The sequence below is a fragment of the Zingiber officinale genome, chromosome 2A (assembly GCF_018446385.1).
Source record: "Zingiber officinale cultivar Zhangliang chromosome 2A, Zo_v1.1, whole genome shotgun sequence".
Taxonomy (NCBI): Eukaryota; Viridiplantae; Streptophyta; class Magnoliopsida; order Zingiberales; family Zingiberaceae; genus Zingiber; species Zingiber officinale.
This window is the reverse complement of record NC_055988.1, coordinates 80,172,616-80,316,794: the sequence shown is the minus strand read 5'-3', so window position 1 is coordinate 80,316,794 and position 144,179 is coordinate 80,172,616. Positions and strand designations below refer to the sequence as shown.

General features: G+C 38.8%; 5 protein-coding genes and 1 long non-coding RNA gene across 6 annotated transcripts; 3 read left to right on the top strand and 3 right to left on the bottom strand.

The window, feature by feature from the left end:
• Positions 1-24,092: 24,092 nt before the first annotated feature.
• LOC122043727 (probable DNA-directed RNA polymerase subunit delta) lies at positions 24,093-24,434 on the bottom strand. The gene has a single exon (XM_042604321.1). It carries the CDS (start codon positions 24,432-24,434, stop codon positions 24,093-24,095), a length of 342 nt encoding a protein of 113 aa, XP_042460255.1.
• A 13,127-nt stretch (positions 24,435-37,561) lies between these two features.
• LOC122043726 (myosin-1-like) lies at positions 37,562-38,347 on the bottom strand. Its single transcript, XM_042604320.1, has 2 exons — positions 38,138-38,347; positions 37,562-38,046 (listed from the first exon to the last, which is right to left on the bottom strand). Exons 1-2 carry the CDS (start codon positions 38,345-38,347, stop codon positions 37,618-37,620), a joined length of 639 nt encoding a protein of 212 aa, XP_042460254.1. The 3' UTR covers positions 37,562-37,617.
• Positions 38,348-53,508: 15,161 nt separating this feature from the next.
• Positions 53,509-63,340, top strand: LOC122041324. Its single transcript, XM_042600964.1, has 4 exons — positions 53,509-53,673; positions 53,964-55,716; positions 61,205-62,280; positions 62,381-63,340. The coding sequence occupies exons 1-4, from the start codon at positions 53,633-53,635 to the stop codon at positions 63,306-63,308; spliced, it is 3,798 nt and encodes a 1,265-aa protein (XP_042456898.1). The 5' UTR covers positions 53,509-53,632; the 3' UTR covers positions 63,309-63,340.
• Positions 63,341-72,660: 9,320 nt separating this feature from the next.
• Positions 72,661-78,789, top strand: LOC122041323. The gene is made up of 3 exons (XR_006128958.1): positions 72,661-77,829; positions 77,954-78,115; positions 78,462-78,789. It is a non-coding gene; the product is annotated as an uncharacterized LOC122041323 (long non-coding RNA).
• Positions 78,790-79,843: 1,054 nt separating this feature from the next.
• LOC122043725 lies at positions 79,844-80,698 on the top strand. The gene has a single exon (XM_042604319.1). The coding sequence runs from the start codon at positions 79,844-79,846 to the stop codon at positions 80,696-80,698; it is 855 nt and encodes a 284-aa protein (XP_042460253.1).
• A 33,640-nt stretch (positions 80,699-114,338) lies between these two features.
• On the bottom strand, positions 114,339-120,608 carry LOC122041322 (kinesin-like protein KIN-12C). The gene is made up of 16 exons (XM_042600962.1): positions 120,209-120,608; positions 119,880-120,011; positions 119,683-119,766; positions 119,472-119,597; positions 119,193-119,252; positions 119,065-119,118; positions 118,881-118,973; positions 118,253-118,348; positions 117,938-118,086; positions 116,873-117,025; positions 116,665-116,794; positions 115,888-116,586; positions 115,708-115,806; positions 115,591-115,638; positions 114,839-115,510; positions 114,339-114,765 (listed from the first exon to the last, which is right to left on the bottom strand). Exons 1-16 carry the CDS (start codon positions 120,503-120,505, stop codon positions 114,514-114,516), a joined length of 3,144 nt encoding a protein of 1,047 aa, XP_042456896.1. The 5' UTR covers positions 120,506-120,608; the 3' UTR covers positions 114,339-114,513.
• Positions 120,609-144,179: the final 23,571 nt, after the last annotated feature.

Sequence of the window (144,179 nt, the reverse complement as noted above, 5' to 3'; positions counted from 1 at the left end):
CGCTTAGAGTTCGCATGCCCGAGATGTATAGTATAAGCCTAGCTTTTGTATGAACATATGTTTTTTGAAATATTTTGAAATGAGAATCACTTTGGTCAAATGTCTGTATTTTATATTTATATATGTGTCGATGTAGTTGTCCATTTAATTTATATTATAGATAACATGATGTGTGGTGTCACACAGAAGATCATGTTATCAGTTCCTTATAAATTATAAATAGTAGCTCACAACCAAGATGGATAGGGATAAACTATTGGAACAGTTGTAGTGTAATTTGGTATTAGTTTGTTTTGACTATATAATTACACTAGTACACCATGTGTGTATTGAGCAGGACCATTTGAGGTTGTTCGATTTATATTGACTATATAAAAGAACAGAACCTTTATTATTATGGATATGTGTACTCTTAATCCCGATATAATAACAAATACATATACTTAGTATTTATTTCTTTAACTTATCAATGGGTGAGATTTATTTTTTAAATCAATAGGCCCGATAAGTTGGGAGATAATACCATTTATATGGTATGTTGTTGATTATAAAGGGAAACTGTGTCCTATTTATTTAGGTTGATGATGCCCCCTTGAGGAGCTCATAAGGATTATCATGTAAACTCTGCAGGTGGACTTGGTCCGACATGATAATAAAGTTGAGTGGTACTACTCTCGGAGTCAGATGTTAATTAAATGAGTTGTCAGTAACTTATTTAATTAACGGACATACAATATCTTAAACACAGGGAGATTAATGCACTCATGATAGGTAGGAGCCCATATTGTAATATGAGATTGGTGCGGTAGTTCAATAATTACCCTTTAGTGGTATGGGTTATTATTGATGAACTTGAGTTGAGTATTCGGGTTGAACATCGGAAGCTCAAGTCCATTAGGAGGCCAAAATCAATTCCTCCTCTCGGTCCCTGTTGTAGCTTCTATATAAAGCCTCGCATCCACCCATCCATAACCGGGTTTGGTTTAACTTGGTTTGGTTTAACTTAACTTGGTTTGGTTTAACTTAACTTGGTTTGGTTTAACTTAACTTGGTTTAGTTTAACTTAACTTGGTTTGGTTTAACATAGTTTATTTAGATTTTTTTTAAACAAAATTTTGTTAATTTTTCTTTCCTTGTAACTGACGGCTAATCTATAAAAAGGAATAGGATGTGGCCCCTAAAACCTAACTTTCTATTATTCCATAACTCCCTTCTCTCCTTGTGGTTGTCGCCCCCTCTCCTCCTCCTAGGGCCGACGGCACAACCCCCTCTCCTCCTCCTAGGGCCGGCGACACAACCCCCTCTCCTCCTCCTTGTGGTCAGCGCCCTTTCCCTCTCCTGGCTTAGGGTTGGCGCCCCTTTCACCCTCCTCCTCCTTGCTTAGGGCCGACGCCCTTATCCCCTCCTCCTCCTTGGTGGCCGGCGCCACTTCTTCATCTTCGTGGCCGGCGGCTAGAGAACATGGGTTTCTCCTGACTATTGCATAATCTGTACACTGAGAACGAGAAATTGAAATCGGAGAACAAGGGGTTGCGACAGCAGGTTATCGAATTGTCTTCTGCCGAGTTTTCTGCTGCCGCCAAGAAGCAATTTGAAATTCAAATTGAGAACCTTGAAGCCCGATTCAAATTGGTTACGGACCTCAATCAAGAGCTAACCTCAAAACTTAGCGAACTAAAAGAGAATTATGAAGCAGAATTGGCTGAGAAACTTAAAGCCTTACAGCTGAAAGAGGAGGAGGTAGCTTCTTTGACCACCTCCCTTGATTCAGCTAAAGCCGAGGCTTCTGCCAGAACAGATGAATTAAAAACCTCTCAGATGGCGCTGGTAGTCTACAAAGGGGGCGAGGACGTTCGTTATAAGGAACGAGCCACCGCCATGATCGAGTATACTGAGTTCAACCGGCCGATTGTGAGATCCATCTTGTCTGCTTTTACGGCAGGGGCCAAAGGAGCGATTCGACAATTGGAAGAGGAGGGCTACTTAGCGCGCGTTCCTCCTCTCAATTTCCTGAACCGTCGCAGACTCATTGAAGAAAGACCTCCTGATTTGTACCCAAAGCTAACTCTAACTTAACTTTCGGTTATTGTAGAGAAGGGGGATCAAGACTTTGCCATGATCCTCCAGCAAACTTATGTGTTTCTGAATGGTATCTCTGGATTGCTAATCTTACTTTATCTTTGGATAATTGGTCGGTTTCATGTAAATGTACCAAAGGTTACTTGTCTTTTCAATGCTCAATCTTTCCCTACGACTCACTCTTCAATAACCCGGTCGATATATAAGTACCGTTCGATATTTCGATGGGACTTCCGATATCGATCGATTTATCTTAATCGATCGATTTTCCCCCTTCTTCGTTGACTCGGTCGATATATGTACAAGCATTGGTAGGTATCGTCCGATATTTCGAAGATACTCCCAATTATCCTCATTCTTTACTGACCCGGTCGACTTAGGTATAAGCAATGGTAGGTATCGTTCGATATTTCGAAGATACCCCCAATTATCCTCATTCTTTACTGACCCGGTCGACTTAGGTATAATCATTGGTAGGTATCGTTCGATATTTCTAAGATACCCCCAATTATCCTTATTCTTTACTGACCCGGTCGACTTAGGTATAAGCAGTAGGTATCGTTCGATATTTCGAAGATACCCCCAATTATCGGTCGATTTATTAAGATGGTTCAATTTAACCAGGTTGTTTTCATTAATCAATATTCGAGGCTTGACCCGTGCTTTAAACCTATTAATTTTTGTTTTGTCTCATCAAGTTTCTTCAAAAATTATTTCTAGGGAAATTTTACGTTTTTTCCGAGGTAGTTTATTTGACTTCATCTCTTTCCCTTTATTCTATGATATTATTACCTTTTATGACGCTTGACATTCTGAGCACCTTTTATTTCCCTTTCGTATCTTACGTTTAGAGGTTTTAGCATAGGACTAGAAAAGGAACAAGGGTTTACGGAATCTTATTCTGCTTCCCTCCGTCCATCTTTTCGCTTCTCAATTCCTCTTCTTTCGACCTTCTCTCTTCATGGCGGTTTCTTCTCCGGCATGGTTCCTCTGTTGCTCTTCCGACCTCACAGATACATAAGAAGTGGACTTACAGGCAACCTATGGTTTTCCCTCTTACATTGTCCGCCCTGCTCCCCATGAGGGTCCTCACTTTCCTCCCTTAGACTGTATCTCCATCTTCAGGGACCAAGTCCTGCAAGGTTTCAGATTTCCTCTTCACTCCTTTTTTTGTGAGGTTAGCCGTTATTTTGTTATCCCGTTAAACCAGTTCGTCCCTCAATCCTTTTCCATTCTAGTGGGCTTCATTGGAGTATCCAAACTGTTAGATTTCCCACTGTCTCCTCGTCTTTTCCATCATTTCTTTATCCCTCATCGGGTAGATGTTGGTATTTTTAAGTTTCAGTCTCGTCCCAAAGCCATTCTATTTAATCGTATTCCCCCTCAAGGTGAATGGTATAAAAAATTTTTCTATATGCGTCTACCTTCTCCCCCTCCTTTTCCTATTCAATGGATACATGATCTGCCCTCGCTTCCTGACACTCAAGGTCTTCTCAATGATCCTTCTGTGGCCTCTGCCTTGCCTAAACTGCGGGGAGCGAAATTCAGTTTACCGCATCTAATTAAAGAGGGCTTAATGTTTCCCTTTGGGATAGGCAACATTAACACTCCTTTGGATAGTTCCTTTGGTGAGTATAATTATTTTACTTCGCCTTTGCTGATTAGTATATCTCTATAACCATGATGTTTATACTCTATTTTTCAGCCGATGCTATTCTTCCGGCTCTTATGTACAGGAATTCTGCTATGACCAAGTCCTTTATCAATAATCTTGGAGAACAATGGTTACTGGCTCGCCAATCTGATCCCAATCCCTCTACCTTGGGCTTGCTTTCTGAAGAAGAACAACAAGCAGAGGGTGTCGCACTCATGGAAGAGGAAGAAGAAGAGCCTTTTGTCACTTTAGTTAAAAAGCCAAATCTTACCAAGGATTCTCCCTTTGGTGATTTCTTTGGTACCTTTGTACAAACTCCTCTTGTTCCGGCGCCTATTTCTTTTGAAAGAGATAAAGCACCGATGACTCCCACCAATATCATCTCCATCCTGCTCTTCGAATGATGAGGCCTGGTCTGCTTATCTCTTCTTCTTCTACTGTTTCAGCTTCTCCTGCTTCTGCTTCTGAGATGACCGCTATCTCTCCTGTGCCTTCTACATCCTTGGCATTGGCCTTGCCTCCCTTGGCTTATAGGCCTCGAGCGAAACGAACACCTTGCCGGAGATCTTCTCCCATTGTCAGCCCTTCAACCGCTAGTGTTTCCACAATTGTAACAACCCCTCCTGCACTACTACCTTCCGTTCCCTCTAGCTCCCACTCTGCTCCTCCTACTTTTACTATCCCTTTTCCTCAGATTGCCTCCTCTTCTTCTCCATCTCCGGCTTCCTCTCATCCCCCTCCTTTATTTAGAGTGGCTGCGGGCTTGCCTTCTCAATTGGGACAACCTTCTAGTCCTCCTGGCTATGGTACTTTGCAATTGCAAGGTTTATTGGCTGAATCTTGGTCACAAGGTTATGAACAATTGCGAGGCCTTAGTCTCCCACATCGAGCGGATCGCCATAGTCATCAGGCAGTGGCTGTAAGTATTCCTAGTTATATGTTTATTAGCTTTGTAACTGTATCTTTAACCCACGTTATCCTTTTATTTAGTTTCTAGCCACAAGTCTGCATATCGATCAGCTGCTCACAGCTAAAGATCATGAGAACACTAAGTTGAAAGCTCAACTAGAGACATTGAAGGCTGCCTCACCTTCTTCTAGTAGTGATAGGGCTCAGTTGCAAGAGTAGGTGGTCTTGCAAAATCAACAATTGGGAACCCTGAAGCAAGCATTGGAGGAATGTCAACAACTGCTGAAAGACAAAGAGCTTGCTAGGAAGACGTTAGAATTACAGGTGGAGAGACTGCATTCCGGTCTTCGATTGGAGATCGCTTTAAAAGAGAAAGCTCTCTTAGATGCTTCTCAGAAAAGTCTTATCTTAGAGAAAGTAGAGAAGCTTCATAATGCTTGTCTTTATGACCAAGCTCAGGACCTGGCTTCTCATGATTTCACTATTCTACAGGAATAAGAGCTGAGGAAAGCTCAAGATAACGAATTATCACTGCTCCAGAAGGAATTGGAACAGCTAAGATCGGAGAAGGATGTTTTAAAAGAACAAAACTCAAAACTGCAAGCTGATTTCCAGCGTTATAAGGAGCAGGAAAAGAGTCGATGGGAAGAGTGGCGGCAAGCTTACTTAAAGTCGCCAACATTTGCCCGGGAATTTGTTCGTAGGATAGTGGGTGCGCTAAATCATTCCGTATCGGGGGTTCTTCAATAGCTAAAAGAGGGTGGATATCTACCCAAAGAACCTCCCCTATCTTTCATAAATCGCCGCAGGCTTAATGAAGAACTACCCTCATATTTGAAAGGCCCTTTTCCTAATGTCTAAGGAAATTATTCATAAAAACTTGTAAAGTAAGAACTGACAGTGGAAAAAGTGCATTTGATACTGAGTAATTAAGTACTTGCAAGGTGTAAGAAAAACTTTAACACTTACTTGCTTCTCCTTTATGCTAGTTCAAGAATACCCCTTCCTGACATGCTTTTGATTGCTAAGTATAAACTTTATTAGAAAAATCCCTTGTTCATCTTTCAGAGTTAAACCTTGTCTTGATGGATTCTTCCTTAAGTAACATCAGGTATGCTTTGTATCTCCCCGAGGATGAATGATCTTAGTTGAGACTGGATACGGAATTGTATAAAATTATTGATCTTCAGGTTAAGTATAATATCCCAACCGGATTTTGAATAAAGACTTTCATATATCTGAGCTCCCATATAGAATCCCTTCTCAACTCCTGCTTGATTAGGCTTCGAAGCTCGGAGGTTCCCTGATTAATTATACCTTGCGTTAGTTCGAAATCTCTGATTTCATCTGTGAAATCTTGCCTGATGTATTTCATAGAATTTCCCCATCGATTTTGGTTTATAGTCTCCGAGTCTTCCTATGAAAGCCCGACCGGATTACTTCATAGGATTTTCTCGATCGACTTTGGTTTATAGTCTCCGAGTCTTCCTATGAATGCCTGACCGGGTTACTTCATAGGATTTTCTCGATCGACTTTGCTCTGTCTCAGTTTATAGTCTCCGATTTTTCCTATGAAGGCCTGCCGGGTTACTTCATAGAATCTTCCCGATCAACTTTGGTTTATAGTCTCCGAGTCTTCCTATGAATGCCCGACCGGGTTACTTCATAGGATTTTCTCGATCGACTTTGCTCTGTCTCAGTTTATAGTCTCCGGTTTTTCCTATGAAGGCCTGCCGGGTTACTTCATAGAATCTTCCCGATCGACTTTGGTTTATAGTCTCCGAGTCTTCCTATGAAGGCCCGACCAGGTTACTTCATAGGATTTTCTCGATCGACTTTGATCTGTCTCAGTTTATAGTCTCCGGTTTTTCCTATGAAGGTCTGCCGGGTTACTTCATAGAATCTTCCCGATCGACTTTGGTTTATAGTCTCCGAGTCTTCCTATGAAGGCCCGACCAGGTTACTTCATAGGATTTTCTCGATCGACTTTGATCTGTCTCAGTTTATAGTCTCCGGTTTTTCCTATGAAGGCCTGCCGGGTTACTTCATAGAATCTTCCCAATCGACTTTGGTTTATAGTCTCCGAGTCTTCCTATGAATGCCCGACCGGGTTACTTCATAGGATTTTCTCGATCGACTTTGCTCTGCACGAAAGTATAATACTTGGGCTAACCTCGTGTTGGCCTGTAATTCCTTGAGGGGAGCTGAATAGGCCTTTATGATTTCCCCTTATTTTACTGCTTGAAAAATAGAAAGGAGGCTTCTCCTGATATTTATCAATTTGTATGAACCATATTTATTTCCTGTGTCAATATTTATCTTGCTTGACTTTCATCACAGAAACTAAGTACATAAACTGCAAGTATTTCAATTCGCCTGGGAATTCCAATAACTGTGAACATATTTAAAGTAATATGATCAAATCAGGCTCGATAGGGTTGCAAATGATTAGCGCTCCAAGGGCGTTCCAACATTCTTCCTTCGGCATCTTGGAGATAGTATGAGCCTGACGCGAGCTTTTCTATCACTTTATAAGGTCCTCCCCATTGTGGTGCCAACTTGCTGACATCTCCCACAGGCTTAACTCGTTTCCATACCAAATCCCCTACTTGGAAGAATCTAGGGATGACTCTTTTGTTATAATTCTGTCTCATCCTTTGTCGATATGATATAAAACGAGTAGCAGCTTTATCCCTTATTTCCTCGATTAAGTCCAGCTCCATAAGTCGTCGGTCTCTATTATCCTCATCATACAATTGTCTTCTGTCAGACTCTACTCCTACCTCAATGGGGATTACTGCTTCTCCTCCATAGACTAATTGGAAAGGAGTGATTCCTGTAGCTTCACGAGGCGTAGTACGATATGCCCAGAGAACACTGGGTAACTCGTCTACCCAGCTACCTCCGACATGATCTAGCTTAGTTTTTAGTCCTCTAATAATCTCCCTATTAGTTACTTCTGCTTGACCATTGCTCTGCGGGTAAGCTACAGAGGTGAAGGCCTGGGTAATCCCATAACTCTGACACCAGTCTAGGATTCTATCACCTTGAAACTGCCTTCCATTATCAGAGACTAACTTATGAGGAATGCCAAAACTACAGATTATATTTTTCCATAAGAATTTAATGACCGCGTCTTCTGTAATTCTAGCAAGTGGTTCTGCTTCCACCCATTTAGAGAAATAATCCACAGCCACCAACAAGAACCTCCTATGTGCAGCAGCCATAGGAAATGGACCCACTATGTCCATACCCCATTGATCAAAGGGACACGAGACTATAGAGGTTCTTAATAACTGGGTAGGGTGATGTAATATATTCTGATGCTTTTGACAAGAAATACAAGTTCTTACCAATTTAGCGGCATCTTCATGTAGAGTAGGCCAGAAATATCCCGCTAGGAGGATTTTACGAGCCAAAAATCTTCCTCCTATATGACTACCACAAGAGCCCTGATGCACCTCCTGTAAAATAAATTGTGTGTCTTCTGTGCCTACACACTTGAGCAAAGGTCTGGAAAAAGCCCTTTTATATAATTGCTCCCCCAAGAGTAGTGAGAAACATCCGACACTTCACTCCATCGGAGAATTGTTGCAACAAGGCTACATTCTCAAATTTTAACAAGTGATCTTCCGGATCTGTGGTTCCGGCATATTCTCCAATTTGCAAATTCTGATATCGCTTAGGAAGTGGGTCATCTAATACACTTTGTGAGAATGGAGAGATGACCTTTTCTGGTGAACTATCACTAGTTATCATTTTAATCTTATGCTTCTCTCTGTCTAGCGCCTCACCAGAGGACTCTTGAAACACAGGCCTCTTACCCTTGGATCCAAGGGAGTGCGAAGGAAGGCTCGTGGACGCCTGGTTGGAGAAACAATAACTGGAGGAAAATACAAAGGTTCTTCTTCTTCCATTTCCTTGCCTTTCCGATGCTCAGTAGTTGATATCGCCGGATGATGAGCCGTCGGCAGAGTGGCTCCAGTATGAGCTTGCAATGGTTGTTGTTGTTGTTGCAGGGCTTTCTGAACATGAGAATTAATGAGGAGCTCCAAATCCTCACGACTGATAGTAAGTAGGTTCAACTTCCCAGCTTCTTCCATCACGTAGTCTCAGATTCAGGTGAAGTTTCCCACAGACGGCGCCAAATTTGATCCTGTCTGAGAAGCTGACCGTGAAGGAGATCCGGAAGAAGGAAACCCACCGTACCGATGAAGAATAATGCCGGTGAAACCTCGACCCGAGAAACCCAAAGCGGATTGGAAGAAAACCCGAGTCACCGAAGGAAATCTAATAAGTAGGAAGAAATCCCCGTCCAAATAGGAGAAAGCCGAACCTTCAAGCTCCCGAGGCTCCCTGCGCACAAGAGACCAACCAACACTATCGTCAGTGACCTAAGACCGGGGTGGGAATCCCTGGCTAGGCCCTCCGACGCTCAAGTTAGTGATCTCTCTTGATGCCGAGGAAGGAAGAAGAAAGAAGATGAACAGTAGCCCCAGAATTAGAGATGTGAACTTACCTAGCCAACGGAGAGGATTCCCCCTTTTATACCACTTCATATAACCTCCGTAGTCATGAAGTGGACCCCGGTTTGTTAGAGTTTGTTATGACATCAGCTGCGTACTTGGGGAAGATGATTTTTAAGGAATCTTTTTTGTACCCCAGATGTACCTTCTTTGTCGTTTAGCGCCTGCAAGACAAGCTGAAAGCATATTTCCCGCCAAAATATATATTCTCTATCATGAATTATTCTATTCGGTATATTCATGTATGATTCTCCTTCATGTGCCTTCTGTTTGTATCTTTGTTATGTTTAAAAAATAACATTTTATTCAATATGTTTCTAAGGTATTCATTGAAGGAACTATGCGGGTTCTTTGCTCGAAAGAACCCTCTTGACCGATATTGGTCTACCTTTGCTTCAGAGTATATAGCGGTCGTTATTGACTTACCTTCATACGGCAAGCATGTATCGACCGATATTGGCCTACCTTCGTTCGACAGGCATGTATCGACCGATATCGACCTACCTTCGTTTGGCAGGCATGTATCGACCGATATTGGTCTATCTTTGCTTTGGAGTGTGCATCAGTCGTTATTAACTTACCTTCATACAGCAAGCATGTATCGACCGATATTGGCCTACATTCGTTCGACAGGCATGTATCGACCGATATCGGCCTACCTTCGTTCGGCAGGCATGTATCGACCGATATTGGTCTGTCTTTGCTTTGGAGTGTGCATCGGTCGTTATTAACTTACCTTCATACAGCAAGCATGTATCAACCGATATTGGCTTACCTTCATACGGCAAGCATATGTCGACCGATATTGGCCTATCTTCGTTCGGCAGGCATGTATCGACTGATATTGGCCTACCTTCGTTCGGCCAGCAGGTATCGACCGATATTGGCCTACCTCCGTTCGGCAGGCATGTATCGACCGATATTGGCCTACCTTCGTTCGGCAAGCATGTATCGACCGATATTGGTCTACCTTTGTTCTGAAAGCGTCTTTCGGTTGTTATTGGCCTCCCTCCTTTGACTCTTTTCTTCCTTTTCTTTCCTCGTCTGAAGACCCACAAAACCTAACCCATATCAATATATTTAGACTCTAAGTTGATGGCTCAGTAAAAAGAGGTTTTGAAATCAAAAGAGATCGATTGCGGAGATATGTAAACAAATTTAAAAAGTTAAAAGGTGATTTCCAAGAGGTCACTTTTCAAAAAAAATCCCGAGCAGATAATCAGAAGGCAAATGAGTTGGTCAAACCAATAAGTGCGCTAGCAACTTGGATAACGGGCAACTGCGTATCTTAAACTCTATTCGTTTCCTAGATCAAACAAGGTTTAAGTTAGGATGAGCTAGATGATTGGAGAACACCTATCATTGATCATCTCAAGCAAGGAATTTTGCTTGCCAACCCGGAACAAGCTTGATTGCTCAAAAGAAAGGCTCTCCGTTTTACTTTAATTGAAGACGTATTGTATTGGCGATCCTTCTCATGCCCCTCCTCAAGTGTCTCAATCTAGATGATATGCTTATGTAATGAGAGAGATTCATGAAGATATTTGCGATAATCATATGGGAGGGAGGACGCTAGCTCAGAAGACATTACTAGCTGGGTATTTCTAGTCGATAATGCTAGTCGATATTGCCCGATTTGTCGCAGCTTGCATTCATTGCCAAAGGCAATAAAACCTTTCCCATCATCCGAAAAAGTTCTTGATGGCCTCCACTATATCAATCACATTTGATCAGTGGGGCATGGATATTATGGGGTCATTCTTGGTTAAGCTTCAACAAAAAAAATTTCTCCTAATTGTCGTTGACTACTTTTCTAAATGAGTCAAGGCTGAAGCATTTGCCTGAATAACTAAAGATGCAGATTAAAAATTCCTGTGGCGGAATATCGTTTGTCAATATGGCATCATTCCTCATAAGCTCATCTATAATAATGGCAGATAATTTCAAGGTCGACGACTAAAAAGAATGATGTGAAGGATTCAAAATCCAGCAAATCTTCACTACAGTAGACTACCCACAAAGTAATAGTCAAACTGAGGTGGTCAATCGAAAAATAGTTCGTGAACTCATAATCAAATTAGAGCATGTCAAAGGCAGTTCAATGGACAAGTTGTCAAGCATCCTATGCGTTTACTGAACCACACCTCGAGAGAACATATGAATGACTCATTTTCATCTTGTTTATGGAGGAGAGGCAATCATCCCAGTAGAAATTGGAGAAGAGTCAAATTCGAAGGAGCACTTATGGACAGGAAAATTCTAAACAACGACTCTTGGATCTCGATATGATCACTGAGATTCAAGAATGAGTGGTTTCTCGACACAAAGCGTATCAACGGTGGATGCGTATCAAGTACAATAAATTGGTTATTCTTCACACTTCCCAAGTCAGATATTTGGTCTGTAAGAAGGTTAAGTCGGTGGGGGTATAAATAAATTGGAGCCACAAATAGGAGGACCCTTTAGGGTGATTAGTAAGCAAAGCTCAGGATCCTATTATGTAGAAGATATGAATGGCAAAAACTTCAATCGACCATGGAGCGTCAACCACATGAAAACTTACTTTTCTTTAAGAATAGTTTTATAATATTTAAGATTATTCCTCCTGAGCTTATCTATGTTTTGTATTTCTCTTATCGAATAAATGACTATTTTTCTTTTAGACTCATATCTTATCACAAACTCCCCCAACTAGGACATAGTCGAGATTGAGATTCTCCCAGCTGTCGTAGCAGACTTCCCTTCATACAAGGTTCGAGTGAATATGGTATCGCCTTATCCTTTTAAGGGTCCAAACTCTTCCAGACTTAGAAATAATCGGGGTCGAGATCCTCCAGATTACAGTAGTAAACTCCCTTTCGTAGAAGGGTCGAGTGAGTACTGTATCGCATTTGTCCTTTTCAGAGTCTAAACTCTCCTAACTTAGACGTAGTCGAGGTCGAAACCCTCCAAGTTATGATAGCATACTCCCCTTCATACAAGGGTCGAGAAAGTACTATATCGCATTGTCCTTTTCAGGTCCCAAACTCTCCTAGACTTAAACGTAGTCGGGGTTGAGATCCTCTAGGTTACGCTAACGGACTCCCTTTTGTACAAGGATCGAGTGAGTATCATAATATATTATCCTTTTTATAACCCAAACTCCCACGACCTTGGACATAGTCGAGGTTACGATCCTCTAGGTTGCGGTAGTGGACTCCCCTTCATACAAGAGTCAAGCAAGTACCGTATCGCTTATCCTTTTTAGGGTCCAAACTCTTAGGACTTAGACATAGTCAAGGTTGAGATCCTCTAAGATATGGTAGCGGACTCTCCTTTGTACACGGGTCAAGTGAGTACCGTATCATCTTATCCTTTTCAGAACCCAAACTCCCCCAGACTTGGATATAGTCGGGGTTAAAATCCTCCCAGCTACAGCAACAGGCTCCCCTTTGTATACCGTATCGCCTTGTCCTGTTCAAGGCTCAAACTCCTTCGAACTCGGACATAGTCGAGGTTAAAATCCTCTTTGGTCTCTACAATTGTAGCGAAAAGCAACACAAATCTCCCAAACTTCTATCATATTGATAAGAAATTGTTATAAAAGATGAACGCTAAAAAAAATGTCTTAAAAGTCAGTGATATCTTCATCAAGGATGCTTGTATTGATATTGAAAAGGTCAATGATTGGGAGGGGGGAGTCAGCAAGAAGCTTCTCATTCTCTATTAGTTGCTTCAACGTTTCATCATTTCCATGCTGCACCATTTGGACGAAGCGGGTGATGACCATATCATAAAATTCCTTCGATCAAAAAAATTCTTTTTTCCTAATGGCCCAACACTCATCTTCTCCCACCTGGTGCCCCTTAAGCTCTGACACCTTGCTCTCTAGCTCATCTTTTTGAGCTTCCAGTGTCGACATAGAGGCTCGCATTTCCACTAAGGAAGCCTCCTGAGCCTCGGCTCGGGCATCCTCGACTGCGACAAAGGCGATTTCCAAATCGCACCGTTGGGCTTCTGCTAGGGCCTTGGACCACTAGACCTCTCCTCAAGTGGCTCCTAGTTCCACCTTCAAAAGCCTCGACTCCTGTTGTTGGCCTACAAATCAACACAAATGGTTGCCTCCTTGACTATGGCAATTTCCAATTTCGTTTCATAATCAGTTGCCAAAGTGTCTATCTCCACCTGCAGTTAACTCACACTGTTAGCCAGGCTAATCCTTTCCGTCATCGTCTCCATTATTCCCCTCCTTAATCGGGTGATCATTGCCTAGTCAAAAGTAGGTTTTACAAGTTGTCACTTTAGACAATCAACTTCAATTGTGCAATAATTATTTCATACTGAGCGACGGCCAAAACTTCTTGTAAAGGGCTACGACTGACTGGGTCTCTAGTTCAGCTATGCGAGCCTACAAATCTCACTGAACCCGCTAGATCTTGGGGTATCGTTGGTCAAATATCATCAGTTGGGGCATGTGCTTAACCCCATCCTACATAAGTTCCTCTACTAAAGTTTGTATGAGCATGTCCTTAGTCGTTGCTTTCCCCTTCTTCCATGTGAGGGTTGTCAGACCATAAAGGGTGAGGTTCAACCCATGCTCTTCTTGAACTGGATCTTGGGTTAGCACTACTGCAATGGGGGCACCTTCTTCACCCAGCGAATCCTCCCGACGACCCTAAGGATTCAGATCCCCGGGAGCATACGAGAGATTTGCTTCCCTCAAGATGGTGAGAGAGACATCAGGGGAAAATTGATAGTAACCAGGCAACTCTCCAACTCGACTAGTTCTAGGGATCTAGTGGGAACTTATGTAGAGGAAGATGGGCCCAAGTAGTCAGTTGAGGGTCCAGACGGATGACGCTTGTTCCTCGAAATTCTGAGAGGGGCTTCTAACTCTATAGACGAAGTCAGTCTCGAAGCACCGGATTGATGGGAAGGAGACCTTCTTGATTCCCCTTTCGGGCTTGGAGCTCTCATGACCGATTGAGAAGCCCCCTATGTTAGGGTTGTAGCCGGAGCCAGTGGTGCTCCTTCCTCGAAGGCCGACTCGGTGGATCGACGATTGCTACTTTGTGCGCCTTCACACTACAACAAAAACCCTCATAGACATCGATGGAACAACAATAGTTTTAAGCAAAAATCAATGTCTTTGAGTATTTTACACCGGTTTTTTCCAAAAACTGATGTCTATGAGCGTAGATTTTCGCTCATAAACATCGGATTTTTAGGCGATGTCTATGAACGCCTTTTTTTCGTTAATAGACATCGATTTTTAAAATCCGATGTCTATGAACCAAAATTCTGGCGGACTTTCTTAGCGCACTTTTTTTTGGGCTTTTCCTCACCCACCATAAATGGAAACCCTAATCCTCATGCGCTGATCCCGCTCCTCAGGCTCTTTCTTTTGCCTCCCGCTCCTCAGGCGCCGATCCCAGCTCCCCCTGTCAACAGCACTCCTCCCCAGCGCCCGGTGGCGTCCGGCAAATCGAGTCCCTCCCGCTCTTCCGCGATGTGCCCGTACTCGAGCGCTAGGTGCTCTTTCTCCGCAACCGGATCTACTCTGTACTCTTCGACTTCTCTGACACGCTCAAGTCGGCCCGCGAGAAGGAGGTGAAGTGACAGACGCTCTCGGAGCTCATCGACTTCGTGCAATCTGGCTCCGGCTGGCTCAACGAGCAGGTACAGGAAGAGCTCATCCAACTGTGTCTTCATAAGATCGACTCGGTGTGATGTGTATGGCCTGGTAATGTATCATCATAAGATTTGAATCTACTACTTTTTCTTTTCTGTAGCCAAGGGATTTTATGTTTTCCCCTTTCTTTGTGACTAGGAAACAGGAGAAGAACTACAGTGAAAGGGTGATGCTGATATACGATGGCCTACATTATGATGCATTAGCTGTATGTCAATTTTGTGGTCGTCTCAGAAAAAGACTGTCACTTTCCACATTTCAGCATAATAGCTAACCTAACTTGCTTTGTTGTAATTCAATATATGTTTTTTGCAGATGTCTCCATATGATGGGGCGCCTAAAGGGTTTGATCAAACTGTTTTTTCTGTTAGAAGTGACCGTTCCATTGGACTTGTGGAGAACTTTGCACTTAATCTGGTTAAAGATGCCCAAAAGTAAGTGTTTTCTGTAAAGAGATCATCCTCTTCAACTGCAACAAAATTGGCCTTAGATGAGCATATCAAAATCACTGTGCTTCTGTTGTAATATTATAGCTACTTGAGGTTGATACTCAATTTGCATCATTTAGGCAAGCATAAATAAATTCATTTGAAGCTACAAAAACCTAAACAATATGTACTGAAAGCCACAAGATGCACAATTTTGTTAGCATTCTCAAAGCTTGCTATAGCGATCAAAATATTAATGTTTTATTTTAGTTTCTTTTGTTTAAGAGAGGAATAGATTTAAACTCAAGGCTTTGACGACTTCTATGGCTCAGATGGACTAGGCTAGTTGACACCTTTAAACTTTTCACTGTATATTTGATAGATTTTCTTATCTAGTTCAGAAGTTATCCATTGTAATCTCTTTCCTTCTGATTTGGGTATTCGACTGTGTCTTCGATCTGTTGTATGTGCGAAGCTCGTGAGTAATGTAGCACATTAGGAATATTACATCACATCTGCTTGTTCTAGCCCATGTATAGCTTTGTCTTCTTTCTTCTTTCTCCTTGCGAGTTAGTATTTCTAGACCCTCTTTCTTCCCTAGACCTCTTCAATAGACCTCTTTCTTCCCACGAGGTTCAGATTGCTGCAGGTCCTTGGGAGTGTTTGGCGAGCTAACTTACAGTCACTGCATGAAGGAGTGCTGCAACGATGAGAGATGATGATCCAAAGAAAAGCAAGGTTTTTTTTTGCAAGATAAAAAAATAATATATTTCTCTTCTTTAGTTCTATTTTCTTCATCTCTAAGATGGTTGATTTGGGCATGCTTTGTTCCCTCAGTTTCTTGGGAGCAGCTGTCTTGGTCCGAGGCCTTTGTTAAAAAATGGTTCAACATCAAGAGCAAAGGTCAGGATAACCATGTCGATGAGATTGCTAGCAAAGGTGTGCCTGATCTCTTCTTCTTATTCAATTCCAGTTTATTTTAATTTTAATACAGTTAGAATATTTTTTCTAGATTGATTGTTTTTGTTGGTCATCATATTCTATTGTTGTTATGTGTTTGGTGCTTTATGATTTGTTTGTTTATGATTGTGAACTTGTTTTAATTGATTAAGGGTACAATTGTTATATATACGTATTGAGAATTAGATATTCATTAAACTATTCCATCTTATAAATACTCTCTCGGAGCCTCGTCCTCTACCGCATCCGTGTCTGAAGATCGCGACGATCTCTCTCTTTCCGATCCCGATCACTACACCCTCATCGCTTCCAATTCCTTCGTCAAGGTAAAAGCATCGCACTCTCAGTTCCGGTTCCTGCTTTAATCTCTTTTAGTCTTGATTTTGATCATTTACTTGCATTGAAATCATTAAACTATTCGTGAATTAACTATTCGTGAATTATCGATCTACTGTAGTAATGCAGGTGAACTTGATGAAGGGCTTGTTTTTATGAGGTCATGTTAAGTGATGAAACCTTCTACATTGCTTTGGAAGCATAAATGCAAGCAGTTGGTTGATTATCCAATTGAACTTGTAGTAATGCTGGTGAACTTGATGAAGGACTTGTTTTTATGAGGTCTTGTTAAGTGATGAAACCTTCTACATTGCTTTGGAAGCATAAATGCAAGCGGTTGGTTGATTATCCAATTAGTGCCCTGTAATTTGTATACGGTTCATTAGTACCACAATGATTATGCGAGCATAAAAATGAAACAATAACATATTTTCCAACTTGTCCAGTAATTTTTCATTCTTTAATTTGTTGGATACAAGTTCAATTGTTAATTAACTTCCATAATAGGGGAACAAATGGCCATCTTTTGGATTTGCAACTCTGTTTGACGTCAGCTATCATATTACTAAACTTTCATTCTGAGAATGCCAAGGCGCAAAACTTCCAGATTGCTAGTTTTTTGTTTTCTCTCTATATATTTTTTTCATGGATCATGAGTTACCTTGGACTTTTGTTATCAATAAACTCTTGCAATCTCCTTAAATACTCCTTATTATGTTGTTATGTATGTAGAAATATGAGCAGACAACAGGAGAACGTTGCAGCTCCAAAGTTGAATGAAAGGATATTGTCGTCATTGTCCAAGAGATCAGTGGCTGCCCATCCTTGGCATGATCTTGAAATAGGTAACCGAAAACAAAAGAAATAGTACCACTAATATTTACACATCTATTAATTTGATTTGTCTCAGTATCTGTTTCTGAACATGAATTTGTCTCTAGGTAAAGAGGCCCCTGTTCTGTTCAATCTGGTAAGTGTACTTTTTTCCTTTTAACTGATAAAATATACAAAATAAAGTATCAGAAGTGATATTGTTTTTTACAAATGCAAACTAATTTCGAGTCAATCATCTTTTTGCTCGTTTATCAAATTAGATTGCCTCCCAAAAGGATGCAAGGGTTAGATTTGAACCTGCTATTCATAGATCTATCACTATATGATGTGGTTGAGATAATTGATGAATGTTTATCTTTTTAAGCATTCCAATTAGTCATCTTGTTACCTGGTGCTCTTATTGCATTTTCAACTATGATCTTTGGTCTTGGTTTATTAATATATTATTTTTGTGTTTTTACAGTTTACAAATCTCAAGTACTCCAGAGTTGAAATTGATGAAGTGTTGTTCGAGTGGGCTGAATGCATGCTAGATTACATTTGAGTAGGAAAGGTATTTGATTTTTGAAAACTTTGGATGATGCATGCATTTGCATGGAATGTAAACTGCGTATATTGTCCCATGTCAATTTCTTTCTGATGGTGATATTCTAGGACTTCTGCAGCATGTATAATTCTTCTATTTTTATTCTTTGTTGTAGTTAAGTAGACCAAATGATACTCTTGTTTGACAGATTAGAACAGTGGATGTTTTAACTCAGAAAACTAGGCATTTGAAGGTGAAAAGCGGTGAGATTAGGGAAATGAAAGGCGCAAGAAGAATGGAGCAGTATAGCAAGTTGAACAGATTCTGATTCTCATAATTTAATGTAGCCTCAGCTTGATTTTTGACTCACGATGTTCTACCTTGATGTGTTGTTAAAAGAATGTTCTACCTTGATTATGATATCTATTAGCTTTTGATCTAAAAAGAATGTTTGTGTATTTTATGGATACTGTTGTAAGAAGAATATTTATGTAATTTGTGAATATTTGTGTATTTTATGGATATTGTTGAATGAAGAATATTTGTGTAATTTGTGAATATTTGTGTTTTTTTTTGTTACTGTCGGTTTTTCACTGTTTCGAAAATCAAATTTGTGCTGTTAAAAAATACTGATATTACATCGGTTTTCCACCGCTGCAAAACCGGTGTCATTAACTAATATTACATCGGTCATATACTGCTGCCAAAACTGGTGTTATTAACATATAATATTACATCGGTTTTACACCGTTGATGAAACGGTGTCATTAAGTGATACTACACCGGTTAATAACCGATTCGAACACTGGTGTCGTTAAGTGATACTACACCGGTTTTAACCCGATGTCTAAAATGGCAGACCTTTTACATCGCCTTTATAGACATTGGTCGAAAATGTAATAGACACCGGTGGAAAATCGATGTCTATGAGGGTTTTTGTTGTAGTGTCAGCTCTGCCACAGTAAGCTTCATCACCTTGTTCAACGATGTCCTCATCATCGTGTCAGTTGCAAAAAAATAGCATGTCTTCAGTTAGATATCAAAACTTGTGATGATGAGGATTCTTACCAAATGAACTGTTGAGAGGAGCTAGTCTTGGGCTCAACTCGAACATATGAAAAAGTCCTTCCTCGAGTAGAACATTGTTGCTAAACTACAGGCCCGGTTGCTTTTGGGACTCGCTGTAGTAGCTTCGCTCCAAGTGATAGTCATTCAACGCCAGAGCAGGGACAATTTTCATTGCCAACGAGTCAACTAATAAATTGATCCTGGGGTTTGATGAAGAAAAATTAGAGTTTCTATCCCTTATGGGATGAAGGAATAGGGATGATAATTTTTCTCACAGGTTCAAAGTCCTGTTAGGCAAACTTGAAATAGGGGCAAGTTCAAGGAGTCTTTTCAGGTATGAATTTGGATTCAGAGATTTTTCAAATCCCCGCAATCGAACGAAAGTGGGTGTAGGGATGTTATCCCCATCCCTGAATGCACTCAAATAATAATAATAATAATAATAATAATAATAATAGAGTTTGATATTTTCTGTTTATTAAACCATGAATTCTTAATGTTATTATACATGTATTGTTAACAACTGATCTAGAGGTGTTTTGGATATGACGTTGTTATCTGTTGACTGAGGTGCCAGATTTGAGCCCTCTTATCAACCCTTTATCCGTCAGATATAGTTGACTGAGGTGCCTTGTGCACGCTCTTATCAACCGGAGTGGTACTGAGGCTCCCCAAAACAATCCCTCCGGGGGTTTCTGGAGTATGGGCCAGGGTCGTGAAGCAGTGGGCCCAGTCACTATAAAAAGTTTACCCTACCTTAGTGTTGTCCCCGGAGCCATGGTACTGTGGTAGGACATCCAGGTTGTCACCTAGACACTCACGGTTCGAACTCCAGCTATGACGTATTTGTAAAAAAATTTCCTCCAAATGGGGGGTGTAACCAAAGGATGCTGGGCTTCTGGACTGGCCGCCGCGTGCGCTTCTTGATTTATCCTGGTAACCGATGGAAAACTTCTCAAATCGGGAGGAAAAAAAGACCTCATCCTCCATTTTCTTTGGGTAAAAGAAAAACTTTAAAAAAAGCAAGAAAAATATGGAATACGATACAAACGGAAAAGGATTACTAACACAGTTAAGATACGAAAGGAATTAGGGATAAACTGTGATAATAGGGTGTAAAAATATTGTGATACTTCAATTAAGAAAGTTAGGATTGGGAAGCGTAATCCACTCAACATATGGCTTCGGAAGAAGGTTACAAAACTTGGAGGGGGGACAATTTGGTCGGTCATTACCATTCGGAAGCCTTAATAGATGATTTGCTGGAATTCCATAGGTCATCCTAAACCAATCCAAGGATGCATCAATGAAACTTGTAGCGGTGGATCTATTATAGAGAACAAAAGAGGATTCCCCAGCCATAAAATATGCTACCAAGGGGTTGGTGAAAGGAAAAAATCATAAAGATGGACTAAAACAACTTATTGGGTAGAGAGGAAAACTTGGAAACAAAGGAGACAAAGAAGACTAAGAAATGACGATTAGAGAATCAACAAGTATGTGCAGGAACATTCTTATCTAACCTAATATAGCCCAACTCATTCAATAGGAAGCATTGGATCTCTACTGTTATAAGGGCGGGATAGATTTTTCACCGTGGGATCAGACACATGAGACAAATAAAAACTCAAGTATCATTACATGATAAAAGATGCCTACTCTTCTATCCCGTGGGTTCCATCATATTAATGTGATGTGATCTCAGAGGCACACAGATACATTTTTGGCGTAGAAATTGAGGCGGATGACTTAGGCAGCATGCTTAAAAGGAGTGACTACATTTAATGACATAATAACTAAGGTGTGCTGACATTTAATGCATAATCTCTTCAGAAATACACAATGGATCTGCCACATGTCTTAAGCAATCGAGGCAGCGGGAATTATTCTAATTACACAATAATCTAGTCAGTCAAACTCTCACCTCCATCGATTAGACTTGAAGAGGAGACTTGTGATTCGAGAAATGATTAGTGTGCGCCACGTGGATAAGAGAAAATTGGTAAAACTTGCTGAGATGGTTCCAATAAAGGAAAGTCAAGTCGATGCCCGACTCCTTAGCCTCCCGACCTTTAGATCTCCTGGCTCCTTAGCCTCCCTACCTCTCGGGTCTCCTGGTTCCTTAGCCTCCCGACTCTTTACTTTCTCCTTAGCTTCTCGACCCCTTGGAGACGTAGGACGTATGACCATTTCAGGAAAAGGATAAATCATCGCGCAAATCTCGGATTATTTCAAGAAAAAGACAGTGATGTGAACAAGTCTTGCATTATTTAAAAATTAAATAATGGCAACATATGAAGAGGTACAGAAGGAAAAAGTCTTGGGTCTCCTTATAAAAGGTAGCCATTTCCGGTATCCTAAGTATATAGGTACACTGACGTACATCAAAACCCTAATATTCATCTTCTTCATCCTCTAACTTGAGTGCCAGAGTGGTTGTTCTGGGAACCCCTGATCATCATTCTAACCCTCTTCTTCTTGTCTGCCTTCGTCTAGGCTCCCAACTACATCATCATCCTAGTTGTCATTCAGTGATTGACGATTAAGTTGGCAACACACCAATGATTCAGTTATCAATGTTCACGAGCAGGATTATACGTGTTCTATGTTATCATACTATATCCCTTACACTACAAGAAAACATGGCTTCAGAGACGAAAAAATCCCTCTCTGAAAGTCATTTTTCCATCTCTAAAGAATATTTGAGATGGAATATTCCGTTTCAAATATTCGTTAGTGAAACTCCCGTGGCTAAATTTGAGATGGAAATATTCCGTCTTAACTTTCAAAAATAAATTAAAAATTTGTTTGTGGATCTGTTTTTATTAGACCAAATGAAATTAATTGAAAATATAAATTCTATTTCTAATTTTGTTTTAAATCCGTCATTAGTCTGTCTCAAATTACATAAAAAATATAATGTTAATTTGTTTATAAATTCATTTATAATTCGGTCTCAAAATTTTGTTTTAAATCGATCATTAATTTGTCTCAAATAACATATTAAATATGATTTTAATCTGTTTATTAATCCGTTTATAATTTTATTTATAAATCTGTATATAGCCTTATTTTTAAATTTATCACTAAATTTATATTATTTTTTACATTTATCATCTACATGATACTTTTAACAAGCACACATTTCAACCAAATTTAAAATATTTAAAACAATTAATTTCTAATGCAAAAGTATCATAAAATTAATATTGAAATAAATAAATATTCACATCATCTAAATACATTTAATCATCAATCAAAGATAAAGTAATTTAATCTTTATTTCGCTTATCACGACGCTCACAGGGACCAGATCCTCCTAAATATAAATGATTTGTATATCCCGCCTCTTGAATCATTTTACGAGCCATCTCTTTTAGATTTTCTTCTCTTTGCCTACCTTCCTCGATAAGTTGTTCGTCCCTCTGTCTATTTTCTTTGATAACGAGTTCCAATTTATTTTTGCTTTCAGTAATTTCTTCCTCCATCCTCTTGCTAATAGCACGCATGTCTTCAATGTCTTGAGATAATTTCTTGTTCTTCTCATGAGAGCACATTTCATTGGAACTTCCATTGTATTATCTTTTAAAATGTTGATTGCATCCAAATCCGTACACCCTCCCCTTACATGGGTCGCCCACCACATCACACCATGATTTGAGATTGAATGAAGGTCGAGTAGACTGATCATCAACATTTTATCTCTCTTTATATTGTTCTTGTCCATATTACAAGAGCTTATATTAGTTTAACAAATATAAAAACCAACAAGTAAGAATTAATATAGCTAATAGAAAATTAATGAATAATTAATTATGTTAACTTACACTAACTCGAGCTGATTTGTTATCCACAAACTCTCCAGTACCTTGCTTTTTTTTTATGCATTCGTTCAAAAACCTCAAATTCATCCACATCTCGTCCCAAATCTTTTTTCTACAATCATACATAATATATGTCAATATAAAATAAAACAAATGAGATACATTGAATTTATATCTATACCAATATAATAAGGAATATTGCCTAAGATGCTTCCTTAAAAGGGATTATTTAAGAGATTTGTTCCTGAAACAAGCACATTAATTAGCCAATGTTAGTTTTATTAGTATTGAGATCAAAATGTAACTGGTATACTATATAAGTATTCAATTTTCAAATTAGTATACTTGATGCCCTATATACTAATGCTCATATCTGTTAAGTGGGATGGTTTAAAATTGTATTGTTCTTGATTTTAAGGATCACCTGTTCTATAGTACATATACTCAACATTGTAAACTCAAAACCCATTACAATAACTTCTTTAACCTAGTAGCTCTAGCAATGTTAATTAAATTAAATCATAGACCAAGTATATTTTAATAAGTATTGTCTCCCTCATCCATTTGTCTTAATTTTCGAGTTATAGGCCTGCACTGTCGTTTTTTGTATTTTCTGGTGAGTGGTGACAAGTTATAACAAAATAAATTTCTCTATGAATGTGGAACCTGCCTAGCTAGTGTTATGTTATATCTTGTTAATTAGTAATATAAGTAATTATTTAATAAATACAATATCGAGATAAAATTAGCATACATGTATTTCATTTGGTATGTTATCAAGCCCATGCGTTGTATCATGTTGCCTATATGCATCATCATTAAAGTAAATATTATGTAACTAATCAATAGTGTGATCAAATTGTATTCCATTCATAAGAATTAAATATACATACTCATCTTGTATCGTCAGAAATTGCCATTTCCGTCGTCCTCTTCCCCTTGATCTCTTTTTGTTAGAACCAATATCCTTTCCTCTACTTGACATCCTACAGCATTGTTAAAATATAATCAATATATTTAATTAAAAAATTGTATGCTGTAGAGAATTTGCCATGTTACATAAAAAAAGAAATGTCATGATATGGAGAACCTTATACCTATTTAAGTTTCAAAACCATATCGGAGAACAACTTGTCAACTTGGTACAATCTTAACTAAATTAAAATAACTAGATATATACTCAAGAAATGCAATGTAGGAACAACATTTATTATCCAAAAGCTACAATATTACTTTGAGTACACTTTGCTCCAAAGGAAAAAAGATAGCACAATAAACTACAAAAATTCACTATCACTATTATTAGAGTCACAATCTATTTCATCTTGTGTTTCTTCATCTTCATCAAAATCTTCAAGTTCTTCCTCTAGCTCTTCACTATCTACAATAACTTGCTTGCCATTCATAACACGTCGAAGCTCCTCAATTTCAATTTCATTTAATTCCTCTTTATCAACATTAAAAATAATGTTAACATCATCAATATCTATATCTGTGAGAACATTATTTAGAGTGGATATCTCCTCCTCTTGATAAGCAACTTCAACAATTGGTGAAACATTTTCATCTTGTTTTTCAAGGAATGGTATGTCAAATTTTCCTCTAGCTTCACTTTGCATACCGTAACTCAATCATTCCTCTCTTGTTTGATGGTAGGAGATCTGGTATAGCACACTTGTTGGGCTTGAGCAGCTAATATGAAAGGGTCATTTATGTTTAACTTTGATTTATGATTAATTTCTACAAGACCAACCTATGCACTTTCATCCCTTTATCTGATGTATCATACCAATGACACTTAAACAATACAATAACATCCTTGAGACCATAATAGTTCAATTCCAAAATTTCTTCCAACACCCCATAGTAGTCCACTTCATACTCGTTGATGGTGCTCCCTAAGACACAAACACCATAATTTGATGTTGCTTTGAAATGCCCATGTTCCATGGTCTTGAATTTAAATCCATTGACAAAGTATCCTTTGTGACTTGAAACCCGTCGATTTGGACCATGTGCCAGCTTCTTTATGTCATCATCAACCTCAAAAGGATGTTCTTGAATCTAACATTAAAATAAAATTAAAATTAAATGGATTAAAAATATTGTGATGAGCTATTAGAAATTGATGTATAAATTAAGATTATAATTTACATACTTACATAAGTGAGTAACCATTGAGGAAATTCTTGATCACATAATATTTGAAGTTCCTTGTCATTGATCCCTGGATATTGTTGTTTCTGTACTTCAAAAAAATTCCTACATTTATAAAGTAATTATTTGTGATTTTTATTTGTCAATTGCCAAAATAATGAAAATATAAAGTATGATTAAAGAAATTACGTCACAAATGGAATGATCTGGTCACAATTCATCAAGATGTATCTATGGGCAGCTTTTAACTCATCATCTTTAAGATATCTAACTGAAATTTGAGAGCCAAGTGCTCGTCCTGCATGAGTGAAAATTGGCCACCCGGTAGAAGAATCTACTGCTCCATTTCGTGGAATTCGATTTAGTCGTGATTGTATGCGTGGTTCAAAGTACGATGAACAAAATGTTGAAACTTCCTCAATCATATAAGCTTCAACAATAGAAGCTTCAACTCGAGCTCTATTACCTGAATAAATTTTACATTTTTATTAAATATATATAACTAGCATCAACATGAATTAGTAAATTGATTTAAAATAATACCTCTCAAAAGGATACATCCATCTATAGTGTACAGGTCCACCAACTTTTGCTTTATATGCAAGATGAATTGTCATATGCTCCATGGAATCGAAGAAAGCCGGGGGAAAAACCCTTTCAAGCTTGCATATTATCTCAATAATATTTAGTCCAATTTGTTCCATGTGCTCTACTCGCAACACAGTTGCACATATATCTCAAAAAAAATTGCTTAATTCTGTTAATGCTTCCCATATTGATTTTGGAAGTAGATCACGAAATGCAATATGTAATAATTTTTGCATAAATACATGACAATCATAGCTCTTCATCCCAATAAACTTGCATTCGCTCTCATTTACACAACGAGATATGTTCGAGGAATATTCATCTGGGAATTTTAATGATTTAGTCCAAATACATATTTCTTTCATTTGTAATTTGCTCAAAGTGTATGGTGCTTTTGGTTTGTAAACTTTACCATTTGCATGTTCAATCAAATGTAACTCAGGACGGCTACAAAGTTGCTCTAAGTCTTTTCTAGCTTTAGCATTATCCTTCGTCTTATCTTTGACATCCATGATAGTGTTGAAAACATTATCAAAGACATTTTTCTCAATATGCATCACATCTAAATTGTGTCGAATAAGATTTGTTTGCCAATAAGGTAGTTCCCAAAATATACTTCTTTTAACCCAATTATGTGTTTTTCCAAATCCATCACCCGGTTGGGTGGCACTTGGTGGTTTCCCAAATGTTACATGTGGAAGTCTATTTACTCTTTGATAGATGTCTTTACCACTTAAACGAAGAGGTGGAGAATCTATTTCAACTTTACCCTTTCGAAATTTATAAGCTTGTCTTCTAAAAGGATGATCACGAGGTAAGAATTGACGATGACAGTCAAACCAAGAAGCCTTTCTCCCACACTTAAGTTGGAATGATTTTGTATGTTTCATACAGTAAGGACATGCCAACCAACCATGAGTACTCCAACCAGACAACATTGCATATGCAGGAAAATCACTAATTGTCCATAAAAGTGCAGCCTTCATTTGAAAGTTTTGTTTAGAACACACATCATAAGTCTTTATTCCAGTAGTCCATAATTCTTTTAACTCATCTATTAGAGGATGTAAGAAAACATCAATATTTTTTCCTAGACTCTTTGGTCTGGGAATAACCATGTTAAGGAATATAAAAGGCTTCTGCATGCACATCCACGGAGGGAGATTATAAACTGTAATAATAATAGGCCAACATGAATAAGGGATACTTTGATGACCAAATGGGCTAAATACATCTGTACATAATCCAAGTCACACATTCCGTGGATATGAGGCGAATAAAGAATAAGTGCGATCAAAATGTTTCCAAGCTTCACCATGAGATGGGTGTGCCATTTTTCCATCTATGCAATGATTTTTTGCATGCCAAGTCATGTGCTCACAAGTATATGTAGATGCATAAAGTCTCTTAAGTCTAGGTATTAACGACAAGTACCGCAAGACATGAAAAGGCACTTCTTTTTGCACTCTAGGCTTCCTCGGTTTGTATCTAAGATGAAAGCAAATGGGGCATTCTATGTAGTCCTTGTATTCTTTATAATATAGAATACAATTATTCACACATGCATCAATTTTCTTATAGCCAAGTCCAAGATTAGAAAGTTGCTTCTTTGTTTTATATAAATTTGGCGGTAAATTATCACTTTCAGGTAGCATGCTTTTCATTATTGACATTAGTCTATCATAGCATGCCTCTGGTAGATTATACTCGGACTTGAGATTTAACAACTGCGTCACTGCTAAGAGTTTAGTGTGATTTTTGCAACCATTTCATAATGGCTCATCTGCATCCTTTAACAAGTCAAAGAACTTCTGTGCTTCAGAATTCGGTGGTTGTTCATTACTTATTGTAATCCAATCAAAACTTTGATCCACGCCATCAATCACCATAGTTCTATAACGAGATCCTTCTTCATTATTATGAACTCTTTCACAATCATTAGTTTTCTTTAATGGTTCACCATGTGTATACCATTACTCGTAGCCACAAGTGAACCCATGTTTGACAAGGTGATAACGCACATCATTTTTATTAAAAAAATTTTCTATTACGAAACTTGTTGCATGGACATCTTATTTTTTTATCACTAACACATGTCGGATGTTTATAGGCAAACTTCAAGAATCCTTTGACTCTTTCAATAAACTCATGATGAAGATAACCTTTATCATCTTTTTGATGCCACATCCAATTACGATGTGTAGACATTTCCTACATTTTAAAAAAATATACAAACATTTTTCAAAAACAAAATAAGCTAGAGCTAATCATTCTCTAAAAGCAGATATTATATTAAGACTAATTGGGTAGTAATTAAGCTAAAAAAGAACATAAAAATCAAGTTTTTGTTGGGACCGATGTGCCCACTAGAGGAGGGTGAATAGTGTTTCATCGCGCTTGCGTCGGTTTGCTTCGTCTTGTTGTTGTGCAATGAAATATTTGAAGACAAACACTCACAATGCTAACACCTAGGATTTACTTGGTATCCACCTCAAGAAGAGGTGACTAATCCAAGGATCCACACACGACACGCTATCTCCACTAATGAAAACCTCCTTCTCGGTTGTAGCCGGAGGCGGAGAAGCCTCGTACAAACTCGCACACAACACAAACACAAATACAAGAAGAAACTCTAAGAATACAAGTGAATACACCTTTCTTCTTGCTACTTATTGTTGCCTCTTAAACTCTGAAGATGCTTCTCAAGTGCTTTCAAGAACTGGCGTGAGTGCTGGAGAAATCGTTGTGAAGATCATTGTAAGCTCGCAGGAGAAGATTGCAAAGATCTGCGAAGAAAAACGCTCCGCAATGGCTATATCCTGTGCTCCCAATCGATTGAAATCAACCTCAATTGATCACCACGTCAGCTCCGCACAATCCCAGTCGTCCATCACCTGCATCCTGCGCAACGGTCGAATCTCAATCGATCAGTCAATCGATTGGGACATTCTAAATCGATCCACTGATCGATTCAGATGCTTTCTATGTTCTCACGATCGTGCGAGAACTCCCAGCTCCAATCGATTGACCGATCGATTGGAGATTCCCAATCGATTGGGAAGACCTCTGTGCTCTCGACTCATGCTCCCAATCTATCGGCCAATCGATTGGACCATTTCTTCCTTTGCAGCACACTCCAATCAATCGGCTGATCGATTGGACCCTGGTTCAATCGATTGACCATCTTGGATTTGACTCAAACTCAAGTCCAAAGTTTCCAACCCACTCCCGGTCAACCGTGACCTGTTGGGTCTCCATGTCTAGCATTTGCCCACACTCGACCAACCTCGAACTAGCCTTCTAGCCTCCTCCATCAGCCTCGCGTCCCTCGGATATCTCCCCATCCTTCATGCCTTGCCTTCAGGAGCTTCCTTCGGCCTCATCCTAGTTGTCGGGTCTTTCTTGCTAAGTCATACCAGGGCTTACTTTGCCAAGACCACATGTTTGGACTTACACTCTTTGCCAAGATCACACTTGGACTTTCTAATTGCCAGGCTCCTCACCAGGACTTTCCAATTTGCTAAGATCACACTTGGACTTTCCAATTGCCTGGCTCCTCACTAGAATTTTTCTTTTGCCAAGATCACACTTGGACTTTCTCCTGCCTAGCTCCACACTAAGACTTTCCCGTTGCCTGGCTCCTCACCAGGACTTTCTCTTGCCTAGCTCCTCACTAGGACTTTCCAAATGCCTAACCTCCAGTTAGGACTTTTTCAGTTAAGTCTCCTGTCAACCTTGATCTAGTTGACTTATATTCTCATCAACCTGGTCAATCCTTTGACCATCTCCACAACCGAATGATTGCTCCAGCAATCTCCTTATATTGTGAAACATCAAAACTCAAATCCCGACTCAAACTTGACTCAACTCAAGCTTAGTCAAACTGTTCAAATTTGACCTAGGGAAATTGCCCCAACAATCTCTCCCTTTTTTGATGTTTGACAATACCTCTAAGTTAGGCTAAATCTCATAGCCTTAACCTCTTTTTTATCACAAGGCTAAATCCCATAGCCTTAACCTCTTCTTTATACCAAAGCTAAATCTCACAGTCTTAACCTCTTCTTTATCACCAAGCTAAATCTCATAGCCTTAACCCTTTCATGACAAGGCATGAATGAAGGTTTCCTTCATTCTCTTCCTTTTCTAGAGGGCAAACTTCCCCTACTTGGGATGAAGGCCTAACTTAACCTTCCATTATCCCCCATTGTCACACATCAAAAACTGAAAACAAACTCTTCTCCATAAGAGTGAACTCTACGTTATTTAACCTCATATGTTGTTAACAACCCCACAATGAAGATCTCATATTCTTCATTGCCGCCTAAGCTCCCCCTTGAGCTCTACTTCACTTCACAATGCTCATCCTAGAGCATGCATCAACTTCCCAATGAAACTCCCATTCATTGTATTCAATGCTCCCCCTTGAGCAGTAATCTTCTTCACAATGCTCATCCGAGAGCATTTATCATCCTAGTAATGAAGATAACCAATCTTCCATTGTTCCCCAATACTCGACCCTGAGTATTGTCCATCACGAAGGTTTAACCCCCTTCCAATGTCCTTGAAAGTGAATTTTCATGCATTCAAGGAGTAACTCCTCCTAAAAACATGGTCAAACTTCTGTCATTGCACCAACAATGACTTGGAGTTCCTAAACAGTTAGGAATACCAAAACTTGAAGTTTTGAGGTTCAAAATTCAATAATGAAACTAAACCCTAACCTAAACTTCACCTAAGTCTACCTTAACCAATCCATACTTGCTTTCATCATGAAAACTCTCCCTAAATATATACAAATGTATTCCAAGGGATTTGGAATGGTTATTGAAACTTGAAGTGGCTTAATGTGCTAAAATTAGGCTTTTCCAGCCATAATCAGACTTCCCAATCGATTGAAGTTGGGACTCAATCGATTGAAGCTACTTCAATCGATCCATTGATCGATTCCGCAAGCTTCTCATTGTAGAAATTTCCTCTGAATCGATTGACTGATCGATCCATCCTGGGTCAATCGATCAGCTGATCGATTCACTAACCTTCTATTCGTGGGAATGAACTTTCCAATCGATCGGTTGATCGATCGAAACTCATCTAATCAATCGACTGATCGATTGGGTTTCTGATTTCTCTGGAATTCAATTTCAGCAGACTTCAGAAACTCCCCAAAAATTTTACAAACCTCTAAAAATTATGAAAACTCATGTAGACATTATTTAGGGTATATTCTATCAAGGAAAAATAGTTTTCTATGAAAATACTTCCTATTTTCAAAGATTGACACAAACTTGAGACCTTGTAAAAATTTTAGTGTTTTCTTCCAAGTTTGTGTCTAACTATTCAATGATGATTACTATCAAAAGATAATCTTCACCAAGGTTTTCCAAAAGTCTTTTAAAATCATTTTCAAAACCAATATCCAACCATGTTCCTTGGGCTCAATGCACATGACTTGTACATTAGCTTTCCCAATGATTGGAAAACACATAACTATGCGTTTTGATGAACCTAAAATTCAACAAGATGCACTAAATCAACATCTTGAGTTTTGTTCATCATCCTAACATTTCACTTGTATCTAATGTGTACTAAAACACATACAAGTCACCTTATGATTTTTTGTGAGATGTATATTTGGTTTTGCCCTAAACTAAGGGATCATGCATAACTATCTAGGCATTATGAAACTTATGATCATCCACCTAGGATGCCACTTGGTGTCATCCCACTTGTTGAAATATTTATCATTCATGATAAATGTCTTTTGTCCTTAATTACAAGAAAATTAACATAATGCATGATGTTACATGACATACATCAAGATGAGCAATTTTTCACAAGAAAGACATGCTACTGCTACATGATGTATGTATGATATGACATGGTATTTTTGTATTTTTCATAATAAAGATGAATGCAACATATGATGTCATAACATGTGATAGGCAATCAATCATGACACTTTAGCATAGATAAAATATACCTAGATAGACTATCTAAGTATCCTTAATCCCTTAGCTAAGCCTTTAAATTCTAATCCTAGATTGCCTATTTCTTGAAGAAATGTCAAAACCCAACTTGGCATGTCTTTTATCCTTTCCTATTTGTGCCAATTGAGATTAAGAATTAAATCCTCAAAATTTTGTTTGGCACATGTTACTCTTTCCAATGAGTAATCGATCTGATTAAGGCTTAGATTTCCCTTAACCTATTAAGAGAACACCAAAATCTCAACTTAGTATCTTTTATGGTTTTCCTTTAAATGTGCCAATTTAACCTAATTTCAAATCCTCAAAACTTGGCACCTTTTTGCTCTTCAAGGCTTAATCACATTTGATCAAAGCATGAGTTTTCTCTTAATTCCTTAAGAAAGTATCAAAATTCTAACTCAATTTTTCTTATACTTTTCTTAAGTATGTCAATTTAGATTAAGTTCAACTCTTCAAATTTTGGCACATATATCACTCTTTCAAAGAGTAACCCAATAATTCTTTTCATTTTCAAAGGTTAACAATAACCTTGAAAATGTTCTCAAGTGTCAACTTTATCAAGGTTAGGTTAACTACCTTTCCAATTGGAGTTGACACTCTCTAAACCGATCTAGGGTGTAGAGAATATGTTCCTAGGAACCCAATACCTATTGGTTCTCCTTGGATGCTCTAGGTACTCACTCGAGATAACTTCCCTAGATACCTTTCTAAGGACCTTTCTAAACTTCTTAGAAACCTTGGTCACTTCTACTAGGTCACTCCTAGGGATAACCTCCCTTGTAACTTCTTTGTGACTTTGTTAGACTTCTTAGAAGTCTTAGTCACATTGGTCTTGCCAAAAGAACCTTTAGGGATTCCTTCCCTAGTATCCTTGACTTAACCTTTACACCTAGGGTTGGTCTCATAGCTATATGGAACCCTATGAAAAGAAGTCACATCCTTCTTGACTTTAGGTTTGTATCCCAAACCTCTATAGCCATTGGATGACTCTTGTCTAGCTTTTTTCTAAGTTATGCTCATTTTGACCCCTAAGCATATTTTCTATTCTTGCTAGAGTTCTTTCTAAATTATCAAGTCTTGACCTCAAGACTTGGTTATCCGTCATTAAATCTATAGATTTGGATTTTTCTTGACCCCTATGAGCATTTCTATATTTTGGCATATATCTATATTCCTTAGATTTATTGCCTAAGATTCTATCTACCTTCCTAAACTTAGGTGTGGTAGTTCTAACATGAGGAGGAATGTATTTTCCCTTAACGCTATCATGCTTCCTACTTTCATGATAATTTGCATTAAAATGATAAGGATTATTTCTAACATGCATTTTATCATGACTAAGAGGAATTGCACTATTTAAGTTTACCTTGAGTTTGCTATTAAAAGCTCCCCCTTGATTTGTGCTTCCTCCTTTGACTTTAGTTGTCTTCTTCCCTTTTGGATATTGGCTTCGATAATGCCCATTTTAGTTACACAAGAAACACACAATGTGCTCCTTGCTTTTGTGTTCCACGGGACCAACCACTTTAGGCTTCTCCGTAGCTTTGGTTATTACTTAACCCTTCTTCTTGGCCAATTTTGGGCACTTCCTCTTATAGTGTCCATGTTCCCTACACTCAAAGCACATGACATGATTTTTATTTTTAATTGAGCTAATTATACCTTCACGTGTAGGGATGGTGCTTGATCCTCCATTTGATTTATCTTGCATTGTGGAGGTTGCATCATCTTCTTCTTCTTCTCCATTTGAGGATGTAGGTGCTTCCACCTCTTCAACCCTTGATGATGTGGATGCTTCCACCTCTTCCTCTCTTGAAGATGTGGATGATCTCTTCTCATTTTCCTTCTCCTCCTTCTTCTTTTCCTCCTCGAATGTTGCCATCGTGTCAACATCGGATTGGTCCTTCTCTTCTTGGGCCAATGAGCCCTTCTCCTTAGGCTCATCTACTCCTTGGAATTGTGATGGGCCTTCATGATAGACAATGATCTTTTTCCAAAGATCACATGCACTTGTGCATTAACCTACACTCACAATGATATTAGAAGGTAATAAATTTAATAAGATTTTTGTTACCTCCTTATCTGCCTCCGCTTGCTCCCTTTGTTCCTCGGTCCAATGTCGAGGTCGGAGGTGCTTCCCCTTTTTATCCTTTGGAGGCTCAAATGGATCTTCCAAAGCAATTCATTGGTTCCAATCCATTTGGAACCAAGTTTCCAATCTCGTCCTCCAATAGTTGAAGTCTTTGTCATACGGAGGTGGAATTCGGATATCCCATCCGAGTGATCCTTCGGACTCCATCTTCTTCCTCTAGCTTTTTGCTCTCTTGGCGGATAGTCCATAGAAGAGCGACCTAGCTCTGATACCAATTATTGGGACCGATGTGCCCGCTAGAGGGGGGTGAATAGCGTTTCGTCGCGCTTGCGTCGGTTTGCTTCGTCTTGTTGTTGTGTAGCGAAATACTCGAAGACAAACACTCACAATGCTAACACCTAGGATTTACTTGGTATCCACCTCAAGAAGAGGTGACTAATCCAAGGATCCACACACGACACACTATCTCCACTAATGAAAACCTCCTTCTCGGTTGTAACCGGAGGCGGAGAAGCCTCGTATAAACTCACACACAACACAAACACAAATACAAGAAGAAACTCTAAGAATACAAGTGAATACACCTTTTTTCTTGCTACTTGTTGTTGCCTCTTGAACCTTGAAGATGCTCCTCAAGTGCTTTCAAGAACTAGCGTGAGTGCTGGAGAAATCGTTGTAAGCTCGCAGGAGAAGATCGCAAAGATCTGCGGAGAAAAACACTCCACAACGGCTATATCCTATGCTCCCAATCGATTGAAATCAACCCTAATTGATCGCCACGTCAGCTCCGCACAATCCTAGCCGTCCATCACCTGCATCTTGCACAACGGTCGAATCTCAATCGATCGGCCAATCGATTGAGACATTCTGAATCGATCCACTGATCGATTCGGATGCTTTCTGTGTTCTCGCGATCGTGCGAGAACTCCCAGCTCCAATCGATCGACCGATCGATTGGAGATTCCCAATCGATTGGGAAGGCCTCTGTGCTCTCGACTCATGCTCCCAATCGATCGACCAATCGATTGGGCCATTTCTTCCTTCGCAGCACACTCCAATCGATGGGCTGATCAATTGGACCCTGGTTTAATCGATTGACCATCTTGGACTTGACTCAAACTCAAGTCCAAAGTCTCCAACCCACTCCCGATCAACCGTGACCTGTTGGGTCTCCATGCCTAGCATTTGCCTACACCCGACCAACCTCGAACTAGCCTTCTAGCCTCCTCCATCAGCCTCGCGTCCCTCGGATATCTCCCCATCCTTCACGCCTTGCCTTCAGGAGCTTCCTTTGGCCTCATCCTAGTTGTCGGGTCTTCCTTGCCAAGTCATACCAGGACTTACCTTGCCAAGACCACATGCTTGGACTTACACTCTTTGCCAAGATCACACTTGGACTTTCCAATTGCCTGACTTCTCACCAGGACTTTCCAATTACCTGACTCCTCACCGGGACTTTCTCCTTTGCCAAGATCACACTTGGACTTTCCAATTGCCTAGCTCCTCACCAGAACTTTTCCTTTACCAAGATCACACTTGGACTTTCTCCTGCCTAGCTCCACACTAGGACTTTCTCGTTGTCTGGCTCCTCACCAGGACTTTCTCCTGCCTAGCTCCTCACTAGGACTTTCCAAATGCCTAACCTCCAGTTAGGACTTTCTCAGTCAAGTCTCCTGTCAACCTTGACCTACTTGACTTGTATTTTCATCAACCTGGTCAATCCTTTGACCATCTCCACAATCGGACGATTGCTCCAGCAATCTCCTTATATTGTCAAACATCAAAACTCAAATCTCGACTCAAACTTAACTCAACTCAAGCTTAGTCAAACTGGTCAAACTTGACCTAGGGAAATTGCCCAACAGTTTTGTTACTGCTTCAATTGGATAACAACTTGTATGCACAACAAGAAAACAACAATATTAAAACATTGCTATAATAATATCTTGTTGAAAAAACAATTTTATTAATAAAACAATAAATTAAAAAAAAACATCATGCAAGACCAAGGCCACGGCAGGGGAAAGGCAGCAGCCAAGACGACCAAGGCTGCAACCAATGTGATGGTTGCGGTAGTGGCAAGGTAGCAACCACCTCGCAATTAGGTCGTGCGAGCAACTGGCGTCGTGTGCAACAACCACCGCGCGATTAGGTCACACGAATGACCTCGATCGCATGAGTAGGACGCAACTGGTGTTGCGCATTCTAGAACAGAGAAGAAGCCTGGAAAAGAAGATTAGGATTACCTGAGCTTAAGCTTGTTCAGTGGATCGTGGAAAGAACGCCGAAGAAGAAGATCGCGTGCGCCTTAAGCCGGAGGGTTGCGCGCCTTAGAGTCGTGCATGATTTAGAGACAGAGAAGAAGATCGCTTGCCCCTTAAGTCAGACCCATGCCTGCCTTAGAGTCGTGCTTGATTTGGGACCGGAGAAGAAGATCACGTGCAAGTCAGAGAAGAAATCGCGTGTGCACAGCCGGAGAAGAAATCGAGTGTGCGCCAGCGAAGAAGAAATCGCGTGTGCAGGATTTGGGAGAGAAAACGTGAAGTTAATCTCAAATAGGGTTTAGGGCTTTTTTATTATTTAAAACAAAATATATTTATAATTACTTAATAATTTATTTCTCATATTATATAATTTATAAACAGATTTATTTTCTGTTTAAAATATCTTTAAACAGATTTACAAACAAAAAAGGTTTCGTATCAAATTTCGTTGCTAATTCGTATTTATTTTTATTTATTAAAATTAATTTATAAATTTTGTTTCTAATTTATTTTAAAATCCGTTTTAATTATTTTTCTATATTATTATTTTTTAAGTTAAACGAATTAATAATTCCATAGCAAATCTGTTTATAATTTATTAAAATTTTAAATGAATTTTTTCCCGTGTTAAAATTTTATTTCTGATACCCTATTTTCTTGTAGTGTTACTAATTATATCATCATGTATATTTAAATAAATTTTATTTTATTATTACTAATCAACTCTTTTTTGATTTTTCTCATTTGATATTCATGTTTGTCATAATTTCATATTACCTAATTAGAGTATTTATTGATCATCTAAGTACATGCTTATAGTATCTTAAATATGTCTCTCAAAATTTTTACTCAAAAAATATAATCCCAATTTTCTCTCAAATCTTCTCATTTTTTATCATGCTCATTGTTGCATGTCCACTCATCCATTGACGAAGCAAGGAATTATACTCCACCTTGGATAAACAAAATTTAACAAAAAATAACAAATTCCCTAGGCTGATAACAAAAATTTATTTTAAAATTTAAGATTGATACAATGAATACTATATCCTAATGAGCCCCGAGCTAAAGTGTACTCTTGTATCAAGCTCCGCTCTTGCAGATATTCATTTTAATATATTTATCTCTATAACTTTTATCTTCACTCATATATTTAAATTATGGTTCAACATTCAACTTTAAATAACACAACAAGTTTAACCGTCATTTTATAAAAATTTTCTTTAAATTTTAGAGATATTATATTATTATATAAAAATTTAATATTTTCTTTCATTTCAATAATGCTACTTATATTCTATATATAAGACATATTTTTCAATTCTTCTATAATTTTACAAAATAATATTTAAACTAAATATTTTTATTTTAATAATTATATTATTACATCTAATATTATTAAATTTAAATTTTATATATTTTATTTTTACTATATTAAATCAAAACCTTTCACTTTTAATATTTCTCGGTAAAATTCGAGCTTGGCATTATAATAAACAATCTAAAACAAATAAGATCTCTCAAAATTTGACTATAAATTAATTTGCAAAACAATTTTCAGTCATTCTATTTCACAAATCAATTCGTGTCAGTGTGTTTCAAATTCAAGCTACAAATTGTATTACAAATTAACTTATATACTAAAAATAAAATTTAAGAATTCTTGAATTTATCAAACATAAACTAATGCGCAAATCAAGTGTTGATCGATGCTTCAGACGATATATTGCTTTGAATTAAAGCATTTTTTGTTTAATTTTTCTGTCGAATTAAAAGGGAGACACAGGATCTGTTCTGTGGCAGCGAGAAAAGTGAAAATCGAGCCGGGCCGGTTGTGATTCCGTCCGGCCTGATTCAGTTTTCTGATATAATCGTAAACAAGTACTGGCCGGGTCGGCTCGGCCCATGGGCCGACGCGGAACCGGCCAAGAAGAAAGATCGCCGTGGGACGCGGCTGAGAGCGGTGCTCGAACGACGCCGGGAGCTGGATCTCGGATCTCGCCTTCGATCTCGGTGTACGAGGCTTGCGGACGATGGGGAATGAATCGTCGAGTTGTCGCAGCATCTCTTGCCCCGCCGCCTGGAAGGCATCCGTCAACTCCGCCTCCGATGGCGCAGATTTCGCAGACGATGTGCCCGATTTCTGGCCGAGAAATCCCAAAGAAATTAAGCAGGAACTAAGTGGAAGTGCATAAAATCGCAATACGAGAAGAGAATTCCTATGTCCATCTAACCTCCAGTGACCGCGACGAAGGCGGCGGCGGCGGCGGCGGCGGCGGCACCTGGAATGGGGGCTTGATAACATTCCGTTTCGAATTTATTAATGCTCTGTGTTTACCACGAGGGAAAAGACAACTTGAACGGAGTACCTTCTCTTTCCTTCCAGCGACTTCTCTTTTTGGGCTTCCTCCTGTTTCAACGAAGAGCACACATTTTTTTTCCATCCCCACAAAATTAAAATTAGCTGAGACGATAAGTGAATAATAAATTTATCCCATGTTTGAAAAGTCACATTTCAAAATTGACGAGATGTAAATCCCTATACTCGAGATAACTCATCTACTCATCCATACCTCTCAATCATATATTATGATTTACCTTCTTCATTGTTGGTCTAGGGATAGATTGACGAGGATGCTAGGGACGAGTGAATCATTTTTTACCACATGATTTACCTTTCTCATGATGATTCAAGGATGACGAGGACACTGAGCCGAACATAATCACTTTTTACTTAACAAAGAGCTCACCACAATCTCATGGTTTAACCAAACTAGTCACTACTTAATAGATTTGTAGAAATAGACAAGTGTCGATTCCCTAAAAAATTGACAGAAAATATTCTCCTATATAGTGACATGTTTAATTTACTGATTTATTTCTGAATAGATGACTGTGAAATCAATTGTGTGAGATTCTTGGATGAAAATATGATCTTTTGTATAAATAAATAGTTTACTGTGACCTCACTGTCATGGGTGATTGAGCTCACAATTAGGGATGGTAATTTCACCCGAACCCGATGGAGGATCCTACATCCGACCCGAATGGAGGAGGGTATGGAGGGACTATCAATACCCGATACCCGACCCGATTACCCGATTAAATAATATATATACATATATTAAAGAAAATTTTCTTTTTCTAAAATCAACTTACTATTTTTTTTTGATATTAGTAGGCCTATATAGATGTTTAATCTATTTTTTTTAATTATATATATATTTTTTAATAGGATGTTAATTTTAATATGTTTTGTTGAATGATAATAGCTCGATAGAAAGAAGAAAAATTACACGTATAGAATATATCCGGTCCTTTAATGGGTATGGGTATACCCATTGGATATCCTATACCCGATGGGTATGGATACGGAGGATATAGAATCCGACCCGAACCCGACCCATTGCCATCCCTACTCACAATTATGTCCCTCCTCTATCATAATACCACACTGAGCGAGGACATTAAAATTTTCTTTTCATAGTATAGTTGACTCTCTGATAAATAACACACTGAGTTCAAATTAGATTAGCCAAGTGGCCTTGTATGATGACTTGGTTAGCTGGAGATTGGGGCTGTTCAAGAAAGAATGGGTCGGATATCTATTGTATCATATACCATCAAAGGCAAACGGATATTTAAAAAAATATATAGTTTGTTATATAGTAATTTAAAATATAAAAGTCTGTGTAATTTAGAGGGTAGGATATCTATTGTCTAAAATAAAAGGTCTTTTTTCATATTTTAAAGTATTAGAAAAATAGGTTATCTGTCACGCCCCCAGAAGAGTCCCTATCCGAGAAAATTTCGGTAACATCTCCCCTGTACGGCGGACAATCAAAATTTTCTACAAGCACCAAATACTCAGCCACAGGCGGCTGGAATAATAACAGTAATAAAAATCAATCACCACGCAGTTTATATATATATATTCAGCCTCTGGCTGACACAACCACGCAGTAATAATACTCTGACTCGAAATCAACCCTACTCAACTACACTCGTAAAGCCCAAATCCGATTTTTTCTTACCTTTTCTGCCGTCCAGGCAGGCATGTAGTAGAGTAAATCCAAATAATACTAAAAGTCCATCCAACAGAAAGATTCCATACAATATCCATATGTAAGTCCAAAACAAAACTAAAATAAAGTCTGATAGCGAAAAGCTAAAATGAAACAACTCAAAAACCAGCAGCGGAGTAGCACTACGTGCAGTGGGGACTAGCCTCTCCGGACAGCATCAACCCGAAAATAACAACAATGGAGGCGGGGTGAGTCCAACACTCAGCATTGATATGCAAAGTAAAGAAACAACACCTAGCACTAATCATGCGTACGGTCTCGATAAGAAAGATAAGAATGCATCCGAAATAAGCGGAGAATCTTGTACTAACCAGTCCCGAGTATAAGGTCAAGCATCAGGGATAAGGAATCCTGTATGCATGTCAAACATAGGTATCGAAACAATATGCAGCATATAATAAATGCAGCAAACACAGCAATAAATGCATCATGCATATGATGCCAATGATGCGTCCTGGTCACCCCGACGCCATCGATCATCACACACAATAGTGAGATCGAGTGGGTAGGGCTGTGGCAACCGTGCACTCTGCCGTCACTGCTCCTGATGAGTGACTGAGTGGACGGGATGCTATCGGAGTACACCTATCCTCCTACCCTAAATCATAACTGGGGGAGCTCAATGCTCTCATCTCCCGGTACACGATGACGGGGAGGGATCCCTGCCGGCTACCACGCTGCGTCACCGGACCAGCGGCGCCTCACAGCAGCACTGCCACACACCTGCCTGACATACCACTAACCCATGAGTGGTGGTGTGTGCAGATCCATGTAACTGGCGATGTGCTCAACAATAATGGAGCGGACTATCGCACAGCATGCAATCATGCAAATGATGCATGGCAATAACCATATAAACATCCTGACCTAATCCATATATATAGAAAAATGCATCATAGGTCAACGAATCCAAAACAATCCAAAGGTATACAGAAGGTATAAAACCTAGGTCCTGAACATGGTCAAGCATGGCATATCACTACCCCTATAAGCATGTATAAACAGGTAAAATATACCTGAGATGCAAAACCAATCAATCAATCAAGCATATAAGATTTGGGTAGTGATTAACCGAAACAGATAAGAAACACAATTAATGCAACATGTTAATTTAATTACTAAGCATATCAAATGACATAAGTCAAAAGTACCCGCCTCCAATAGGAATGTCCAAATCCGACATCGAGATACTCGTCTCGCGTCAAAATCCTGTATCCAATAAATACATTTTTATTTAGCTAAAATTCGAACGAATTGCTAAATAAATCCTTAAAACCATTTAGGGCAAAACCCTAAATAATAATCATCAACTTATCTAAATAAAGTCTAACGATAAATTAGGGTTAGTTACCTAATCCCCAATCCACCATTAGATCAATTCCAAACTACCTAACCCTATCTATCAATCATCAACAACATGATCAAAGTAAAACCCTAAACCTTACCTCAGTTCACAATCCAAATGACTGCGGTGAAAGGTTGCTTGCTGCTGAAAAATCCTCCACACTACCAGGATCAAAATAAAATCCACAACAACAATTAAATACCCTATACTATCAATTAGGGCAGCACCCATAACTCTGTAAATCTGAGCCTCAAACCAAAAATACCTCAATTTCCTTACCTATCTCGTAGCTGTTCTTGTTGATCCACCACAAAGAAGGATTGATCTATAACAGAGAAGAATATTCAAGCTCTGATCTGAAAACACAATAAGTAGTGATCTGAGATTCGCCTCCTGGTCCAGAACAACAAGAAGACCGCAAGAAAATATAACATTGCACGATTCCTAATTCACAGCAAGTAACCCACCTACCTTAAAGATCGCTGCTCGGAAGGAAGGAAGGCGCCGAAAAGGGCACCGGCAGCATCAAGAAATCGGCGGTTGTCAACAAGACAACGCACAGTGGCGATCGGCAAAGGCTCAACTAGGGCTTGCTTCTTCTGTGCAAAGGACGACTCCGAGAAATGAAGACAAAGCCGGTGCTCGAAGAAGAGAAGGAAAGGTCGGCTGCCAACGCTAGGGCGCAGGTGACGGCTGTAGAAGAGGCGGCTCCCGGCGATGTTAGGCTCAGGTGGCTGGCGGCTAGGGCATAGATCCGGTGGAGAAGATGGAAAGGCTCGGCTTCACCGAGAAGAGGAGAAGATGAAGGGAGGAACCGCTACAGCCGGCGGTTAGGGCTCTTCGGCGTCGGGTTCAGGAGTGAGGGAGAAGAGAGGCACGGGTGAGGGGGCTCGGGCACGCAGAGCTTTCGGCGAGGTAAGAAAAAGAAATAAATAAGGAAAATAAAGAAAAAGGAAATGTAATTATAAACATTTCCTCACTTAAATGGGGTATCCAAAATAGACTTTTCCGAGCCCCGTTTTTATCCCCGTTAACTCGTCCATACGAGCTCCGAAAAATTCCCGAAAAATTTCCAAAAATTCCGAAAAATTCCCTTATTAATATTTGCCTATTTTCGGTATTTTACATTCTCCCCCACTAATAAAAATTTGGTCCCCAAATTTCAATATCTACCATCAGCAAGTACTAATAACAGATAATAGAGTATAAATGCTGAACGGTAAACTAAATCACATACCTCAAGTGAAAAGATGGGGATATCGAGCTCGGATAGTGTCCTCGAGCTCCCAAGTAGCCTCCTCGTCCGAATGATGCTGCCATCCGACTTTAACCAGCCGGATAGTCTTGTTCCGCAACTGACGCTTTTTCCGGTCGAGAATCCGTACCGGAACCTCCTCATACGTAATGTCAGGCTGAACTGGAACTGGAATATCTGCCAGCACATGTGTCGGATCAGGCACGTATCTCCTCAGCATCGATACGTGAAATACATCGTGTACGCCTGACAGGGACGGTGGTAGTGCCAGCCGATAAGCTACCGCTCCGATCCTCTCCAAGATCTCGAAAGGGCCAATGTACCGCGGAGCTAGCTTACCTCTGAGGCAAAATCTCTTCATCCCTTTCGTGGGTGAAACTCGTAGAAATACATGGTCGCCAACAGAGAACTCTAGTGGTCTGCGTCTCCGATCAGCGTAACTCTTCTGGCGGTCCTGCGCCTCTGCCATCCTCCGTCTGATAGTACGGACCAACTCTGCATCCTGCTGAACTCTCTGAGGTCCCAACAACTGAGCCTCTCCAACCTCATCCCAAAGGACGGGTGTCCGACAAGGTCTACCATACAACGCCTCAAACGGTGCCATCTTGATAGCCGAATGGAAGCTGTTGTTGTAGGCAAACTCTACCAATGGCAGATGGTCCTCCCAACTACCTCCGAAATCCATAACACATGACCTCAGCAGGTCCTCTAAAGTCCGAATGGTCCGCTCTGACTGCCCATCTGTCTGTGGATGGAAACCTGTACTGAAACGGAGCTGTGTGCCCAAGGCCTGCTGCAGACTCTGCCAGAAACGAGACGTGAACCGTGGATCTCTATCCGAAATGATACTCAATGGAACACCATGTAGTCTGATAATCTCTCGGCAATACAGATCTGCCAATCGATCCAGGGAATCAGTCCTCCGAATCGCTAAGAAGTGCGCTGATTTGGTTAATCGATCAACGATTACCCAAATCGCGTCGTGGCCTCGTCGTGTCCTCGGTAAATCCACCACAAAGTCCATGGTAATGTGATCCCACTTCCACTCAGGAATAGGAATCCGCTGAAGTAATCCTGCAGGTCTCTGGTGTTCAGCCTTCACCTGCTGATAGACAAGACATCTAGCTACGAAATCCGCGATGTCTTTCTTCATACCGTTCCACCAATAGGAACGTCTCAAGTCTCGATACATACGGGTCCCGCCTGGATGGATCGCAAATCGAGAATGATGTGCCTCCTGAAGTAGCTCCTGTAAGACCGAATGAGACTGAGGTACGCATAATCTGCCTCGGAAGAATATAATACCCTCCTCGTCTCGTGTAAACTCGGTCTGCTGCCCGGAAGCTATCTGACTGCTAATAAACTGCAAATGCTGATCACTAGCCTGTGCCTCTCGGATCCTCGTCCTGATCGACGACTGAGCAACCATGGTAACCAGAATACCCTGCTCTGTCGGTCCCTGCTCCTCAAGATCTAACTCTGAGAAAGCCTGAATCAAGTCCGTGACTAAAATCCGGTGGCAAGCCAAAGTCCCTCTGGACTTCCTGCTGAGCGCATCTGCAACCACATTAGCTTTCCCCGGGTGGTAGCTAATGGTACAATCGTAGTCCTTCAGGAACTCCATCCATCTCCTCTGTCGGAGATTAAGTTCCTTTTGAGTAAAAATGTATTTGAGACTCTTATGATCAGTGAGAATCTCAAATGTGACACCGTATAAATGATGACGCCAAAGCTTCAGAGCAAAGATGATGGCAGCTAACTCCAAGTCATGAACTGGGTAGTTCTTCTCATGCTCCTTCAACTGACGAGAAGCATAAGAGACTACTCTGCCGTGCTGCATCAGAACAGCACGTCGGTGTAAAGTACAAATCCATCCTCTCCAGAAGGTAAAACCAAAACTGGAGCCGACACTAATCTCCGCTTCAGCTCCTGGAAGCTGGTCTCGCAATCCTCGGACCATATGAACTTCACGCCTTTTCGGGTAAGACGTGTCAGTGGCATAGCAATACGCGAGAAGCCCTCGACAAAACGTCGGTAATATCCGGCCAATCCCAGAAAACTGCGGATCTCCTGAACTGACTTCGGCTGCTCCCAACCGGTGACAGCCTCGATCTTCTGAGGATCAACTGAAATACCTCTGCTAGAAACCACGTGTCCAAGAAAACCAACTGAGGATAACCAGAATGCACACTTGCTGAACTTCGCGTACAGCTGATGTCGTCTAAGAATCTCCAAGACTATACGAAGATGTTGTGCATGCTCCTCCTCTGAACGAGAGTAGACCAATATGTCATCAATGAAAACGATAACAAACTGATCTAGATACTCCAAAAAAATGCGGTTCATCAAGTCCATAAACACCGCTGGAGCATTGGTAAGCCCAAATGGCATTACCAAAAACTCATAATGACCGTATCTGGTACGGAAAGCTGTCTTCTGGATATCAGAATCTCTGACTCTCAACTGATGATATCCAGATCGCAGATCAATCTTAGAATACACTGATGTACCTCTGAGCTGATCAAACAAATCCTCAATCCGTGGTAATGGATATTTATTTCTGATGGTAACTGCATTCAGCTGCCTGTAGTCAATACACAACCTCATAGTACCATCCTTTTTCTTGACAAACAGAACTGGAGAACCCCATGGTGAAACACTAGGGCGAATAAATCCCCTAACCAAGAGTTGAACCTTCACTCGTTCAACTCTTTTGGTGTCATACGATACGGAGCTTCGATGTCGGTGCAGTTCCGGAATCGGCTCAATAGCGAACTCCACCGGCCTTCGAGGCAAACAGCTCCTCCGAACTACATCCGGGTACTCCGGACAGCAGAACGCGGAAAGCTGCGAACTACTACCGCCCTCGATCGATCAACGATAACAGAAAACCATGACAGCCGTGCGAATCGCCGAAATAATCGAGATACCGTCGTCTCGATGCCGGTGAAACTCCACGAGGGTTGGTTCGAGGTCGGAAGGTAACCACCCTCGTCGGCAATCAACGGTAGCATGATAAACTGATAGCCAATCCATACCAAGAATGATATCAAACTCGACCATCTCCAATACTAGAAGATCACCGTAAGTATCATGTTGCCAAAGTCTAACGGCAACCTCCGATCTCTGGGTGACGTCTAAAGTATCACCGACGGTAGGGAGACGATCAATCGCCACATAAAGAGGTAATCTACCAATCTCCCGCATAAAGGTACGGGATATAAAAGAGTGCGAACTACCGGTATCAATCAAAATATCGCGATGAATGCATAAATGGAAATCGATCATGAAAACGGATCCGTCGGCCCACCGAGCATCCTCTCCGTAATAGCATGAACACGACCGGTCTCGGAGGAGGAGGTGGTAATCTTGCCGGCGGCTCGCCATCGAGGCGCCTGGACTATGTGCGATAAGACCGAGAGGATGGTGATCGACATGGTGGGCCGGAATCGAGTCTCGACATCGCCCGAGTCGGATAATAAGGTCACGAGCAAAACTGGGTGCTCTAAGCACTGAGTACTCTGCCCAAGCATGCCAAATCGCGGAGGAGCTACTCGCCGACTGTGAAGATTGGGCCGCCTCCTCGATATGCCCTGATCGACTAGACTGCCCCTCGACTGACCTCCTGCAGGCCGAGCCTTCACCGACAATCCGGCTTTGGTGCCTGGCTGCAATAAAAGCAAACCGATCCCAGAGCAAGCTGGGGTGAGGTGATCTGGATCCACATCTAAACAATGAGTATCACCGGAAGGTGGTTGCGGTTCTGTGAGAAAACCGGAACGTCTGAAGAAGACCGCCGATTTCGAGGCCTACGAGACGCCCCGAAGAACTCTGACCTGATCGTCTGCGACTATGCTGTCCTGTCGCCTGAGTCTGCTGGACCTGCCCTGAAGTCTGACCCGTATGCTTTCTTTTCCTGTCCGGATATGCTGTCTGCCGAGCTAACTCTATCATCAAAGCTCGATTCAATGCATCAGAGTAAGATGTAATCCCTAATCCGGCAAGCTGTACATGCAGATAACCATCCAATCCCTGTATAAACTGCATCATGCGAGTTCTGTCCTCCGCACTAACTCTGGACAAAACGAGCCAACCGGAGGAATTCAGATTATACTCGGTCATCGGCGATTATTCGCCTCGACTCATAAAATCACTCGTGAGACATCCGATAGGACGAGGAAAGAAACGGCTCAAAAGCCTCTCAACTCGGTCCATGTGACGCGCTCACCAATAATAGAACGATAACCCAGGCATTAGCTTCATCCCGTAAATGGTAAGCAGCCAGCTCTGCTTTCTCCCACTCGGAGCAAGCCATATAGAAGAAAGTCTGCTCCATAGTCTCTATCCATGACAGAGCCATACTCGGATCGAGATCTCCGCGGAAAAGAGTGAAACGAGTCTTCATCGACTCGGCCAGGGCAGCGACAATATCAGTGAGCTGTGTCGGGACGGCTGCAGGAACTGGCGGAAACACTGGAGCTGATACTACAGGTGGTACCGCGGAATAAACCGGAGGAGGAACTCCCGATGCTGCTGTATATACCGGAGCATAAGCCGTCGGTGGTACTGCCTGGGGAATAAAAGTGATGGCAACTGGAGGTACGGTAGGAAAAGGTACCGGATGTGGAGCAGCTGCTGCTACTGTAGACACTGGGGGTACAGGTGCCACTGGTGTCGGGTACACTGTAGGTCCAAGTGGTGGTGGCACTGAATACGTCGTAGGCTGCGCTGGAGCAGATGTCGAGTACACCAATGGTACCCCTGATGGTACTGTAAACAGGGTAGGCGTGGATACCGTCGGTGTGGCCAAAGTAGGTATCTCTACAGGAGCTATCGGGATTTGAGAGCCCGATGCTCCCGCTGCATCCTGAGTCTGTCCCTGACTGACAGGCTCACTAACAGTGGGCATCTCTGGCATATCCAGAGATCCCGTGGTCCTCGCACGTGGTCGTCCAGCACCACGTCTCGCAGCAATACGAGTAGATCGTCTCATATCTGTTAAATTAAATTACAGATATCAATACCAATATAACCAACATAAAATAACAACATACCTATTTGCCGATGTTCCGTCGCTGTCCAGTCCCCAATTTGACCTCAAAATTCCGAACGTACATATCGCCGGAAATCCAAATAAATCCGAAACGGAAATCCGAAACATAACCATATCGAAAATCCGATAATGCCCAGTTTGACTCGCAAACCTGGCTAACCCAAATATCCAGAATACCAACAACAGGTATCCGATAAATCTCCAGAACACCAAAAGCAGGTATCATAACCCGCTCTGATACCAAATAAATTGGTATCAGATAAATCTCGAAAATCCAAAATACGAAACAAAAGATCGTAAAACTGTGCTCTGATACCACTAAATTGTCACGCCCCCAGAAGAGTCCCTGTCCGAGAAAATTTCGGCAGCATCTCCCCTGTACGGCGGACAATCAAAATTTTCTACAAGCACCAAATACTCAACCACAGGCGGCTCGAATAATAACAGTAATAAAAATCAATCACCACGCAGTTTATATATATATATTCAGCCTCTGGCTGACACAACCACGCAGTAATAATACTCTGACTCGAAATCAACCCTACTCAACTACACTCGTAAAGCCCAAATCCGATTTTTTCTTACCTCTTCTGCCATCCAGGCAGGCATGTAGTAGAGTAAATCCAAATAATACTAAAAGTCCATCCAACAGAAAGATTCCATACAATATCCATATGTAAGTCCAAAACAAAACTAAAATAAAGTCTGATAGCGAAAAGCTAAAATGAAACAACTCAAAAACCAGCAAGGAGTAGCACTACGTGCGATGGGGACTAGCGACTGGAACTCCCTCCGACAGATCAACCCGAAAATAACAACAATGGAGGCGGGTGAGTCCAACACTCAGCAGGTACATTGATATGCAAAGTAAAGAAACAACACCTAGCACTAATCATGCGAACTCTGATAAGAAAGATAAGAATGCATCTGAAATAAACAGAGAATACTGTACTAACCACAGTCTAAGGTCGTCAGACCGAGGGGATAAGGAATCCTGGATGCATGTCAAACATAGGTATCCAAACAATATGCAGCATATAAATGCAAGAACCACAAACACAAGCAATAAATGCATCATGCATATGATGCCAATGATGCGCCCTGGTCACCCCGCCAGTCGATCATCTCATACAAAAGTGAGGCCGAGTGGGTAGGGCTGTGACAACCGTGCACTCTGTCGTCACTACTCCCGATGAGTGACCGAGTGGACGGGATGTCGGAGTACACCTATCCTCCGACCCCAAATCATAGATGGGGGAGCGCAATGCTCTCAACTCCCGGTACTCAAAGACGGGGAGGAATCCCTGCCGGATAACACGTTGTGTCACACTACCCATGAGCGGACCAACGGTGCCTAACAGAGTCCCTGCTGCAACACACTCAGCCTGAATCGACCACTAACCCATGAGTGGTGGTGTGTGCAGATCCATGTAACTGGCGATGTGCTCAACAATAATGGAGCGGACTATCGCACAGCATGCAATCATGCGAATGATGCATGGCAATAACCATATAAACATCCTGACCTAATCCATATATATAGAAAATGCATCATAGGTCAACGAATCCAAAACAATCCAAAGGTATACAGAAGGTATAAAACCTAGGTCCTGAACATGGTCAAGCATGACATATCACTACCCCTATAAGCATGTATAAACAGGTAAAATATACCTGAGATGCAAAACCAATCAATCAATCAAGCATATAAGATTTGGGTAGTGATTAACCAAATGATAAGAAACACAATTAATGCAACATGTTAATTTAATTACTACATATCAAATGACATAAGTCAAAAGTACCCGCCTCAATAGGAATGTCCAAATCCGACATCGAGATACTCATCTCGCGTCAAAATCATATCCAATAAATACATTTTATTTAGCTAAAATTCGAACGAATTGCTAAATAAATCCTTAAAACCATTTAGGGCAAAACCCTAAATAATAATCATCAACTTATCTAAATAAAGTCTAACGATAAATTAGGGTTAGTTACCTAATCCCCAATCCACCATTAGATCAATTCCAAACTACCTAACCCTATCTATCAATCATCAACAACATGATCAAAGTAAAACCCTAAACCTTACCTCAGTTCACAATCCAAATGACTGCGGTGAAAGGTTGCTTGCTGCTGAAAAATCCTCCACACTACCAGGATCAAAATAAAATCCACAACAACAATTAAATACCCTATACTATCAATTAGGGCAGCACCCATAACTCTGTAAATCTGAGCCTCAAACCAAAAATACCTCAATTTCCTTACCTATCTCGTAGCTGTTCTTGTTGATCCACCACAAAGAAGGATTGATCTATAACAGAGAAGAATATTCAAGCTCTGATCTGAAAACACAATAAGTAGTGATCTGAGATTCGCCTCCTGGTCCAGAACAACAAGAAGACCGCAAGAAAATATAACATTGCACGATTCCTAATTCACAGCAAGTAACCCACCTACCTTAAAGATCGCTGCTCGGAAGGAAGGAAGGCGCCGAAAAGGGCACCGGCAGCATCAAGAAATCGGCGGTTGTCAACAAGACAACGCACAGTGGCGATCGGCAAAGGCTCAACTAGGGCTTGCTTCTTCTGTGCAAAGGACGACTCCGAGAAATGAAGACAAAGCCGGCGCTCGAAGAAGAGAAGGAAAGGTCGGCTGCCAACGCTAGGGCGCAGGTGACGGCTGTAGAAGAGGCGGCTCCCGGCGATGTTAGGCTCAGGTGGCTGGCGGCTAGGGCACAGATCCGGTGGAGAAGAAGGAAAGGCTCGGCTTCACCGAGAAGAGGAGAAGATGAAGGGAGGAACCGCTACAGCCGGCAGTTAGGGCTCTTCGGCGTCGGGTTCAGGAGTGAGGGAGAAGAGAGGCACGGGTGAGGGGGCTCGGGCACGCAGAGCTTTCGGCGAGGTAAGAAAAAGAAATAAATAAGGAAAATAAAGAAAAAGGAAATGTAATTATAAACATTTCCTCACTTAAATGGGGTATCTAAAATAGACTTTTCCGGACCCCGTTTTTATCTCCGTTAACTCGTCCATACGAGCTCCGAAAAATTCCCGAAAAATTTCCAAAAATTTCGAAAAATTCCCTTATTAATATTTGCCTATTTTCGATATTTTACATTATCCCTCCTAATCAATACTAATAAAGTATATTTGCAAAAAAAACACTTCTTTTGTTTCTTTTTAGGAAATAAGAACAACTGGAGATCCTTTTTCTTGAGCAATACAACTTTCTCATTTCCTTTTGACTAAACAAATAATAATTCGCAACCTTGGAGGAATACAAATTGTTGTCCCTGTTCTTTTAATTGGCAAATGTTTTGTTGGCCAAATCTGTTTTTCCACTTTATTTTTTTTTGAAGAGAAGTTGCGTCTTCGATAAGTGTACCATTTAAAAAAAAAAAAGAGTTTGTGAAAGGGACATACATACAGGGGCTTTATTGGATAGAGACTTCAATGGAATAATATATTTTGAACTCATTTTTCTAAATAATAGAGATGAAATTATAAATCTAATCGTCAGTTTCAAACCTCTCGGATTAGAGGTCAGATTGTCTGCCATCCCTGATCTCTCTTAGTCCTTATTAAAATCTGATTAAAATTAATTATGATATTTTTTTTTTGTTCATTTTGTTATTTAAATTATAATTTCGGATCGAGCTAGATGATCACTAGCGGTAGAGAAGTCACCTCTACTTCACACTATACAATTTAATCATCGTTAGTAGCCTTCGGCCGTTTGACTCGATATAAAATTATAATCTAAATGGAAAATAAATCTAGATAAATTATAATTAATTTTGATTAAATTTAGTCACGATTGAGCGTATATATTATAGAAAAGATTATAAATTATGGACAAGAGGATTTGTAATCCTTGAATTAATGCAATTAATCCAAACGAAAGAAATAAATCAATATAAAAAGGATAATGGTAAAAAAAATAAATTAATAATTGTTCAATTGGATTAAATTATTCTCTGTTCGTCGGTGAATAATAATAAGATAGTAAAAAAAAATAATTATATTTAAATTATTCAGTTATTTTCATAATTTAATATTATTTAAAAAGGATATATTTTTTTTAAAGAAATCAATTAGAATTTTTTATTAAGATTATTACAAAATTTATTATTTTATAAAAATAAGTTATGTTATTAATTTATAAAAAATATCATAAATTAATTATTTTAAGATGATTGTAAATAAAATGATGTTTATGAATAAACTTAGTATTTGATTCAATAAACTGTATTTATATTCATTAAATATTAAAAATATATATAAACTAAACAAGCTTGATCATTCAATCTTGAATAAATTAAGTTTCATAAATTAAATAAACATTTAAGTATTTTACAATAATAATGTTAGTTAAGCTTAATAACTAATAAGACAATGAAGTTTGATAAGATTTTTAATAATTAATTTTAAATAAATTCGATAAAATAAATAAATAAATAAACTTCAACATAACTACAACTCTAGTTATGTGTTTGAATAAACTAAACTTAAATAAATTTATTATTATTATTTTATTTTCTTTTATAGTTTTTAAAATAACAAAAAATAAAACGAAGAAAGAAAAAAAATATCAATAATCGGTTGAAATTATTGGTAATGAAGTCATTAAAGTCGTTTTAATGAACACTAGGATTGGCGTCCCTTTTACCGGATCCTCACCTGGTCACACGTTTCGTCCTCCGATTCGCGCATTACCCTGTCACGTGTCGCTATTGGGACATTCAATCTGCCGCCAGAGACGTGGAGTTGACGGGCGTTGCAAGGACACCGTTCAACCGCCGTTCCTTGGGGGCACGTGTCGTTTATTTATTGGTTTAATTAGTCAAAAAACAAAGTTTTTTTAGTTAATGCTTCCAAATAGAGCACATTAAATAGCTTAATAATAACCAATCCGTGTTTTCTAATGGAAATGAATTAATATTAACTTAATGATGATTAATGACCTATTTTAATTACATTTTGGCTAAGGAAAGCATAAAACTTAGCTACCTGTATTTTCCTTTCTCCTAATTAAATACTATTATTAGTAAAAAAGATACCTTAATTTGTTTTTTAAAAAATAACCTATCCTAATTTTCTTTATAAATTATTATTTGTTAGGTGCATTTCTTCTCTTTGTTAGGAAGTAGTTTTAACAAAATAATAATAATATAAAGTAAAATAATCTTAATCAATATGGAAGGAGTTTTCATTAGTGTAAAGTATTTTTTAACGATATTATGATAGTTTTAACTATCATTAATATAGTATTTTTAATTAATAATAGAGTAATTTTGATCATATTAAAATAATTTTTATTAATATTAAAGTAATTTTAATTAAAATAAAATTAATACAGAAAATTCTTTGATATAAGACATCCTTTGATGATAATAAAATAATAAGTATTTTTAGTAAAACACAAGATCAAATTTTGAATTCCAATAAAAATAAATATTTAAAAAAAATCAATTTTTGAATATAAAAATTATATTCTAGATTTATCCCATATATGACGTCTACATATTATTAAAAAAATATTATTCATTTGACTTTGTTCTCATATTTTTATATAATTTCCCATTTTAAAAAAATATTAATTTAATTATAGTTAATTACTCGCATGACCTCACAAATAAATTTGCGAAAAACAAAAAAAAAAGTATTAATTTGTTTTTTTTATTTGCTTCGTTGAAAATTGGAACCATCTTATTAATTAATCCCCTTTTCTTTTATGAAATAAATCTATGTTCATAATTGCTCCCACGTGATAGTCACGTGCGAGTCTGGTGAGGGCATAGCAGTCAATTCGAGTTCCAATATCAATAATACTCGTTAATTGGTGGATTCTTATTCGCTTCGCCACCACCACTGAAGTCTCCCTCCTTCGCCACCTTCTCGTCTTCCTCGCCCTCTCTCTCTCTCTCTCCATCCATCGCCGGCGATCCAGACCGACCGGACGGCGACGCATGTTTCTCTTTGCTGCATGATGCTTTCCGGCGCTGTTCACATCCACTCCCTCTTCCGGTAAGCTCTTCTAGTTCGCCCCCGTTTCGTCTTCTCACCATGTGCGGCCAATCCCTAGGTTTAATGTTTTCTTCCCATTTCAAATTGAAAAATAGGTTTGTTTGGTATAGTAAGCGAACTTTTGGTCGGGAGAGTGGTTCCTTGGGTTTCCAAATGCTAAAACTACCCTCAAAATGTTATTTTCTTCCTTCTCCATGCGTTGTTTTTCTTGTTCGGAATTAGCTGTTTAATGGATTAGAGCGTGCTCGTGGCTTTTGCTGATGTTCGATTCATCTTGGCTTTGTTTTTAGGGGATCTTTTAGGCCGCGAAGCAGGGCTTTTCCAGTTCTTCGATGGTTGTCGCTGGTGTTTGGCGTTTTGATTGTGCTCGTGACATCATGTGTGAGCGCTTACAACTCCTGCGCGGATGATTCGGTGCGGGGTGCTTGCGTGGGGGCGGCTTCTTTCGGATTTCCTGCGACCCTAGTCGGTTTAGGGCCTCCAGAGGATGATAGCTGCCAGGACCCTGATTATGGAGCTCAGGTTGGCGCCACGATCTCGAAGTGGCGGCCTGGTGGCCTGGCGACATTCAGATCATCTAACGGAAGAGTCGTTTCCTGTTCTTTGGTGGATTCCATGAGCGGGGTTGATGATTGGCTAAGTGCCGGCGGAAAGAGTAGCGACACGGTAGACTCCAGGTCATGTATGGCGCCTCTTCTTGCTGATGTTTGGATGAGCACTTCAAGTGGGAATACCAGTGAGCTTCATGACCATTCTAAACGTGTTGATTCAGGCCTTCATGATGGCTCTTCTATGGATGTGGAGATAATTCCTCATTCTTTGGATTGGGGAGAGAGAGCTTTGTATACCCCTTCAATTGTTTCCTTGACTGTGAAGAATCCTCATAAAAATAGAGTTTTACATGTATTTGAAAGCTATAGTAGTAACCCTCAGTATTTTTCTCATGGTTTCCAAGAGCTGATAGTGGCACCTGGTGGGTCTACCTCTATTGCTTTTGTGTTCCTACCGAAATGGTTGGGTTCATCCTCAGCACATTTAGTTTTGCAGACAAGTTCTGGGGGTTTCATAATCAAAGCTAGAGGGATAGCTGTTGAATCCCCATACAAAATAGAGCCTTTAGTGGGCATTAGTGCTCCTAATAATAGAAAGTTGGTTTGGGACTTCTCTTTGCACAATCCTTTTAATGATGTGCTTTATGTTGAAGAAGTGAGCACATGGTTGTCCTTGCCTAGTCAGACAAATCAATCTCTACATTTTATTTGTCGTATGGATGAATCCCAGCAACTGTCAAGTGGGCTTGATTACCTTTTAGCTGACAAAGAATGGTTCAGACTGGAAAGTAATACATCAGAAATGAGATGGTTAGACATTAGGCCGAACAAGCAATGGGAAGTAGCTCCTAACAAGGCTGAGTCAGTTCTACTAATGCAATTGTGGCCTTATAATGAAGGTAAGGTTCTTGGAGGTACCTGTTTAAAGCTGCGCAATTCCAGACTAGATAAAACTGCCATAGTTGTTCTCCCCCTTGAGATAGAAATCCACGGCAAGACGAATTATAGTGATGGAAGTGGTTTAATTACCTTAGATATTGAGGCCTTTGAGCCCCTTGATGTGATGAAGGCAGTTGTTATAATTTCGTTAACAAACCATGGAGCAGATCTACTTAGATTGGTTAGTATTGAGCTTACAGATGGTTTAGATCTGTTCACAGTCAGATACAAGGAAGGTTTTTTACTTTTTCCTGGGGCTGTTGCGAAAATTGGTTCGGTTAGTTACTCAAGAACCTTTTTGTCAATGGAGATTGAGCCTGAGATTCCCAGTGATTGTAAACTTTCAATAGCGACGAATAATTCTGACAGTTCTGTAATGGAAATTTCATGCCTTGACTTGATATATGCCAGTTCTTTTAGAGAACAAGGCTCTGGTATTGTTGCATCAAAAGCATCATATATTAGTTGGTCATCACAGATTGAGGAGGAAAAACATACAAACTCAAGGACGGGATCCTTAAAAGGCATTGCTAATGCATCAGCTCCTGCTGAGGTAGTTTGGTTTTATATGTGTCACGCCACTTATTAACAATACCTTCTATCTTTCTACACTATCTGGAAATAGTTCCCTTTTAAAGGACAATAATGTAGGCCAATGCATTGTGTTTCTTATAATATTTACAAAGATTACTTTTTTAAAGTTTTTTAATTTTCTTGTGCCAGAATTGTACAATTTAATCCCAATCAATGCGAGCTTATGATTTCCTTATTATTCTTGTCATATCAAGGCTTGTTTGACAGTTTTATTGGCAATTATTTGGCATTTTTTAGGTTTCATTAGTTTGTGTCATATGCATTGACTGCTGAATTAATAAGAATCAGATAGCTTTGTTTGATACTTGCATTAAATAGACTTTATCTCATTCATATGTGGACCAGTCAATAATTTCTGAAGAAATTCTTACCATATTTTGTGTAATGCTAGTTGTCATCTAGAATGTTCTAGGCAACCAATGTAACATAACTATAACTAAAAATAAATCCAGGTGACCTTAAAACTACTACCGATTGTATAGTTTTACATAGAGTTCAACAGTGGAGGATGATCCATGTGGTCAATTCCAAAAATTTAGGACACAATGTTTTTATTTTTTTTGCTTTCTCTTCTTTGAAGCATTGCCACCAGTGAAAGAAAAAGATGGTTGAATTTGGCAACAGTGTAATGTGACACTTGATTTTTGCCTGTTCAAGCTTCATCTCTCTGATTGATGCTATAATTCTCTTTTATCTCTCAACAATACAATGTGTGTGTGTCTCTACTTTCTCTATTAACTTTTTCTTTATGTATCACCTTCCATTGCATCTAAACATCTGTCTGATTCAGTGCAAATTGGACTGATATAGTTTAAAACAGGTGATTTACAATTTGGGATATAATGTTGATCTGACGAGTTATTATAAAATAACACAGTGATTTAGGGTTAAAAGTTCATCCATGTTTTGTATTTGATGGAGTGTCCTCTCGCCTGCAGACTTCACATTCTCACAATTTGTTGGCAATGGCTCATCGGCGACATCTTCTTCCTTAATAGATGTCTCCCTTAGGCAAGCTTCATGTGGTTGAGTGTTGTGGTCACAACTTCAACCTACATATCTGAAGGTCAACCATTGGACACCATTGACTCTAGCCTACTTCGTGGGAGACTACTACTTCACCAACTTCTTCATCTACCATCAGGCATTCCTCAGCAGTCGATCATCTTCTTCGCACATCTTCAGCAGCCCTACTGCACTTCTTCACTCTAGGGACCTATGCATTCAACCAGACACCTTTGGTGGATTATCAACTCAGTGCACATCCTCATTCCTATATCCAGCTTCTCCCTTAAGTCCTCAACATAACCAAAACACCAGAAAATCCCAGCTTTCAGCATCTAGATTACTACAATAAAATCGAGATTCTAACATCCAAATTCCATTACTATCTAGGCAGGCTTTAGGCTATTATTATATTTAGATAAATATTGCTATTAGACTTAGGAGAAGAATTAATATTTTGTGTGTACGAGAGACAAAATGGGTTGGTGAGAAGGCAAAGATGATAGAGAACTCAGGTTTTAAGTTTTGGTACATAGGAAATAGTGAAGGAAAAAATAGAGTGGGTATTGTTGTAGATAGTTCATTAAAGGATGAAGTTGTAGGAGTAGTTAGAAAAGGAAATAAAATTATAGCCTTTCAAATAATAGTGGCGAAATAAACTATGAACATAATTAGCGTAAATGCATTGCAAGTAGGATTAGATGAAACTATCAAATCAAGGTTTTGAAACAACTTAGATGAAATAGTACAAAACATTTCGTCAAATGAAATGATTTTAATAGGAGGTGATCTAAATGGACATGTCATAGTGAAAAATGAGGAATATGAGAGGGTATATATGAGTGATGGGTTTGGAACGAGAAATGAGGATGGAAAAACTATATTAGATTTTGCGATAGCATATGACTTTATATTAGCTAATATGTTTTTTAAGAAAAGAGAAAAATACTTAGTCATGTTCAAAAGTGAGAATAATAAATCACAAACTGACTTTTTTATAGTTAGGAAGAAGGATAGAAAGATTTGTAAAGATTGATCATTCATCGAGAAAGCTCAGCTACCCAACATAGGTTGGTAGTGTTGGATATATGCCTCAAATATAGTATCAATAGAAAGAAAATATATATGACTCCTAGAATTAAGTAGTGGAAGTTAAAGCATGGGAAGCAAAATATATTTAAGGAGAAAGTAGGAGTACAAGCATTAGGTGAAATATACTGTGACTCTAATACAACATGAGATAAGATGATATCAAAGTTGAAAATAGTAGCTGAGAGTGTACTCGGTGAGTCAAAGGGGCATGCACCATTAAGTAAGGAATCTTGATGGTGGAATGAGAAAGTACAAGAGAAAGTGAAGGAAAAAACGAATAGCTTATAAGGAATTATATATTTGTAAGAACGAAGAAAACTTAAAAAAATATACAATAGGCAAGAAAGAAGTTAAGAAAGTAGTGAATGAAGTAAAGAATAAAACTTTTAAACGGTTATAAAAAAAAAATTGGATACAAAAGAAGGGGAAGTTAAAGTGAGAGAAAGAAATCTTATCTAAATAAAATGTATTAAAGATGAATGTAATAGGGTACTAGTAAACGATGGAGAAATAAAAGAGCGGTGGAAGAAGTATTTCCATATTGTTAATGAAGGTTTATGTGATCAACTTAACTTAGGTAATTTAAGTAGATCAAATGAGCATAGAAATTTAAATTTTTATTGTAGAATTCAAACTTCAGATGTAAAACAAACTTTAAATGTGATGCACAATAGAAAAATCGTTAGACCAGATGATATTCTGATAGAGGTATGGAAGTGGCTAGGGAAATAATGTATTGAATGACTTATAAAATTATTCAACATGATATTGAAAATGAAACAATGTCTGATAAATGGAGGATAAGTACTCTAGTTCCCTTATATAAGAACAAGGGAGACGTACAAAATTGTGCAAACTATAGGGATATTAGATTAATGAGCCATACAATGAAACTTTGGAAAAAAGATTAAGGAAGGAGACCACGGTGACCGAAAATCAATTTGCGTTCATGCCTTGAAGGTCGATAATAGAATCTATACATCTTCTTAGATAATTAATTAAAAAATATCGGGAGCAAAAACAAGATCTGCACATGATATTCCTTGACTTAGAAAAAGCTTATGATAGAGTCCTAAAAGAAATTATATGGAGAATTATTGAAAAGAGAGGTGTTAGCGTAACATATATTGAACTAATTAAAGATATGTACGAGGATGTAAGAGTAAAGACTTCAGATGGAGTAACTGATATATTTCTAATAAATATAGGGTTACGTTAATGATTAACTCTAAGTCCCTATCTTTTACATTAATTATGCACGAACTCACTGCACACATTTAAGACATAGTGTCTTGATGCAAGTTGTTTGCAGATGATATTGTTTGGATAGATGAAACACGTGGAGTAAATGCTAAACTAGAATTTTAGCAGAAACAGTAGAAGGGAAATATTTTATGTTTAGTAGAATAAAAACAGAATATATGAAATTTAAGTTTAGTAATATTTTACGTAATGAGATAATTGTTAAGATAGGAGATGACGAGTTATCGGGAATCGAGAGCTTTAAATATTTAGGATCATTTTAGCAAAACGATGGAGGGATTGAAAGAAATGTTTTATATAGAATATAAGCAGGATGATTAAAATGGAGGAAAGCGTAAAATACCTCTTAAACTTAAAGGAAAGTTATACAAAACCGCAAATAAACATGCTATGTTATATAGAGCTAAATGTTGGGCTATGACTCAAGCTCATGAGCAGAAGATGAGAGTTGTAGAGATGAGGATGTTAAGGTGGATGTGTGGACATACGAGGATGGAAAAAATAAGAAATGAGAGCATTAAAGAGACAGTCGGAGTTGTACGTTTAAGATGGTACGGGCATATAACTACCAATAAATGCTCCAGTTAGATGATGTGAAATATGACACACACATATCAAACGAGGAAAAGGAAGACAAAAAAAAAAGACTTGATTAGCAACAATAAGATAAGATAAAATTTATTTAAGTATAAATGATGATATAGTAGGAGATAGAGCTCAATGGCGTAAAATGATTCATATAGCCGGCCTCACCTAGTGTGATAAGGCTTGATTGTTGTTGTATTGCTGTTAGACTTGACTCATTTCACGAATAATTATGTTTACTTCCACATACTTCATTTTCATATTTCATTTTTTTATAACATATTTTTTTTTTCTATTTTTGGCAATATGCTATTGTGTTTTATTAATTTGTTAATCATATTACGGTGTTAAATATGATATTTTTACAAATTTTAGTAGGTTGATTTTTTTACATATTTTTTTAATGATTAACATGAATCTTGCAATTCATGATTCCCGAAATCACTAAGTTGTTCATGATACAAACCTTGATTCATTAACCTTGTCACATTTGATACCATGGTATCCTACTCTCTGTTTCAGTTTTGATACTCGGTACTTTCTGATAAATGATGTGATTGTCTGTTCTAGCAAAAAGATTCCTTTGAATTAACACTTAGATGCTCTGGATAATGGACATTCATATTTTTTGGTTGGAGGACATTCATATTGATCACACCGAGTTGGTACAATCCCTTAGACCATCCATACCAGCTTCCCTATCCAAAATGCATAATTTAGGGTAAAAAAGTTACTTTATTAAATTTGGATATCCACTTTTTAATACATCATATATCAGCTTTCCTATTTCTTCTCTCTCCTCTATAATGTTTAAGGAATGGAATCCATTCTCTAAATTTAGAGAAGTTCTCTTCATAAATGCATAATTTAGGGAATCAATAGGGTAGTTGATGTAAAGAATTTTTAGCTACCCTATCCAAAATTTAAAGTAAAATTTTTAAATAGGGTATCTGACGTGGATGCTCTTAGTTCCTGTGGAAAACCATCACATATCCATTATTTTACCATTAAAGTAGAATTTCTATTCTGTATAAGATCTATACATTTGAACTACCACCCTCATAAACTTTCATCATAGTTACAGTGCTGCTTCATTGCACTGTTAAAATCCATCATAGCAATGATGCCTTACCTTTGTTGCACTAAAATTTTTTAATTATAGTTTGCAGAATTATGAACCACATTACTAGTAATAATTATGTATTTGTATTCATATTCTGAAGCCCATATAACTATAAGTGGTGGTAATGAAAATCTGATCAAATTTCCATCACATAGGCTATTGCATTGCAGAGGAGGGTCTGTGCTATTTGATGGATCCAGTTCTTTACTCAATGTCTATGTTAGACTTTGGAACAATGGAAATTTAAACTCAAACACTGAAGTTACTTTTAGATCCAGTAAATTGGCGGCATATTTAGCTACACAATCTTCTTGTATTTTCCTTTTTGTTTTTCTTGTATTTTCTTGCATTTCAATTATGTTGTGTTTTCTACGTGCAGTCAAAGCTCTTGAAAACATTTGAAGTGGATGAGCTAATACTTAGCAATTGGATATCTCATGGTGCTGGAACTGACACTTCTGTCCTTGAAGAACGCAAAATGTTCTTTCCTGTGGTCCTAGTTGGAACACATTTCTTTAAGTGGATCTCTGTACACAATCCTAGCCAACAGCCTGTTGTAATGCAGCTTATACTGAACTCAGCAGAGGTGATTGATCATTGCAAAACTGATGAACCATATGAGTATACCTTCTCTAGTAGGTTTACTGAGATCAACTTTCCAAAGTCAAGAATTGGATTCTCCCTATCAGATTCAGCAGTGACAGAGGCCTTGCTTCATCCTTCTCAAACTGTGATGTTTGGGCCAATTATCTTTCGACCTGCAAATCGATGTATGTGGCGAAGCTCAGGTTTGATACGGAATAATCTTTCTGGTGTGGAATGGTTTCCTATTCAAGCATTTGGAGGGTCATATTCTCTCACCCTTCTCGAGGATGGTGAACCTGTCTGGAAGCTTGAATTTGACAATCATTTACCACTAAACATGTCATCTGCAAATTTTATAACAAGCCTCAAAAACACCAGTTCCTTATGCAGCTATCGAATTTCCAAGGAGATATATGTCAAAAATATTGGTGATCTTCTTCTTCAGGTGAAGAAACTTAGTATCTCAGGAACTGAATGTAGTTTGGATGGGTTTACCATTCATGAATGTGAACATTTTACTCTGGAACCAGGGGAATCAGTAAGGCTTGTAATTTCATACAATGCTGATTTCTCTACGCATGTTGTTCAGAGGGATCTTGAGCTAGCATTAAGTACTGGCATCTTTGTAATACCTATGAAAGCAAGCCTTCCATTTGATATGTTCAGCCAGTGTAGGCAAACGCTTATCCAACCACTGCAATGGAAACTCTCTCTTTTTATATTTGCTGCTGTTTCTGCCCTTGTGATATTGTTGGCAAGTAAAAAACCACACTCCTTTTTCGTGGCTACTGAAGATTGTTATGAGAATTCTGATCGAACAGTGAGTAAGGCGGGAAAAAATTGCAGTCATCATAATGCAAAACTCTCCAGGTTGGTTTCTTCAGTCATTTCATTTCTTTTTTTTGTTATAATAGAATGATCCTGATTAGTACTTGATTTATAGCTTTTGTTTTCACATTTGGTAATGCAGGTCATCTAGCGAAGGTGAGAACTCTAAGGTTAAATTTGTGGACAGATATCGTGTTTGTGAAAATGTTACGCTTAACTACCCCAGAATGATACAAGGGAAGCAAGATTTTAATTATCAAAAAGAAGTCCCAGTCTCGTGTCCAACTAACCATGTCAAAAGTCTTGATCAATTCAGTATGATAGAAACTCCACAACACGGTAGTCTGACTATTAAGGTTGTTAGGGAAAAAGGAAGAAGAAGAAAGAGAAGAGCTACTGGAGCTGGATTAGCAGCGCAACTTGAAGTTTCTAGCAGTCAGAGTGGGAACTCCACATCATCGTCACCTGTATCCTCGAATGCTTCTACTCCAAAGAAAGCATGGTCTGTTTCTCCACGAAGTGATATTCCATATACTGGTTTATCTTTGGAACAAAGGCACTATAAGATGCATGATTCAGAAATTACTATACCGGGGAGAGTATTGGAATCTGATAAGCAATGCAAAATGGTCGGTGTAGTGCCTACTCAAAGGCAGGCTCCTGCAAATCCGAAATCGCCTAGACACCCAGCTGCTCCTAATGTGAATTTTCCAGAATATGGTTTCAATCGTCACCTTATTGGCTCTTCAAGTGTTTTAGCCCCATGTTCACCAATTGCACCTCCTGCTCGTGCTCCAGGACAGAATAGCAAGGATAAATGCATGAAAGAGGAGGAAAGTCATGGGATAAAAAAAGAACATACTTATGACATATGGGGAAATCATTTATCAGATAATTTCTTGGTTAGGCGAAAGGAGTTAGCTATCAATGCTGATGCTTCGGAAGATGACTCACAAAGTTTCTTCGCAAGTGATCCTCAGTCCCTAGTGATGATGTCATCAGCATGGTCTGTTTCTCCTGGGCAAAGTTTGCCCTCTGATAATGTAACCTATCACGTTCCAATGAATTAGAAACTTTTCCCTACATCTAATTCTTACCTAAATATTAGATTGTCATACTAACTTTGCCAAGCATAGACTATGCCTAGCAAAATGCACTTCTGTTGTCTATGCTAAACCAAGGTAGGTTGACAGCTTACTACATAGCATACTGAAAAGCAGTACTGCCTCTAGCATAATGATTTTAGGATAAAAGATTATAGCTGCAAATATTAATCAGGTACAAATTTTCATGTTCTCTTCCCAACAATTAATCCCATGTTGCATGATTCCTATTCAATATAAATTTCATATATGTGCATCCTATATCTTTAATATCACATTAAAATGATTGTGTCCATGAGAATACGAGAAGATCTTTTGCATGTAATTTGAGACATGTTCACATTACATGACTACAATGATATAATTGTAAGAACCTATAATTTGGTCTGTTATAATATTCATTTATCTACTATTTAGATATATACCAGAAATTGTTTCAGAGTTATTTGTGTTTATTAAAATTGTTTTAAGTAGAATATTGAGTATAAATAGTCAACTAGGCAGTCTGCTTGTTAATGGGATAAAGTTAGGACATTACTGTAATTTTGATATGTTATCAATCTGCTTGTTAATGGGATAAAGTTAGGACATTACTGTAATTTTGATATGTTATCAATCTGTGATTGCTTACTTTCTTAATTACCGCCAATTTGACTGACATTATTAGAATAATAATCTAATTGTTTTGAAATGTGAGAGGTATAACTCATATTTATAAATGAAATTGTGGGGGCTTTGTTGTGAGATTGACACAATTACATGTGTTTTTTGTTTCCTGCATATACTTTATTATTATTATCTTATAATATATATATGCTTATTTTGCATGGTATTTTGTTATTGTTTAGTTGACTTTGTTAATTTTAATTTGTCTAAGGTTATTGTATAAATAGCATTAGATAAATTTGTGTTTTTTTTAATAAAAATGAGCATTTGTACATTTGTATATCTTGCTTAATATGAATTGCTTGCACACACGGTAAGTATTTCTCTTAGCATGTTTTGATAATTCTGCTTAATACAAATTGCTTTATAGTGTACTCTAATGGGAGTTGGGTTCAGAAATTCCGTAGTTTAATACTTGATTCATTTTATACCTCCTAATAAGACCTTTTGTACTAATAAGCATATATCAAGCTCTTATTTTAGATAAAAAGAATATGTATACTTTATTGAACAGTGAGGTATATTTATATACAAACTAGGAATATATATTAGGAAAAATTCTCACTTAGGAAACTATAATTAAGCTAATTGACAACTTGCTAATTGACATATATATATAATGTGGTGATACCTTGCACACCCGTTCGTGGGCCACTATTGGGCGACTCTCATTTTGTTCGGGCTCCTAGATCTGCCCGGACGCCCCGAGCAGTCAAAATTCACTCGGGGTGCCTGAGAATCGCCCATAAACGGGTTATGTAGGGTTAGGGCTATAAATGAACTAAACATTCGTAAACAAGCTTGATGTTCGACTTGATAAGAGCTTGTTTATGTTCGTTCAATATACACAAGATTAATTAAACAAACAAGCTTGAACAACTCGTTAAATTAAACAAACAAGTTTGAACACATATGTGTTCAACTCGTTAACGTTCGTGAACAATGTTTATGAACCATATTTATTAATAAAACTCTTTTCAATAGGTTAAATAAATAATAAAATAAAGTAAACAAATAAGTTTAAATTATTAAGCTCAATAACCAATCAAACAATTAAAAGTTTCAAACAACCAAATAAGCTGGAATTGAGAGCTCGATAACATTTAAACGAACCAAACTCAAGTCAAGCTTGAACCAAGCTCAAGTCAAGCTCGAGCCAAGCTCAATTCAAGCTCAAGCCAAGCTCGAAGCAAGCTCAAGCCAAGCTTGAATTAAGAGTTCGATAACATCTAAACGAACCAAGCTCAAGCCAAGCTTCAAATAATCTCAAACTCATAAAAAATAAATCAAGCCAAGCTTGAATAATTATTTCAAAAGCTTGGTTCATTTTAAGCTCGGCTCGGCTCGGTTGCCTTATCAAACAAGCTTGAACACCCCAAAACTCAGCTCGTTTACAACCCTATGTAGGGTATCACCACTATATATATATATATATATGATACTCCACCTCAAGTTGGAGCATAGATATTAATCATGTCCAACTTGTTACAAAGATAATCAACCCAAATCCCATTTAAAGCTTTATGAAGATGTTCTCGTCTTCACATATGTTGTAGAGATCAAGCTTTGAATTTTCTCACGAACAAAATGACAATCAATTTCAATGTACTTAGTTCGCTCATGAAACACAGGATTCGATACAATATGAAGAGTAGCTTGGTTATCACATCACAGTTTTGCTAGTACCGAAATTTTAAATCCCACTTAAGTTAAGAGTTGATATATCCACATTATCTCACAATGTCATGGCCCTATATTTTGACTTGCACTAGATCGTGACAACGTTTTGTTTCTTACTCTTCCATGAATCTAAATTTCCTCCGATTTTCCTCCGATAAAGATATAATAATCTAAAATAGATCTATCCATTTTGGAACCTGCCCAATCTGCATCTGAAAAATATTCAATATGAGTGTGCCCATGATTTGCATATATCCCGTCCGGGTGCTCCCCTCAAGTAAATACAAAATTTGCTCTAACGTTGTCCAATGATGAATTATTGGAGATGACATAAACAACATTAACCGAATATGCAATATCTGGACGAGTCATGGTAAGATAATTCAATTTCCCAGCCAACCTTTGATATCTCTCAGGATGTTCAAATAGTTTCCCATCTCCTATAAGATGCATGTTTTGAAGGCTTTGGCCCTAATTTTCCTATCTTAGTTAATAGGTCGAGGACATATTTTCTCTTAGATAGAAATATATCTTTTTTTATTCCTTGTAACTTCAACACCCAAGAAATACTTTAGCGCCATAAGTCTATTGTGTGAAACTGAGTATGAATGAAAGGTTTAAGAGATGAGATTCCCATAGTATCACTTCTAGTAATAACAATATTATCCACATACACAACTAACAGAATCCTACAACTCCTCTTGACCGGTTGTAGATCACAAATGGTCAAATTTGCTTTTCATCATACCAAAATTTTCAACAATCTGACTAAATTGTCCAAACCAAGCACAAAAACTTGGTTTCAAACCATATAAAGATTTTTGAAGACGACAAACTCGCCTTGACTCTCTTGGAGCAACAAAACAAGAGTTTGCTCTATATACACCTCCTCCTAAAGATCACCATGAAGAAAAGCATTTTTGATATCAAGTTGATGGAAAGACTAATGATAAGTAGCGGTCATTGAAATAAACAAGCGAACAAATGTCAATTTTGTAACAAGAGAAACAGTGTTAGAATAATTCACACCATAGGTTTGAGCATAGCCCTTAGCAACATGATGGGCTTTTACTATATTGACTTTAACTGTGAATATCCATTTGCATCCAATAGCCCGTTTCCTTGAAAGTAGTTCGACCAAGTGCCATTGTCATCTAAAGCATTCATCTCCTCTATCATTGTATCTTTCAAACCGAGATGAGATATGACCTCACGGACAATTTTAGGAATAGAGATAGAGTCAAGTGAAGCAATAAAAGAATAAAAGGAAGACAATAAACTATTATAAAAAATAAAAGAAGTAGTAGGATAAGTACACTGCGTTTACCTTTCCGTAACGCAATAGGAAGATCATTGCTTGGGATTGGATCTGATGATGAAGTAGCAGGTGCAGGACATGAATCAAGAGGTTGACACCTGGAGCAAATTTTTTTTTTATGAAAGGTATATATCATCAGTGGTACAATAGAACATGTGTCCGAAGATAACTATTCGCTTATGATGAAATATCAGATCCGAGTAGCTGCCTAAGGTATGAAATCATATAGTACCCTAGTAGGTACCAACCTCACAAAATACTATCCAACATCGCATCACAAATACCATCCACACAACTAGTAGTCTCACATGCTAGAACATCTAGCCATGAGCAGTGAACACCTTGAAACCTAGAGTTGCTGATATCCAACCACGAGGAGTGACGACCTTGAAGTAGACTTGAATAATACTTATAACCTTTATGAAGACGAGAATGACCAAAAAATATACCCTTCAAAGATTTGAGATCTAAAATAATGACATGCGAATGGACATCCCGAATAAAATAAGTGCTACCAAATATCCTAGGGTTAACAGGAAATAACGACTCATTGGGAAAAAGGATTTTGTACGGGACCTCACCATAAAGAACAAAGGATGGCATTTTGTACAAACTGCATTAGTCCAGAAAGGTTTAGGAACATTCATTTGAAATCAAAGAGCTCGTGCAATTTCAAGAAGATGTTTGTTTTTACGTTTGGTCACACCATTTTGAGATAGAGTGTCAACACAAGAGGTTTCATGAAGCATGACATTCTGACCCATATAAGATTGGAATATACCGAACGTATATTATTTGACATTATCACTTCGCAAAGTATGAATTGACACATTGAACTGAGTTTTAAGCTTAGCACAAAATGGACAAAACAGAGAAAAAAATTCAAAACGACTTTTCATTAAATATAACCAAATTACATAAGAATAATCATCCACAAAAATAATAAAATACCTAAAACCAAGGTTAGACAAAATAGGACAAGGAGCCCAAATATGAACTAATTCAAAATGAATAGTAGTACGTTTATTTACTCTAGGATTTGAACTAAGACAGTGATGGTTTGTAAACTGACACGACTCAAAATCTAATGAAGACTTACCATATTGTGGACAAAGCTTTTTGAGCAAAGGGAGAGATGAATGTTCCAACCTATAATGAGCCTCGAAAGGAGAAGTGATACTCGAGCAAGCAAAAGAATTTTGGAGCAGTGTGTCAAGAATGTAGAGACCTCTAGACTCATGCCCTTTATTAATAATCTTCTTCCAATAATTTTCGTCAAAAGATCTTGAAATAAGCAACGATAAAAAAAAATGAAATGCAACCGTTAAGATTATGAGTTAGTTGACTAACAGGGAGTAAATTAAAAGATAAATTAAGTAAATGTAAGACGGATAACAGAGGAAGCAAAGGTGTAGGATTGATAGTGCCAGATCCACGAACATAAGACAGAGACCTATCAACTAAAGTAACGATAGCAGTGTTAGCTTTGGATTGAAAAGTAGAAAAGAGATTAGAATTACATCTGTAGCACCAGAATTAATCACCCATTTGGAGGATGAGGAAAGAAGATGTTGGGACCCTTGGTGACCGGCTTGTGGGAGTGAGTTGTCTGAAAAAGAGAATAATACCTCTCCCGTTCTTTTAACTCTAATTAAAAGAAACAACAACAACAACAACAACCAAGCCTTTTCCCACTAGGTGGGGTCGGCTGTATGAATCCTTTTACGCCATTGAGCTCTATCTCCTATTATATCATCATCTATATTTAAATAAATTTTATCTTGTTTTATTGTTGCTAACCAAGTCTTTTTTGGTCTTCCTCTTCCTCGTTTTATATGCATGTTTATCATAGTTTCACATCGTCTAACTAGAGCATTTATTGGTCGTCTAAGTACATGTCCGTACCATCTTAAACGTGTCTCTCTGAGTTTTTCCTTAATAGATGCAACTCCTACTTTCTCTCTAATGCTCTCATTTCTTATTTTGTCCATCCTCGTATGTCCACACATCCACCTTAACATCCTCATCTCTGCAACTCTCATGTGCTCGAGTCATAGCCCAACATTCAGCTCCATATAACATAGCAGGTCTAACTGCGATTTTATAGAACTTACCTTTAAGTTTAAGAAGTACTTTACGGCCACATAAAACACTCGACGCTCCCCTCCATTTCACTTATCCTGCTTGTATTCTATGTAAGACATCTCTCTCAATCCCTCCATCATTTTGTAAAAATGATCCTAAATGTTTAAATCTCTCGGTTCCGGGCAACTCGTCCTCTACTATTATAACAATTGTTCCATTACTTCTAATATTGCTAAATTTAAATTCCATATATTCTGTCTTTAATCTACTAAGCTTAAAACCTTTCCCTTCTAGTGTTTCCTTCCAAGATTCTAGTTTAGCATTTACTCCTTCACGTGTCTCATCTACCAAAATAATATCATCTGCAAACAATATGCACCACGGTACTGTGTCTTGAATGTGTTGCTGTGAGTTCGTCCATAATTAGTGTAAAAAGATAGGGACTTAGGGTTGATTCTTGATGTAACCCTATCTTTATTGGAAATGCTTCAGTTACTCCGCCTGAAGTCTTTACTCTGGTCGTTACATCCTCATACATATCCTTAATTAGTTCAATATATGTTACGCTAACACCTCTCTTTTCTAAAATTCTCCATTTAATTTCTCTTGAGACTCTATCATAAGCTTTTTCTAAGTCAATGAATACCATGTGTAGATCTTGTTTTTGCTCCCGATATTTTTTAATTAATTGTCTAAGGAGATGTATAGCTTCTATTGTCGACCTTTCAGGCATGAACCCAAATTGATATTCTGTCACTGTGGTCTCCTTTCTTAATCTTTTTTCTATTACTTTTTCCCAAAGTTCATAGTATGACTCATTAGTTTAATACCCCTATAGTTTGCACAATTTTGTACGTCTCCCTTATTCTTATATAAGGGAACTAGAGTACTTATCCTCCATTGATCAGACATTTTTTTCGTTTTCAATATCATGTTAACTAATTTTGTAAGTCATTCAATACCTTGTTTCCCTAAGCACTTCCATACCTCTATCGGAATATCATCTGGTCCAACGACTTTTCCATTGTGCATCTCATTTAAAGCTTGTTTTACTTCTGAAGTTTGAATTCTACGATAAAAATTAAAATTTCGATGCTCATTTGACCTAATTAAATTAAGTTGGTCTCCTAAACCTTCATTAAAAAATTGATGAAAATACCTCTTCCACCGCTCTTTTATTTCTCCATCGCTTACTAATACCCTATTACATTCATCTTTAATACATTTTATTTGGCTAAGATCTCTTGTTTTTCTTTCTCTCACTTTAGTTATTCTATAGATGTCTTTTTCCCCTTTTTTTGTATCCAATTTTTGATATAACCGTTCAAAAGTTTCATTTTTTGCTTCACTCATTACTTTCTTAACTTCTTTCTTGGCTATTGTATATTTTTTTAAATTTTCCTCGTTCTTACAAATATATAATTCCTTATAAGTTATTCATTTTTCCTTCACTTTCTCTTGTACTTTCTCATTCCACTACCAAGATTCTTTACTTAGCGGTGCATGCCCCTTTGACTCACCGAGGACACTTTTAGCTACTATTTTCAACTTTGATACCATCTTATCTCATGTTGTATTAGAGTCATCATATATTTCATCTAATGCTTGTACTTCTACTTTCTCTTTAAATATATGTTGCTTCCCATCCTTTAACTTCCACCACTTAATTCTAGGAATTGCATATATTTTCTTTCTATTAATACTATGTTTGAGGCGTATATCCAACACTACTACCCTATGTTGGGTAATTAAGCTTTCTCCAGGGATAACTTTGCAATATTTACAAATCTTTCTATCCTTCTTCCTAACCATAAGAAAGTCAATTTGCGATTTATTATTCCCACTTTTGAATGTGACTAAGTGTTCTTCTCTTTTCTTAAAAAGCGTATTAGCTAATATAAGGTCATATGCAATCGCAAAATCTAATATAGTTTTCCCTTCCTCATTCCTCGTTCCAAACCCATAACTCCCATGTACTCTCTCATATTCCTCATTTTTCACTCCGACATGCCCATTTAGATCACCTCCTATTAAAATCCTTTCATTTGGTGGAATATTTTGTAATATTTCATCTAAGTCCTCCCAAAACCTTAATTTGGTAGCTTCATCTAATCCTATTTGTGGTGCATATACACTAATTATGTTCATAGTTTTTTCTCCACTATTATCTTAAGGGTTATAATTCTATCCCCTTTTCTAACTACTCCTACAACTTCATCCTTTAACAAACTATCTACAATAATACCCACTCCATTTCTTGCTTTACTCTTTCCAGTGTACCATAACTTAAAACCCGAGTTCTCTATCATCTTTGCCTTCTCACCTGTCCATTTTGTCTCTTGTACACATAAAATATTAATTTTTCTCCTAATCATCATATCTACTACCTCCATTGATTTACCAGTGAGTGTTCCTATGTTCAATGTTCCAAATCTTAGATTATTAGTTTTCCTATCATATTTGTTCTTATCTAACCTATGGTGTGAGAACTCTTGCCTATTTAACACTACACCCAAGTTCTCATGGAGATGTAGCGGTCCTTGCTGAGACGTTACAGTCGGACCCTGTAACACGAACTCTTACATATTTATCACTACACCCGAGTTCTGGAGATGTAGCGGTCCTTGCCGAGACGTTACAGTCGGACCCTGCAATGCGTTCCTTCCGGGGAACAACCTAGCATTAGCACAATAGTTTAATGGATTCATTCATGAAATATTTGCCATAGTTTGACGCTGGTTGACAACCTAACGCAACCCTCCTCCTTTATCCGGGCTTGGGACCGGCCATGACCGGTCATCATGGGCGGAGTTTAAAAGAAACAATAATGATAAATTAAAATAATGACTAAAAATAAGAGGCATAAGATTTACTTGGTTACAACCTAGATGATTGTTATTCCAAGGCAAGTGAAAGCGCAATAAGAATCTTCTTCGTTGAAGGCGGAGAAACCTCTTACACTTGTTGAAAAGCTCAGACAGTTGCTAGGAAATAATTACAAGAGTTGACGTCTATTTCCTAGGTCCATTGTATTTTTATAGCTCCTGGAAAATCTTATCCGTGCTGGAAGGCGCCTTCTATAGGGCTGGAAGGTGCCTCCAGCGAGGCGGCAAAGGATAAAATTTTATCCTTTGGCAACGGCTAAATTCTGCCATTTGAAGGCGCCTTCCATGTACATTGAAGGCGCTTTCAAGTGCTTAAAGGCGCCTTCCAGCAGAAGGCTTTAGCAGCTACCGAGCTTCACTCTCTTCCTCTGGCTCTTCCGTTTCGGTGATTTTGGCCAATCGAAATAGGCTCACCTGAATCCATTTTCCGGCCTTCTCGTCGAGCAAACTTCCACTCCGGCTTCTCGTCCCTCGGAACGTCGCGCATGTCCTTCTCGTCCACCGATGTACTCTTCCGCAGCACCTTGTCACTCGGATGCATCGAGTCCGTTGGCTCCCTTCCCATGACATTCTTCTCGCTAGCTGCGTTTTTCGCTCGACTTCTTGTGTTCCTAAGCTCCTGCACACTTAGACACAAGGTTCAAACACAACAAGACCTAACTTTAACTTGGTTGATTACATCAAAACTACCATAGGGTTCCAATAATCTTCCCCTTTTTGATGTGCATCAACCCAAATTCAAGTTAGGGTAAAAATAATGCAATAAAAGTATTATAAAGAAATTGCAATAATAACATTTTAGGAACATTAAGTATAATGTTGCAAAATTTTTAAAAAAAATCCCCTGCTAAACTTGTACCTATTCTTTTCCCTTTGATCACATCAAAAAATTGAAAAATAATATAAGAAGTTAGAAAATTAATTTTAAGTGTACTTAAAAATATTCCATAAAGTCATACTTTGTACTTGACAAGAAAGAGTTTTAAAGAAAATATTTTGTCAATTCTAAAAATGCGACTAAACCTTAAAAAATTTTAAAACTTGTTAAATGACTATAACATTAAATCGTTTAACAGTTAGTTAATTAAACATTAAATTCAATAATTGGCTTTCAGAGGATGATAATTCGTCCCATGTGGCCTTCAAGTTCTTGTGTTTTGGTATGTTGCCCTTGTCTTTCTCCTTCTTCTTTAGTTTAGGGCATTCACTTTTAATGTGCCCTTCCCCTTGGCAGTTGTAACATCGGACCTTTCTTTTATTCCGAAAGTGTTTCTTTACCTCCGAAAGTGTTTTTTTGTCTGTGACTTATTAAATTTATTAGATTTAATGTATTTACTAAATTTTCTTACCATTAGAGCCGCTTCGTCTCTATCAATTGACTCTTTAGAGTCTGGATCGTCCGTTCTTGTCTTGAGGGCAATGTTCTGACTCGGTCTTTTTCTTTGTCCTGCACACCGAGATTCGTGTAATTCAAAAGTGGAGAAAAGATTTTCTAAAGTACTCATCTCGAGATCTTTGGAGATATAGTAAGAGTCTACTATAGATGTCTATTCCGGTGCTCTCGGGAACGTATTTAAAGCATACCTTAGCGTGTCCTGATTGGTTACCGTTTCTCTGAGGTTTGTTAGGATGGTGATTAGCTCCTTGATTCTTTCATGTAGTTGAGCAACCGATTCGTATTCTTCTATTCGGAGAATGTTGATTTGGTTCTGGAGTAGATCTCGTTTTGCGAGTTTGGCTTCGGACATACCTTCGTGTAGTTCCAGGAACTTCTCCCAAATTTCCTTTGTTGATTCATAGGCGCCCATTCTGTTGACTTCTTACGGAGGTAGCACGCTCAGTAAATGGAATTCGGCTCGTCCATTTGCTACAAAATCTGCTTGCTCCTTTTTGGTCCATTGATACTCCTCTTTGTCTTTCAGTGCTACAAATCCATATTTTAATATTAACAATAAATCAAAATCGGTTTTAAAAAATACCTCAATGCGTTTCTTTCAAGACACAAATTCTCCCTCAAATTTTAGCAGGAAGATTGTCGGTCCGACCATCGTTTCGGTGCTTCAGTCAGCGGTTAGTCCTTCTGAGGTGGTTGAACTATGATACCACTTGTTAGGACCCTTGGCGGCCGACTTGTGGGAGTGAGTTGCCAGAAAAAGAAAATAATACCTCTCCCTGTTCTTTCAACTCTAATTAAAAGCAACAATAACGATAAATTAAAATAACGACTAGAAAGAAGATGCACAAGGTTTACTTAGTTACAACCCAGATGGTTGTTAATCCAAGGCAAGTGAAAGCGCAATAAGTATCTCCTTCGTTGAAGGCGGAGAAGTCTCTTACACTCGTTGAAAAGCTCAGACAGTTGCTAGGAAATGATTACAAGAGTTGACGTCTATTTCTTAGGTCCGGGGGTCTTTTTATAACTCTTGGAAAATCTTATTCGTGGCTGGAAGGCGCCTCCAGCGAGGCACCAACTTTATCCTTTGGCAACGGCTAAATTCTGCCTGTCGAAGCCGCCTTCCATGAAGGCTCGAAGGTGCCTTCAAGTGCCTGCACTTGAAAGCGCCTTCCAGCAGAAGGCTTTAGCAGCTACCGAGCTTCACTCTCTTCCTCTGGGTCTTCCGAATGGGTGATTATGGTCAACCGAAATAGGGCTCAAGCGAACTCATTTTTCGGCCTTCTCCTCAAGCAGACTTTCTCTTTGGCTTCTTGTCCCTCAGAACGTCGCGTACGTCCTTCTCGTCTACCAGTGTACTCTTCCGCAGCACCTCGTCCCTCGGATGCACCAAGCCCGTTGGCTCCCTTCCCATGCCATCCTTCTCGCTAGTTGCGTCTTCCGCTCGATTTCTTGTGTTCCTAAGCTCCTGCACACTTAGACACAAGATTCAAATACAATAGGACCTAATTTTAATTTGGTTGATCATATCAAAACTACCACGGGATTTCAACAGAAGACATGTGTTTTGTTTACCTGAATCAGCAATAACAGTTATATAGGGACATGAAGACTTGAGTGATTCTTAATATTTTGAAAACTTGATAAATTCATCTCCAGAGATAAGGATCGATTTATCATAGACATTATTAGTGGACACAATATGGGTCAAGTGTTTTTGTTGATTTTTGTACTGAAGCTTTCTACACTCAAACTTAATATGACCTAACTCACTAGTTGTACATAATATCACCTGAATTCGGCGTTTAAGTTTCAAAGTCCTGAGCCACATCCTTTGTTTCCATTGTAACTAGTTGATCTTCTAAGCACATAATTAGTATTGCGACTTACCAAAGCACTATTAAGTTGAACGAATGTAGTACTTTTTGTATGGAGAACACGACTAAATAAATTTTGTATAGAGGAGATCTCATAACCTAAGAGAACTTGTGACTTAGCAGACTTAAAGTCAAGAGATGGACCAGCGAGGAAGCGTATGATAACATCGGCTCTTGTTGATATTGTTGAACCTTCACATTAGGGCTAAAGGGCAACAAGATATTAAGCTCCTCATATGTCTTCTTGAATGCCATAAAATAATTGATTTTTTCACATGTTAAAATGCTTTGCAAACCTCATAAATGCAGGAGAGATTCCCTTTTCCAAAGTATAAAAATTCTAAATAATCTATCAATTCTTTAGCAAATTCACATCAAACCAATTACCTTACTATTAATATAATTCTGAATCGAAGGCATAAACAAGCATCCTTTTTAAGCCATGTCTACTTCAAATTATCTTGAGGGTCATCAATTAAATGACCATCTTTATCAATACTTCGTAGATAAAGACGAACCGTCTTACTCCAATCCAAATAGTTCAACCATTTAGCATATAGTCCGTGATTTTAGACATCATAGGCTCCGTCACAATTGAAGACTTATTTTTAGCCATAAGACCTTTTCCCAAAGGAAGTCAAATAAGAGAAAAATCCAAGTACAAACAAATAAGACCGAACCAATATCAGCGTCGACTGGCATGCAGAGGCTTCAGTAATAGGAAAAAAAAATCACGAGTGGGACAAAGAAACTACGTCCAAGGAGAACACACGACATCCAGGGAGAGTGCATGACGTCTAAGAAACCAATATGACGGGGGATGCTCGACGCACAGGACGACGCGACCTGTAGTCGCACATAGGTGTTGCTCACGTTGAGGAAAGTAGGGTGACAGATAAGGAAGAGAAAGAAGGGCTAGAGGGGGTGGTGGAGAGGTTGAGATCGGCGAAGAGGGCAAGGAAGGCGTCTAGGGTTAGATCATTGTCGCGGGCCTTGTCACGATCGAGGGCGTCAAGGACGAATCCGAAGAAGGTTGGGTCGGTGGCGTGTAGTGACTTTTGTTGCTAGAAGCAACGCCGTTGCACATACGTGAGAGGAAGAAGAGGTTTTGAAGTAGCTCTGATACCATGTTATTTAAGATAAAAAGAATATGTATAATTTATTGAAAAGTGAGACATATTTATATATAAACTAGGAATATATCTTAGGAAATAATCTATCTTAGGAAACTATAATTAGACTAATTGACTACTTACTAATTGATAGAATATATACAGATAAGTCAAAAGTAACTTTTGAAAGCACCCCATCAATCTAGCAACTTATTCTTTTTTATATTTTTCTACTTTAAAAATCACATTATTTATTTATTTATATTCATTAAATTAATGTTAAAATTTTATCAGAAGACCATCTATTTAAAGAGATCAACTCACCATGTGAATGAGTGTATTATTTTATATATTTTTTTTTCTGCTCAAGTGTATCTGGAAATTGCGACCCAATCTCCCTCTGTACCTCCCACTTCATTTTTGGCAGGGAGGTTAACACAAGTTGTATCTTGGTTATACTTCTAGGTTGAAATCTTATCTTACAAGGAGTTTTGCCTCTGGGATGATTCTATTTCATTTCTTATCTAATTTTTCCTTTATTTAATTTATTGTACGATAATTTTATTTCTTAGAATTAACTTTTTGATTCTATTTATCATATTGGCTCTAACTACCTTGTCTATAATGCTCATTACCAAATAATTGAAGTTCTACTAGGTTGCCCTCTTGTATCCTTGTTTGAAAGAGTTATCTTGACTTTTTGGCAATTTCTTTCAATGTACTTGTCTTTTCCTTTTCTCCCCTATGGACTTATAACTTAGATATTTGATACAAAGTGACAAATTGCATAGCCTAAGTATTTATATCAGTTAGTTATTGTTCTTTTTTTTTAAAAAAAATTATTGCTCAGTATGTATTGTATTTTCAATGCATTTGATCGATCTCATTGTATAAGAAATGAGTTGACTGGTTCATTTTGTTATTTTGCACATAGTCCATCTTTGGGTTTGTGCTGTGTACATTTCAAATTAGTTTTTTTTGTCAAATACTTGTTCTATAACACTATTGTTTAGCCACACTAATTGATCTTTAATGTTGGTACAACTAATTTGCATCATTCAATATTATGCTTCTGCTAGTACTACTGTTTCTTGCAGAATCTATTCCCTGGAGTGGAGTTTATGGTTTTCAAACTTCTCCAAATTTTCTCGTGTGCAATAGAACTGATGTACTCGTCAGTCATCAGTTGCCTCGGGTATTTTTGACACAATGATGACTGATGCCAATTATTCCTAAATTGTGGAGCTAGTTAGAATAAACCCACCGAACTCTACAAGAGTACATTTTGGATCTGGAACAGTTTGGAAGTTGATCTGGATAAACTCCTGTTTTTGGATAGAAATACTAGAGACGGAACATGTTACTAATGTTTATATTTTTGTTTTACTTTTGTAGCAAACAGCAGCATGGAACGAAAACTCTCTTCCTGGAGGAGACGAGTTCTAGTCGAGTTGCACAGTAATCAATGATAGGTGAGTGTTCTATTTCATCAAACAGCATTTGCTAGTGAGAGTTATAATTTCAGTAGTCTTGCGGATACACCACCATAGTAGAGACCATATACATTAATCTGGTTATCCTTTCTGTACCTTTCAGAACACCAAGGATGAAAGGAAAAAATTTTCTTCCCGAAATTCCACAAGCAAGCGAGATTATCTGAACACTATCTATGTAAGGTCTGGCCAGAGAATTTTGCTGGGGACTGCAGGAGTTCCTCCACAAGCTGATGAAGAGGAAGGGCTTCAAACATTGAACCAGGTTTGGATGTTACTTCTCAAGCTAACATTCTGACTATGCCTACTGTTCTTGAGAAAACGAAAAAAAAGAGAGTCAATTTTGGTGTCGACTGATGATCAAATAGCAGTGGAGGTTGATCAAGTGTGCCTCTCAAGATTGAGAAAGGTTCAAGAACCATTCCTGCTGACATTGATGTGGTGTGGCACCACAAGCACCAGGCCCCAGCTGCCTGCCTCTACTATACATCTAAATTAAAATGATGATGTTTCCTAACCTACAGAAAGTCTGAAACATTGATGTTCACTCTTGTTTGAATCTATATCAAAAAGATAAATATGCTGAATCTCCCAAATTCTGATTTTGTCAGGTTTCTCTTGGACCAGGTTCCATACATCACCATCAGCTTTTCCGTGGATGAGCAGGAAGCAGGTGAGTGGATGTGGTTCTATCTTTTGCTGCCTGAACTCTTTTTGGTAGATTATGATTCCTTCAGAAGAGTTTGCATTTGGCTGTCCATGTTTTTGTCTACTTTTCAAAAAAAAAAAAAATCTCTTGAAGGATTTAACTAATATGCTCATACTATTTTGGCTCTGATTGATGTGATTGTGGAGCCATTTTGAAATGTTGCATTTGGATAATGATAAAGTTGGGGCATATTATTTAATAATACATCGGTATCAATATTCAATACAAAAGTTATAAGAGGGCACCTAATTTTTAATAATCAAAGGGCATCTCATTTTTATTTTCTATCTCACTCCACCAGTAAACAATTACCCAACTATTTTCTAGTATATTATTTATATCCAAATAGTGCAAAGTTCCCGGTCTTCTTTTATTGTATATAAAAAAATTTTGAGCAAATTTTGATAGACACATATTTATCATTATGTTAATTAACTTCCCATGTGCTAATTAATCTCAAATTGGGATGGTTAATGCTTCACTCACCACCAATTTTCCAATATATATATATATATATATATATAATTTCGTTTTCAAATTAATTGACTTTTTGATGTTTCACCTTTCAATTTATTTTAAATTTGTGATAGGTGTTGTCTTCCCTGTTCACTAACAAATTTTGAATTATGAAAAGAAATATAATTCTTTTTGCGGATTTAAATTATCAGATAATCAATAGTTGACTCTTTTCAGCGTGCCTCTTAGATTTCTGCAATTAGATTTTTGTTTTTTTTATCTCCAAACTAATAACATAGTTTTTGAATTTATAAAATGACGAGGTAGCGAATTGTAAATATCAATGGAATGATAATTGGTTACTAAAGTAAGAAAAGGTTGAAATGTTTAACCTCTTTTCAAGGAGTTTTTCCTTTTGGTGGATTATCGATCGAGAAACTTTTGAATGTTTAGGATGGCAAGGCTCAACGCGTAAAGTCGATGCAAGTGGAGTTCAACTTTAGAGGAGATGAGGGATATCTTTTTAACATTCTCTCTTATCCCTCGAGCAACAAAGATGAAAAATGAATCTCACAAAATGCCTGTAGGTTCTCAGACTCTTCAAATGCCAGCATATGATTAAGGGTTTATTTGACAATAAGTAAGATTCCAGGGGGTAGCATGGAAATTTTTACCCTTTTATGTACACGTAGGGCTTTCGTCATCGCCGCATATTTTTTGGGTAATTAATTATTTAAGTAAGTAATTAAGTAAATCCTGTTTCTTCTTCTAACTCCCAACTCCCAACTTATAAGAAAACTCCCACGTTTCCATTTCATGGCGCTAGCGATGGAGGAGGTGGTGGCCATGGCGATGACCTCTCCCCTGGGGCCGGCCGTCCCCTCCTCTCCTGCCGGCGCATCCTTCCGGGACCTCCTCCCCCACTTCCGCTACTTCTACACCAGCGCACCCACCAGCCCCGCCCACGCCGCCGGCCTCTACGGTTGGGAGGCGACCGACGCGCCGACGAGCCCTAAACCGGAAGAAGGTGATACTGACTTCGCCTTCTACACCCAATCGGAGGGGGAGTGGCCGATGCAGCCCTTCGCCACCGCCGACGAGCTTTTCGAGGAGGGGATGATCCGCCCCCTGATCCCCAATCCGCGGTATTGCGCATCGAGACCAAACCTTAGTTCGCCTGGTGCTTCGATCATGATCGAAGCATCGAGAAGAGATCGAGGGAGGGGCAAGTATTCCGCCCCTGGCGGGGGCGGGAGCGGCGATGCGCCGCTTGCTAGGGGGCATCGAGGATCGCGATCGCTCTCCCCGACGAGGAGAGGCGAAGTCTTCTCCCCCAAATCCCCAGATCCCTCCTCCGCCCTGCTGAAGGGCGGCGGAGGCGGGAGCAAGAAGTGGAAGCTCAAGGATCTGTTCCTCTTCCGCAGCGCGTCGGAGGGCCGCGCGACGGGGAGGGGCAGCAGGGACCCTCTCCGCCGGTACTCCGCTCTCCCCCGCGGCCCTGCCGGAAACGCACCGTCCCCGCACGAGGCGTACTACTCGGCGCACCGAGCGGCGTCGGAGGAGCTGAAGAAGAAAACGCCGCTTCCCTACCGCCGCCAGGGCCTGTTCAGCTGCCTCGGCCTCAGCCCGGCCGTCGACGGCCTCAAAAAAGGTTTCAGTGCCTCCTTCTTCTCCCCTAAATGATCTGCCCACTTTCTGTTTGTTCATGTTCCTGTGCACCAAACTCTCTTCTCCCGAGATCTACAATTCCGATCCCGCCACTGCATCTTCTCGATCGACCAACAATCTGAATCACAAATCTACTCAAAATCCAAACTTTGCAGTTCTAATCGAGTAATTCCAATGTTTTATCATCTTTGAAGATTATCAAAAACTAGCAATTCCTTTCACTCTACCAACCACACAAATCACTCACTCGATTCCAGTTCATATGCTTACTGGTATGGAAGTGGCAAAGGCATAAACAAAAAATTGCAGGCACATGCTCTGTTTGGTGCTTTTGGCAGGAAGTAGTGTCATCTATTGTTAATCTAATCTCCAGACTGTTAGGTTTTGTTCTGATCATGAGCTTGTGCACATTCCACTGCTGGTTAGGTTGCACACCAACCACATCACTTCCTCATGTCATTTAAGACCTTTAACAGCAGAGATGAAGCTGCACTGAGCAGGCAGCATTTGTTGTCATTCAGTGAACTGCTCCAATGGTATGGCTTGGCCCTCTTCAATGTTTTAGTTTTTGCCGGAAGTAATTTGCTTAGGGAACAATTGCTTCCGCAACTTAGGCTAGTAGGTAGGGCCATCAATTAACCAAACTTTTATAAGCTAATTTAGTGTTTGATTTGATAAAAATTTATTTATCTTCGTTTAATATATATAATGGTGTTTAGCTCATTAATGATCATGAACAAGAATTATGAATTGTTCGCGAATAATATTCACGAATAAAGTTTGTGAATAGTATTTATGAACAAAAGCTTGTTAATCATGTTCATTAATAAAATTTAAAACTTAATAACTAATCAAATAAACTTAAAATTATAAATTTTTTAAATAATCAAATAAGTTTTAATTGAAAGCTTCATTTTAAACTCGGCCTAGTTTAACTCTATTATCTTATCAAATAAATTTAATATTATTAAGTTTAGCTCGGCTCCATTCCTTTACAACCTTAAGCTACAAGGGGTTGTGCCACGGATGGATGAAAGTTTGTAGGGAGTAAATATTAATATTTAACAAATAAAAAAAAAAAAGCTTGAAATGAAGTGCAGTAGATAATTGCTTAATGAAGTCAACTTTACATATTAAGCTGATTATGTGTGATATGTCATCTGATCAATAACAAATAAATTAATAGTATTAAGTTAGGTAATTAATAACTATAGAAAAATATTATCGAGATATTATTTGAACAAGTAGTAAGTGTGATGATGTACTTGGGAAGAAAATATGAAGAAAGTGAACGAAATAAAAAAAGGGCAAAAAGAAGACTAAACTAGATTCTTCTTTTATCTAGGGTTCTTAACAATATCTCATAATATCAATTTTAAAAAATAAAATATCAAAACAGCCATTAAAAATGATCCTAGATTTTTTCCTTTTTTTTTTTTGGACAAGGTGTTGGGATAAAAGTCGTTAAAAATGACCTCTAAAATCCATTTAGAATAATATAAAATTATGATTTCAACTATTAATATATAAATATAGTTAATGGTATTATTATTCTTAATCATAAAATATCCCCTCCTCTATGGACACTATGGATATAAATTATTTATCCATGTTCATAAGGTAAACTCATTATTTATCAACCATCAATTCAATGCATCATAAGGCAATGCCTCTAGGATTTTCGAATTTATTTTGATGACCAATGAAAAATTTTCGTAGGATTAAATCGATCATTTTAATTAATATGTTTAAAACTTGGATATATAAAGCGTGACATATAATCTAATGGGTAATAACACATTATATTCCATGATCTATTTGTAAAACTAAAAAAAAAATCTAATTATAAATTACATACTAGTCATGTGTTAGTAGTTCTAAAAAAAATAAAATATAGTGTATGATTTGTATATCATCAAAATCTAGATCAAATTATTCCATGTAAATAAATTATGTATTTATTATTATTATTATTTCCTACTTATATTTTCTTAGTTTCTTAAAAAAGCTCCCTCGGGCATGGTGCAATAATAAAATGCTAGGTGGATAATAAATTGTTAGGTGGATTCAATACTGAGACATGTTGTTCAACTGAAGAAAAGGTTGTGAGGACTGCACATAGTTTGATTATCTAATTGGGGCTTGGACAATTCTACTGTGATAGAAATATCGTGGAGGTCAGCTATCGATACGCTATTAGTAGGTGAACTGAGAAAGGTGGCCCCATCTTCAATATTAGGAGGGTGGTTTGGACAAGTTGGACTTAAAAAAAATTAATTACTAAAAAAACATTAAATTGTGTATCTCTAAACATTAAATTGTGCTATTAATTTATGAGTACTGAATAGATCTATGCCACAATTATTACACTAAAAATCATAATCTACATAAACATCATCGCCCTTGATGGTTAATAAAATATTTTAATTTGTAAAAAAAATCTCAAATAAATCTATTCATTTTATATTAAATGAATAGTATTTATTAGTCGAACAGACTTATTTTCTTCGTTAGAAATTTGATTTATGATCTGTCCAAATCTATCTCTCCTTGAATTGAAATTTGTCGCCATAAATTTGACATCTAATTGCGATGAAATGTTGAGAATAAGTATAAAACTTAATATAGTCATTGTTTTTACGATGGAATTGCAAATTCATAATCTAAAATTCCTATCCGCGGAACAGCCTGGCAAGATAAAACATTTCGGGTTAATTTCTAGCAAAGGCATTTGCCTAGATTTTAGAAAGTCCGGCTGCACCCCGGATTTACTTGATGGTTAGTGAATTTTTATTTTTAAACTTTTTATTTAAATTAGGTCATTTTTAAAATTAATCGATATATATATATATATATATATAAAATCTAAATTTCCTCCTTAAAAGTAATATATATTATATGTTTGATAAGCCGTGGACCGTAAGCCGTACCTCATGCACATTAAAAAAAATAATTAATTTTTTTATGCATAATATTATTATTAGATTATATATTTATTTATTTATAATTTTTAGAAAAATTTAGATTTTATTTTTTTTTATAGAATTTAAGATTTATTAACTTAACTATATAAGACCTTATACTTTATATCAATTTTAAGATCCAATAAGATAGGTTAGTTTTTTCATTCTTTTAATTTCTACATGGTATCAGAGTGATTTTTCCTTCTCTAATCTAATTTTTTCTACCGCCTCTTATTCCTTCCTATTGCCGCTGTTGTCTCCTACTGCTGTTATTGATTTTGGCATCGACATCTATTTTTTTGTCTTGCTGTTGTTGATTTTGGTGTCGACATCTATTTTCTATCGATTTCGGTGCCGACATTATTTTCTATTGATTTTGACGCAAACACTATTTTCTGCCAATTTCGGTACCGATGTCTTGTGCTGTCAATTTTGACACCGATGTTCTTTTCTATTGATTTTGATACCGACGTTTTGTAATACTGATTTCTACATTTGACATCATTTTCTGCCTCATATTCTTTATGTGACCACGGGTCATCCTGACATCAGTTTTTGCGGATCATACAAATGTGTATCCTTACAGTTTCGTTATTCTGAGAATTATTCGTTCTGTCATCATGCCTGGTTGTGCAGATGCTTCATGGAAATCTAATTCATATATGTTTGAGCAGTTTCAACAGTTCCTTGCTTCACAACCCTCTGCCATGTAAGCTTCCTCTCATTTAGGTTTATCGTCGTTTGGTATTTCAGGTATATCTTCATCCTTGTGGATTTTGGACTCTGGTGTCTCCCATCATATGTCATCCAATTTGTCATCTTTTATTTCTTTTTCTCCCAGTTTATCTATATTTATTGTGGCTGCTGATGGTACTCCTATGTCATTAGTAGGTGTTGGTTCAATTATTACATCTTCTTTATCTCTTACTAATGTTTATTATATTCTGAGTCTTACTTTAAATCTTGTTTCAGTTACTCAATTATGTGAGTCTGGATACCTAATTTTTTTTCTTCATTCAATTGTTATGTTCAGGATCAGCAATCTCAGAGGATGATTGAGACATGTGATAAGTAAGGAGGACTTTATGTTTTAGATCAACTCAAATTACCAGAAGTTGTAGCTTCGAGTGTAGATTTATTGTCTTTTCATCTGAGTCGTTCATCTTTTGATTTTTATTTGTAGCACTCTCGCTTAGGTCATGTTTCAGCTTCTCATTTGCAGTTTTTAGTCTCTACAGGAGCATTAGGACCTTTAAAAAGTTTTGATATTTCTGATTATAGTGGTTGTAAACTGGCCAAATTTCCTGCCTTACTATTTTCTAAAAGTCTTTCTTTTTCTTCTTCTCCATTTGATCTTATCCACTCTGATGTGTAGGGACCCTCTCCTATTCCTACAAAAGGGGGGGTGTCAAGATATTATGTTTCGTTTATTGATGATTACATTCGTTACTCTTGGGTCTATCTTATGAAACACAGGTTTGATTATCTTATAATTTTCAACAACTTTAGAACTTTTGTGAAAACTCAACATTCTAGTGTCATAAAGTGTTTTCGTTGTGATTTGGGCGGTGAATACATTTCGAATCAATTTTTACATTTACTTGCTTCTGATGGTACTATTCATCAAACCTCGTATACAGATACTCTTGAACAAAATGGCGTGGCTGAACGAAAACATAGACATCTTGTTGAAATAATTCATTCATTTTAATTATCTGCCAGTGCTCCTAGTGCCTTTTGGGGGGAAGTAATCCTTACCGTTGCTCATGTCATTAATAGAATTCCAACCTCGCACAATTTGTTGGTGCGGGAAGCATCCGACGATCGACCGTTGTTTTGATAATGACAAAGGAATTCAAAGTTAAGTTGTTTTGTAATCTAACATACTTAATTGAGTGTTTCAGACAAGTCCTAGCTGCGGTTAGGCAGGGAGAAAACCGTAGGGGGTGGTACCCTAGGTCATAGGGGGTGGTAACCTTATGCGGAAAGTCTTGGCGGGTCGTGAGCTTCAGGCAAAAGTCCTAGGGGGGGTAACCCTAGGTGGAAAATCTTGGTGTCATGAATCAGGTGAAAGACTGGACCAGCCGGGAAGCGGAAGTCCAACAGAAAGTCCGGAAGCTCCGAACGCTGAGCAAAAGTCCAGTCGGTCTGGAGGATCGCACTAGCAACAGGTAAATCTCCTGAGTGGAGTAGGTGAGGACGCGTTCCCCGTAGAGGGAACAGTAGGCGTCGGGTCGACCTAGGGTTTCCGGTTGGAAATCCGAAGTCAGACCCGGACAGCCCAACGACTGTCAAGTTTATTTATCATGTTATCCATGTGCTAACTTTGTTTTACAGGGTTTGTGTTTTGGACTAACACAATTTGCAGGAACAAAGGAGCATCTTTAACCTCGGATGAACAGTATCCGAGGCGCCTCCATGGGGGCTTGGAGGCGCCTCGGGTGCTAGCCGAAGCCAGCTGTCCAGAAGAGTTGGAGGCGCCTTAGAGGAAGCTGGAGGCGCCTTGGACCAGGCGTTGGAGGCGCCTTAGAGCAGCTTGGAGGCGCCTTCAGATGGATGAGATGCGACCAGGTTTGCGCTGATCCACCCGTAGGACTCGGCAGCCTAGAGGCGCCTCGGACAGGCTTGGAGGCACCTCCATCACTGTTTATAAGGGGACTTTGAACAACAACTCAAAATAACTTCGCACAAGCAATCTTTCTGCAACCTGCTGCTAACGAGACGCTCCGACAAAGCTTCAACTCGACGCCGACAACTCGGAGCTTCAGATTTAGTCTTTTGGTGTCTGTATAATTTTCATTATTACTATTTTGAATTGTACTTAGTCTGTAATAGTTTTTACGAACTATAGTTGTTGCCCACCGAAAGCGATCAGCGACCGCAGGCCTTCGAGTAGGAGTCGAGATAGGCTCCGAACGAAGTAACCTCTCGTGTCTTCTGTGTGTTTGTGCATTTTACTATTTTCGCTGCTTTATTACTCGCGATTTACGAATTCGAAAAGAGTGAAAGCCACGAGTGCTATTCACCCCCCCTCTAGTGCTTTCGATCCAACAATTGGTATCAGAGCGGGGTCGTTTTGAACTGGTGTAACCACCATTCAAAGCAATTTTACGTTGTCGTTTTAATCTTTTCGGAGTCAATTAGAATTAGCTTTATAGCTACATTATAATTCTTTTTAACGAATCGGTTTTGCTCGAGACTGGTGCAACACCACTCGAGTTCGCAACTTCTTATCTTTATTTTCCGCACTACTAATCCAAGACCTAGTCTTGGGATATCTCTATTTTTTTGTTGTTGCATATCGGTAATGGCCAAACAAGAAGGTTTCAACACCGTTCGCCCCCTCACTTTTCTCCGGAGAAGACTTCGGATACTGGAAGGGGCGAATGGAAACCTTCCTTAAGACCCAGTTCGACACATGGATGATCATCAAGACTGGACTACAACTGCTATTCGACGAAGACGACAAGCCAAAACCCTGCAAAAAATGGGAACCGACCCTAATCAAGAAGGTGGAAGCTGATGCCAGAGCAACCTACACCCTCCAGTGCGGTCTGACCAAGGAGGAACTCAACAGAGTTGGACCATTCTCCAGCGCAAAAGAGTTTTGGGAGAAACTGATCGAACTCCACGAGGGCACCTCCGACACTAAGGTAAGCAAGAGAGATCTCTTGTTCAATAAATTATATAATTTGAAAATGCAGGAAGACGAGACGGCCAGCCAACTTCACACTCGTATACAAGATATACTAAACTCCCTCCACGCGATCGGGCAAAAGGTCGACAACAGGGACATCATAAGGTACGCACTTAGTGCTTTTCCGAGGAGCACATTGTGGGCATCAATGGTGGATGCTTACAAAGTCTCCAAGGATTTATCTTCTATTAGATTAGACGAATTATTTTCTGAATTTGAACTTCATGAGCATACTAATACACAGCCACCCGAGAAAGGTGTAGCTTTGCTTGCAGGTACCAGTAGAACACACGAACCAAGATCACGACGAAGAACCGAGCCAGAGTCGGAACTAGAACCAGACTCAGACGACGAAGACGACGAACTAACAAACGAACTCATGAACTTGGTAAAGAAGCTCCACAAGAAAAAGAAGGGCTTCAACAAGAAAGACCTAAAGAAGGCAGTGCAATCAAAGGAAGGTCAACCGAGCTTGAAGGTCAAGTTTGAGGTGACCTGCTACGGATGCAACCAGAAGGGACATATCAAGGCCAACTGCCTCAATCAGAAGGATGCTAAGAAGCAAAGAAGGAAGAAGGTACTAAAAGCGACTTGGGAAGAATCCTCAGAAGAAGACACCGACGATGAGCTCGAACAGACGAGCCTTCTTGCCCTGATGGCCCGAGACCAGATCGATGTGTCCGAGAGCGAGAGCGAGTCGGAAGCAGAATCGGAGAGAAGCCACAGATCCGTATCCGTTTCCGAAGGGCCCGATCCCTCTGTAAGTATCCCTAGACTTAACAACCTAGTTAATTATTTGTTACGAAAATTAGCTAAGTCTAATCTTAGAATTAAGTCACTTCTAAAGGAAGTAGCTGTCCTTAAAGAAGTGACTAACTCTAATTTTTGACTGAACCAGTTCAGACTGGAAATTCCACTCAAGTCCAAAAACTTGAGGAAGAGAATTCTAGTCTGAAAACTCAGGTCAAGGATTTGGAGAAAACATTAGAACGATTCTCTATGGGTTCCAAGAACCTTGACCTACTTCTTGGAACCCAAAGGGCAATTTACAATAGAACTGGACCAGGATTCAAATCCAAAAAAAAATATAAATCATATTTATCACTTATACAAAGAACAAATAGAAAAATGGTCCAAGCATGAGTTCCTAAGTCCAACCTAATCAATCAAGTTGGACTTGGACAATATTGGGTCCCTAAGGATCAAATACATTACCTCGATAAACCGTATCGAGGCTATGATCCAGGGGGAGCTAAAAGAAAAATAATCAAAATTAAATTAAATTCAAATTAAATTAAATTAAATTAAATTCAAATTAAGTTCAAACTAAGGAAGGCCTAGAATAGCTGGCACCTCCGAAATTAATCGACCCGATAAGGGTAAACAAGAGTAGACTACCCGGCCGGATAATTAAGGTTAGATGAAAATGGGCTAGGTTTAACTTGACCCACGGTACTGGTGAAGTATTGGATGATAGTACGTTGGGGAAACTTAGTCATCGCATGTCTAGGAAGATATGACTTTGACCTGGTGCATTTGGCTAAGTGGAACTGACCGAAGCTACCTTTTATGGATCCTAACCAGTTAGACCAAGGTTTTGTATTAAGTTCAATGGGTAGGACTATTTGGAAAACCTCGAAGGCATGGTTACTTTAATGATGCCCTTTTGACTCACCATAGCCCAGAAGTTTATCCAAAGAACGCCTACTTGTTGAACCCAAAGATAAACCTGAATCTAACACAAAGTTAAACCAAAACCCTAAAATTGAATTTAATTCATCTCACATATATTGTAGGATTACCTGATTGAAAATTTAGATCGGGTGAGATGACTAAGAAATAAAAATTTAATCAAATTTGAAATTAAAATTAGTCCAAAATCAAATTCAAAATTAAAATTAATCCAAAATTAAATTCGTAATTAAAATTAATCTAAAATTAAATTCGTAACGAAAATTAATTTAAGCTTAAATTCAAAATCAGAATTAAAATTCGAAATTCGATGTTAAAAACTCTTAATTAACTTAAATTATTTTTCAAATTAATTAACTTAAATTATTTTTCAAATTAATTAACTTAAATTATTTTTTCAAATTAATTAACATAAAATTATTTTCAAAATTAATTAACTTAAATCATTTTCAAAACTTAATTAACTTTCAAATTAATTAACTTAAATTATTTTTCTAATTAACTTAAATTATTTTTCAAATTAATGAACTTAAATTATTTTTCAAAAATTAATTAACTTAAATTATTTTTCAAATTTAATTAACTTAAATTCAAAATTAATTAACTTATTTTCAAAATTAATTAACTTAAATTATTTTCAAAATTAATTAACTTAAATTATTTTTCTAAAATTAATTAACTTAAATTATCTTTCTAAAACTAATCAACTAAAATTTTTTAAATTTCAACTTAAAATAATTAAAATGTCTTAATTACTCTAACTTATCTAATAATCACCCAAAAGACTAGCTGATTACTAACTTAGATTGGGTGATTAGGAAGCTTACCTCCTTTAAACTGTTTTTTTATCCATAAAAAAGAATCCAATTTAACTACTTTATATGTAGGAATTGGATCAATGGATGTTGGACAGTGGATGCTCCAGACATATGACTGGAGATAGGTTGAAGTTTACTAAGCTCAAACTAAAGACCCTAGGGTCGGTTGCATTTGGCAACGACGGTAAACTTAAGGTAATTGGAAAAGATAATATCGAACTTAACTCCGATTTTATTATTCGAAAAGTTTTATTAGTTAAAATTTTCAATTTTAATTTATTAAGTATAAGCCAATTATGTGATAATGGTTACTCAGTTAATTTTACCAAATCCGAATGTGTAATAAAAAATATTGATAATCCAGAAATTATACTTAAGGGCGCTAGGAAAGATAATATCTACACCATAAATCTACCAACATCCTCAATAAGGTGTTTTCTAACACAACAAGAGGAAACTGAGCTGTGGCACAGAAGATTGAGTCACACTCACACGAGTCTCATTTCAAAAATGAGTCAAAACGGTCTAGTTAGAGGTTTGCTCAAACTAAAATTTATTGAAAACTCAATTTGTAATGCTTGTCAACAAGGAAAACAAACCAAGTCTAGCCACAAGTCAACCAATATTGAAAGAACTAACTCTTTACTTGAGCTCCTTCACCTAGACCTATTTGATTCACATGGAGCCAAGTCGCTAAACAAGAACCAGTACTGTTTAGTTATAATTGATGACTACTCCAAGTTCACCTGGGTGAAATTTTTAAAAACAAAAGATGAAACGTTTGAAGTATTTTGTAACTTTTGTAAATTAACAGAAAATGAAAAAGATACTAAAATTCCAAGAATAAGAAGTGATCAGGGGGGGGGGGGATTTGAAAATCAGAGGTTTACCCAATTCTGTGAAATAAATGGGTATAAACATGAATACTCTTGCACTAGGACCTCCCAACAAAATGGCCTTGTAGAACGTAAAAATCGGACCTTACAAGAAGCCGCTAGAACCATGCTAAATGAATATAATTTAAATCATCAATTTTGGGCTGAAGCAATAAATACGGCAAACTATATTCAAAATCGAATTCTAATTAACAAACGTCAGAATAAAACCCCTTATGAAATATATTATAATAGAATTCCCAACTTAAACTATTTAAAAGTATTTGGATGTAAAGTTCATATCTTAAACACTAAAGATTACTTAGGAAAATTTACACCTAAATCAAACCAAGGAATCTTTTTAGAGTACTCTATAACCAATAGAGCCTATAGAGTCTATAATCAAAATACCAAAAAGATTGAAGAAACAACTAATGTAATATTTGATGAAGAAAATAAACTACCCAATGTAAATGAAAATGTTGACATCAATCCAAGAATTATAGATGACGATGAAATTCAACCCAACACTAGAAAACCAGAGGAACTAACTCCCAACACAAACTTAAGACCAACAAGGATAGGTACCTCTCACCCACTAGACCAAATCTTAGGTGACCCAAACCTAGGAGTTAGAACTAGATCCTTTTACAGAAATCTGAGTCAGACTGCTCTTTTCTCTAAGATTGAGCCTAAGACTATAGAAGAAGTCCTACCTGATCCAAACTGGATTATTGCTATGCAGGAAGAGTTAGCCCAATTTGATAGAAATCAAGTCTGGGAACTTGTACCTAAACCCATAGATAAATCAATAATTGACACCAAATGAGTATTTAGGAACAAGTTAGATGATCAGGGTGAAATAATAAGAAATAAGGTTAGACTAGTAGCCAAAGGGTTTAATCAAGTTGAGGGTTTAGACTATGACGAAACCTATGCACCAGTAGCTAGACTTGAATCCATAAGGATGTTGTTAGCCTATGCAGCACATAAAGGGTTCAGGTTATACTAAATGGATGTAAAATCTGCATTCCTAAATGGGTTTATTAAGGAAGATGTCTATGTAAGTCAACCCCCAGGATTTGAGGACTTAGATCACCCAAACCATGTATTTAAACTAAAAAAAGGCCTTATACGGACCAAAACAAGCCCCTAGGGCTTGGTACGAATGATTATCCAATTACCTAATATCCAAGGGCTTTAACCAGGGACAAATAGATCAGACCTTATTTGTCAAAACCCTAGAAAAAGATATTTTTATAGCCCAAATATACGTTGATGACATAATTTTTGGCTCAACTAATACTAAACTTTTAAAAGATTTTATTAAATTAATGGAAAGTGAATTTGAAATGAGTCTGGTAGGGGAACTTAATTTTTTCTTAGGCTTACAAATTAAACAAACGAAAGACGGAATCTATATCTATCAAACTAAGTATGTTAAGGAACTAATTAAAAAATTTGGCATGGAAAATTCAAAAATTATAAATACCCCAATGACCACTGATGTCAATATTGATTCCGACCCAGAAGGAAAACTAGTAGATCCAAAATACTATAGGAGTGCAATAGGTAGCTTACTCTACCTAACTGCAAGTCGATCAGATATATTATTTGTAGTTGGTATGTGCGCAAGATACCAATCTTGTGCAAAAGAGTTACACCTATCATATGTTAAAGAATACTTAGATATATAAAGGGAACCCTAAATGTAGGACTATGGTACCCTAGAACTTGCACCCTTGACCTTTTTGGCTACTCTGATTCAGACTATGCCGGGTGCAAGTTAGATAGAAAAAGTACAAGTGGGAGCTGCCAAATTCTAGGTCAGTGCCTAGTAAGCTGGTCAGGCAGAAAACAACATTGTATTGCTCTATCCACCACTGAAGCTGAATACATAGCACTAGGAGAATGTGCTTCCCAACTTTTGTGGATGCTGCATACACTAAAGGATTATTAGCTAGAATACAAAAATATAAAAATTTTAATTGACAATGTAAGTTCAATTAACTTAACCAAAAATCTAATTCACCACTCCAGGACCAAACACATAGAGGTAAAACACCACTTTGTAAGAGATCATGTGGCTAAGGGTGAAATTGTACTAAGCTATGTTGAGTCCAAGTCAAAACTAGCTGACATTTTCACTAAACCCTTACCTGAACTTGAGTTTAGTGCACTTAGAAGGCAAATAGGAATGTGTTGGGTAGAATAGTTTTTTGTTAATCAGTTTCCTACAATTTTTTTTCCTTATCTTTTAAATTCTAGGAAAATATTGGTTTTAAAATTCCAACTTTACTAGATTTTCAAAATATGGATTTAGCCTAGGCTCTACTTTAGAAATCATGCTTCCCTAGAATTCAGCCATAGCATCTCACAAACACCTAGGCTTACCTTGCTTGTGTTTGAAAAACATAGAATGGTGTGAGATGTATAGGGTACAACCTGGACTCAAGAATGCTTATATCTGTGCATCAATATGAGTCTGGGCATTAAACGCCTAGTTAATAGTAATCAAGTCAAGTCTGCCAGCGCTAGTCAAATCTAACTGGATCTATAGACTTAACTTGACTAACCAAGTGAAAGTTGTTGCCTTCTAGGTAATCAGCTAGTAGCTAACTGGTTAGACATGTGGCCGTGAACCCAAGTGCTTGAGTTTTTTTTTTTTGGCATACACATTAAGGCTCTGATACCTCACTTAAAAAGAAATTAACAAACTTACAATCAGTTTAACTGAGCTCATGCTTGGACACTAAGGATTTAAGCTCCCCCTTTCCATCAAAAGTCTTAAATTGGTTCTCCGTCTAAAAGAAAAATTCTTACAAATTAGCTAAGTTTTCAAAACGTTATTAAGCTTTCAAAACTCTGAAACGTTTTCGTTTTACCAAAGCTTAGTATCTAAGACTTTCTAATTTCTTCTAAACACACTACTTTGAAAAATTAACTAAGTATTTTCTAACAGATTCATAAAATTCAGCTAAAAATAAACGTTTTTCGGTCAACTAAGGTTCAAAACTAGCTTAAAGCTATATTTCAAAATCAACCTTTTACTTAGCTTTTTAAACTCAGTTGAAAGAACTCTTTAGCTAAGAATGTTGATTACCAAAATATTGTTTTAAAGCCTAAAGTTTAAATTTTTGCAATGCTACAAAAGGGAAATTTTTTTTTTGCAAAACTAATTTTGAGCTCAATCTATTTTCAGCAAATTGAGATTTTCTTTACTTAGTCTTTTCCCTTTCCTTGTGAAAAGTTAAAATTTTCTTTCAAAATGTTCATTCTTTTTGATAAATGGCAAAGGGGGAGAGTAGAAAAAAGAAATTCAAAAATGATACATTCAAACTTTAGTAAACATACTTGCTTAAATTTTATGAAGCAGCGGAAATAGTAAAAATTCAAAAACGATACATTCAAAATTTAGTAAACATACTTGCTTAAATTTTATGCTTAAATTTTATACATCTATTTTACTTAGCTTTGAATTTCAGTTGTCATAATCAAAAAGGGGGAGATTGTTGGTGTGGGAAGCATCCGACGATCGACCGTTGTTTTGATAATGGAAAAGGAATTCAAAGTTAAGTTGTTTTGTAATCTAACTGTTGGTGCGGTTAGCACTAACGATTTAACCTAGGTTTTGATGAATGACAAATCAGGTTAAGTTAGTTTGTTGTTGTCTGACACTTTGATCAAGTGTGCAGGAGAAGTCCAGACAGGTCGACGGGCTGACCGGATGTCTGGCACGAAGCCCAGCTAGGTCGACGGGCTGACCGGATAGCTGGCACGAAGTCCAAGCGGGTCGACGGGCTGACCGGACGCTTAGGCACGAAGTCCAGCTAGGTCGATGGGCTGACCGGATAGCTGGCACGAAGTCTAGACGGGTCGACGGGCTGACCGGACGTCTGGCAGGTAAGTGAGGTCAGTCACTGGAGGGGAGTGACTGCGAGGACGCGTTCCCGGGAAGGGAACATTAGGCGTCGATCCGACTTAGATCCATTTCGGATATCTAAGTCGAGATCGTGACTAGATTCTGGTCTCGGAAAGACAGAATCTAAGTCATACTCTTTTCTATTACTTTGTTGAAACTTTAATTTTGCTAACAATCAGTTTTACAGGATATATATTTGCCTCAGACTAACTCTATTTTGCAGGAGAAGGAATTTTTGGAAATAGGAGGTCCGGGCGCCCGGAGACAAGTTTTATCCAAGCCGAGTCGTCGCCACGTGGAGTTCGCTGATTAGACTTGCCACGTCGCACCAGGTTAGACGGTTCGACGGTTCGGAACCGACGGTTCGACGGTTCGGAACCGACGGTTCGACGGTTCGGAACCGCCGGTTCGACGGTTCCAGGCAGGTCGACCCTTAACCTTAACCGCCCAAGACGGTTACGGTTCACGGTTCGTCACGGTTCAAGATTAATATGTTAAAAAAATTAAAAATTAAAAATTAAACATTAAACATTAAAAATTAGAATTAAAATTTATTAAACAAAGGGCTTGCACTTATTTAAGTTGCCTACATATCCCTTTAGGGGAATCAAAGCCCACGTAGTTCTTTTACATTTTTTATCCTTTTACATTTTCATTCACTTCCATTTCTTGTTCCTGTCGTATTTGTTCCTTCAGTATCAAAATCTTCAACTTCGTCATCTGAAAATTGCATTCCTTGGATTCTTTTCTCCGCTCTGGTCTAATCGTCCAGTAATGCTTGGGCTTCCAAGGAGTCGGGAGACAAAGTTGATCATCGTTCATCTAATATGTTGCCGCCGGTACTGAACGTCTGCTCCACAGCAACAGTTGACACTGGACAAGCTAAAATTTCTTTTGCGATCACGGAGAGAACGGGAAAGCTTTGAGCCTTCTGTGACCACCACTTTAAGATATCGAAGTTTTTGCTATCTGCTTCATTAAAATCAAAAGAAGTCGTAAAATAATTCTCAAGTTCCTGTGTGGAACTTGAGGATCCCCGTGGACGTTTTGTCCATTCTTTTAATAAGAGTTGTGCTTTTGTAAGTTTTAAATTACTACTAGTAGTTTGTTGAATTTCAGAAATATTAATTTGTGTTCCATATTTTGCATAATATTGATTATAAATATCATATAAATAAATTCTAACATTATATATAATATTAGCTGGATCAGGGGAAGAAGAATCTTTAATTAAAATTAAAGCATCATAATATAAAGTTAACATTTCTTGTAAAACTTCTAATTTAAATCTAGGATCTAAAGCAAATGCAATTAAATAAATTTCAGGAATTAAATAAAAATATTTTTCCCATTTAGTTTTCATAGCTAAGATGCAAGGAGATAAAGATTCATTATTAATATGTTCATTTAAAACTAATACTATATTAGAAAAATTTTCTAAAACTAATTGAGCAGTGGGATAATAAACACCGGAAAGTTGTTCGGTTGCATCATTAAATACTTTTAAAATTTCACAAATACTACTACAAATATTCCATTGTTGTGAAAATAAATATATATTAGTATTAGTGTTTTGTGCAAAAAATGAACATAATAATTCTTTATATTGAAATGAATCTTGTAATAATTGGTATGTTGAATTCCAACGTGTTGGTACATCACGTGGAAATTTTTTAGGTCTCATTCCATTAATTTTACAAAACCTACCCCATTGTTTCATTATAGATGGATGAGACCATAAATAAGAAATTGCAATTCTAATTGGTTTAATATAACTTTCTAAAATTTTTAAACCATCTTGAACACATAAATTTAAAACATGGCATACACAACGAATATGAAAAAATAAACCTCCAATAATAGGTTGACAAACAAATTTTAGATCATCTATACAAGCGGTATTAGAACTAGCATTATCTAATGATATTAAAAATATTTTATGAGTTAAACCATATTCTTCTAAAATTAAACATAATAATTGTGCGATATTATGAGCATTATGTGATTCATCAAAAACTCTATAAGCTAATAATCTTTTTTGGAGGTTCCAAGAGTTATCGATCCAATGGCAAGTCACACTCATATACGAATGTGTTTGCCAATGATCACTCCAAATATCGGAACATAAAGAAACTTTATTATCTAATTTACTAAATTCATCAATTAAATTCTTTTTTCCTTGTTTTACTAATTTTTTAATTGTACGAGTAAGTGTAGTTCTAGGAACACGTTTAGCACATGGATTAAGAGATTCTTTACAAAAATCTTCAAATGTGCATTTAGATCCAAAACTAAAAGAAAGATGTTCTACGGAAACAAATTTAGCTAATGATTCTCTTAATTTATTATCCGAATATAAAAATAAACCGGAATTAGTACTACCGCTAGTTGAAGAAAATCTTGATAATTGTGTTTGAGAACGGTCGAGTCCATATTCCGTCGGGTGCTTCATTTCTACATGTCGTTTCAACGACCCATAGCCGCCGCCGGCTTGGAATTTGTAGGAAGCATTGCAGTGCTTACATTTTGCACGCATTTCTCCCGACGGAAGAGTGACCTTCTCAAAATGTTTAGTAAAAATAGAAGACTTTAGAGGAGGAAGTTCCCGAACCTTAGAAGTAATTGCATCGGTACTTCCTTGTGTTTCGGGTGTCGGATTCGGAAGATGCTCGATCTCATCATCGGTAGATTGAATGTTGGGGTCCTCCTCCCGCGGATTCATTATTTGCTTTCCCTTCCGAGCTCGAGATGATGCACCTCCGCGGCCTCCTTCCATTGTAATTGAAAACGAAAGCGCGTAGAGATTAGAGAATACGAAAATGAGATTAAGAGTAGAGAAGATGTGTGTGAAAAATGATGAAATGAGCTCTCTATTTATAGAGTTTTGATGGTAACGGACACTAAATCATAGCCATTGATCAAAAAACGGTCAAATGATCCTAACCGTTGAAAAAAAATACCTAAAAAACCCTCCCAACGGCTACGAACCGCCGGTTAACCGGCGGTTCCAACGGCTATGAACCGCCGGTTAACCGGCGGTTCAAGCCGTTTAAAAAAAAAAAAAAAAATTTTGCGGCTGAACCGCCGGTTCAACCCGCCGGTTAACCGGCGGTTCGCCGGTTTTTACATCTAATGAACCGGAACCGGCCCGGCAACTTGCCGGGCCGGTTCCGGTTCGGCCCGGCGAACCGGGTCAACGGGCAACCGGCCCGTTGACCCGGTTACGGGCCCGGGCCGGGTCCGGGCCAGACCCGGCCCGGGGTCGGGTCTACACCAGGGCGCTCGGAAGGGATCCAGGCGCCCGGAGCAGCATATAAAAGAAGCCCCAGGGGTGGAGCTTCGATATCAATTTAGAACTCAGAATTCTTAGACTGCTTGCTTTGCTGCTCTGCGCTCCGACGACGCTAACGAAGCTCCGACAACGCGATCTTTTCTTTATAGCTTTCCTTCTGTCGGTATAGCTTTGTTTTACTGTTTATTAGCATTTCTTGTACTGCCTTTGTACTTATCTTATCGAATTGCTAGTAAATTGCCCAACGAAAGTACTCACGGAGTATGGGTCTTCGAGTAGGAGTCGTCACAGGCTCCGAACGAAGTAAAAAACACCGTGTTCATTTGTCTTATTTTTTTTATTATTCCGCTGCGCTTAACTCTTTTTAAACGCTGTTTTTCGAATCGATATTCACCCCCCCTCTATCGACGTTTCACGATCCAACAAGTGGTATCAGAGCAGGTACCGCTCTGATTTGGTGCAACCACCAATCAGACAGGGGGTGAAAAATTAACCTTTATTTTTTTGTTTCATTTTTTTTACGCTTAATTCCAATCTGGTATTATTACCTGATTTTGAAATTTTTTCGTTGCATTTAAGTCTAAATTGGTGCAACACCAATTTAGATACATCTATTATTTTTCCCGCACTTGTAACGACCCAATTTTCCCTATTTCAAGTTCTAAAAGTCCATAAAAATATTTGAAAATACTTTTAAAATATTCTAGATATTTTTAGGAATTTTTAGAGTATTTTTACGTAATTTTTGGAGGTCGTTTAGTAGGGTTACAAAAAGAAAGAAGTTTTAAAAAAAACGTTGAAGGTGAGATTCGAACCCACGACCTCGGGTCGGATGGACCTAAGCACAATCGGCCCAACCAGTTGAGCTACACGGTTTGTTGTTAATCATATATGGAGCGATATATATTTAACTAGTAGTTAGGAACAGTAAAATAAATTGGAAATAAAAGGGGCGCGGTTGAGAATCGAAGCCCAGACCTGTGGCTTCGAGCAAAACTCAACGGACCAACTGCGTCAGCGGTCTTTGCTGATCAAATATGCAGCGACAAGTATATAAGGTAAAGTTAGAAACGAAAATAACCTAAAGTATAAGATTTAAATCTTATTTCGAAAACCTAAAATTTCCTCTCATAATTCCCGATCCTTCACACGCGACGGTGTTCCTGTGCTCGTGCGGAAACAACGCCGAGCCTAGGGTATCAATTTCGACGGCCAGCCGAGTACCTTCTTCGTGAGATCTTCACACGGTGGTGGTCACCTCGTCGAGGAGAGCACACGGGTGTCAAGGGCTCGCCGAAACAGCCATATATCCGAAGCCTAAAGGTCGTCTCCGTCGGTTGTAAGTCCAAGAACGCTCGGTGAGTTGCTTCTCACCTGCAGTAGGAGTAGTTCCGCGAGCTTTGAAGTTCCCTTCGATTGGTTTTCGATTGGTTTGGTTTCTTGCCACGATTATGGATTTTCCGTGTAGCCTTGCCATGTTGTTCCCTTTTTGGTTAGGGTTCTGTTTTGTTGAAGTTTTAGAAGCATGCGTTTTTGTTTTCCTTGCTTTTAAATTCTATAGTAGCAAGAATTAGTGTCCTGTTGTAGCATACTTAAGGAGGAATTCGATTGTTTCTGTGTAGTCCCATTGTAGCAAGCTTAAGGAAGATCTGATTACTCCTTTGTAGTTCTGTTAAAGTGTGTCGCCATGAAATTTATTTCAGAACAGTTTTGTTTTGTAAAGCTTTGATTGTTAGGGATTTTTAGAATAGCCCCAAGATTTGTTGTTTCCTTTGCAACTCTATTGAAGCATGGTTAAAAGATTTCGGTTATCTTATAAAAGTTTAGCTGTGAATAAGTTTTATATGGGTATTGTTTTAGTTTCCAGCAAGCTTTAATTGGTTGTAGCCTTGCAAATCTAGGTTTGAGGTTTAGATAATTTGCTTACGTTAAATCTGAGCATGAGGTTTAGATAATTTGCTTACATTAAATCTGAGCATGAGGTTAAGATAAATTGGAGGTTTAGATAATTTGCTTACATTAAATCTGAGCATGAGGTTTAGATAATTTGTTTACATTAAATCTGAGCATGAGGTTTAGATAAATTGCTTATGTTGAATCTGAGCTTGAGGTTTAGCTATGCTACTTCCATTCAAGTATATGGATAACATCTGTGCTTAGCTGATTCTAGAATTTTAAATGGATTACGAGTTATAATATCTTTATTGAGTGAATTCCAGATAAGCTGTGTATTAGTCATATTATGGAAAGGAAGTCTGAGAGACGATGAAAATCTTTACTAGCCAGAATATGTTTCTTTTGTTAAGTTGCTTTGCAGAATTTCTATTAAGCAAGTGCAGATTTTGTTAAGCTAGTATGCAGATTTCTGTTAAGCTATTATGCAGATTTTTATCAAGCTAGTATGTAGATTTTTGTTAAGCATTAGTGCAGATTTTTGATAAGTATTGTATGTGCAGATTTCTTTTGTATTCTATGCATGATTATGTGTTACATAGTTAGTTTCATTCATAGATGCATAAGAAAGATAAAGAAAAGTATAAGAAAGATAAAGAAAAGAAAGAAAAGGCCGAGGCCTTAAGTAGATCCCAAAGTCAAGACTTTAGGGATTTTTGGCACACAAGGTGTCTATTAAAATGCCAAGGCATTTAAAGAAGTAGTAAATAAGATAATAAGTATTTTACTTTTAAAGGGCATGTACCGGACACAAGGTCCAAGGGATGAGCTCCAAGTTGCCCCTAGGCACAAGGCCTAGAAGTATCTTAGTAGTTTCGGGATTAGCTACCTCGATTCTTATTAAGAATGCGCGCAAAGTGGTACAATGCCGGGCCCAAGAGAAGTTGATTATTATTTTCAAGTATTAAAGTATAAATTTTAAACAAGTGAAATAAAAGAATAAATTTAGAGTAAATGAAGTAAGTTTCACTTTGTTTTAAAGATCAGCAAGTTTAGCTTTTTTTATGCTAGCAGCTTTTATATGTTTAGTTTCTTACATGTTATTTATTTGCTAGTTGATGAGCATGTTTAGCTTTATATGTAGCATTTCAGTTAGTTTGCTTTCTTTATTAGTTTATGAGCATGATTAGCTACACATGTTTAGTATATCAGTTAGTATGCTGTCTTTGCTATTTATGAGCATGAGTAGCTATACATGTTAGCTTTTTTGTTAGTTGATTTCTTTGCTATTTATGAGCATGAGTAGCTTTACATGTTAGCATTCAGTTTTAGCATGTTTTTATTTGTATACATGCATATCGAGTTTTTGTGAGTAGATAGCGCTCACTAAGCTTTATGCTTATAGACTGCATTTCCTCCTACTGCAGATAAAGGAAAAGCTAAGGTATGAAAGGAAGGCGACAAGGTGGTGGTGATGAAGGTGTGTGATGGCTGGACTATGGAGAGATCAAGAGTTTGCTATGGAGTTGTTAAAACTTACCTGATTAGAGTTTCCTTTTCTTTTCTCCTTAATGCTATGATGAAGTTGAGATTGTAATTGAGTCTATTCCGCACTTTGTTATGTTTTATTGTTGGAGTGTTATCTGTTTACTATTGCTAGAGTAGTTTCATTCTTCTTATTGAGTTATTATACTGCGTGGTTGAGTGATTATATGTTCCAGCCGCCTGTGGCTGAGTATACCCTGTTTGTATTGTTGATTTGGTCACCGGTACAGGGGAGATTCTGCCGAAATTTTTCGGTAGGGATTTCTCGTAGTTGAGTAGCGTACCGGTTAAGTAGAGTTAGTAGTTAAGTAGCGGTCACTCTTAGAGAGTTGTAGTAGTAGTAAGAAGGGTGGTCGTTACAGCACTACTAATCCAAGACCAAGTCTTGGGATATTTTTTTTCGTTGTTTACTTGTGTACATGATGTCTCAACTAGAAGGCTTCAGCACAGTACGTCCTCCCCTATTCAACGGGGATGACTTCTCGTACTGGAAGAAAAGAATGGAGGTGTACCTAAAGACGGATTACGATCAATGGTTCAGCGTTATAAAGGCCTACCGAGCTCCAACCGACAACTCCGGAAATCCACTAGACACGGAACAGTGGACTCCGGACATGAGGAAAAAGGCGTCGACGGAAAACAAAGCAATCAATACGCTACACTGCGGCCTAACACGAGAAGAGCTGAACCGGGTCGGACCGCATCAGAATGCTAAAGAATTATGGGACAAATTGATTGAGCTGCATGAAGGAACGAGCGACGCAAAGGTAACAAAAAGAGATTTACTTTTAAATAAAATATTTAATATAAAAATGCAGGAAGGGGAAACGGCAAGTCAACTACACGTGAGGATCAAGGACATCCTCAACAGACTCCATGCGATAGGTCACCAGATGGAAAACAGAGATTTAATCAGGTACGCACTAAATGCTTTTCCACGTAATAGTTTGTGGGCATCGATCGTAGATGCCTACAAAATTTCAAAAAATCTATCGAAGTTAAAATTAGACGAGCTTTTTTGTGAGTTAGAATTACATGAACAAACTAATGCTGGAGCCGAGAAAAGTATTGTTTTATTTGCAGGTTCATCCAAAGAAAAGAAGAGCAAGTCTGAATCTGAAGAAGACTCCGGTTAAGATTCCGAAGATGAAGAATACCTGGTGAACTTGGTAAGAAAAATGTTCACCAGGAGAAAAGGGAGCTTCAGCAAGAAGGACCTTCAAAAGATCAGTTCTCCCACGGAACAAAAGAATGTGACTTGTTTCGGATGCAACAAAAAGGGGCACTACAAGAACGAATGCCCAAGACTGAAATTCGACAAACCAAAGTCAACAAAAAATAAGGCCCTCAAAGCAACATGGGACGACTCCTCCTCGGATGAATCGGAGGTAGAAGAGAAGAAGCACCAGAGCCATCTCGCGCTGATGGCCCGCGAAGCTGAAGCTAAAACGGAAGACGAATCGGAAGACGGGTCCGAACCCAAATCAAGCCACGAGTCCGTACTCGTTTCCGAAGGCCCGGATGAGGTATATTTTAATTTAAACAAAAAGTTTTTTAAAATTATTTCCTGCTTAAATAGTAAATTAGTTAAAATAGAAAATGAAAACAAGTCACTCATTGAGGAAAATCAAAACCTCAATGAACAAATCAAAAATTCAAATCCAACTCAAGATCTAACACTTGAAGAGAATTCATCATTAAAATTAGAAATTAATAAGTTAAAAGAAATGCTAGAAAAATTCACAACAAGATCAAAAAATCTAGACTTAATCCTGAATAATCAAAAGGCGTGTTATAATAAAACCGGACTCGGATACAAGTCAAACTCAAATAAAACTTTTAAATCATTAATAGCCCAATACAAATCAACTAATCAGGCTTGGGTTCCGAAAGCGTGTTTGACCACGCAAGTAGGACTTAATCAATATTATATACCCAAAGAAAAAATATATTATATAAACTCGAATAAATCAAATCAAAAACCAAAATATAAACCTAAATCAAAAAAATTCAAAGTTTAAACATTTTACTCAACAAAATATAAATTATCACCAAGTTAATTATAACTATAAAAGAAATAGACACAAACCTAAAACTAAAATTTAAATAAAAAGCCAGTAATTCAGGGGGAGGCTCCAGAATAGCTGGCACCTCCAAAACTAACTTACCCGACAGGGTAACCCAAATAAACTAACCCGGCAGGGTAATTAGGATTAGTCAAAAAGGGACCCAGTATAACTTGAATCACGGTACTGGTGAAGTTTTTGGATGATAGTACGTTAGGGAAGCTTGGGCATCGCATGTCTAGAAAGATATGACTTCGATCTGGTGCATTTGGCCAAGTGGAACTGACCGAAGCTACCCTTAAACAGATCCTAACTAGTTAGACCAAGGTTTAGTACTAAGCTCCGTGGATAGGACTATTCGAAAAACCTCAAAAGGTTGGTTACTTCTAATGACGTCCAAGTGACTCACCAAGCTTAGAAGTTTATCCGAAAAATGCCTATTTGTTGAGACCAAAGCTAAACCTGAATCTAACACAAGTTAAACCAAACTCTATAATTAAATCTAATTCATCTCACAAAATTATAGGATACCCTGATTGATAATCTAGATCGGGTGAGATGAATAAGGATTAGATTAATTAATTATCAAGTTAAATTAACTTTAAAAATTATTTTAAATTAATTTTAACTTTAAAAATTATTTTAATTTTTGTTAAAAAATTATTTTAACTTTAAAAATTATTTTAAAAAATTATTTTAACTTTAAAAATTATTTTAACTTTAAAAATTATTTTAACTTTAAAAATTATTTTAAAATAAATTAACTTTAAAAATTATTTTAAATTAACCTTAAAAATTACTTTAAATTTTAACTTTAAAAATTATTTTAAATTAACTTTAACTTTAAAAATTATTTTAAAAATTATTTTAACTTTAAAAATTATTTTTTAAAAAAATTATTTTAACTTTAAAAATTATTTTAACTTTATAAAAAAGGGTCAAAAACCAGGGGCGGGCGCCCCTGATACTCCCTTCCGGGGCGTTCGAAAAGGGATCCGGGCGCCCCGCCCAAAATCAACCCCGGGCGCCCGGAATGGCTCCGGGCGCCCGGAGCTCTCTATAAATAGGGGGCAGCAGACGCCCCCAACAATTGCCCCACAACCTTTCACTCTTACCAAGGTTCTATCCGAACCTCAGTGTGAGAGTGCTCTAAAATTAAATTTTCTTGCGGTGAAGACGCTGCTGCGACTCAACCGAGGTCAGCAGTTTTATATTTTACGATGGCTCCTCGGTAAATCCTTTTTTCTTATCTTGGAATTCTTTAAATTTATCTTGATATTTTCATTTAGAATATCTCTTTTATATACAGTAGGAAACAAAAGAATACTAGTGCTGGGCCCTCTAATGCTAGTACTGACCCTAGGTTTCCCACAGATGAACTTAGAATAAAGTTTGAGTCAACTATTTATATGGCCATTAGGACTAAATGTATAGATAGAACATTCTTCCTAGTTTCGTGTGCTCCCGTTATGGAGGTTATAAACCACTATAACTTACGGAATCTTGTTGAATGTACTAGTCCGGTAAACATAAGTCTGTGTGCTGAATTTTACAACAACTTAGTGAAAGTAGACGACCTTACCTATACTACTAGGGCAGCGGGTACTGATATCACGCTATCCCCTACGACGATCCGGGAGTTTTTAGGGTTACGTCCATCCACTTGTTCCTTTTTGTGCTATCCTCCCGGGGATCTACCATTCGGAGATCCCTATTCACATATCACTCTTGATACGATTTATTCGTATTTTTTTGGAGAAGAGCGAGTACCCACTGTGACCCAGTTTAGGTCGGTAGAACTTCGAGTCCAGGACTACGCTCTTTATAGGGTCTTAGTCTTCTGCATTTTACCACTGACCACACGGGACATCGCCGTGATGCGCCCATTCCACTCATTTTTACTCTATGCCCTGAGTCATAGGTTAGATATTGACATCAGCCTACATATCTTCTCCACCATTATCTACTCTGCTGGATACGTGACTAATAGACGAGTCCACATGCCTTTCTGTCACATTCTGACAGCATATATGTCCTCGTTGGACATTGATGTCACTAGAGGAGACATTCGCTATATGACTGAGTTTGACGTTATAGCAGCTAGGAACTTCTCTCTAGCTAGTATCCACATAGATGAGGGCGACAGTACTATGTCTTGGCGGAGGGGGGCACAGCACCAGCATGATCCAGACGCACAGGGGGAGGCCAAGCAGGATGAGTTCATGCTTGCACTGTTTCCGGAGGAGGCCGCTCCAGCTCCACCACCACCCCCAACTCGAGCACCACGTCACGCTCCTCGCACTCTAGCCGACCGTATGATCGGACTAGAGAGAGCTATGGCGAGTCTCCAGCAGGAGAACTCTGACTTTCAGCGTGACATGCGGCGAGAGGTCTCCGAGTTACGAGCTGACGGGCAGACCCGACACACTGAGCTGATGACACTACTTCGCTCCTTGGGATCTGGACCACCCCCTTCCTCATCTCAGTAGTTCTAGATATGACACACTTCAGTTATCTACATCACTTGTAGAATACTTTTGATCTATCTAGTGTTCTTTCTGATATGGATTGATTATATTCGATATTAATAGACTAAGAGTTTCGAATTTCAAAAATATTTTCAAAAATGATTATTCTCAAATTATAGGTTAAAACATGTTTCATTTTCAAAAATTCCCTATTTTTAGTCTTTAAAATATTTTTAGCCTTAGCCTAGTTCAAAATCCTTAGAAAGCATGTACCCATAGGACTAGTTTTGAGCATCTCACCAAAACCCTAGGCTTATCTTGCTTGTGTTTGACGAACATAGAAAGGGGTGAGATGTATAGGCCACTTGCCTAAGACTTAAGATGCTTATTTCAGTGCATCGATATAAGTCTGGGCGTTAAATACAAAATATACATTAATCAAGTTAAGGTTAAACTTAACTTGACTAACCAAGTGAAAGCTGCTATCTTCTGATAAGTCAGTCAGTAACAAACTGGTTAGACATTTGATTTAATATCAGGTTCAGGGGGAGAAATAAAACTACTTCAGTTTTTCAAATTGATTTTTAAACTTAATTTTGAAAATCAAAGTTTAAAATCAACCTGGTTAAATGTGTGAAAATTTTTTTGTGATGAATCACAAAAAATATTTTTCTTTGAAAACCGAACTTTTCAAGTATTTTAAACCATGGTTTTAAAACTAGTACTCTTGAACTTTGAAAATTTGATTCTGGAAAAAGAATTTTACAAAATTATTTTGAAAACTCCTTTGTTTTAAAAATTATTCTACTTTGAATATTTTTAGTAAATACTTTCAACATGTTATGTTAGGTTCAGGGGGAGGTATTAATTAAAATTTTCCCTTTATTTTAAAATTTGTGTTTGAAAAATATTTTCTTAAAAATTTCTTAAACCTATTTTTGAAAAACTAAGCTGTTTTTAAGAATTGGGTTTTACTTTTTATTGAAAATTGATTTTGGAAATTGAACCTAGTTTTGAAAATTGAATTTAAAACTCTAGTTCTTAAAATTTGATTTTACTTAATTTTGACATTTTGATTTGAAAGTTAAATTTTACAAAAATTAGTTTTAAAAATTGCTTTGTTATTGAAGATTGTAGAAATTAGATTTTTCAAAACTTAAGTTTACAAACTAAGCTTCTCAAAATCATTTTCCTTAATTTTGAAAATTACATTTTGAAAAATAGATTTTTCAAACTTAGTTTTGGAATTTTGATTTTGAAAACTTATGTTTGAAAACTTGAATTTTTAACTTTAACCTTATAAACTACACTTGAAAAATCAGCTATCTTTCAAGACTTAGTTTTTTTTAAAAGATTTAAGAAATAAAAGCTAAATAATCTATGTTCTAAACTCCCCCAGATTAACTTGACTTTGTCTGAGGTCTGTATTTATGCTTACTTAATCCATGCTTACTTTTGATGAATGCCAAAGGGGGAGGGTTAGGTGGTTAAGTTAGCTAAACCAATTTGAAAAATACAAACTAACTTTAAAACCACATAAATGCATGTTGTTACTTACATATGTTTTCACTAACTTAACCAGGTTGTCATTCCATCAAAAAGGGGGAGATTGTTGGTGCGGTTAGCACTAACGATTTAACCTAGGTTTTGATGAATGACAAATCAGGTTAAGTTAGTTTGTTGTTATCTGACACTTTGATCAAGTGTGCAGGAGAAGTCCAGACAGGTCGACGGGCTGACCGGATAAGTCGACGGGCTGACCGGATAGCTGGCACGAAGTCCAAGCGGGTCGACGGGCTGACCGGACGCTTAGGCAAGAAGTCCAGCTAGGTCGACGGGCTGACCGGATAGCTGGCAAGAAGTCCAGACGGGTCGACGGGCTGACCGGACGTCCGGCAGGTAAGTGAGGTAAGTCACTGGAGGGGAGTGACTGCGAGGACGCGTTCCCGGGAAGAGAACATTAGGCGTCGATCCGGCTTAGATCCATTTCGGATATCTAAGTCGAGATCGTGACTAGATTCCGGTCTCAAAAAGACGAAATCTAAGTCATACTCTTTTCTATTACTTTGTTGAAACTTTAATTTTGCTAACAATCAGTTTTACAGGATATATATTTGCCTCGGACTAACTCTATTTTGCATGAGAAGGAATTTCTGGAAATAGGAGGTCCGGGCGCCCGGAAGGGATCCGGGCGCCCAGAGGTCCCCTTCCAGGCGCCCGGAGGCAAGTTTTATCCAAGTCGAGTCGTCGCCACGTGGAGTTCGTTGATTAGTCTTGCCACGTCGCACCAGGGCGCCCGGAAGGGATCCAAGCGCCCGGAGCAGCATATAAAAGAAGCCCCAGGGGTGGAGCTTCGATATCAATTCAGAACTCAGAATTCTTAGACTGCTTGCTCTGCTGCTCTGCGCTCCGACGACGCTAACGAAGCTCTGACAACGCGATCTTTTCTTTATAACTTTCCTTCTATCGGTATAGCTTTGTTTACTATTTATTAGCATTTCTTGTACTGCCTTTGTACTTATCTTATCGAATTGTTAGTAAATTGTCCAACGAAAGTACTCACGGAGTACGGGCCTTCGAGTAGGAGTCGTCACAGGTTCCGAACGAAGTAAAAAACACCGTGTTCATTTGTCTTATTTTTTTATTATTCCGCTGCGCTTAACTCTTTTTAAACGCTGTTTTTCGAATTGATATTCACCCCCTTCTATCGACGTTTCACGATCCAACACTAACATACTTAATTGAGTGTTTCAGACAAGTCCTAGCTGCGGTTAGGCAGGGAGAAAACCTTAGGGGGTGGTAACCCTAGGTCATAGTGGGTGGTAACCCTATGCGAAAAGTCTTGGCGGGTCGTGAGCTTCAGGCAAAAGTCCTAGGGGGGTAACCCTAGGTGGAAAGTCTTGGTGTCGTGAACCAGGTGAAAGACTGGACCAGCCGGGAAGCGGAAGTCCAGCAGAAAGTCCGGAAGCTCCGAACGCTGAGCAAAAGTCCAGTCGGTCTGGAGGATCGCACTGGCAATAGGTAAATATCTTGAGTGGAGTAGGTGAGGACATGTTCCCTGTAGAGGGAATAGTAGGCGTCGGGTCGACCTAGGGTTTCTGGTTGGAAATCTGAAGTCAGACCCGGACAGTCCAACGACTGTCAAGTTTATTTATCATGTTATCCATGTGCTAACTTTGTTTTGCAGGGTTTGTGTTTGGGACTACCACAATTTGTAGGAACAAAGGAGCATCTTTAACCTCGGATGAACAGTGTCCGAGGCGCCTCCATGGGGCTTGGAGGTGCCTCGGGTGCTAGCCGAAGCCAGCTGTCCAGAAGAGTTGGAGGTACCTCGGAGGAAGCTGGAGGCGCCTTGGAGCAGTTTGGAGGCGTCTTCAGAGGGATGAGATGCGACCAGGTTTGCGCTGATCCACTCGTACGACTTGGAGGCCTGGAGGCGCCTCGGACAGGCTTGGAGGCACCTCCAGCACTGTTTATAAGGGGACTTCGAACAGCAGCTCAAAATAACTTCGCACAAGCAATCTTTCTACAACCTGCTGCTAACGAGAAGTTCCGACAAAGTTTCAACTCGACGCCGACAACCCGGAGCTTCAGATTTAGTCTTTTGGTGTCGGTATAATTTTCATTATTACTGTTTTGAATTGTACTTGGTCTGTAATAGTTTTTATGAACTATAGTTGTTGCCCACCGAAAGCGGTCAGCGACCGCAGACTTTCGAGTAGGAGTCAAGATAGGCTCCGAACGAAGTAACCTCTCGTGTCTTCTGTGTGTTTGTGCATTTTACTATTTTCGCTGCTTTATTACTCGCAATTTACGAATTAGAAAAGAGTGAAAGCCACGAGCGCTATTCACCCCCCCTCTAGCGCTTTTGATCCAACACAATTCAGGTTTGTCACCTTTTGAAAAATTGTATGGGTATTCTCCTGTCTATTCCTCTTTGCGTGTTTTCGGTTGTACTTGTTTTGTCCTTTGTTTACATGCAGAGCATAATAAGTTAGCCTCTCGGTCTGCTCTTTGTGCCTTTTTGGGTTATGGTGTTAGTAAAAAAGGATATCGTTACTTTGATCCTATTAGTAAAAAATTGTATGTCTCTCGTCATGTTATGTTTCTTGAGCATATTTCATTCTTTTCTTTTCCGGCTAGTTTGCATAATATGACAAAGTCAGATTTGCTTTGCATTGATCCTTTCAATACCGATACTGAGGAAGATTCACCCGCAAATCCTACTGGTAGTTCAACTAAATCTGGTACTTTTGTTCCCGAGATATCTTCTACATATGTTCCTCCTTCTGTCACTACCCAATTATCTCCTAAGGTTGTTGATGATCCTTCTCTCCACCGTCGTCAATCCACTCGTATTCGTAAGTCTACTAAACTACCAGATTTTGCTTACTCTTGTTATTCTCGTTCTTTTGCTTCATTTGTTGCATCTATTCATTGTCTTTCTAAGCCTGAATCATATAGAGAAGCTATTTGTAACCCACTTTGGCAGAGTGCTATGACTGAGGAACTAACTGCTTTGCATCAGAGTCATATATGAGATTTGGTTCCATTGTCACAAGGAAAACATACTATTGGCTCTCGTTGGGTATATAAGATCAAGACTAAATCTGATGGATCTATCGAACGATACAAAACTCGTCTTGTTGCTAAAGGTTATACTCAGGAGTATGACATAGATTATGAAGAAACATTTGCTCCTGTTGCAAAAATGACAACTGTTCGTACTCTGATTACTGTTGCTTCTGTTTGTCGATGAAGAATATCTCAAATTGATGTCAAGAATGCATTTCTAAATGGTGATATTCATGAAGAAGTTTATATGACACCTCCTCCTGGTATTTCACACAAACCTGGTGAAGTTTGTAGACTTCATAAAGCGCTTTATGGTCTCAAACAAGCACCTCGTGCTTGGTTTGAGAAGTTTTCTATAGCGATTACTTCGTTTGGTTTTCATCCCAGTAATCATGATTCAGCATTGTTTGTCAGATGTACGAGTGCAGGTCGTATTCTTTTATCATTATATGTTGATGACATGATTATTACTGGTGACGATTCTGATGCAATTGCTTCCTTGAAGTCTGAGTTGGTTCATTGTTTTGAAAGACTTGGGTATACTACGCTACTTTCTGGTCATTGAGGTTGCTTATTCCCTGAAAGATTATCTTTTATCTCAATCAAAGTATATATCTGATCTGTTTGAGCGTGCTCATCTTACTGATAATAGAGTTATCGATACTCCTATTGAGACTAATGCTCGATATTCTCCATCTGATAGCTCACCTTTGTCGGATCCTAGTTTGTACAAAACTATTATTGGAAGCTTGGTTTATCTCACCATGACTCGTCCAGATATTGCGTATGTTATTCATGTGGTTAATCATTTGTCACTACACCAACTATAGTTTATTGGCCTGTTGTTCTTCGTATTCTCAGGTATCTTCGGGGCACTCAATTTCAAAGTCTTTTATTTCCTTCTACTTCATCTTTTGAGTTGCGTGCATACTCTGATGCGGATTGGGTTGGTGATCCTACGGATCACAAATCTACCACTGGCTTCTGCATTTTTCTTGGTGATTCCCTCATTTCTTGGAAGAGTAAAAAACAAGATGTTATTTCTAGATCTTCCACAGAAGCTGAGTATCATGCCATGACCTCAACTACTTGTGAGATAGTTTGGTTGTGTTGGTTGCTTGCAGATATGAGTGTCTCTCTTCATCAACCTACTCTGTTATATTGTGATAATCAGTGTTATTCAAATTACACGCAATTCAGTTTTTCATGAGCGGACGAAACATATTGAAATTGATTGTCACATTACTCATCACCATCTTCAGATAGACACCATCACATTACCTTTTGTTCTTTCAAAGCTACAGATTGCTGATATATTTACGAAGACACATTTCGCTTCACATTTTCGTTTCTTATCTGACAAACTCTCAATGCTTCTAGCTGTAGTATCGTGAGTTTGAGGAGGGATGTTAGATTATATATTTATTTATTTATAGCTTTTAGGGAAATTTGGACTTTTTTTTTAATAGAGTTTAGGGTTTCTTAACTTAATTATATAAGACCTTATACTTTGTATCAATTTTAAGATCCAATAAGATGGTTAGTTTTTTCCTTCTCTTAATTTCTACAACTATAACATAACTCCTAACTCTAAAGGTAAAACCCTAAATGACATAACCACAAGCTAAAAAATATTAAAAAAAAGTGCCCCTGTCCAATATATCCCTCTATATATATATATATTTATTTTGTTTGATATGCCGCAGACTTGAAGCCAAACACACCATGCACATTTTAAAAACATAGTTTAAAATTTCCTTTTTATGCTAAATACTATAACATAACTCCTAATTCTAAAGGCAAAATCCTAAATGACATAACCATAAGCTAAAAAAATATAAATAAAAAAAATAACTCCCCTTGTGTGTCTCTGTTACATGATTGGGAATCAGAACGTCCGGAAGTGATTCGGGCATCTCGACTCACTTAGGTGATAGAGCTTCTACTAAGTGCTTCTTAGATTTTAGTTATGTGAAAATACTTTTGAGTATTTATCAATGTTAACTTTTGCTTCAATTTTTGTAATTTTTACTCAAAAGCTGAAAGCAAGAATTTAATATTTTTTCTTGCTTCTGTTTCTGTTTTTTTTGTTTATGGTCTAAAATTAAAAGTTGACATTTATATCCTTAATAAATTTATCATTTTACATAATTACCATCATATTTTTTATTTTAATAAATTTATCATTTTACATAATTGCCTCTACACTTTTATGATATTTATTTTTTAAATAATACTTTATATTTTTTAGATTTTTTTATACATATATTTGTGTATTTATATAAATTTTATTATTTTTTATTTTTTAAATCGATTTTATATATTTTTTCATTATAAAAAAATAATTTTGATATAATATTTAAAATATAATAATAATTACATAAACAAATAGTGTATCGAAATTATATTTAGATAATTAAAAAAAATAATTTATATAATTTAAGAATATTATTATCATTTAACTAAAAATTGAATTTGGAAAAAATTATTTATCAAATACTTCAATTTATCTTATATTAACTTTTGACTTCTATTTCTAAACACTTCATATTTAACTTGTCACTCAATCCAAAATAATCTATATAAGAATAATTTTTAATAAACAAAAACTCTTTCAAATACTTTCTTAGTCGCTAAGCTTAGGTGCAGAAGTAAGGTGGGTAGTTAACTGGATACCTAATGTTAATTTTTTTTTAGTTTAAGGTCAAAGTAATTTTTTTTTAAAAAAATAACGTGTCCATAATTACTCAGGTAAGCAGTAAGAGCTGTTTTAAATAAAATTGATTGATCAAAATTATTGTATATTATTACATTTTTAACTTTGTTAAAATGGCCTTTTCAAATTATTTTAATATTATTATAATAATTTTAATCAAGCTTGTTAAAACAAATTATTTTGGTCAAAATTATTATAAACAAATTTTATGTTATAGTACTTTCAAATAAAATTATTATTAAACATGTTTGGAATAAGTAATTTTAGTTAAATTTTTCTTATTATAATTTTTTACTAATGAAGATAAGGGCTCCATTTTTTCCCAGTTAAAAAAGTTAAAACAATAATAGACACACCATTTCTCTTTTCACTCGTCTACTCTGGAAACCAAATAATAGGACAGCAACAACAGTGCCTACCTACTTTTTAGTTCTCGGTAAAGGGTGGCACTTCGGATGTGTTTATTTTTCCATGGATATATGATTCCTTATTCATCACTAGGGATGCATGCCGCTCGTGAATTATTCAGATTTTAGTTCGAAAAAAAATTCATTCAAATGTATTAGATTAAGTTAACGAGTTGAATTTGAGTTTGATTTCAAGTTCGGAAATATTATCAAGCTGAGCTCAAATTTATAATCCAAACTTGAACTTCTTACTGTTCAACTCATCTCGACTCATTTATAATCCTATTCATCCCTAGCCTTAGAAAAAATTTTCTATCAATCAGTAAGTAAGTAAATGAAGGCTCATCTAAATCGATTCAATCATGTCTAATTAATCAATCAGTAGAAAAACTTAACCACTGTATAGTAATCCAAGCCGTCAAAATTAAAATTCAAATATTAAATGCCCGGTTAACCGCAGGATGCACAGAAATCTGCCCCATCTGAGGGGCATTAAAAAAAAAAATCTGACCAACTCAACTCTGCGAAATTTTTTTCATCAGAATAAATCCAAAGAGTTTAGGTGAATTCTAACAAACGATCCAACGTCTAATTTGAACGTCACGGATTGATATGCCCGGAGTCCGTTTTATCATTGTACGGTCCCGGGGCGACATGTCACTCTTCACTTGCTGGAGTCGGGTCCATTGAGGAATCAAAATCTAAAATTACTGAAAGATTTAAATATATTTAAATTAATCTTACTGCCAGTAGGAAATTTAAAATACGATTCCAACTATGTTTAATCGACAAACAGGCAAAAATAATGCGGGCCTCTCAACACAGACAAACAAACAAACACTTACAGCGCGCTCCACTCCAAGACATCTTGGAGGAGAATTGAATACGATCGAACATGCTGCTACTGGTAGGAAGGCCGGAATGCCGACCTCCACGATTGATCATCGTAAGGTGCAGCCGAAGGCGGTGCTGCTCCCTCTTCTGTGATCTCCGACTCACGGTGGTGGTACATGGGCTCCAGAGCTGACTCAGGGAGCCGGCTTTCTGCCAGGAAATGCTTCATCGTGAGCAACTCCATCTGGTGCTTTCTCTTCAGCTTCTCCATCTGCTTCCGCATCCTCTCCACCTCTTGTTGCGCATTCCCACACTTTTCCTGTAAAATGATATCGTGTTTACTTTGAAGGTCTGTAAAATTACGAATAAGGTTTTGTTCGTTGAGAACTAACCTCAGCTTCGTAGGCCGCTGCCTCCGCCTCTCGCAACCGCACCAAGAGCTCTCCGGCGGCGTGGACTGCTTCCGCTGTATCGCGAAGCTGGATTCTTAGCTTCCTGTTCTGCTCCTTGAGGTAAGTCCGTTCCTTCTCCCTGTCAATCCTGAGGGTCGATAGCTCCGCGGAGAGAGCTGCGGCGAAAGCAGAGCCGCACCCTTTCCTTCCTGCTTTCTGGGCCGCCTTCTTTACTTCTGCGATGCCTTCCATGATTTTCCGATGCTTCAGCAGCAGCTCGTCGTAGGTCTCTTGTAGCTCCACGTAGTGCTCCACGATTTTACCATGGCCGAGGATTGACCGCTGCAACGCATCGTTCAGCTCGGCGGTGCAAGTTTTTTCCATGTCGAGCTCCATCTCTTTCTTCTCTGCGAGCCTGCGGTTTTGTTCGAGATCGACTCTCAACTCCTCGGTGAGACAGATCCATCTGCTCTCGGACTCTGTCCACTTCTGTTTTTCCTTCTCGTAGTCCTCTCCCATGGCCGAAGATGAAGTGGAACCATTTCGTATCTGCTCGAGAAGAGAGTCATTGTCTGAAACATCCTTAATTGTCTTCAATTGATTCTTCAAAGTTTCGATTTCCAGAAGTAGTGCTGCCCTCTCGTCGGGCTGTAGTGGGCTGTTCTTGGATAGCTGCAAGATCAATAAGAGTACTGTAAGGTTGCCAAATATTCGAGTTAAAAACAAACTAAATGATCATAAACAGCGAGTACATTTTCATCGCTCAAATGCTGCTCCTCTTCCTGCTTTTGGTTGTCAATCTGAAGTTTTTTTTAAACAATTAGTTAACAGAAGATTAACACTATGTGAGAATTGTGAAGACGACGTACTAAGGAATTGAGATGCTTGATCGTCGTTGCCTGGTTCGCACATAGAGCTTCAAGTTCCTTCTCCCTCTCGGTGAGATTTGCTGAAGGCCCATTTATATCCTGGACAAGAGATGCAAATATTTAAAACAAAGAAAAAAACATTAATTTTTCCATCTTAATAGAAATGATACTAATGCTTGCCTCATTGACAGGTATTACTATCTGCTTATCCTCGCATCCATTATCAAGTATAGCATTCTTGCAAGCTGAACAAAGCGAAGGAGAAGCATCGACATTTTCTTTTTGGACTGAAATGGAAGCTAAGTGCTCGAAGGAAAGGCCTACAAAAGAGCTTCTTGGGCATGAACTGCTCTCGTGGTAGTCAATCATCTGCAAACCTCTTTGAAGGCTGGCGGCCAAGGAATCAGTTGGGTTCGCCTTGCTTGACTTCAAGGAAGTACGGATGATACCTTCAGGTGCTACTACACTTCTCTTCAACGTATTGCCAACTTTAGGAGATGAACATAAGACAGGATCACCAAGCATCAGTTGTTCTTGACAGGGGATCGAGAGCCCTAAAGACATTTTACTTGCATTTGCATCCACTGATTTAGCATTTTGATTATTCTCTCTGTCCGATTCCTCAGTAAGATCGATATTGTTTGACTTGTCTTCTACAGATGAATTCAGATTTTCCAGTTGAACACAAAGTTGGCTGACATCTTCCTCATCAACATCCATTTCTTCATCAGACTCCTGATCAACATTTGGTAAATTCAAAGATCGATTGAGGCTTGCTCTTAAGAGATTCAAGCTCTGACGGCCCTTCCATCCGTTGAATTGCCAGTCTTTTGAAACATTAGATTTGCCTTCATCCAATTTAGTGTTCATGAGCTCCTCCTGTGCAAAAGTAAGAGAAGATGATGGGTTTTGACATAACCAATAAAAAGCTCAAAAACATGCTGACTAGTGTTCCACCTTCAACTGCCGAATCTGATCACTTAAATCATTAACGTAATCTTCAGTTATTTCATTTATCACAGGCTTGTTTTGCACATGCTTTGCTCGTTCTCCAAATCTTAGTGTACTCAACGTGCCACTTCGAGAACTGTATTAAACATAGAATACGATCATCTGGAATATGATATGGCAATTGGCATTGCCAACAATTTAGATCGATAATCACCTCTCATCTGGACAAATTGCACAAATAACTGCTGCTTTTGCATTGCCACCAAGAGTATCCTTCAGTAGATGAGTCAGACACGAATGTGTGTAGTAGGTGATGTTCTTGTCCCCAAGCGAATTCTCAGCTTCACCGAGAATGTTCACTAACTTGCTGCATTTTTAAAAATAAAAATAGAAAAGACCAAAGAGACAACAGTAGTTAATTCAAAATGTTTACTTATAAGCAGATTAAATTGTTGCAGCATTACATAATCGAAATTCAAAAAAGGTCTATGTTATCCGTATGATCCAAAAGGGTCTTAAAAACTGTTCCTCGTGCGAGAAATCAATCTCAAAATTCTTTTTAAACGGCTAGGACCATGGATACTGCAATCATGTGAGCATCCAGGATGCCACATGTTTTTCAAGCATTGCCATATTCCCATTAGCTAAAATGACAACAATTTTTTTCCATAGATCAACATTATAGCCGTTAATTAAAAAACAAATAAACATAGACCCAAAAATGCCTTGCAGCTATTAAATGAAAGAGATTGTAAACATAAACCCAAAAACAGCTTATGAATTAACACCAAAACTTTGTGTGCAAACATAACCAACCCAGTTTGGGAATCTAGATAACTAATTAAGACTTATGAAGCTCCATCCTAGTCTATAATGATTAACCACCACTTAACTGATAGACACACTTGTGCCCAGGACAACCCTAAATGAGGTGAGGTGAAACTAACTAGAGATTGTTCTATTTTTCAACACACCCTTCATCGACCACCTTTTTGATTCCATGAGGAGCACGCTCTGACTCTCTCCTCGCTCTGACTCTATATTCAGAAGCGTAGAACAATGTTGTAAGTGTCTTGGTGAGAGAACTTGAGCAGACTATTCTATCACGATATTATCCAAATTTAAGATATCTTCATGTTTGTAAGGGAATCAGTATAAAGATAGTACAATGTGCTGTATCGCACATGCACATTTATCAGATGGTTCAATATAAGTGAAGCAATTTTTCTTTACAAAGAGAATTGCTTAGATATAATAGTTGTCAAATTTAATATCTCACCCAAGTTTTGCAAGAGACTTCTTAATATGCTTCCGTTCCTTGAGACATTGACTTCCAGCAGCTTCAAATATGCCATCATCGGATCCAGCAAGATCAGCAAGGACAATTCTACTAGTCTTTGAATTACTAAAACATTTTGTTGCTGAGAGCTGCAAGCAAGTGCATGGCCAAAGAAAAAAAAAATACTAAGAATTGCACTAAGCGAAGCAGAGACATATCCTTGATCTTACAAGGACAGACAAAATCGAGTGCTAATAATTCCATTTTAAGAAACAGAATGCATAGAGAGGAGGATCAAAAAGCCCATGTGCATACCTTGCACCAGGATTCAACTATGCATGTGAATATTATATGAGAACGTGAACTCTTGGAATTCATACTTGTAGTGCCTACTTTTCTGTTGGTCAACCCCTACAACATGAATTTGATGCAACAATTAAACTAGAGAAACAAAACAATATAGAAGTAATTTCATTGTCAGGATATGAAAAATATGAACATGGATTTACCAAAAAAATATGTTTTGAACAACTTCAGAAGTAATGGATTAGCTGATTTTATGTGCGACAGCAAAAAATCACATGTCCACACATGTCGACACATAAAGAAGAATTGTTGTATGTAAATGACAAGAGAGATAAGACCATGAAGTTATAAGGTTCCAGATGAGAAGGACTACATTCACCTTTAAGGTTGTAGGATTGCATAAGTACAGACAAACACATGAAGGTATCATCTTTCTAAAGAACAAATCTTTGCCCATTAAACTCAAGGATCAAGAATGAGACAGCAAAAACTTAAAAATAAAACAACAGAAAAAAGAAAAAAAAAATCATCTATAGCGTACTCTACTAACTTATGTTAGCACCTCTGCAAATACTAAAATTGCAACCATAAGCATACTTCTGAAAGTTTCAAAGCAAACCAAACAAACGATCATTACCTTTACAAGTAGTTGGGTAATATCATCGATCGTTGTGACATACTCGTCAGTCAAGTTTTCCACATGAGAACCATTCTTAGGATCGTCTCTTATCTGACATGGAAACTAACTGAATCATATTTGAAAATACAATGCAAAATAAAGGACGCTGAAGAGAAAATGCAAATGTGCGACGTTGGATTACCTGAAGGTTCCTTTGAGTTGGATCTAGGAGGTCATTAATCTGATCATTATGTATCTGCAGAGAGAAATACAACCAAATAGTACTTTGCAAATGAATATCCTAAACCTGCTTGCCTAATTAACGCTTACCTCAAGAAAAGAACACCGACATTGGTAACTCAGTTGTTTTGCTTCTGAACTATCTTGCCTCTGATGGAAAAAATATATATTATATATGGAAGAAATAATACCAATTAAAGAGAGATTGCATTTGGTGAAACAAAACCTTAGTTTAGATATGAAACTGTAAAGGTCATTCATTGTTTTTTTAGTAGGACTGTAGCTCCTCCTAATCAAATATTTAATATCTAAAAAAAGTATATAAAAGCATTCTAAGAGCTGAAGAAAGCATAAATTAATAGAACCTACCCTATGTATCTCAGAGAAGAGCATCTTGAAGAGTCGTGGTGCAATCCCCTGTTCACTGTTAGTTGAACCATCATCAACCATGGCTCCAGCAGGACCCCACATCGTGTAGGTTTTTCCACTACCAGTCTGTCAATTATATAGGTTTGTCACATCAGACAAGTCATTTATCGTATAGAACAACATTGAAGAAACTTCATAAAGCAACAAGTACCTGCCCATAAGAGACTATTGAAGTGTTGAAGCCTGCTAACGAATAATTTACCAAGGGAATGCCAACCATCTTGAAGACGTCTTCCTGAGGAGAAGATGAATAGTGATGAATAAAAAAATGACGAGTCCCAGAAATGGCCTCCTAATTCATCTTCCAAAGACAGTAAAACAAGTTGCACAAGAAGGTAGCTGCATTACCTGGGTTGACTCAGGACCAAGAACGGAATGGAAATTGAAAGACCGGTCTCCAAGTGACAAAGAATTAGAAGAGATCTTGCGAACAACTACATCTGTCTTCCGGCCACTCCCCGATCTCAATCTGACCACCACCTTTAAAACACGAAAAGGGAATTTAATAATACTAACTATAATTCTATCTCAGCTCCCTCAATTCATTCATCTTGAAAAACTAAACAACAAAACATTAGCAAGGAAGTATGATGCATCATAGCTTGAAATCCACAAGGAAAATAACATTCATTGTTCAGTTACAAAGAAAAAGGGACACAATTCGATGTACACTGAACCTTGACGGAAGATCCATAGGGATCCAGGGATCCATCACTTCCACGCAATTCGTCGGCCACTCCAGACTGCTTTTGCAGCGGAAGACCATCGGTCGGGTGAGGCAGTGCCTTGCGAGTGAAACTGGAAGGGGAGTTTGGAGGCTCGATCTGTGTGTTGGGGTTCTCGTTCTCGCTTCCGGATCTCGAAGCCAAAGGAGACGCCCTCTTGCGGCCGGCGCCAGAGGGAGATCGGGAACGGAGGGGGGAGAGGATGGATCGAACCGAAGATTTGGGGGATTGAACTCGCAAGGCCTCCATTGCTCGATCACGATCTCGATCTGCTGCTACGCTCTCTCTCTCTCGAGAAATTGCAATCGCGAGGAAGAATGGGGATTAGGTTTGGGAATGATTTGGGAGGAGCGTCCTCTCTACTCGATTCAAAAATGCGACGGTGGGAAGAATCTGGTGATCCGCCGGAGCATCAACGAGATTGAATAAACGAATAAAAGAACGACACGTAGAAACCGACCGAGCATACACAAATATAGCCGTTGGGCTGTGTGCCTCTGACGGAGATAATTTGAACTTTCGAAAAGCAGCGGAGTAGGTAGCGTGGAAAGATAACGGAAAGGTGAACCGGCATAATCTCCATAACGGTCTAGCATGCCCAAATTATATTTAAAAAAAAATATAAAAGACGTTCCATTCTATTTTTTATTCAAAATATTCTCATTTCACCATTAACGATAGGGCAAAATAAAAACTACGCCTCTTTTCAAAAATTTTTAACGAATAGTAAAAGGCCGTCTTACTTTGATTTATTATGAAAAGAACATTTCATTTTTAGTACAATTACTCTTTTATCCCTCATCTATTATTCGATTAGGTGTGGTTAGTTGGTAAATCGGTAGGCTGGCCGGGTTGGGTGGAAAAAAAATTATATATTTAGGGTGTGTTTGGTTCAAGTCATCATCTATAACCTTGGTTATATGATTACCAGGTAATCACATAACCAAAGTTATGAGGAATACAACATAACTTATTAGGTGTTTGGTTTAACTAAGATTATGCAATTACTTAGTTTTATATTTACTAATTTACCCTTTAACTTTTTGAATTAATTTAATTGAATGAAAATTTTTTTATCTCTTCCTGCCTTTCTCTGATAGCCAACGTCACCCCGATTACAAAGAACTGACACTCGCTCGCCTCCGCCGAGACGCCGCCCGCGTCCGTGTCGTCAACACCCGCGCGGCCTTCGCTGTAGGTGGCGTCACTGCGGCCAATCTGAAGTCCATTGCGGAAGAGAAGTTTCTGCAAAGCACGGCGGCGGCGATTGAAGGACCCATCGTCTCCGGAACCAACATGGGTAGCGGCGAGTACTTCTCTCGGGTGGGCGTCGGTAGTCCGACAAGGCCGCTGTACATGGTCCTCGGCACCGGGAGCGACGTCAGTTGGATCCAGTGCGTCCCCTGTCTCATGGTAGCTCTGCGCCCGACGACGCGAGACCCCAAAGGCGCCGGCACTAGCGCACTTGCTATGCCGAAGCTCGTTGACGAACGTGTGCTTACGCAGCATGTCAACGATCTCTGCCTTGGAGTGCTTGGCGAGAAACGCCAGCGCCAGCGCGCCCTCCTCGTCCTCCGCCGACAGCGGCACGAAGTTGGTGACGGCGTCGCGACCGCGGAAGCGCTGTGCCGCCACATCGTAGGTGCGCGCGGCTTCGGCCTCGTCGACGAAGGTGCTGAGCCAGACGCGCTTCTGGCGCTTGTAGATCTGCGCCCGACGACGCGAGACCCCAAAGGCGCCGACACTAGCGCGCTTGCTATGCCGAAGCTCGTCGACGAACGTGTGCTTACGCAGCATGTCAACGATCTCCGCCTTGGAGTGCTTGGCGAGAAACGCCAGCGCCAGCGCGCCCTCCTCGTCCTCCGCCGACAGCGGCACGAAGTTGGTGACGGCATCGCGACCACGGAAGCGCTGTGCCGCAACATCGTAGGCACGCGCGGCTTCGGCCTCGTCGACGAAGGTGCCGAGCCAGACGTGCTTCTGGCGCTTGTAGATCTGCGCGCCCCACCGGCTGTTTGGCTGCAGTACGACGCCCCTGTACCGAGACGAAGGCAGCTTCGAATAAGTCGTCCCGGCTGCAGAGTACTCCGCCTCCAGACTGAAATCGAAGGCCACCCTGACAGCGCCGCTCTCCATCCTAGAAGGGTAATTTTGGGGACAAAATATTGATAACCCCGGAATCGTAGAAAACCTAAGATTTCCAAGGTTTTCTGATTCCTGATTCTATTCCCCAATTGCTGATGTGGCGAGAATGTTGTATTATCAGGAATCACCAATTACTTAAACCAAACAAGGTTATCGTTGATAACCAACTAAGGTTATCAGCGATAACCCCGAACCAAACACGCCCTTAGGGGTTTTTTTAGTTTCTAAAAAAAAAACTAAAACATTTTGAACTCTCTTCCTTCAAAGTCCCTCGTTTGTCGAACAACTTCACTTTCTTCGCGGAACAACTCCACTACATCGCCTCGCGTTCTTGTCACCGTTGATCTACTATGTGTTCCCCCATGTACATGCTCACTTTTTATTATTTAGGGTTTAGATTTTAATATCATTTAAGTTCTCATGCATCTTTCTAGTAGACATCAACTGTCATTATTATAGCAGATACAACATTGTAGTAGTTATACAATCGTAGCTACTATAACGTTATGGTATGTGGTCTTAGCACGTTGTAGCATTTATGAAATCATAGCTACTACAACGTTTTGGTTTAAGTACATTGTAGTAGCTATGAAATCGTAGTTGCTAAAATGCGCTAAGACACCGATAAGAACATTGTAACAGCTACAAAATGGTAGCTGCTATAATGTTATGGTTAGAACTAGCAGAAATATCATTTAATTATTCAAAACTAATATTGTAATATATCACTAAGATATTAAGTATTTGTTTTACAAAATTATATGATGTTAACCTCCCATAGAAGCTTCACTTTTCGTGTATATCGTAAGAAATTAAAATGGAAAAGTAATGTCCACCAATTTAAGTCCTTTATATCATCATTACAACCAAATGATTGACAGATAGAGTTGATAAGTAGAAGCTCATTTGCATGGACCCTAGATGATGCAAACATTAGAGGCATTACACAAAATATGCTTGACAATTTAGATTATGATGCTAAGTGTTTCATCTTTCAAAATCAGAATATTACACTGATTCTAAAACTTCCAACTATGGTGTTGAAGTTCCTTTGCATTCGGATATTGCCTCCACCCCGCTCTACCTTTAATATTTCATAGATCGAGATTGTTCAAAGAATGAAGTAGAGAACAAACTGATTAACATAAACAAACAACTGAATATGATCTTTGTTAGTGTAGGGTGCACCAAAATCGAACCTGAGTTTTGATGTCGTCAAAGGTTCAAGTTAAGTCATGTTGTGATCTAACAAGTTGACTGAATATGCAGGATGTTTATTCAATGGGAAAAGTCTTAGCAGATCGTGGAAGACAGGCAAGAAGCCCAAGTGGGCCGAGAGGACCTAACACTTAGACGAGAAGCTCGATAGGTCTGGAGAATTGAAGATTGAGAGGAGGCCCTGTGAGCCGATCCGATGCTAGTAGTAAAGTCCAAACAGGTCTGGAGGATAAATATTTGGCAGGTAGGTTGAGGTAAGCAATTGGAGAGGAGCGACAGTGAGGACATGTTTCAGAAAGAAATAAACCTTAGGTCGCTGACCTAATTGAAGAAACTGGGAAGATTTCCAAGTTGAGATCAAGATATTTCAACTATCAAAATACTATTCATGCATCTTACTACTCATACATTATACCATGTTAACTTTATTTTGCAAGAATATTTGTCTTAACTCTGTTTTGCAGATTCGGTCAGATTGGTCGACCGAACATAGGGATCGGTCGATCAAACTAGCTTAATACCAACAGAGATCAGCTCGAGAAGCAAAGTTGGAAGTAAGCTTGATTAGTCGACCGAACCAAGTCGACGTGGCACAGATCAGATCTATTAGAAGCAAATTTGGAAGGGAGCCTGATCGGTCAACCGAACCTAGGGATTAGTCAATTGAACATTAAATATAATTAAAGGCTCATTAATGGAGAATCTCGACGAACAGGGAAACATGACATGATCGGTTGACCGATCAAAGGGAACAGTCGACCAAACATTAATTGCTCATTATTGCTCGAGGATTGGATCTTGGTGAAGAAGGAAAGTATAGTGTTCAGTCGACCGATAGTGTGTTTGATCAACCGAATGGATCAGTCGACCAAAAGGGTTATTAGTCGACCAAACATGACTTATAAAAGGGGAGCTCGAGATCCAAGGTAGGCATTCATTTGAATTCCAGTTCACTTAGTGCTAAAGCTTTCGTTCATGCTGTTCTGCTACTCAACTTCAAGCAAGCTACTGCTACGACAAAGTGCTGATGATCTTCATCGCTTCTTATTTGTTTCGATATAATTTTATTTAGCTTGTTTTGTAATTAATCTCAAGTAAGATAGTAGGCTACTACTATCTTATATTTTTTCATTGTATGAATTGTTTCTTTCCGGAGATTTCGAAAAGAAAAATTATAGTGATTTGCCCAATGGTGTGATCAAGAATCGTGGGTCTTGGAGTAGGAATCGACATAGGCTCCGAACCAAGTAACCACTTGAGTCACTTGTATTGTTTTCTGCTGCTGCTTTGATATTTGTTCTACGAGTCGATACAGAAAGAAAAGTTTTAGCGTGCGATATTCACCCCCCTTTATCGCATATTTTGATCTTTCAATTGATATCAGAGCGAGATTGCTCTGAAAATAATTAACCATTTTTTGAGCAAATTTTAAAACTTTTTCTTTGTCCTTAAAGAGATTTTTTTTCACTTATTTCTTAATCCCGCACTACTAATCCCAAGATGAGAGTCTTGGAAATTTTCTTCTTCTTTTCCTTTTAATTGCAAGAATGTCAAACTCCTAACAAGAAGGGTACAACATTGTATGCCCTCCATTATTCAAATGGGAGAACTCTGTTGGAGGATCTTATCGCCGGCTAGAAGCCGGGGGGGGGGGGGGGGGGGGTGAATAGACGTTGCTCCCAATTATCTTTCCTTCCTACGTATTCATTAGTGCACAGCGGAAAACAAACAAATACTAATACGAATACAAATATAAAAGCTAAAGACTAGACAAGAAAGCAAACCGTTAACACGTTTCCTTTAATATGGTTCAGAGATTAGGGCTCATAGTCCACAGCTGTCCATAAGGTGGATGATCCCTCAATCCTTTGGTGGATTATGTTGGAACCCCAAGGTATTTTGATGTGATCAAACAAGCTAAGTTAGGTCCTGCGTTTGTTTAACCCTTGTGTCTAAGTGTGCAGGAGCTTAGGAACACAGGAAGTCGAGCGGAAGACGCGGCTAACGAGAAGGACGACACGGGGAGAGAGCCGACGGGCTCGGTGCGTCCGAGGGACGAGGTGACCGCGGAAGAGTACATCGGCAGACGAGAAGAACGTGCGCGGCGTTCGAGGGACGAGAAACCGGGAAGGAAGGCTGCTCGAGTAGAAGGCCGGAACATGGGTTCGGGTGAGCCCTATTTCGGAAGGCCGAGATCACCCAAGCAAACGGACCCGGAGCGAACAGATCCGGACCGAGATGAGCTGGATCGAGACGAGCTGAACCGGAGTCGAAAAGTCAACCTATGTTGACCTTAGGGCTCCGGGCGCCCGGAACCCTTCCGGGCGCCCGGAACCGACCGGGGCGCCCGGAACCCTTCCGGGCGCCCGGAATCGACTTTTCAACAGGATCGAGTTTTGACTCGATCCGACCGTTGGGGGATAAAATTTATCCCCCCTAGGGCGCCCGGAACCCTTCCAGGCGCCCGGACCAAGACTATAAATATAGCCTTGGTCCAGAAGCAATCATCAATCAAGAACAACTACTTGTAATCCAGTGCTTTCATTTGTGTTATTTCTTTCTGTGCTTTCAACAATGTAAGAGGCTACTCCGCCCAGAGGAGAATCACTTAGTGCGCCTTCTTTGCCTTGGATTAGCAATCCTCTGATTACAAACCAAGTAATTCCTCTGTGTCTATTTTCTGTTTTAATTAGTCTCTGCCTTTTTAATTACAAGTTCTTTTAAGTTAGTTGAATATCCGAGAAGGGTTTTTTGGTTTTATTTTGTAGGGCAGTTCACCCTCCCCTCTTGCCGGCCTCCAAAGGGACCTATAAGTGGTATCAGAGCGAGGTGCTTCAGGAGGACTAACCGCCGATCGAAGCAACAAAGATGGCTGGATCAAGCATTGTTCCACCAAAATTCGAGGGGAACTTCGCAGACTGGAAGCGTCGTATGGAGGTATTCCTAAAAACAGATTTTGAAATTCGGTTTATTATGAAATATGATTTTGTAGCTCCAATAGATAAAGATGGAAAAGAAAAAGAAGAGAGCGATTGGACAAAGAAGGAGCAGAATGAATCGGTAGCAAACAGCCGTGCGGAACATCACTTGCTGAGCGTGTTACCGCCTCAAGAGGTCAACCGCATTGGAAACTACTTATCTGCTAAAGAACTTTGGGAGAAGTTCTTAGAACTCCACGAAGGCACGTCCGAAGCAAAGCTCGCTAGAAGGGATATCCTCCGCAACAAACGATGAACATCCGTCTGGAGAAAGGTGAGAAAGTAGCAGTCTACATGCAAAGGTAAAAGAACTAGTTCTTGGTCTCGAAAATCTTGGTGAAACGGTAACAAACCGGGACACTATACGCCACGCGCTCAATGCGTACTTCAGAATGGACATCAATCGTCGATGCTTACTACATCTCAAAAGACCAAGGTAAGTACTTTAGAAGAGTTGTTTTCTATCCTTGAATTACACGAAACTAGATGTGCGGAGATATCAAAGGACACAACTAAGACTAGCGCTGAACGCAACCAATAAGGATGAACCCGAGTCAGACTCGAAGACGATCAAGAAGCATACATGGTAAGAAACTTTAAAAGTTTTTAGATCTAATAAATTTAAAATGCGGAATAACAAGAATCAAAAGGTAGAAGAAAGGTACGGTGCTACCAGTGTCAGAAGGAGGGACACCAAAGGGAAGACTGTCCAGAACTCAAGAAGGTCAAAATGAAGACACCCAAGAAACACAACCTAAAAGCAACTTGGGACGACACCTCTTCATCCGAATCAGAAGCTCAAGAATATGCTGGGATAGCGCTGATGGCAAGTTACGAAGGGCAAAGCTCATCAGAACCTAGCATCGATGAAGGGGGAGCGACCTCAGATGAAGGCAGCGAAGCAGGGGGAGATTCAGGCTTCAAGTCCGATATGGTAAGTGAGGTATGCCTTTTACCCCCTGATCAACTTTATTATGGGATTAAGGCAATGACTAAATCCATGTATAAATTAGAAAATGAAAATATCAAATTAAAAGATGAAATTTTTGAAACAAAAAGAATTTTAGCAAAATCATGTCTTATAGAGGATTTTGATAAATTGAAAATTGAAAATGAAAAACTAAAAGAAGAAATAGAAAGATTGAAAAAAAATAAAAGTTCAAATATTTCTACTTTTAGAAATTATAGAGGTTTAAATTGGTATTATAGATTTCATCAAAGTCAAATTAGAAATATATCAAAAATCTATGTACCTAGGAAATACTTGGTTAACCCTGTAGGTAGGGACCTCTACTGGGTTCCAAAAACCTGTTTAATTTAAATTTAGACTTAGCATTTTCAGCAAGGAAATTAAACGACTAATTTCATTATGAGGCTTTGGCTAAGGAAGTGGTTGTTGCTCCAATAACCAAGAAGGCCTAGTGCCTCGCCACGACCTGGAAGCCAAATATCGAAATGAAAAGTTTAATTGACTAACTGAAAAAGCATTAATTTAATTTACCTAATGCTTTAAAAGAGTTATTCAATTTATGTTAGAAAATATTTAAAATTAATTTATAATTAAAATTTTTTTTTTTGGAAAATAAATTTTTAATTGACTTAGAAATTTTTCTATGAATACTGTCCTATACATTTTTCCTTTAAAAATTGCCTTAGAAATCTTTTATGAAGAATAACTTAAAAAAAAATTTTTTTTTTTGAATATTGACATAGAATTTCTTTTTATTAAACTAGATATTCTCTTTTGAAACATTGCCTTACAAATTAATTGCCTTAGAATTTTTTTTTTTTAAATTCACTTAAAATTTTGTTTACCTTAGACTTGTTTAAAGAACCCCTATTTTTAATGTGATCAAAGGGGGAGAAGAATGTTAAGTCTAGGGGGAGGTACTATAATTTTTCAATTGAAAAATATTTGGCCTTATTGGAATATAAATCGTTTTTATTGCATATGGTTACCCTAACTTAACTTGGGTTGCTCACATCAAAAAGGGGGAGATTGTTGGAACCCCAAGGTGTTTTGATGTGATCAAACAAGCTAAGTTAGGTCTTGCGTTTGTTTAACCCTTGTGCCTAAGTGTGTAGGAGCTTAAGAACACAGGAAGTCGAGCGGAAGACGCGGCTAACGAGAAGGACGGCACGGGGAGAGAGCCGATGGGCTCGGTGCGTCCGAGGGACGAGGTGACCACGGAAGAGTACACCGGCGGATGAGAAGAACATGCGCGGCGTTCGAGGGACGAGAAACCGGGAAGGAAGGCTGCTCGAGTAGAAGGCCGGAACATGGGTTCGGGTGAGCCCTATTCCGGAAGGCCGAGATCACCCAAGCAAACGGAGCCGGAGCGAACAGACCCGGACCGAGATGAGCTGGATCGAGACGAGCTGAACCGGAGTCAAAAAGTCAACCTATGTTGACCTTAGGGCTCCGGGCGCCCGGAACCATTCCGGGCGCTCGGAACCGACCGGGGTGCCCGGAATCGACTTTTTAACAGGATCGAGTTTTGACTATAAATATAGTCAAAACTTCCTAAAATTTATCCCCCCCAGGGCGCCCGAAACCCTTCCAGGCGCCCGTACCAAGACTATAAATATAGCCTTGGTCCAGAAGCAATCATCAATCAAGAACAACTACTTGTAATCCAGTGCTTTCATTTGTGTTATTTCTTTCTGTGCTTTCAACGCTGTAAGAGGCTACTCCGCCCAGAGGAGAATCAATTAGTGCGCCTTCTTTGCCTTGGATTAGCAATCCTCTGATTGCAAACCAAGTAATTCCTCTGTGTCTATTTTCTGTTTTAATTAGTCTCTGCCTTTTTAATTACAAGTTCTTTTAAGTTAGTTGAATATCCGAGAAGGGTTTTTTGGTTTTATTTTGTAGGACAATTCACCCCTCCCCTCTTGCCGGCCTCCAAAGGGACCTACAGATTAGTCCTTGGCAAACTCTGGCTATCTCAAGTCTCTTTGTGGGTGGAGAAACCTAACCACAACTCTAACTAAGATCTCTTGGAACACAAAGAACTCTTGATCACTTATTGACTACTAATTAGAGTTAACCACCACTAATTTCGTCAACCTTAACTAAGCTCTAAAGTCTTGGTTATATAGACCATGGGTTAGAAAACCCCGCCTACCAGTCGACTGGTGAAAGTGTCAGTCGACTCGACTGCCCTATGTGGAGATTCGACCGTTACATCCTAACGGCTCGATATCAGTCAACTAGTGAAAGTACTAGTCGATTGCTCCACACTGGTTGAGCGAACAGAGACATTCTGTTCACTCCCTAGTCGATTGGTGAAAGTACCAGCCGACTGGTACCCCGAGTATAATCTCACGCACTCGGACCCTCACCCTTACGACTCACTTGACTCTTCGTTGCAGCCTTGTCCTCTTGCCTTCAAGCATACTTCCTTTGGCTCTTGTCCCTCGGATGCACCCAAGCCTGCGGATCATCCCAATGCTATCCTTTGCATAGTCTCGAAGTCGCTTCCCTTGGCTCTTATCTTTGTTGCCTTATCCACAGTCTCTCGGATACTCCATCGTTCACTGATGATTGGTCAAATTGGTGTTATATTTTGATTCTAATTGATGGACTTTTGGATTTATTTGGTTCAAGTAATTGACTCTAGAGTTTGATTTTGTTATTCAAGATATATTTTAAGCTAATTCAATTAAATACTTCTTATTAATGATTTGTGCCTTACATATTTTTGTTAATCTTGGTTTTAGGTGAATATTTGGACTCATTGATCACATTTGGATGCACTCAAGCCAGTTAGCTTGAACATGGATTCGACCCGTGCTATGTATTGTTGAACTTGGTGGATCGAACCAGTTGCTGTGGCACCAGAACTGGACCAAGCCATTGAACTGACCGAAGCTAGCCTCAAAAACCCAGAAAAGGCACGATGAACAGTGGCTTGCGCTATTGTTCATCGTGCCAACTTCTCCTCTGCGATCTGCAGCGACGCAAGCTCCATTCGCACTCCTAGTTTCCGATCTTGTCTCCATCTTCAATGATGAAGTCAGTCTTCCGGCGATCAGCAATCGAAGGTCAATCGCGATCGACGGGCGTTCCCTAAGTCACGATTTCCATTTCCGTGATCCGTGAGAAACACAGATTCGAGAGTGTTCCCCATATCCATGGCTTCCGCTCACCTGCAACGGCTTGAAGGAGTTTTCCCGAAGCCTTTGCATTCATTTCATCGCATCCTTGTGAGTTGCCGTTGGATCGATCCGATCAATCGATTTCTACAGCGCCACTCGTCTCCATTCCTTTGTCCTTCGCACAACAAAATCACAAGCTTGAAGGATGATTCCAGGAGCTTCGTGCATCAAGATCACGTGTTGGAACGATTGATCAGATCGGTTGAGAGCTTGAAGGGTGTTCCCAATAGCTCCTCTATTTTATGGCAGAGAGAAGGGCGCAGATTTGAGATTTGGAGTTTATGAATGTTTCTTAACCTAGATCTTGTATTTATTCTTGCAGATTACTTGTTTGTTTGATTTCCTTCTTACATGAACACATCCCAAGCTTAATTTCAGTTTAGATTAGATATAATTTTGATTCCTATTAGATGTCTTCTATGGATTGGAGATATAATTGGTTCAAGTTAGTTTCTGTGAGAGATCTTAGATTTTAATTCAATAAATGCTGCTTTGTTTAGATTTGATTTAATGAAGTCTTGAACTTGTGTCAATCTTGTTGTCAAGGTAATTTAGGGATAACATTTGTAGTTCGATTGCAGTTTCAATAGTTGTTGCTTTAGGTTGAAATCTGTAATCCTTTTAGTTTACTCTCTTTCAGTTATTAGTTTCAATGGTTCAGGATCAGTAGTAAAAGTCCATTTGAATAAGCTTCCATTGGCTTCTTAGTTAGTTTTCACTCTAGTTTAATTCTTATTCTAGATTGAATTTTTTGAAATTGTGGCACTTGAATAAAAGTTATGATGTCTAGTTTATTGTTTAGGATTGAATGCAAATAAGGATAGAGTTTTGATTCTTGATATATTTGGGACTTTTTACTATTAAATTTCTGGTTAGGATTGAGTCTAAAGCATAAATTCCATTTCCAAATTGAAAACCTAAAAAGAATTTTAGAATATAATTCAAACACATTTACTAGTTATCCTTGGAAAATTACGACTCGGGACTCCTTACTACAACACTTATTTTTTTATCTTTTATGGGTTTCAATCTTTAAATAATTTGAAGTGCCATGTGACATTCTAAATGGTCAACATCATTCACCGGACCCGAAGCCATCAAGTTGAGTCATATGTGTATCCTACAATCCTGCACAACTCAAATACATATATTAAATACAAGAGTGAACCTTGTTGGGGTTGCAAGGTTGCAAACATAGTCCCATATTAAAAACACATGGAAAAGATCATGGGTTTATAAGAGAAAGATATCTCCATTGGCATGAGGCCTTTTGGGTAGAGCCCATGAGCAAAACCATGAGGGCTTAGGCCCAAAGTGGACAATATCATGTCATTATGGAGATATCTAAATTCTTTTCGATCCTACAATTGGTATGCAACCAACTCTCTGTGAGAGTTGGGATCGGTCTGGGGACCGATCAGCCTAGGACCTGATCGGTCCCCTGACCGATCAGATCCATCCTGGATCGATCAGGGTGGAGCCTAATCGGTCCAGGTCTAGCCGTTGAGTCACAACGGCTAGATTTCTGTGTCTGTGTCTTCTTCTTCTCAGGTTCATATAAATCAAGAGGTGGACTTCTTCTTCCTTCTAGCGATCTGAGCTTTACTGAGCTCTCCATTACTGAAGCTTCGTGTGAGCTTCCCTCGGCTGGGTCTCCAACTGATCAGTTGCTGCTGTGGTTGGCATCCGTGAAGTTGCTGCTTCATCAACAGTCGACAAGAAGGCAAGCAAACCAGTGTTTTTACATTCATATTGTTCTTGGCTTCTTGCTGTATTTCTTGTACTCTGATCTTGCTGTTGTAAGAGAGATTGTGGCGAGGTTTCTCCACCCAGAAGGAGTTTTTATTAGCCGATTTTCCGGGGTCTCATCCACCGACGGATTGATAGGATTCGTCCACCTTACGGATACGCCGAGTAGTAGGAGTATCATCTCCGAACCTCGTTATATCGTCGCGTTTGAGGTTTGATATTTTCCTGTTTCGTTTCTATCTTTTATTTCCGCTGCGCTAACTAAAATTGTATGAAGAAACGTGAATTTGGGGTCGGCTATTCACACCCCCCCTCTCTAGCCGCGTCCGAAGGTCTTGGTGCAACCTTAGGTCAAGGTTGACCTGGGTGACCCGACTTGAGTTGACCTGACTCAAGGTATATTTTGATGTTTGACAAGAATAGAGAAGTTATATTTTGATGTTTGACAAGAATAGGAACTTGGGGGATTGTGGGTGCAACCTTTGGTCAAGGTTGTCCTGGTTGACCCGACTTGAGTTGACCTGATTCGGTAAAAGTCCAAGTATGGAGACTTGGCACGGAAAAGTCTAAGCAGGGAGCTGGGCACGGGGAAAAGTCCAAGTATGGAAGCTTGACATGGGAGGTCAGAGAGGGCTCGGTAGCTCGTTCTTCGGACTAGGTCAGAGAGGGCTCGGTAGCTCGTTCTCTGGACTGGATGGAGTCAGAGAGGGCTCGGTAGCTCGTTCTCCGGACTAGGTCAGAGAGGGCTCGGTAACTCGTTCTCTGGACTGGACAAAGTTGGAGAGGGCTCGGTAGCTCATTCTTCGGACTAGGTCAGAGAGGGCTCGGTAGCTCGTTCTCTGGATCGGACGAAGTTGGAGAGGGCTCGGTAGCTCGTTCTCTGGACCGGACGTGGAAGTCGGAGAGGGCTCGGTAGCTCGTTCTCCGGACTAGGTCAGAGAGGGCTCGGTAGCTCATTCTCTGGACCGGACGAAGTTGGAGAGGGCTTGGTAGCTCGTTCTCTGGACTAGGTCAGAGAGGGCTCGGTAGCTCGTTCTCTAGATCAGGAAGGCTTTAGGGTTTAAGGCTGGGAAATTGGATCGGTCTGCTGACCGATCCAGTGATACTATGGGTATCTGGATCGGTCTGCTAACCGATCCAGTGATACACTGATTCTCACTGTGGGTCATCTGATCAGTCTGGTGACCGATCAGTAACCAAACAGATTGGGAGAAGGAATAGGAGGGATCGGTCTGTGGACCGATCCACCTATGGCCTGATCGGTCCACAGATCGATCAGGGCTCTGCAACCAACTCTCTGTGAGAGTTGGGATCAGTCTGGGGACCGATCAGCCTAGGGCCTGATCAGTCCCCTGACCGATCAGATCCATCCTGGATCGATCAGGGTGGAGCCTGATCGGTCCAGGTCTAGCCGTTGAATCACAACGGCTAGATTTCTATGTCTGTGTCTTCTTCTTCTCAGGTTCATATAAATCAAGAGGTGGACTTCTTCTTCCTTCTAGCGATCTGAGCTTTGCTGAGCTCTCCATTACTGAAGCTTCGTGTGAGCTTCCCTCGGCTGGGTCTCCAACTGATCAGTTGCTGCTGTGGTTGGCATCCGTGAAGTTGCTGCTTCATCAACAGTCAACGAGAAGGCAAGCAAACCAGTGTTTTTACATTCATATTGTTCTTGGCTTCTTGCTGTATTTCTTGAACTCTGATCTTGCTGTTGCAAGAGAGATTGTGGCGAGGTTTCTCCACCCAGAAGGAGTTTTTATTAGCCGGTTTTCCGGGGTCTCATCCACCGACGGATTGATAGGATTCGTCCACCTTACGGATACGCCGAGGAGTAGGAGTATCATCTCCGAACCTCGTTATATCGTCGCGTTTGAGGTTTGATATTTTCCTGTTTCGTTTCTATCTTTTATTTCCGCTGCGCTAACTAAAATTGTAGGAAGAAACGTGAATTTGGGGTCGGCTATTCACACCCCCCCTCTCTAGCCGCGTCCGAAGGTCCTAACAAGTGGTATCAGAGCGAGGTTGCTCTTGGTCGGATTAACACCCGGGGGAGCACGAGCTAGAGAATGGATCAACTTGGAAAAGACGTCACGATTCCACCCTTCTACGATCGCGACGATTTCGTGTATTGGATGGTAAGAATGAAGTATTTTCTTATGACTAACCTAGTAAATTGGAATTGTGTACAAGTAGGTTTTATTCCTCCGGTGGATAAAGAAGGAGAACCTCTCGAGAAGAAGAAGTGGGCGAAGGAACAAATCCACCAATCCATAATCAACGACGAGGTAACGAAAATCTTTGAATTTTCATTACCTAATGATATCTTGTGTAAGATAGGTGGATACAACAATGCCAAGGAGTTGTGGAACAACTTGGCTAAGTTCCATGAGGAGAGCCCCAATTCAAGTCATGAAGAGGAGTCAAGTGAGCCAAGTAGCTCACATCATGGAGGTATGGAATTAGAAGTTGAGGGCTACTCAACATCTAAGCAAGAAGAGGAGGAGAGTTCTTCTTCAAGATTGGAGCAAGAAGAAGAAGCCTCTACCTCCGGAAGGGATGAAGGAGAGAGCTTATATCCATCCTCAACCCTAGGTAACTCAAGCAACTTAATCTTAAGTAAATTACATAAAATGTGCTTTGAGTGTAGGGAATATGGGCATTACAAAAGTAAATGTCCAAAGAGAATTAGGAAGACTCCACCGACACCAAAAGTCAAGGAAGCTGGAGTCCCGATACGCAAGGGCAAGGAGCACGTGGTGTGCTTCCAATGCAAGCAAAGGGGACATTATAGGAGTCAATGTCCAAGGGGGAGGCAACCTCACAAGGACAAGAGACCAAGCACATCTATGGGGGGAGCTAAGGCAAACCCTAAGGTATCCTTTAAGGCACATTCTTGCAATTCTAATAAGACACATGCTAGTAGTTTTATTGCAATTGTCAATAATGATAAGCATGATAACCATAGAAACCGATACATGTGCTTAGGTGCCAAACATGTTAGCCTAGATAAGGACAATGCTAAAAATACCAACCCTAGAGTTAACTCATCTAAGGTTAAGGAAAACCTAGATAGGAATCCCAAAACAACTAGACATATGCCTAGGAATACCTCAAAGAAAAATAGAAAATTAAAGCTTGAGGTATTAAAGAAGGAAAATCAAGTCTTGAGGTCAAGACTTGACACTTTAGAAAATGCTCTTAAGAATTTGGAGAAGTCAACTCTGTTAGGACCAAAAGTAGCTAGAGGGGGGGTGAATAGCTCTTCGCGTGCCCGTTGCTCGGCGTTGCTTGTTTCTTCGAAGATGTGCAGCGGAAAATACAGAAACAACTCACACAACGCTAACACGGTTGGTTTACTTGGTATCCACCTCACAAGAGGTGACTAGTCCAAGGATCCACACCACGCACGCACCCTCCACTATGAAAACACTCCTTTTCGGTAACTACCGAGGGCGGAGAAGCCCTACAAGACTCTCAGTACAAGAAGAAAGGAAAGGGAAACAAAATACAAGCGCAAAGCTTACAATGAGTACAGAAAACCCTAACCCTCGCTTCTCTTCTTGCCTTTGATCCGCCTCTTGACTTGAAAAGCTTCCAAGATCCTTCAAGAACTGGCGATCTGATCTTTGAGAGCGCTGTGGAGGAGTTGGCGAGAGATCTGGAGTGAATCGGTGAAGTTCTGCCGAAGGAATCGCACGCCAACAGCTATAAACTACGCCAACGGTCGAATCCCAATCGATTGGATTGCTCCCAATCGATCGGGGAGGCTTTGGATCGATCCACGGATCGATCCAGAGCACCTCTGTGCTCTGGAAACATGCCTGGATCGATCCACGGATCAATCCAGCGCTTATCGCGCGAAGCAGCAGCGTCCCAATCGATCCACTGATCGATTGGGACCTCTGGATCGATCCACGGATCGATCCAGAGGGGTTCTGTTCGCGGGGACTCACCGGATCGATCGGCGGATCGATCCAAATCTTCTGGATCGATCCACTGATCGATCCAGATCTGCTGGATCGATCCACGGATCGATCCAGATCTGCTGGATCCACTGATCGATCCAAACCTGCTGGATCAATCCACGGATCAATCCAAACCTGCTGGATCAATCCACGGATCAATCCAAACCTGCTGGATCAATCCACGGATCAATCCAAACCTTGGTTTTTGCCCAAAACCAAGTCCAAAGCCCCCTAAACCAACATCTAGTCAACCATGACTTGTTGGTACATAAGACCTAGCATCCGGTCACCCTTGACCAGCTAGGACTCTCTCACCAAGTGTCTGGTCAATCCCTTTGACCCACTTGGACTTTTCTCTTCTTGCCAAGTATCCGGTCAGTCCTTCTGACCTACTTGGACTTTTCTTTCTCGTGCCAAGTATCCGGTCAATCCCTTTGACCTACTTGGACTCTCACCAGATGTCTGATCAACCTTGACCCATCTGGATTTCTCTTGCCTGGCTTCACTCACCAGGACTTTTCCAATTGCCTAGCTTCACTCACTAGGTCTTTCACCTGGCTTCACTCACCAGGATTTTCCTCCTGCCTAGCTTCACTCACTAGGACTTCCCAATTGTCTAGCTTCACTCACTAGGTCTTTCACCTGGCTTCACTCACCAGGATTTTCCTCCTGCCTAGCTTCACTCACTAGGACTTCCCAGTCAAGTATCCGGTCATCCTTGACCTACTTGACTCTTCTTCAATCAACCTTGCATTGTCAAACATCGAAACCCAAACCAAGACTCAAGCTTGGTCAACCGGTCAACCTTGACCTGAGGGATGTTGCACCAACAATCTCCCCCTTTTTGATGTTTGACAATACCAATACTATCACTTACAATACCACATGTAAGTTAGGCTAATCCCATAGCCTAAACCTTCTTCATGCCACTAGATAATGAATACATAAGTTAAGCCCTTCATTCTCCCCCTAAGAGGACAAACTCCCTCTAGGTAATGAAAGCCTAACTTACTCCCTTTCATTCTCCCTCTATTGACACACATCAAACCATCTTTGAGCACACATCAACCCGTGCCTCAATTTTGGGCACTCTTCAACAAATGCCCCATTGTTGAAAACTCTCCCCCTGAAGAGTTGCTCATCGTTGTTCACAACTTCACTCGTTGTGACCAACACGATAATGAAGGCCCCATACCCTTCATTAACCTTAACCCTACATTCTCCCCCAATGTAGGCAAATGCCCATCCTTGAGCACTATCCACTTGAAGCCACTTGAACAATGAGGATATCCACTCCCCATTAAAGTTCAAACGCTCAACCTTGAGCATATTCTTAACGGAAGGTTGATCACCTTCCAAGGTTCATGAAAAATAATTTTCATGTCTTTAAAGAGTCCCTCCCCCTAAAGACATGGTGGTAACTTCTGTCATTGCACCAATAATGACTTGGAATCCCCAAAACTTTAGGAAACCCAATTTTAGAAGTTTTGAGGTTCAAATATTCAAAATTTGAAACAAACCTCAACCTAAACTTCAACTTAGCCTTCCTTAACCAATCAATCCTTGTTTTCACATGAAAACACCCTTTCTATGTATACACATGTATTTTTAGGGGTTTGGAAAGGTTATCTAGACTAAATTAGGTTTAAAGATGCTGAAATCAGGCTTTCCCAGCCAAAATCAGCAACTTGGATCGATTGGAGTTGGGTTCCAATCGATTGAACCTTTCTGAATCGATCCACTGATCGATTCAGTCTTCTTGGATCGATCGGCTGATCGATCCAGCGAGCTTCTGCTCGCGATAAATGCCTTTTCAATCGATCGGCTGGTCGATTGAGGCACTCTAATCGATCCACTGATCGATTGGAGGCCTGAAATTGCTGAAATTCAATTTCAGCCAATTTCAGAAACCCCTAGAAAATTCTACAAAATTCCAAAAATCGTAAAACTTTGTGTAGACATTATTTAGGGTATAATTTATCATGGAAAAATAGTTTTCTATGAAAATACATCATATTTTCAAAGATTGACACAAACTTGAGAACTTGCAAAACTTTAGTGTTTTCTTCAAGTTTGTGTCTAACTATTCAATGGTGATTACTATCAAAAGATAGCCTTCACCAAGGTTTTCCAAAATTATTTTAAAAACATTTTCAAAACCAATATCCCACCATGTTCCTTGGGCTTAATGCACATGACTTGTACATTAGCTTTCCCAATGATGGGAAAACACATAACTATGTGTTTTGATGAACCTAAAACTCAAAAGAATGCACTAAATCAACATGTTGAGTTTTGTTCATCATCCTAACATCTCACTTGTATCTATTGTGAACAAAACACATACAAGTCATCTTATAGGTCTTTGTGAGATGTAAAATTTGGTTTTGCCCTATTCTAGGGATCATGCATATCTATCTCGGCATTTTAGAGATATCAGACATCCACCCAGGATGTCACTTGTTAATAAGTGTTGTTAAATGTCATTTGTCCTTAATTACAAGGAATTAAACTTAATGCATGATTATGCTATGACATACATTAAAATGAAATAACTTTCAAAAGAAAGATTCCTATAATTACATGATGTATGTATGACATGACATGATATTTTTGTATTTTCATAATAAGATATGAGTGCAAAAATAAACATGATGTCATGACATATAATGGGCAAACAATCATGGCAAGATTCAGCATAAATAAAATATACCTAACTTACCTTTCTAAGTATCCTTACCCACTTAGCTAACCCCACTTGTTTTAACTTAAAACGTTAAACCTAGATTGCCCTAAATGCTTCAAAGAAATGCCAAAACCTAAATTGACATTTCTATTTCTCTTGATTTGTTTATGCCACTTAAAAATTAAGCATATCCTCAAATGTTGGCATATTCCATTTTTCCTCAAGAATAATCACATAAATCAAGGCCCGGATTGCCTTAAATTTCTAAGAGAATACCAAAATCCCAACTTGGTATTTCGCTAGGTTTTCCCAATTTATGCCATTTTAAGATAAAATTAATTTTTCACCATTAGGCACATTTTACTCTTTCAAGGAGTAAATAATAATTCAATTTCATTTTCAAAGGTTAACAAAAACCTTGAAAATGCTCCTTGAGTGTCAATTTCTTCATGATTGGGTTAACTACCCTTTCACTTAGAGTTGACACTCTCTAATCCATTTATGGGGTAGAGAAAATGCTCTTAGGAACCCAACACCTATTGGTGCTCCTTGGATGCTCTAGGTATTCACTAGGGATAACTTCCCTAGATACCTTCCTAGTGACCTTGTTTGGCTTCTTAGAAGCCTTGGTCACCTTTTCTAGGTCAATTCTAGGGATTTCTTCCCTTGTGACCTTGTTAGTGACTTTCTTAGACTTCTTAGAAGTCTTAGTCACTTTGGTTGCAAAGATACTTCTAGGGATATCTTCCCTTGTATCCTTGACTTGACCTCTAGACTTAGGGTTTGTTCCATAACTATATGGAACCCTATGATAACTAGGCACATCATTTTTTGCTTTGGTTTTGTATCCCAAACCTAGGTTATGCTCATTTTGCCCTAATAGGATATTTTCCAATATTTTTAGGGTCTTTTCTAATTTATCAAGTCTTGACCTCAAGACTTGATTTTCCCTCACTAAGTCCTTAGTATTTGATTTTTCATTTGATCCATTGGCATTTTTATTCTTGGGCTTGTATCTATCATCCTTAGTGTTCTTGCCCAAATGTCTATCTACCTTCCTAACCTTAGGTTGGGTAGTCTTGGCATGTAGGGCCACATGCTTTTCCCTAATGCCCTCATGCTTTCTATTCTTATGGTAAATTGCATTAAAATGATAAAAATTAGAACTATCATGCTTTTTACCATAACGTAAAGGGGTAGGCTCAATAAATGTTACCTTCTTCTTTACCTTGGAGGCTCCCCCTTGACTAGTGCCTCCTTGAGCCTTGACCATCTTCTTCCCCTTCGGGCATTGACTCCGGTAATGCCCCTTTTGATTGCAAGAGAAGCACACAATGTACTCCTTGCTCTTCTTTGTTCCGGGGATGGTCTCCTTTGACTTCTCCTTGCCCTTAGGTGCCACTTGGCCCTTCTTCTTGGCCAATTTAGGGCACTTGCTTTTGTAGTGCCCATGTTCCCTACATTCAAAACATATAATATGATTCTTATTATTAATTGAACTATTTATACCTTCTTGTGTAGGGGTGACACTTGCTCCTCCATTTGATATGAATGTAGAGGCTTCCTCTTGATCCGAAATCGATTTCCCTCCAATTGATTTATCTTGACTTGTGGAGGTGGAAGCTTCTTCATCCTCTTCTTCTCTTGACCCGGATGTGGAGGATTCTCCTTCTTCTTGATCCGGTGTCACCAAGAGTTGCTCCCCCTCAATCCTAGAGGTGGAGGCTTCACCTTCTTCTTCATCCTCTTGTACATGAAACAAGGAATATGCTCCTTCCTTGCTCTTTTGATTACACTCCCTTGAGAATGAAGCTTCTTGGTTTTCCTCTTCTTCGGAAGTTGAGCATCTCTCAACTTCGGAGTCCTCCTCTTGATCTTGCTCAATGAGTCACCCTCTTTGGATTCTTCTTGGTTAGGTACAGTGGAGGGGATCTCATGAGCCTTTTCCAATTTGCTCCATAGCTCTTTGGCATCTTCAACTTCTCCAATTTCCTCCAAGATGTTTCTCGGCAATAGATTGACCAAAAGCTTGGTCACTTTGTCATTGGCCTCACATCTTTGGATTTGTTCTTGGCTCCATTTGCTCCTTTTGAGAACTTTGCCCTTTGAATTCCTTGGAGCCTTAAAACCTTCCATTAGAGCAAACCATTGCTCTATCTCCATCATCAAGAAATTTTCAATTCTTGATCTCCAAGAATCGAAGCTTGTGGATGTGTATGGTGGAGCCACCCTTGTATCAAATCCAAGTCCATCTTGGAATTGCATCTTGAAGTTGAGCTTCTTGAATTCTTTGACTTTGATGAATTTGCTCCAACTTCTTCACCCTCTAGCTTTGCTTGTTATGTTTGCCCCTTCCGACGGTGATTCCGGTGAAGAGCAACCTTGCTCTGATACCACTTGTTAGGACCAAAAGTAGCTAGAGGGGGGGTGAATAGCTCTTCGCGTGCCCGTTGCTCGGCGTTGCTTGTTTCTTCGAAGATGTGCAGCGGAAAATACAGAAACAACTCACACAACGCTAACACGGTTGGTTTACTTGGTATCCACCTCACAAGAGGTGACTAGTCCAAGGATCCACACCACGCACGCACCCTCCACTATGAAAACACTCCTTTTCGGTAACTACCGAGGGCGGAGAAGCCCTACAAGACTCTCAGTACAAGAAGAAAGGAAAGGGAAACAAAATACAAGCGCAAAGCTTACAATGAGTACAGAAAACCCTAACCCTCGCTTCTCTTCTTGCCTTTGATCCGCCTCTTGACTTGAAAAGCTTCCAAGATCCTTCAAGAACTGGCGATCTGATCTTTGAGAGCGCTGTGGAGGAGTTGGCGAGAGATCTGGAGTGAATCGGTGAAGTTCTGCCGAAGAAATCGCACGCCAACAGCTATAAACGACGCCAACGGTCGAATCCCAATCGATTGGATTGCTCCCAATCGATCGGGGAGGCTTTGGATCGATCCACAGATCGATCCAGAGCGCCTAACATGCCCGGATCGATCCACGGATCAATCCAGCGCTTATCGCGCGAAGCAGCAGCGTCCCAATCGATCCACTGATCGATTGGGACCTCTGGATCGATCCACGGATCGATCCAGAGGGGTTCTATTCGCGGGGACTCACCGGATCGATCGGCGGATCGATCCAAATCTTCTGGATCGATCCACTGATCGATCCAGATCTGCTGGATCGATCCACGGATCGATCCAAACCTGCTGGATCAATCCACGGATCAATCCAAACCTGCTGGATCAATCCACGGATCAATCCAAACCTGCTGGATCAATCCACGGATCAATCCAAACCTTGGTTTTTGCCCAAAACCAAGTCCAAAGCCCCTAAACCAACATCTAGTCAACCATGACTTGTTGGTACATAAGACCTAGCATCCGGTCACCCTTGACCAGCTAGGACTCTCTCACCAAGTGTCTGGTCAATCCCTTTGACCCACTTGGACTTTTCTCTTCTTGCCAAGTATCCGGTCAGTCCCTCTGACCTACTTGGACTTTTCTTTCTCGTGCCAAGTATCCGGTCAATCCCTTTGACCTACTTGGACTCTCACCAGATGTCTGATCAACTTTGACCCATCTGGATTTCTCTTGCCTGGCTTCACTCACCAGGACTTTTCCAATTGCCTAGCTTCACTCACTAGGTCTTTCACCTGGCTTCACTCACCAGGATTTTCCTCCTGCCTAGCTTCACTCACTAGGACTTCCCAATTGCCTAGCTTCACTCACTAGGTCTTTCACCTGGCTTCACTCACCAGGATTTTCCTCCTGCCTAGCTTCACTCACTAGGACTTCCCAGTCAAGTATCCGGTCATCCTTGACCTACTTGACTCTTCTTCAATCAACCTTGCATTGTCAAACATCGAAACCCAAACCAAGACTCAAGCTTGGTCAACCGGTCAACCTTGACCTGAGGGATGTTGCACCAACAAACTCTAGGGTCTAAGGGTCAAAAATCAAAGCCCAAGGACATGAGAGGTTTGGGTCACAAACCTAAGTCTCAAGTGGTCAAGCCCGCTTATCATAATGTTCCATTCGATTATGGAATAAGACCTAGGGCTAAGAAGACCATCACCAAGGTCACAAGGGGAGTCACCCCTAGAGTTGATCTTGATGAGTCCCAAATGACCAAGGCTTTAAAGCCTAGGAGGGTCATTAGGAGGGTTGCTAGGGAAGTCATCCCTAGTGAATATTTAGTGAACCCAATGAGCTCAAATAGGTATTGGGTTCCTAGGAGCGTGATTCCTTCACGCTAGATGGTTTAGGGTGTGCCAACCTTAATTGGATAGGTAGTTAACCTACTCATGGTAAAATGTGGCATTTTAGGAATTTTCAAGGTGTAATCAAGCCTTGAAAATAAAATTAAAAATTATTCCTAAGGTGATTAGGATGTGCCAACCACATTTGAGGAGTTTTCTAGGGTCAATCTAATTGGCACATAGTGATCTAAAAATCTTTAGTATATGATTTTAGGTCTATTACACTTAGGAATATAGAATTTATGGTAAAATGATCAAAATTATCAAAAATGGCAACTAAGGCTAGAATTAGGTATTTTCTATACCTTTATATGTTATTTGCCATACATTGTTTGTCATATGCCATGTCATGACATCATATTTATTTTATTATCATTTGAAATGTCATGATAATTCTTAGGTTAGTTATATGTCATGCCTTATTTAAGTTTCATACTTGATGACATGACATCATGACATTGGCACATGTTTCCACTTATGATATTATTTTATGCCATGTCATCATCTCTTGCATTTATGATCAATTAATTTGATTTAAGGATAGAAACACAATTTGATATGGAGATCAAATTGTTGTTTAGAAAATGTATGAGAACTTAGCTTAAGATGACCTAAACCCATATCTCACATCAAAATTGACTTGGATGTGTTTGATACACCTTAGATGTGTGTGAGATATTAGGATTATGAGTTAGGATCAAGGTGCATAGTTCTTGTATCTAGATGAGTCTAATTCGAATTTGAGGATCATAGGGAAAACCTGTGT

What these genes read in the sequence shown, in the direction of transcription:
- LOC122043727 (XM_042604321.1), bottom strand. Translation starts at nt 24,434, where the DNA reads ATGCAAAGTGAAGCTAGAGGAAAATTTGACATACCATTCCTTGAAAAA.
- LOC122043726 (XM_042604320.1), bottom strand. Translation starts at nt 38,347, where the DNA reads ATGGAAAAAAAATGTGTGCTCTTCGTTGAAACAGGAGGAAGCCCAAAA. An exon ending in CTTCGTCGCGGTCACTGGAG is followed by an intron (nt 38,047 to 38,137) that starts GTTAGATGGACA and finishes TTTCTCGGCCAG; the next exon opens with AAATCGGGCACATCGTCTGC.
- LOC122041324 (XM_042600964.1), top strand. Translation starts at nt 53,633, where the DNA reads ATGATGCTTTCCGGCGCTGTTCACATCCACTCCCTCTTCCG. An exon ending in CACATCCACTCCCTCTTCCG is followed by an intron (nt 53,674 to 53,963) that starts GTAAGCTCTTCT and finishes CTTTGTTTTTAG; the next exon opens with GGGATCTTTTAGGCCGCGAA. An exon ending in CATAATGCAAAACTCTCCAG is followed by an intron (nt 62,281 to 62,380) that starts GTTGGTTTCTTC and finishes TTGGTAATGCAG; the next exon opens with GTCATCTAGCGAAGGTGAGA.
- LOC122043725 (XM_042604319.1), top strand. Translation starts at nt 79,844, where the DNA reads ATGGAGGAGGTGGTGGCCATGGCGATGACCTCTCCCCTGGGGCCGGCC.
- LOC122041322 (XM_042600962.1), bottom strand. Translation starts at nt 120,505, where the DNA reads ATGGAGGCCTTGCGAGTTCAATCCCCCAAATCTTCGGTTCGATCCATC. An exon ending in CAACTCAAAGGAACCTTCAG is followed by an intron (nt 118,974 to 119,064) that starts GTAATCCAACGT and finishes TTTCCATGTCAG; the next exon opens with ATAAGAGACGATCCTAAGAA. An exon ending in ATCAGATTCGGCAGTTGAAG is followed by an intron (nt 116,587 to 116,664) that starts GTGGAACACTAG and finishes ACTTTTGCACAG; the next exon opens with GAGGAGCTCATGAACACTAA.